Below are 144179 nucleotides of genomic sequence, written 5' to 3'. Positions count from 1 at the left end.
CCTATGATTTACAGCTAATTACCCAGATTATCTGTTATCAACAAGGCTTTGTCTTATTGCCCAGGTTCTTGGCTTCAATTAAGCCAATGTAATTAAGTTTGATAAGGAACTGCAGGATTTTCCACCCTTTGAGTTTTAGCAGTCTTTAGTAAGTAGTGGAATTGTAATGCATTTAATAATTAGAAGGGATACTATCATTTATATTTCAAGAAAATCCAAAGTCCCCTATTTATAATTAAAGTAATAGTGCCATGAAGGAAGGATGGATGAAGACGTGAAGTCATGATTGAATACTTCCAACAGCAGAGATCGGGCCCTGCCAGGAAATGTCCTGGAACATTCCAGGGGATGTTTCCCTCCTGTAGCTCTCCTGAGCAGACCATAATTAGCACTTGATTTATTTTCTGTTAATTCCCATTTCCAACCCTAATAGATTTCCCTTGTTATTAGCTAAAGCTGTACTTTCAACCTCTTTAGGGGTAGGGCCTATAACTAGTAGCTTGAGGTCTTTGTCCTTTAGCTTTTGTTTGGGAAAATTAACATAGTGGGGATCATGAATTTGATTGAATAAAGCCCAGGGATAAATTTGTCCTAGAAGGATTGGGGAAATAGCTATCCTGCTCCTGGAGACTGAGGCAGGTTTTTGGTATGACTGTAATGGGTGGAATTTACTATTACTTTAAATATTCTCATTAATAGGTATGACTCAACAAGAGAAGCACTTTCCTCATAGTATTTTCAAAGACAGATGTTACTTTATAATAGAAGCTGGCAAATAGAATGAGTTCCAGATAGGTGGATAAAGACACTTGCCTAGAAGGTATCAGAGGATTCTTTCTGGCTAAGACTATCTCACCTGTCAAACTCTGACTGCATCTGTAATTGTAATCATCAGTGTCTAGGGTTGCTTAACTTCAGCAGGAATTAATCAGAGGAACTCCCAGGAACACTTCTGCTAGGATGAAGGAGATCAGATTGACAGCTACTGGTAATGGATTTATGAAAACACGAGAGTAAATGTTGGAGTCAACAATAGGAAATCAGAGTTAAGGTCTAGGTGAGGACTGGGCAGAGACTCACAAGAGAACACAGATGGTCTTTAAAATTGGATCATGAAACCTTAGAGTCAAAAGAGATCTTTGAAATCATCCTCTCATTTTAGTGATGGTGGCTAACCAGGGGCAGACATAGAACTAGAATTATAATTCTTTATTCTAATCTAGCTCTTAGCAGAGCAAACAAATTAAATAGTGAGAAGGGAAGTTACATGTGAGAATCAAAAATGGGTTTCCAGGAAATGATATAGATGTAGGGTCAGGGAGCTAGATTTGAATGAGAGGTGTCAAAGTAGAATAAAATGGAGAGATATAATAATAGATATTCACTTCTAAATATGCTTTACATATATATTGATTTAAATTTTAAATTACTATTGATATCTTTTGTTCTTGAAGCATCATGGCCTAATATACAAAGTACTTTCCTTGGAACCAAGAAGATCTGGGACCACATATACTTGTATGATTCCCGGCAAGTAATTTAATACCCAGTCCCCTAGGCAACTCTTTTTAAGTCCCTAAGTTGAAAAAAAAATGTGCTGACCTGTTTTGGTAGGAAGAACTTCCTCATTTTGTAGTTCTCTATACCATGAAATCATAGGTCCATTTCTTATTCTTCCTTTTTCCTTCTTACATAACTTTCCTCTTGAATGTATCCTGCAGTCTTGCCTCCTTGTTGAGTTATCCCCTATGATGCAAAATTTAAAAAAAAAAAAGAAGAGGGAAAAATGAATTCATTAAAACTAACCACTGTTCTCATCTAAACCTCTCAGCCTTTCTTTGCTCCATACCTATAATCCACTATCTCTGCAGCAAGAAGAGACAGCACATTTTCTCATCTCTTTTGGGGCACCAGTGTGGCCCGTATCTTATTGCAATCAGTTGGACATTTTGTTCTCTTTGTTTTTACCATTGTAGTCATTAGCTACATTGTTCTCCTAGTTCACTAATTATTTCACTTTGAATCGATTCTTTTAAGTCTTCCCATGTTTCAGAATGCTTCATAGTCATAATTTCTTAATGAACAATCAAATCTCATTACATTTGTAATGTACCACTATTTAGTCACTTCCTTATCAAAATCAGACTTCTGTTTTGTTTCTAGTTCCTTGATATGATAAAAAAAATTATCCTTACAACTACTTTAGTGTACATAGGATCTTTTTATATTAGACCTCCTTGGATTATATGCCTCAGGGTAAAATTTCTGGGTTGGACATCTTAAGTCACTTTCATAGCATAATTCCAAATAGACCAAGTCCAATAACCTAGTCCTTTTAATTTTCATCATTTTTGTCATCTTCACCAATTTTTATAAGGTTTGATTTGGGGCAATTTTTCATATATACATGTGCTCCTGAGCATTTATATCTATGTTTTTAATGCTCTTTTTCTTTTCTTTTTTCTTTCTTTTTTTTGTGATTAGAACTGGGTCTTCTCATCTTTGCCAGGCTGGAAGTACAGGAGAAGTTATTCATGGTCTTGATCCTACTATTAATCAGCCCAAAAATGTTGACTTGCTCTGTTTCCAACTTGAGCAAATTTTGCTCTTCCTTAGGACCCCGCATCTATCCTGCTCCTGATCACCATATTAACACAGTACTTAATGAGGATCCCTGATTGGCATAGGTCCTGTAGCTCCGAATTCCCAAGCTCAAAAGACCTGGTAGACTTAGCCTTCCCTGTAGCTGGGACACATGTGCCATCATGTCTCATCCCTTACCATTGTTAACAATTTGCAGTTCCTCTTTTGAGAGTTGTTTGTTCATATCCTTTGGCCTCCTATCTGTCAGGGAACGATTCTTAGTGTTATATATATTTTATTAGTTAGTTATGTATCTTGGAATTCATTCTTATCAGAGATATTTGTTGTAAAGATTTCCTCTCCCGCAACGACTAGTTTCGACTTTTATCCTAGTTTCTCTGTTTGTTAGTGCAAAACTTTTCAGTTTGTTTAATCAAAGTGATCTATTTCATCTTTTGTGACTACCTCTATCCCTTGTTTGATTAAGAAGTCTCCTTTTATTCATACTTGTTGAAAGGACCTACCCGAGTTCCCTTCTCATTTTAAAAACATTTCTATATCTCCATTTGATCTTCACAACAACTTTGTGAGTAAAGTACAAGCAATATAAACCCTAGTTTATAGACGAGAAAAGCCATATAATTAAGATGTGAAAGAGCAGAGGTTCATAGACAGGTGTTCAGACTTCCTTATTTTCTCCACATATGGTATCTCTAGCAGAAGAGCAGACTGTGGCAATGGTATCATTCTGTTTCCTACCTTTTAGCAGGTAACTTCCAGACTAATTGCATATCACTACCCCCACATAATCTGAGTTCTAATCAACTGATCTATTTAATGTTTTATGTACCCGAGCATAGCCACTTGTGCCCTCTGTTCTATGGGATATGCTCCATAGCTGGATAGCTCACTATTCCCACCTCTGCCTCATGCAATCTCTCACTCTTAAAGGCTAATTCTCATGTCATCCCAAAGGTCCTGAAATAGTACTGCTTGTCCCCCTCAACATCTCTGAAATTACTTTTGGTAATTTGCATATATTTTGTATAGCAGAGCAATGACAGGGAGGCAGGACTACTTTGCTCATCTTTGTACCCCCTGACATAATGCTAGGAATATAGCAAACAATTAGTTCATGCGTTTTAAATTTTATATTTAAATATATATATATTTAATAATAAATATATACCCTAAAGTTTTATATTTCATTGATAATGTTGGTATCATAGTAGAAAATGGGGTATAAGAGATCAATAATAATGAACCTCAGAAGATATTCGAGGTACTCAAGGCTTGCTACTTATAAGATGGAGCACATAGTTAGTCAGCAGATAGAATGCCAGACCTAAAATAAAGAAGAATCATCTTCCTGAGTTCAAATCTGGCCTCAGACAGTAGCTGTGTAACCCTGGATGAACCACTTAGCTGTTTGCCTCAGTTCCTCATCTGTCAAATGATCTGGAGAAGGAAAAGGCAAAGTTCTCCAGTATCTTTGCCAAGAAAATCCCAACTGGAGTCATGAGGGGTTGGACTTGATGGCCATGGATATATCTAGGTATCCTTATGAACGTGCTTGCTATATGCCAAATTGTAAGGATATCTTACCCTCTGGTAGGGTCTTGTATCTCCGAATTCCCAAGCTCAAAAGATCTGGTAGACTTAGCCTTCCCTGTACCTGGGACGCATGTGCTATCATGTCTCATCCCTTATCATTGTTAATAATGATATCCCCATGAGGATGAATCTATCTTGTAAATCTTTTTCAGTCATGTCCAACTCTTCATGTTTGCCAATAACCCATTCTTTTTTTTTTCTTCTTTTTTTGCTGAGACAATTGGGTTTAAGTGACTTGCCCAGAGTCACACAGCTAGGACATGTTAAATGTCTGAGATCAGATTTGAACTCAGGTCCTCCTGACTTCAGGGCTGGTACTCTACCCACTGCACCACCTAGCTGCCCCAATAACCCACTCTTCTAGCTGCCCCAGTAACCCACTCTTCCTTATTATTTCATTTAGTTCATCAATAGCACTATGGTTTATGTAGCCTTGTATGTTAAAACTTTGGGAATTATCTTGACTCTTCTTGGATCCAATCATTTCACAAGCTTGGCAATATCTCTGTTGTCCAATGTCTTCTCTACTCTCATCACTACTATCTTTGTAGCCTGAATTAGTTTATCAACTCTAGGACTTATATTGTTGTTCAATCACTTCAATCATGTCTGACTCTTTGTAATCCCATGTGGTTTTTTTTTTTTTTTTTTTTGGTCAACGATTCTGAAATGGTTTGTCTCTTACTTCTCCAGTTTATATTACAAATGAAGAAACTGAGGAAAACAAGGTCAAGTGACTTTCTGAGGGCCAGACTAGTAAGACTCAGGTCTTCCTGATTCCAAGCCCAGTGCTTAAACTGGGGCTGTATGAATGCTTGGTCAAATTGATAGTGGAATACTCTGAGTCCAAGGGATAATGAAAGATCCGGGACCTAGTGAGAGTTCAGGTGGACATAGAAGGCGAGGTTCCTTGAAAGAGCAAGCAAAGTGTGGAGGTGGAAGAAGGGTATCAACACAATGTGAGGAAGAATAGATTTTTGATCAGAGAGTCAGGACTGGCCAGAGATGCTGAGAGAATGATGAGGCAAGGAGCAGATTGAGAAACAATCACTGGGATCCCTCCCAGGAGGATGAGTTGAATAAACAGAGGTTTTCTGCTGAGTGCTGCCTTTTAATGGGTGGCTTAGGACTTTCCAGGAAGCTCTACCCTGGGGGGTTGGAAGAGGGAGAGGGTGAGCGATTCTGGCCTTAATGGGATTTGGCCTGCCAAGGAGGGGTCTTGCTCTGTTGGGGATTTTAAGCCGGATTTTTTTCACCTCAGAAGTTTGGAGCCAGATGCTAAAGATAGTGTTATATCCTCAGCACTGATGACTTCAGAATCTCACTAGTTCCCTTGATCGGAAAAAAGGTGGTGACAAGGCATTTGGCTGGCATTTTGACAATTAGCATCAGTCCGTACAAGTTTTCATAAAGAGAAGTACATTTCAATCGAGAGAGTGCATAAAGAATAATAAAATAGCTAGTTGACATATTAACATGGAGACAGCTAGTGGATAGAAAACTACCAGGAAAACTCGTCTTCCTGAGTTCACATCCAGCCTCAGACACTTCCTAGCTGTGTGATCTTGGACAAATCACTTAACTCTTTTCTGTCTCAGTTTCCTCATCTATAAAATAAGCTGGAGAAGGAAATGGCAATCCCTCCAGTATCTTTGTAAAGAAAACTCCAAAATGGGGTCAGGAAAAATTGGACATGACTGAAAGGAAGCAATATTAGCAAGGAGGACTATAAAAGAAGATTCAAGTGCAAGGAAAGTTGTGTCAGCTGCATTTCCACCAGGAAAAACAGTTTGGTCTTTACCCTGTGGGAAGTAAGAAGCAGGGAGGAAGATCTGAGAAGGCATCAGAGTGGCAGGACCCTGGGAGTGGACCAAGGAATCATGAAGGAAGACAAAGATGGTGGTCCCTGAGAGTTCCACTTATAAGAAATTTCACACTCCTTCCTACACACACACACACACACACACACACACACACAGCACATATTAGTACCACGGTTATGGATTTGCTAAATCAATTGATTTCTTTCTTCTTATGGATCTTGAATTAGGCAAGAATGGGAAAGTAGTAGAACTAGTTATATCTGAAAAAAACATGTCCAGAGAATATGAATTAAGAGCCTATTTCCTTTGTTTAATTGGTGTCCTAGTGGAGATCTCAATCAACAAAAATTTGTTGAATATCTTGCTAGGAATGATAGAGGCTATACACAAGCAGCAGTTTGCAGTTTAGGTGGAGAAGCAACATAAGCATATGAGAAGATAACATTACTGGTCATTGTGTGATGATTGCTGATGGAAGTGGTACAGACAAATACATTAGGACTTCAGAGGGTAGCAGGAGGGAATAGTGGGTTAAAATGATCAGAGCTGTCCTCCCAAAGGAGGAAGATCTTGAAGTAGGCCTTAAATAATGGGTGATAATCAATCAGATAAACTGAAAGGGCTTTCCAAGTGAGGGGAATGACACAAACAAAGAGAGTCCCCTTCTCTTCTCATAAGTTATGTCTGTAACTTAGGTGTAGGGGGTTAAAAGGAGAAAAAAAAAGATATCAAAGAATTTAGAAGTGAAGTTTTCAGGGCTTCCATTCTTAATCATGGACAAATTGACAAATCTGAGCAGTCTCCTAGAATCTAGCACAGAGCTCAATTTCTAATGCTGTCCTCTAACTTCCTTAGAGAGAAGAGAGAGAGAGGAGGGAAAAAAGGCAGCAATTTCTATTCCCAGAGCATGAGCTGATCCCGTAAGTATGCTGAGGCCAGCAGCCAAGCATCTACAAGGCCCTAATGAGCGCTATTGGAAGGAGAAATCAATACGGGAGTAGTTCTTGTAGACCAGAGGGAAGCAGGTGAGGTTCTTTGTAGGCCAAATATAGCTGTGCTAGAAAGGGCTCTGTTTGGAGCTTAGGAAGTCAGATGTGACCGTTGAGTAGAATGATGGTGGACTTGGGCTTCGAAATCCAGCTTCGGACCTCAAGGCAATGCTGATGGCTAATGGTTCCCTCTGCTTCTGCCATGAAATCCTCATCTGTGGGGATGGTTAGTGGGTGCCTGATGATAGAGAAATTGTCTTGCTGGAGGCAATAAGAGGAGAATGAGAATCACAATGACTAGTATTTAGGACACAATTTAAGGTTTGCAGGGTGCTGGTGAAATATTTTCTTCTGACAACAGCCATGGGAGGCAGGTGCCTGTATTATATGCACTTTACACATGAAGAGACTTAGACAAAGAAGGTGAGAGACTATCCAGGGTCACACTGCTAATAATAATAGCTAATCATATATATATATATATATATATATATATAACATATAATGTTATATAAAATATAATTCTATGTGCTAAATATAATATTCGCTAACAAAAAGTATTAGACACAAACACATGCATACATATATATAATATAATTATAAAACATTTAGCATACACATTTGACACATAGGAGATATACTATCTATCTATAGCTATCTAATAGATACACTATCTATTGACACTATGTGTCAAGCACTGTGCTAAATGCTGTATAATTATTATCTCATTTGATCCTCATAACAACCCTGGGAGATAGGTGCTATTATAACTCCAATTTTATAGATAAGGAAATTGGGGCAAATAGGGGACAAGAAACTCATTCAGGGTCATCTGGTTAGTGGCCGGATTTGAACTCCATTCTATGGAGGATTCAGGCAATAAGGACTGATGCAACCTGGAGGTTGCAGGTGACCATGGGCTTCACTTATTTCAGTTTACTGGAACTTATGAAACTCTTCTTTTGTGCAGATTACTCACTGTGCTAGACACTGGGTACACAAAGGAAAAGGAGACAGTCTTCACCCTCAGAAGACTTATCTTCTTACTGGCAGGTTTGCCTTGAACACAAATAAGTAAATAGAAGGTAGGAGAGAGAGACAGGGATACAGAGACACACACACAGACAACAGACAAGGACACAGACAGAGACTGAGAGAGACAGAGAGAAGAGTCAAAGAGAAAGAGAGAGACAGAAAGACAGACAGAGAGAGAGAAAGAGAGAGACAGAGACAGAGACAGAGACACAGAGACAGAGACAGAGAGAGACACACACATAGACAACAGACAAGGACACAGATAGACTGAGAGAGACAGAAATACAGAGACAGACAGAGAGAGAGACAGAGACACACACAGAGAGAGAGAGAGAGAGAGAGAGAGAGAGAGACAGAGACAGAGACTGAGAGAGACAGACACAGACAGACACAGACAGGGAGAGATCATGACTGGAGTGGAGTAGGTGGAGTGGATGAGGAAAGGCTTTGTACAGGAGGCTAAAGCTCATGGCTCTTGGGCTGACCGGCACTTTGGGGGCATCCAGCCCAGCCCTCTCTCTCTCATTTGTAGCTCATGGCAAATGTGAAGCTTCCTCACGGCTTTACAGGTAGTAAGCAGGGGTTCTCTAGATAACCACTGAGGTCTCCTCCAGTGGCCAAATTCTAGAACTGTATCCATGACATCTTCTCTAGAGTCTAATCTTGACACTGTTGAAGTTCAGCCTTCTCAAAGCTAGGGCTGGGAGGCAAGTGAGCCAGGGCCTAGAGTCAAGAAGATCTGGATTTCAAATCCAGCTTCAGATTATTAGCTGTGTGACCCTGGGAAAGTCACTTAACCTCTTTACCTCAGTTTCTTCAACTGTAAAATGGGGATAACAATAACACATGTGTTGCAATGTGAGGATTAAATGAGATGTTTGTGAAGCACTTAGCACTATACTTGGCACATCATAGACACGATTTCATGACCTATTGTTGAGAAGGCACCAAAATGGGAGGTGGAATGAGATCTCAGAATAGAAGGGGAGCCATTTTGGTTGGAAAGTAAAGTTTATTAAAGGACTAATTAGAACAAAGCTTGTAATATGTCATGGCAAAGAGAGTCCTGAATGTCGACATTTCTGTCATTTGCCATCCTTAGGATTCTGGGGAGATCATTTCCCCTCTCTGACCCTCAGTTTTTTCATGTGCAAAATAAGGCAGTGGGACTAGATATTCTCTAGGCCTCCTCCAACTATAAATGTTCTCAAAGAAGTGAAAAAAAGGGCAGGATCTTTAAGTGCCAAATAGCATTTTATACTCGTGGCACATAGCTCTGATTTTAGGAAGTAAAGCAAAAAACTTTTTAAAATTAGAAACTTGACAAAAATCAATAAAGATGAACATTTCCATAAACAAAGAATATCTATGAGACTGTGAATGGAAATGTCATATGCTGTCATTAAAAAGTATATATGAAATTGATCATAGTAATAGCAGCACTGGCTTGCTAGTTTGTGTCCCCTTCTGAGTTTTAGTCTGCTTTTTTCAAAATTTAAATATATATATATATATTTCAAAGATCTCCCTCCCTCCCTCCTTTCCTCCCTTCCTTCTTTCCTTTCTTTCCTTCCTCCTTCCATCTCTCTTTCCTTCCTTCCTTCCTTCCTTCCTTCCTTCCTTCATTCCTTCCTTCCTTCCTTCCTTCCTCCCTTCCTTTCTTATTTTTGAATCACTCACGCCTTACCTTCATAGCTCTCCCCCTACCAACTTTCAAAGTGAAGCTTTCCCTTGTAACTTACTAAAACATTATCAAGCAAAGCAAATTCCCATATTGGCTTTGTCTGAAAATCCGTGTTTTGTTTTCTACCTACGGTCCATATTCCTTGACCTAAATGTAAAGTCCTTAAGTTCTGGGGCCAACGACCCCTTATTTCTTTCTCTTTTTATTTATTTTTTCCTTGCCAGCCACCTCTTTAACTGTGTTTTCTCCAGTGGCTTCTCCTGTCATCATGTCTCTCACTCTCCTTGCCTCCCTTAAGGCTTAGGAAGGTCCACACTGTCTAGCTAGCAGCCAGGCGAGACTATGCCTGACGGTTGGTCTTTAAAGATTTCTTCAACACATCCCCATGGCAGCTGCAGAGCCAGTCACAGGAGAAACACTCACCCTCCCTCCCTCACTTTCTTCCTCCTATAAAGAGCTGAATGCTGGCATTGTTTGTTCTATATAATAAAAAGTATTCCAGGCTTTATTTAATGATTAAAGAAGTGTCCACTTCATCACCATTGGAAGTAAGGCACTTTGAACAGGAAGCAACAAAATACTCTCTGTCTCTATCTCTCTGTCTTCACACACACATATACACATAGTGTATGTACACCTACATACATGCATACATACATATATGTATTATAAAGAAAGATGATGGAAATTATTTTTTTTCCTCAAATAATAACACCCCCCTCCATCTATAGTGTGTAGAGCTTTTACACCAATACCACCTATCAGTTACTGACTAGGAGGTGTCTGGGGCAGGCCTGGGAGCAGACTCCCAAGGGGACATTCCTTTACTTGAAGTTGCCATCTTGGTTATGTATCCAAGGATAAAGGGAAAAGAAAATTATTTTCCTGAGGTTTTTTAGTGGTCTCTGGGACAAAGGTGAACAGTAAGCAGCCTAACTTTTCTATATTGGCCATCCCTTTCCAAATCATAAGGAAGGCAAAGGAAACTAAGAGACAAAATGACAAGAAAGGTCAGCAAAAGAATTATTTGAAATAGATGACTGGGGAGGCAGGGGATGAACTATATTTGTCGCAATATAGTTATAGATTCTAGATTTGAAACTGAAAAAGATGTTGGAGATCATCCTCAATTTCAAGTCCCTTATCTTACAGAAGAGAAAGCTGAAGAACAACTAGATTAATTGATTCATCCAATATTACTCAGGTAACACATGGCAGAACCAACATCGAAACCCCAGTTCTTTGCTCCAAAACCAAGACTGTTGACACTACCTACAGCAATACTGTAAATGCTATGGAAGTTCTGAGTAGGGGAGGGGGAGGGAGAGAGAGAGTTCTCTCCCACATTAGAAAGTAAGCTCCTCTAGAGCAGAGACAGCCTCATTTTTTCTTTGCCCAATAATTCCTGGAACATAGTGGATCATTAATAAATGGCTATAGATTAATGGATGAGCCTGGCTAACATTTCAATAGGAAAGATTAGGATATTGATATTAATGGAGTATACTAGATTCTATTTATATTAATATCTCTATCTTTGTCTTTTAGTGTAATAAAAAGGAACAGGTAGCAGTTAAAATTGGCTGGTGGCTCTTTTATTTTGTCAAGTTATGATAGACCCAAATGTATGAATCAATGAATGCGACACTATTCAAATAAGTCATACTATTATAAGTGCTATAGATCCTCAGTTTGAATCTGGCTGAGTAGATATACCTTCAGAAGAGGTGCGACAAGTATAACTGAGTCATTAAGCATGTGCTGGATTTAGAATGGAAGAGAGGAGAGAGCAAGAACAGTCTGGGTAGGAGAGAGAAAATAGATTTTGAGGTTAGAATGAGTATGGTGTATTCAGGAAAGAGTGGAGAGCATGAGATAAAGTTGGAGAGATAAAAATTTGGAATTTATCCCGTTGAGCAGAGGTGTCAAACATTGCAATTTAAAATCTAATTGGGAAATTTTTAACAAAATAAATGAAGGCACAATAGAACATAGATAATGTTAATTTGTGATTTTCTAAGTCAGACCATCATGGTTAATATATGTATTCTAGAGGCCCCGATTTCTATTGGAATTTGACAGTATTGACTTAGATAATCCCCGAAATCCCTCCTACTAGGACATTCTGTGATTCTATGTTGGAATCATTATTTTAGGAAGATTAATCAATAAGTGTGCAAAATGGTGTTGACGAGAATGAAAGTGGTTAGAAGAGAGCAGAGAGAGACTTGTTAGTAGGCTTTTTGTGTGATCTAGGATTGTGACACTGAAAATAGATGATTCTAGTATTCTGAAGCACTATCTTCCCTGGGATGATTTCTCATCTTTTCCCTTATTTGATTTGTCCTATCTTAGAACCCATAAGTACTCTAGGCCTTACCCTTTTTTTCATTATTATGATCATTTCCTAACCCTTTTGGGGAGAAGGGATAGAAAAGTTGGTCAACCTTTTGCTTTGTGAGGGGAATTGAGAAGCCTGGTTGAGAATCTACTTTTAGTGGGGAAGCCCCTATTTGCAAAAGCTGTTTCTCTCCATCTCCCAGGCTGGAGTTTCCCCTTCAGCATTTCTCCATGCCTTCTGGGGTTCCCACTGATGGGAAATCCCAGAGTGCCAGGCTCTTTGAAGTATAAGGCAGCCAGCCCTGCCGACCTGAGTGGCTGCCAGACCTGGAGGGCTCCATCAGCCCTCTTCAAAGGTAGGGGCGGAGAGAGTAACTGTAAGTGCAGGGAGGGGAATATTAGAGATGGAACAACATGGGGCAATGGGTGTACTGCAAAAGGCAAAGGGTGGGGATTGAGGGAGGAAGAATTCAGGACCTCTGAGTGACAGCTCATGGGGTTTTGAGGCTCAAAGTTCTTTGAGCCAACTGGAACTAGAGAGACTCTAGCTATGTTTAATGTAGATGTAAAAAATCAAAAACCAAAAAAAAAATGTATTTTTCTGATGAATCTTTATCTTCTAGTACTCTAAAATACTAGCTCCTCCTTCAGTACAGTACAGTACAAAGCTCCTCCCTCTTTTCAACTTAGCTCCATCTATGCTTGTCTATTCACTGTACCTCAACCATTCTTTGCATCTTCCTTCTCTGGTGCCTTTTGCTCACACTGACATCCCTCCCCAATCCTCCCTTATGTCCCCCTCTAGGAATATCTTCTCCACTCTTTTCTGCCAAATTGTACCTAATCCATCCTTCCAAGTCTAGCTCATAATATCTTCTCTCTTGATTCTAGTCTAAAATAAGCTTTCCCTTTCTTCAAAGAACCATAGCAGTAATATACTGTGTCACTCAGTTGACACACCTATCCCTTGTATAGGCAGCTAATTTTGCCTGTTTGTATATCCTCTCCAACCAGGCTATAAGTTACTGTAAAAAGGGAAAAGATCATGTTCATCTTGTATGCTCCACAAAGCATAATAGAGTGCCTTGAACATTGTAGTTCCTTAATAAATACTTGTGGACTAGTTGGAAGAGATTTTGTGTATTCATTCTGTGGGTGTTTCCTTAATGACCTGTTTTATTAGGGATTTAGAGTCCATATGCTTAGAAGAAAGTCATAGGATGATAGAATTTAGAGCCAGAAGGCATTTTTACAGATCATATAGTATAACAAACCTCCTAATTTTACTGTCAGAAAACGTGTGTGTGTGTGTGTGTGTATGTGATCATTCAGAAAGACTATTCAGCTCCTATGATGTGTGAGCCATTGCGTATGGCATAGAGAAAAAGGGTGGGGATGGGGGAAATAGCCAACCAGTTGGTTTGTCATACATTTGTGACATGGACACAGATTAGGAGTTCATTCTCCTTTGTGTAGACAAAACTGAAACCTCGATCAGCAAACCTCAGCTTCATTGGTGCATGTTGGGAAGAGAAATGGAAATCACAAGCTCTACTCATATGAATCATTTAACTTCTCTGAGTCTTAGTTTCCTCCTTTGTAAAGTGAGGGAGTTAGTCTGGATAATCTCTGAGGTTCCTTCCAACTCTGAATCTATGATCCTAATACTATGCTTGACAAATAGCATATTAATCTAATGGAAGATAGACTATGATGAAGTCAAAGGACACTTGGATGAAATGGCGTGAATTTTGAGGAGAAAAGGAACCTTCTCATTAGGTAGATAAGGATAGTTCTCTTATGGTACGTACCTCACAGAACTGTTGCAAGACACGCAAGTTATACATTATTATGAAGGGCTTGGCACATCTTTAGTGCCAGATAAAGACCAACTACTTCTATTCTTAGGGGATACATAAGCTAAGTCTTGAAGGGGAGTAGAATATGAAAATTACATTAAAGAGCTCTAGAGGGGAAATGTTCCAGTATGGGACAAGATAGCCAATACAAATTCAAAAGAAGTTAAAGAAAGGTAGATGAAAGGGAAAATACATGGCTGGAGAGGTAAACCTTATCTGAGCTTCAGAAGGTCTTGAATACCAAGTTATATTTGTATTTCAATTTAAGCTTGTGTTTTATCCTACATGCAGTAAGGAAATACATAAGCTTGTTAGTTTGAGGGATGATAAGGTTAAATTTATACATTAGGAAGATAATTTCAGTAACCATGTAGAGCAAGTATTTGAGATGGAAGAGGCAGGGGTACATACCAGTTATGAGGGGCTTTAATGAGGATCTTTACAGTGGTAGTAGGGAATGATTTGAGAGAATCAACAAAAGTTGGCAACTGACTGGATAAGAATGGAGAGGGCAGAGTAAGGGTAAGGGAAGGGTTAAAAATGAATGAAAGACTATATTTTATTCTTCACTGTGTTGAATAGGGTATAAGTGCTCAGAAATACTTGATTATTTGGTTAATTTATCTTTTAATTGACATGAGTTGATTTTCTGTTGTTCACTAGTTTTTAAGTGTATGCTACTCTTCAGGACTCCCTATTTGGAGGTTTTCTTGCCAAAGATATTTGAATACTTTATCATTTCCTTCTCCAACTCAGTTTATAGATAAGGAAGCTGAGACACACAGGGTGAAGTTATTTGCCCAGAGTCACATAGGTAGTAAGTGTTTGAGACCACATGTTCAATCTGGTCTTCCTGATCAGACACTGTATCCACTGTGCCACTTAGCTGCTATGATTTTCAGTTACTGGTGGTATAAGCAAACAAACATGGGTATAAGTTTCCCTTCTTCAAGGAATCAATGCACTAGCAAGATATTGCTTTCCCTAGCCTTATGCTTTGCTCTATAGGATTGAAAGCCCCAAGAGCACAGATACAAAAGAAACTGCTGATTTGCTGTACGTGCAGTGGGGAAAATTTTCTCATCAACAAATTTATGACAGTCTGATGCTTCCCATGGCCAATTCTGTAAGTTAAATGATAGTCAAAGAAATTCTTTTCTCATCTATAAAATGAAGGAATTATACTGAAGGCTTGTGAAGTCTCTTCTAGTTCTATACTAACAATTCTATTGTTTCATTAGATGGGGAATCCCTCGTATGGGAACTCCTTCCACCAATACAGATTGCAGCCTGTTTATCACTTGGGAGCTAGTTAAATCTTAGGGAGTTGCCTAAAGCCCATGGTTTTTCAGTGATCAGTATAAGGCCACATGGAGAGTGAGTATCAGAGGCTGAGTCTGAACCTAGGCTAGAACTCCTGATTCCAAAGCTAGCATTCTTTCCACTCTGCTACCTTACCTCTTTTATTGGGATAAAAATCTTTCCTTGTACTAGTCAGATGAACTCCATACCCCATGCCTGGCTCTATCATCTTAGATATAAAGCTCCTTCTATTTTTAGCACCATAGAATTTGAACCAAGAAGTCACTTTAGAATTCATCTAGTCAAATCCGCTTTGTTTTATTAAGAAGGAAAGAGACTTTGAGAGAGATGACTCAACATGTAGGGAAATAGCTGGACTAGGATTCACTTGAGTTATGACTCCAGGATTTAGTGCTCTTTTCATTACATTGGCAAGTTTCTGTTTCTCCTTGTTTCTCCCTGGATGTTAATGAAGAAGCTTCTGACTCCACCAGTGTAGGAAAAAAGAATGTAGATACTCTCATAAAAATCCTAGATTGTTGTAATGATAGAATTTTTCAATTATTTGCATTTTGGATGACTTGATTTCCCATCTCCTAAAGACATAGTTTTTTAATAACAAAGCAAAAAAGAAAGGAATTCATAAACCACCTGGTAAATTTTCTGTCCTTTTAAAGTTATAACACATAGAAAAACCAGATATGTACTTGTTTTAATTTAAGCAATGAAACAAGCATTTACCTAACATAGTATAATAAAAATGATTACACATAAAACTGTAAATTTCCTAGTCCTGTTAAATATACAACAAAAGTATTATGCATATTTTCCCCTTCTCATATCCTACCTCCATCCCTTGCCCTAGAGATGGCCACTAGTGGACACTTGTAAAAGGCATGTGCACCTAACTTGGAAAAGATCTAGAAATTTATTAAATCTTCAATTCCTTTAGTAGCACAGAAACTAGAACATTCAGCCTTGTATAAATATCATTTTGAATTTGAGGGGGAAAGGGAAATGATCATTTTTCTTTTTATACAAAATAGATACAGCACTAGGACAGGAACTGGTAATTCCTACAATATATATCCATAGATTTTCTTGAGTGCACAGTATAAGTGATAAGTATTAGCTATGATTATTTCTTCCTCCCTACTATAGGAAACCAATTGTTATTCTGGAGGCTTCATGGCTGCCTTGGGGGCTTCATGGGGGCTTAAAGATCACTAGACTCAAGACCCAAGAAAAGAGGTGCCATTTTCCATGGTGCCATTCATTGGATTTGTTGGCTCAGTTCTGAATCACTACAGCCACAAGGCTGTCCAGTACAGTACCTGGAGGATGTGATGTCCTGAACTGCTAGCAATGTCAGGGATGACACTTTCAATTTCTTTGGTCTCCTTTCTTACACAATGCTGACATTTCTCTTCAAGTTCAACTAGTAAAGAAACCCAGTATACATTTTCCCCTCAGTTTGCTCTCAATGTGAATTGGTTAATAAAACTAGGCAGGAGCTAAAGCAAGGATTTCACACCACTCAGACAACATGTTTACAAAATGCAGATGTCATTCAGTTGCAATTTTCCTATTTTCTAAAAGCTGCTGTTTTCTGAAAATATACAAGAGAGAAGTTAACTCTTTTCCCACATTGCTCTGAGATACTATATTGGTTGCTTTAAGCTTTGCAGGAGCTCATTTCAAGGTTTCTAGATTCTGTCTGCCTGTCAAAATTTCATTTTTAATAATCCACATTGGTACTTGCCCCAATGCCATCTTAAACCTATATTAATTAAGACAAGTGGTAGTTCCCTTGTATTCATCTCACCAATGCCCTCTTTGACATGGAAGTTATTTTTTTTTCTTGCCTGTCAACTTTCTTGTCAGTTACAAGTAAATGTTAATTAAGTTTGGCATCTCTTCTCCATGTGGGTCATTATAATCATACACTAAGAAGACATTCCTTAAAGTTCAGTTGTTGGATTTTACTTCTTAAAGTATATCAGAAATTATGCACAGGCAGCTTTCTAAGCTAGTTAGTTGAGTTCAAATGACTTTTGGAGGCAGCATAGACTAGTGGAAGGAATAATGGCTGAAGAGTTGTAGTTCTGCCAGTCAAGCTGTGTGAGCTTGGGCAAGTTGATTGACCTGGGAGGGTAGACTAGATAGCTTTTGAGATTCCTTGCCCCTTCCTAACATCCAGCAACATGATAGTGTCCTTTCCTCTATGACTCTCTTTTCTCTGTTGAGTTTCCCATTCTGTTCCATTTGCTACTTGGAGAGTCACTCTTATTTTCCAATCAGCATGACAGAGTGGAAGGAGCACTGCAGAATCTGGGGGGCTAGTCCTTCTGTGATACTTTGACCTTGCCTAAGTAGAGATTGGTATATATTATCTCATTTAATCCCAATGACAATCACCCAGGATATAACACAAATTGGATCCTCTTCTCAGAGATAATAAAACTGAAGAACAGAGATGTGAGGGAACTTACTCAATCCTTAAATTCTACACTTACTAGCCTAAGTATTTGGAATCCAAGTGTCTTCCTTCTCTTCTATAGTTGACTATATATACTGTCTTCCTTCTATCCCAACTCCCTCTGATGACAGAGTTGATGCTCTTGAATTCTGAACACTTCCTTGACAATGTTAATTGTTAAATTTTCATTGAAGTAGTTTAAAAAACCCATCCCCTCAACTACCCTACACCTGGTGTTTCAATTTCTTTAAATTCATATATGGTGCAATTTCTAGGTATTATTTTCCTTTCTAAGCTCATTGCTTTTAAAGTCATTTTGAGGGCCTGTTCTTCAGAAAGAATCATTATATATCCTTGTCCCATTCAGAAATAAAATCATCATATCCTTGTCTTATTATTCCAGTCAATCAATCAATAAAATTTTATTTGATACCTACTATAGACTAGACAGTCTTAGAGCTACTGAGGATATAAGCACCAAAAACGAAATAGTTCCTGTTCTCAGTGTCTCACTGAGATTTAATTGCATCATGGCAAGTTTCAATGAATAAATAAATCTGAGAGATTAATTAATCTAGGTATAGTATAGATGAAGTGATCAACTCTGGATCTGTAAATATGCATCTATACATGTATACATATGTGCATATTTTCAGAATGTATGTTGTTCAGCACATATGTGTATGCATACACATCCACATGTATTGGTATATATACACACCTGTAATACAAGTATGTATATTTATGTGTGTGAATATACACAGACATAATATATGTGTATGTATGTGTGTCCCTGGAAATATAAATCTACATAAATCTCTATATTTCTAGTTGTTTACTTGTTATCATGGCGTCCAACTCTTCATGATCCCATTTGGGGTTTTCTTGGCAAAAATACTAAAGTATTTTTCTATTTCCTTCTTTAGCTTGCTTTATAAGTAAAGAAACTGAGGCAAACAGAGTTAAATGACTTCCCCAGCTAGTAAGTGTCTCACACACAGAAAGACACAGGTATACATACAAAGACCCACATACACATACTTTTTATTCAAGTGAATATCATACTTCCTTAGAAAAGGAAATATGGAACTAGTGCTCAAGTAGAGAAGCCTTTTTTTGATTATAATGGTTAGAAGAATTTTTGTTCATAGAACCTAGGAGATGTACATCCAAATATCACACAGCTACCATTTTCTTTTCTTCTTTTTAAAAAAAATTTAATAGCTTTTTATTTACAAGTTATATGCATGGATAATTTTATAGTATTAACAATTGCCAAACCTTTTGTTCCAATTTTTCCCCTTCTTCCCCCCACCCCTTCCTTTAGATGGCAGGATGACCAATACATGTTAAATATGTTAAAGTATAAATTAAATACAAAATAATGTCCAAACCGTTATTTTGCTGTACAAAAGAATCAGACTCTAAAATAGTGTACAATTAGCCTGTGAAGAAAATTAAAAATGCAGGTGGGCAAAAACATAGGGATTGGGAATTCTATGTAATGGTTCTTAGTCGTCTCCCAGAGTTTTTCCACTGGGTGTAGCTGGTTCAGTTCATTACTGCTCCATTGGAACTGATTTGGTTCATCTCATTGCTGAAGAGATGGTCAGGTCCATCAGAATTGATCATCATATAGTATTGTTGTTGAAGTATATAATGATCTCCTGGTCCTGCTCATTTCACTCAGCATCAGTTCATGTAAATCTCTCCAAGCCTTTCTGAAATCATCCTGTTGGTCATTTCTTACCGAACAATAATATTCCATAATATTCATATACCACAACTTATTCAGCCATTTTCCAATTGATGGACATATACTCAGTTTCCAGTTTCTGGCCACTATAAAAAGGGCTGCCACAAACATTCTTGCACATACAGGTCCCTTTCCCTTCTTTAGTATCTCTTTGGGATATAAGCCCAGTAGTAACACTGCACATCTACCATTTTCAAGCAACAAGAAAGAAAAATAATTATGCTGAAGATGTGTAGGCCCTTAGACATAGAGGGTACCTGAAAGGTCTTCTCAATCATATATTTAATTTTAATATGAAGAAACTGAGACCTAAAGAAATAAAATCATTTTCCTGATATCTCACCAGTGGCAAAGCTGGGGCTGAAACTGTCTGGCATCATTTAATGATATTTCTACCATTCTCTACAAAAGACTTGTACCCATTTCCTAATTAGACACCTAGGGATTTCTCCACAGGTAGTTGGCAGGAATAGTTTCTAGCTGTGTGAATTTTTTTTAATTTTTAATTTTTTTTGTTGGGAGTTAGGATGGGGAAAGGGAACAGGAAGAAGTAGACAGATGGCATAGTTGATAGGTAGCTAGAGTTGGAATCAGGAAGACAGAGTTCAAATCTAGCTGAACCACTAACTAGCTGTGTGACCCAGAAAGTGTCACTTGGCCTATCTTCTTGGTTTCCTCACCTGCAAAATGGGAATGCTAATAGCTAACTTCCAGGAATTGTAAGGATAAAATAAGAAATTGTTAAAGCCCTTTTCAAAGCTTAAGATACTATAAAAGTGCTAGCTGTTATTGTTATAGCCAAAGACTTTTTAAAATTAAGTAACCAGTTGAATTCAAACATCTTTGTTTTCCAGGGAAAGAAGAGAGCTTCTGGTGTTTCTGGAAAGAGCACATCAAACAAATTTTTACAAATTTTAGATATTTTATTGCCATCTCATCAAATGAGAGAAATTTTGGATGAAATTCATTTCCCATTTTACTAACTTGTCCTCACCATCTGACTCAAGATTGTACATTGTTTCTTTCACCCAGTATTTATTAGTCCCCAACTGTGAGCATATACATATTAAAGCCTAGTGGCCTTCCCAAAACAGTTCTGGTGGGAAGGGGGACCATGTTCTTAGGTATGAGTACATGTATCCATATGGATGTGTTTAAATCTTAGCTGTGATTTTTCATAGAGTAAGTGTTATTAGAATAGAAAGGGACCATGTGCCAGTCACACAGTCTTAGTTTCTTCGCCTGGGAAATGAGGAGATTATACTAAATCCCTTCTAAAATCCCTTCTAATATGATTTTATGATAGAGTTACATCAAAGTCATCTCCCTCATATGACATCTGAGGACACTGGGGTCTAGATAAATGAAGTGACTTCCCCAAAGAAGAAGATCCTGTACTCAAAGCCACGTCTACATATTTACCGAGATCTTTCAGCTATATCATATTCTTTCTTTTCAAGATTTCTAAAAGAATGTCATATATCTTGTTGAACAACACCAGATAGTTGCTGTGTAATTTGCTATTGTTGATCTTAAAGGCAGGATCCTTGTAAAGGTAATAAAATGCTCCTTTCCTCTCCTAAGATTTCTGTACAGGGAAGCTATGAGTAAAAGTACTCTGTAAACCTTCAAGCACAATAGGAATGAATATTAGATATAATAATATTTAATAAGGATGATTATTATTACTATTTTTATTCAAAATATGTAAGTGATCAGGGTCAAAGAATGACCACTCTGATTTTAAGAGATGGGATATTAGGTTCAAATTATATCTATCTGTTCCCTTAAATAATACTAATATAGGGAATGTAATCTTTGACTTCAAACTAAACTTCTGACCAATTTTTCTTAACAGGGAAGCCTGGTTTTATATCCAAGGCTTGTTGATCTCAACGAATATCATCTCCATACTGAACATACATTATGATTCCATATATACAACTTGATGGCAAAACAGATATTAGAGAAAGTATGCATATGAGAATATATACCAGGCAATACAGATTAAAGATCTGTCCCATTGGCAGCAATGTAATGAAGCTCAAATAAGGGAGAGACAGTTTCATATCTTACTTAGGAGAAATTCCCTAAAGTCTCTCCTGCAGCAAGCTAGGAATGGGAACATGATCAAAGTTCTACGGGTTAGTTTCTTCTCAATCGTTCTCTTCCTTCAGTGATATGAAGAGACTCAGAATCCTTCTTCTGCTCTTTTACATCTGAAAGCCAGAAGATAAATCCAAAGAAGACTGAAGAAATCCAATCTCTCTTCTCTACCACTCTCACTAATTCTCTTTCTCTTTCCTTTACCCCCATGCTTTCCTTTACTCCATCAGTGAGGCGTGAGTCCTACACCAATAGTTATATATTATTATTATAATTTTCCTGGCCTACAGTACCTTCCTTTCTCTCTAACACCTATGGAATGATGAATGAAAAGGCCTTTATCAAGGGATTGCTACCTCTTCTTCTCTTCTAAATGCTATGGATACAAAAAAGAAAAGTAAGATACTCCTTTCCTTCATGGAGCTTTGATTCCAGTGGGGAGATACACAATAGAGAAGGTAAAGTTCAGGTGGAAAAGTCTCATGATCCTTGGAACAATCGCAAAACAGGTGTTAAGACTAGTTCTTTAATGTCATTTCCACACATTTCTAATGTGGACCATTTTACAGGACTGAGGACTTTAGCACTTAGAATTTTCTTTTCTCTTTCTTCAGGAGCTCCAAACATCTGCATCTACCATCAGGCCACATCTGCTTCCAGGACTGCAGAAAATGGGCTGAAAGTAGACACAACCAGCAGAGTTTGGGAATGAAGTGGCCTAGGCCCTTGGATTCAGGTACTGAGATCATAGAAGCAGGAGTGGTGAAATTACTGCAGTGATTTAACTTGCCTGGCACACAACTATCTCATTTCTTTCTCAGAGAGTCTTGCTACCATTTTAAGTAGTTTGCCTGTGTCTATATGATATAGTTAAACATTTTTTAATACTTTGTAATTAATTGTTGCCTATTGTTTCATGTATGTTTCTTTGATTTCTATAACTAGACAGAAAGCTCTTAATGAGGACTGGGAGCTTGTTTCAGTACCTACTATAATTCCATAAAATATATATGTTTTTCTGGTACCATGATAGTCACATAGTATGTGATCAGAAAATACTTGTGGGTTGATTAATCTCAATATATTACTCCTCTTATCTTCTAATTTGTAGAAAAGCAGGCCACATAAGGGTGCCAACTGATCAGATTGAATGAAAGGGAATCAAAAATCTGTCGGCTGTCTTCAGTGATCTAGTGTGTGTAAACTCTTCCTCCTGTTGGCCAGCACTGTTTCCAGATTTGATCCTAAGTAGCTGTATAAACACTGAACATCTTTAAATTTGAATTTGCACATTAGAAAATTTGAAGGTATGTGCATGTTGGCAAAATGTGTCATTTTGTTTCTTCTGACATATGGAAGGAATATTAACTACTAGATTAAAGTGGCACCCCCTAAAATCATACCTCTTCAAGATGAAAAAGATATATGGATCTATGCAAAATAATATTGATCATATACCATATTCAGATTTTATATAGGTCAGATTAAGGGGGAAATACCATAAATATTTATATTGTAATTTTGTGTCAGCTTCTAGAACATAAGGTATAAGTATTTTATTTCCTTGCAAGTACCGTAATATATAGTATGTGATAGATAATCTAGTAACTGATATGGAAAATGGGCATAAACCATTATTCTCACTTTCATATCTTCCCTTATTTGGAGGGCAGTGCTGTCTAAGATTTGCATTTTGAGTCCATCAGAAATCATCCACATTGCCTCACTCCAGCTCTTTTTACTGCTCCTTTGCTTTTTCCTTTCTAGAAAAGAAAGAACCATTAGTTTCTCAGTAAAAATATTTTAATAGAATGAATGGTAGACTTGCATTTGCTAATGTATATGTAAAAAGTTGCCTATTAACACTGAACTCCTGAATAATGCTGCATATGAAGTGAATTTGAGGTATCCAAGTCTGAAGCTCTAGTTCTTGACTCTTGGAATTATGTTACAGCCAAACTATTCTATTTGGTGTTCTTCAAATTTGGCATTACATCTCCTATCTTCCAGTATTTGCACAACCTGTCCCTCATGCACTCCTTCCTTATCTCATTGGAGAATTGGACTCAAGTCATTAAAATACTTAGTCTCTATGATACAATTTAGTATTATATTCTCTAATACATGTTTATGATTTTTTTCCAGTTTATTAGTCTTATCTCCTCAAGTAAAGTATACATTCCTCAAGAGAAAGCATTTTGTTTTATTCTAGAACACAGTGCTAACGAGGGAGTTTGTGAACACTTAGAATGTTATATGACAATTCTTCTGTGCTAGCATTAGTTCAAGATCAAGTCATGTTAATAAATATAGAATTAATGGAATATATGATAGACCTGCATTTGCTAATGCATATGTAAAAAGTTTCCTATTAATATCAAACTCCTGAATAAATGCTACATATGAAGTGATTTTGTAAGGGACAATATAATGGTCCTTAGCAGCACAGGGTCTCTTCCTTTGCCTCCTTTTTTTGGACCTTCCTCATCCCTTGAAGAAGTGAGGATGCACTGCTGTTCAGATCAAGTCTTCTTTCCCAAGATTCCTGAAAGAATATGGTTTCCAGTGAACCTTCTTCAGTCTCACATTGCCATCTCTACAGTGTCTCCAACCTTCTTTCAATTTCTTTGGTTAATTGTTGCCTCTGTGTCACCAGGGCTCAATGGTTTGACTAGTCAAGTCCTGGTGGAACTGGAAGTGCTGTCTCCTCTCTCCTTCTTCTCCATCTGCCTTTTTGAAGCTTGTGGATAAGTCTTTTAAAACCCTTAAGCATGACTCAAGTCTTCTTTACAGCTAAAAAATTGTGACAGCCCTGATTGCTTTCAGGAATCTCTCTCTGAAATATAAATCTCAGATTGCCCTTTATTTCTCATGTATTTATTTCTCAATTACTCTCTTTCTACTCCTATCAGTCATCACTTCTTGGATCTAATCATTAAACCAGGTCCAACATTGTATGAGAAAACATGCTGAATTTTGTATGTGAAAGGGAGAATAATGGTTTATGCCCATTTCCCATGTCAATTACTAGATTATCTATCACATATTAGCATTATGGAAGTCACAAAGAAATAAAATACATACACCTTATGTTCTAAAAGCTAACATAAAATGCCAATATAAACTCAGTCTAAATTCTGGCTCAACTACTCATACTATGTGACAAGGTCACTTTTGCTCTCTGACTTTCATTTCCTCATTTATAAAACGAGAGAGATAAGCTGATGATTAAAGTCTCTTCCTGTTCCAAATCTATGATCTATGAAATTGCTCCAACTATATTAACAGGTAGTCTGTATTGCTCCATTTTCTCCATAGGGATATCATGAGAAAATCTGTCATATGCCTTTTTGAAACATATCCATGCCTTGATTTATTAAGTCTAGTAACCAAAAAAATGATCACCAGGGATGTTCTATAAGGATTCTTCTTTCAGTGTAATGTAGGCTAGATGACCTATGAAGTTCCTTATAACTATGAAACCATATATTGTTATTCAGTTGTTTCAATTGTATCCAATTCTTTGTGATCCCATTTGGGGTTTTCTTGGCAAAGTTAGATACTGGAATGGTTTGCCATTTCCTTCTCCAACTTATTTTATAGATGAGAAACTGAGCAAACAAGGTTAAATGCCTTGCCCAGGTCACAGAGCTAGAAAATTTTTGAGGCCAGATTTGAATTTGGGAAGAAGAGTCTTCCTGATTCTAAGCAATATTCTCCATATTTCTCAACATCCTCTATAATTCCTAATAAAGTAGAAGTACAGCTAGAGATGCTTGCAAAAGTCTTATTGATTGGTTATTTCCAGTAGGCGAAGAATAATTTTATCTTAAATTCTGATGTATGGATACATATCTAAAACCTCTCATTGGTAGAGAACTAGAGAATCATGGACATTTAAAATTGGAAAGAATCTCAAGGTAGCATATGGCAACCTTTTCATTTAATGAATGAAGGGCTTGAAGCACAGACCAGTTGAGTGGGTTAAAATCATAGGATTTTAGAGTTGAAAGAGAGAAAGAACCTTAAAATTTGAAAGTGTTTCAAAGGTCATCTAGTTTGATCCTTATGTGAACAGCAATTCTCTCTTTACAACATCTCAAACAAATTGTATTGAAGGTTTCAAGAGATAGGAAACTCGCTACCTTTTGAATCATTCTATTTTTACTTTTGAATGTTTCTTTATGTTTTTCAATTAATTATTTTCCCATTATTACACATTTCAGTTTTTTCTTCCTTCCCTTTTCCTCTTCCCCTCATTGGAAAAAAAGGAATAAAAAACAAAGGCTTTATAAAAATAAATACATAAAGCAAAACAAATCCCCAAATTTGTAATGTCCAAAAATGTCCCTCATACTAAACAAAACTTGATTCTTAATGACTTCCCTTTGCTAGATGAGTTGAATTAATTTCTCTTCCATTCTTCACTTATGTTACTGCAGCTATTATGTTTGTTTCCCCAACTACAGAGTCATTTCTTCTCTAGGTTAAAATGTTCCCAGACCCTTGAAGAATTCCTCCAATGATATGGTCTCTGATCCCTTCCTCATTCTGGTTTTCCATGATCCAGTCTTTCTTTCATGAATCCAATGATTCCTCTAAAATGTGTCATCTATGGAAAAAATACAGTATTCCAAATGGATCATGAAATTTATCTAGTCTAATGCCCCTCTTTTATACATAAAGACATTATAAGAATTAGAGAGGTTAAGTGTTTTGTCCAGGGTTGATCACACATTGAATTAATGGCAGAGCTGCAGGACTTATGGGTATTCTGACTCTTCATTCAATGCCCTTTGTACTGTATCATACACCCTGTCTCTTTAGAAGCTGAGTTTGAGATGAAGCATAAGGAAACTAAACACTAAGGATGCCAGAACCTTTCTGCTTCCTGCTGAATCTAAAAAAAGAATAAACTTTGAAAATATGAAAGGTGATTACCAGATGTCAATTGGATACCATGGGAACAGTTTCAATCATGAAGAAAAATTCTTCAGGTTTATTTTTTATTTATCTAAAGGTTTTTACTAGATTGAGGAATTGTTGAGGAAGGTGCTTCTTATAATTTTATGCTACTATTAATCACCTGAAAACTCCACTAAACTGGAAATAACTGTAAAATTTGTAGCACTTTGACTGATCAGGGTTCAAGATCTCAATAATTCTCAACAATTTGTGTAGGATCAAAGATATGGCTACCCTCCAAAAAGTAGTGACGCTTTACATCAAAGTTGCAAGTGAATCTCTTTCAACCTTGCTCTCTCTTTTCAGCACTTAGATTTAACTTCTTGTTGTAAACTTCTAATTATGGAGACTTGTTTATCAATTTGAACCCTTAGCCATAGCCCAAATCATGGCAGCTTCTTGTAGGGGAGACTGAGGCTAAAAGGATGGATTACTCAGGCTGTATTAGACTTTGCCTGTCAAATCTCAAAAAAATAAACCTGGTGAACAATTCTATAAATATTCTTTGGATAAATATCCTATAGCCCTTTCAAACCGAACTGATTCTTGCAATCACTGAATCACTGACACATTGTTCTGGTCAGGTTATAGAAAATGCTTTTGATAGAACAAATGATGATCACCTGAATTTAGGTTTGAAAAAGGCCCACACCCAATCTGCTTTTTCATAGGAGAAAAAACAGCATTCAATTCATTTCTTTATCTCTTTCATGTGTGATGTTTTCACTAGAGCCTACTGTTTTAAGGTATTCTCTGGCTTCTTTCCTCCCCTTCCCCCCATCTACTTTTCTTTCCCCCCCTCCCAAAGTCCCAGAGAGTCTGGCAGGGCAAATATCTGGCGGGGAGTTCATAAAGGGATTGCTTTTACTTGTTTCAGGTGCTGACGGCACAGTGAGGTTTGTTTTGTTGAGAGCTTAAAATAACAAAAGTCAGAGGGACTGGACTTTACATAGAAAAGAAGAGAGTAAGAATTTCTAATAGCAGAGAATAGCCTTGTGTCTACCAAGGGCAATAGATACTTGCCTTCTTAAAAAAAAAATGTCTAAGAGTAACTTACTCACAAAATACCAGTCATAAATACTTTCATGTCTGACTCACTTAAGCCGGAGTTGTAACTTAACATTACCATGTGCCTTTATATAATTGAAGTTTAAAGGAATGCCTTTCAAAACCTAATGTTTGGCTCACGATGAAAGAAAATCAAACAGCTTATTCTAAGTTACATTCAATAATTACATAAGTAACCCTTTAAATACTAGATATGCAAATAATGCCCTATTCTTTCTATAATTACTTTGTGTTACAAGGTTTGATTTGATAGGATTCTCCCCTCCCTTTCCCCAAATCATAATACATGTTTATGGTGAAGATTAGCAAATGTTATTTCTTTTCAGGTGGGAGGAAGTGGAATAGGAATTTTGAGATTTGTAATAGCTTAGCATGACTATACGGGGCCTATTGTCTAAGGGTGGAGGAATTGGAAAGGTTCGAGACTTCCTTTTGGGTAGGCATGTAAGGCTCTGTTTTGCCTGATGCTCTGCCCAATCTGATCTGAACTAGTATCCAAAAGCTCCCAATCCTATAAGAACAAATCTCCTCCATGAGATTACTGGCACTTCCTGTTTGTATTTGGACTGGAAATAACTCCTTGAGTGTTTTGGCATTTTCAGTTCTTACCCTAGATCAACACTGAAAGAGCAGAAGAGCCATGAAATAATGAGCTGAGCTTCCTAAAATCTCAAGGAGGAAAACAAACCAACAAACAAATAGTTTGGAAGAGATGTACCAAAGAACATGTTATTCCTGACTGAGGTCAGCTGGATTTATCCATTCTCCACCCCTTATGTGAACCTCCACAAGTGGACTAGAATGATGTGTAGAAAGCGTTTTTGCATTTGGGAGGCAGCTTTGATGTAGTAAAGTAAGAACTAGACTTAAAATGAAAAGATCTGATATTGAATCATAACTCTGTCATTACTATCTGGATGAACTTGGGGGTCATTTAACATCTCAGAAATCTTCATGACATTTATTGTGGGTGATACACATCTTCTGCCCAAGCCCTGAGCCTAGAAGGCTGATTAGGCCATAGAGTTATTGATTTAGGGCCTGCATATTGATTCACTATAATAGAGGATTATTCTTTAGCTGATTGGCTAAATGAATTAAGGCCTAATTTGGTAACTTAGCATCCCTGAAGAAGAGAAAGTAGCTCTTCAAACGTGACAGACTTATTATTCTCCAATGGGATATTCTTGCTATTGGCCTAGGTGTGTCCAGGAGACTAGAGCAATCCATCAAACTGTCGATACCTGTTATCTTTGTTAAGTATTGTTCCCTTTTCTTTACTCAGTAAAATAGTTTTTTTTCAACAATGTCCCTCATTGATACAATTTCTCCACATACTGACTTGGTGCTTAGGACCAACACGTACCTGGCCCATAACAGGAATAATAATTCTTTACCTGCTTCCTTACTTTGGACAGGGACCTGAACAGGATGATCTTGTAAATACCCCTTTAGGCCAAATAGCCATGGTTTGAAATTCATAGGGACCAAAGTGTCCAGGGAGAGGAACAATCATAGAGCTTCTGGGACACGAGCAATGCTGAAATGGAAGCTGAAATGGAGGCTCATGGCTTGCCCACTTTATCATTAATTATTATACAAGTATAGCTATCTCTCACCTTCATCATTCTCTTTCTATATATTTTAGAAATGACCCTCAGCTAGGTGCTCTCTCTCTCTCTCTTTCTCTTTTGATAGTGTGTTAGCACAAGGGCACTCCTAGTTTGGTGTAGCATAATGTTAACATTCTGTTAATGAAATGTTTCGTGTGTCATGAACCAAAGCTTAGGACCAAAGAGCATTTGGGCTGAGAATGGAGCTGTCTTTAAGCTTTTGTCAGGGTTTCACCTTTCATCTCCCTACCCCCACCCTCTTGAGGCTCCACCCACACCTTGTCCCCCAGACAAAACAACCTTGGAGGGATGGGTTGACTTCAGGAGATTAGTATCCTGTAACAAATCTCCTTAGGTCCCTGTGTTCTGTCTCTGGCACAGATGGCATTGGGTCCCTTGGGGGTAACCTGTTGAACTTTGAGGGGCATGGTGTTACCTGGCATAGGAATGTTGATATTGCTATGAAGTCCCATGGAGTCTGCATTACCTTTATAATTTTTTTTTTTACAACAACATACTTTACAGAAGTCCAGATGTGTTGACTATTCCAGTTGTTCCACTGTATAGAAAGACCACAGCTTGTCAGTTTGTACCAAAGATTGAAATATAACCTTAATCACATGCAGTTTCCTAGGATTATCAATCCCTGGAAGAGCTGCTTCGAGGCCATTTACTTCAATATCCTTATTTTATGGTTGAGGGTCTGAGATGTAGAGAAGAAGGTCTGGAGGTCTAAGTGACTTACTCCAAGTAGTCTCAAATACTATCAGTGTCAGAAGGAGGTGAGATTTGAACTGAAGTCTTTTAGTTCCAGAATTGGCTTTTGTCCCATTAAAATTAGCTTCAATCATTTATTAAGTGCCTACTCTGTGCAAGTCTCTGGGATTACAAAGCAGAGAAAGAAAGAGAGACAGACAGAGACAGACAGACAAAGACAGAGAGAGACAGAGACACAGAGAAAATATGATTCTTTTACATTTTACTGGGGAGATGGAATATGTGTACTAGTAAATAAATTCAAAGTATATGTGGGGAAGTTTCAAGAATGAGAACATGCTAATGACTGTGAGAATGGGGAAAGGCATCAAATAGAAGTAATAGCTACTATAACCCAGACTGGGGATTTTACTGGGCAGAGGTGAAGAGTGAGTGCATTCCAGGAATAAGGAAAAACCTGGGCAAATGCTCCAACAGGAGTGATGGAATGTTGCATATTGGGAGCAAGGTGGCCATTTGGGCTGGAATGCAGGCTATGTGAAGAGTAATATACAGTGAACCTTGAATGGCAGGTGGGAGCCACATTGTAAAGGGCTTTCAATGCCAATCAGAGAAGTTTGTATTTTTGCTGAAAGCTTCATGGACAAGTCCATGGAGTGGTTATACCTGTTCTGTAAGAATATGTGCAGAAGACAGACGAGAAAGGGGGAGATGATAGAGTCAGGAAGGGTATTTAGGAGGCTACTGCAATCATTTAAGGAGATGGTGAATGTGAGCTGATCCTATGAGGTATTGGTAGTATATGGAGATACAAGATACATGGACAGAGAATGGAAAGACATGGAAACTGATCCAAGCTTGGGGGCAAGGAAAAAGGAAGAGTCAAGAAGGACTCCAAAAGAATGTCTAGGGACATTTGAAAGGAAATTTACCTGTCATGGAACCTGAAGTTCTATCTTTATAAATTTATGTCTTTGGATATCACTGCTCTAGCATCTATTAAAAATGGAGAAATCCTGAAGAAGTCTGATACTATAAGTTTTTTATCAGTCATAATTAAATTAGAAGATATGGGTTTAAAAATTTGTCTCTGACATTTACTACATGGATTTGAGTAAATGACTTCACCTTTTTGAAAAAAAATTAACAATAAACTTTTACAATCCATTTCAAGCTATGTCCAATATGGACAAGGGGACCTTTTCAAAAACAAGGATAACATTTATTCACTTATCATTGTATTAGATGGAGATAACTAACTCCTTAAACTATTCTTCTTACTGTATAGGATTATAATGAATAAAACTCTGTAAACCTTACAGACCTATAGCAATACTTTGGGCCATGACATTGCATTGCCTACCCCACCAGGTTATTGGGAGGAAACACTTTATCAACCTTAAAATGTAAATATAAGGTGGTGATGATTATAACCCCTTGGAATTGTCCCACTGAGGTATGGGAGCACATTGATTTGCTCTTCTGTTTGTTTGTTTGCAAGGAGGTAAATGAGAATACTTTTGGAATAAGGGGCACTGGACAGAGAAGTCATTTCTAGTTGGAGCATTCATTTAGGAGGCTATGGGTAGCCAAGGTGCCCTTTGGCAGTGAGCACAGAAGGAAACTAGGGTGTTAGGATCACAGTCTGGGTGTAAACAGAAGCCATTTTCTTTGAAATTTTGCCTAGGCCCAGCTCTGATTGTGAATGATGATATGGTCAACTCTGTAGGAAAACTGGACCTATTTTTGGTTTACTCAAAAGTCTAGATACCAATTGCAATTCACTGATTTGTTGGAATACAAATTATTGTCATTAATTGAATTCTTTTAACTATATGGTCCCAAAGACAGTCTTTAATTACGTTGCTTTGTCCTGGGCCCTTTTTTTCTCTATATATACTATTTCACTTGATGATTTCATCAACTTCCATGGATTCACTTGTGTTTATGCTTGTGATTTTCAGAACTACTCATCCAAACCTGATCTCTCAGCCTCCAAATTCCCATTTCCAACTGCCTCTTAGATATCTTGAATGGGATATCTCATAGGTCATCTTAAACTCAAGCTACTCCAAATTGAACTTATTATCTTACCACACACTTCAGAACAAACAAACAACGACAAAAATCTTCTGTTACTCTTGAGGGTACTACCATCCTCCTCCTTGCCTAGGCTCACATTCTCCTCATATTCTCCCATTCTTCAAATCCAATCTGACTCCAAGTCCTGGCAATTTTTACCCTAATGACATCTCTCTTATCTGCCCCTTCTCCCCTCAGATACTACCACCACCTAGAATAGAACCTAAATACCTTCCAATTGGTCTATTTCAAAGGTGGGAAGATGGGCTGGTGGGTCTCCCTGCCACAAATCTCTCTCCCTCCAGTCCTTCCTCCACTCAGCTGTCAAATTAATCTTCCTTAAGTACTGAATTGACCATGTCACCCTTCTCTCCTTCCCCATCCAATCAAAGCAGTGACCGTCACCTCCAGAATCAAATAGAAATGTCTCCATTTGGCCTCTACAACATGGTCCCCTCCAACTTTTTGAGTCTTATACCTTAACTTCCCATACTTTTCTTCCTTTATCTCTAGGCTGGGCATTTTCAATGACTATTTTTCATGCTTGGAATGTTCTTTCTCTTTTTCCCTCTCTCTCTTCCTCTCTTCCTCTTTCTCTTCCTCCTTCCCTCTCTCTGTCCCTTCTTCTCTCCTTCTCTCTCTGTCCCTCCCTCATTATCCTTCCCTCCCTCCTTTTCTCTTTCCCTCCCTTCCTCTCTTTCTCTCTCCCCCTTCTTTCCCCCTTCTCTCTCTGTCTCTGTCTTTCTCTCTTTCTCTCTCCTCTCTCCCTGTCTTCCTTTCTCTCCTTCTCTTTGTCTCTCTGTCTTGCCTTTTATCTCTGCCTCCTGACTGACTTCAAGTCCCAGATAGAACCCCAATTTTTTATGAGAAATCTTTACTGATCTCCCTTATTGCTAGTGTTTGCTCTGCATTAATAATTCACAATGCATCTTATCAAGTTGTTGCCCCTGTTAGATTGTGAGTTTTTGAGAAGAAGGACTATCTTTTATTGTTCTTTGGATTCCTAGTGCTTAGCAGAGTGTCTGGCATATAATAGGTGCTTAATAAATGCTTATTTCCCAACTTATTAAGTAATGTCTGTTAATTTTAATAAAACTCACAAACATTTGCTAATAACTTACTATGTATGGAAAATCATGAAAGATGCTATTTGAAGAGACAGGAGCCTTAATCTTAACCTAGACCTTTCAGGGCCCTAGAGTTTACAATTTAATAGGAAAAAATGGCACATCATTGTAATGCCAAGGCAAATGCATAAGAAAGGAACAAACTGTTATATTCTGTGGTGCAGTGGAAAGAGTGCTGGTTTTGGAATCAAAAGTGCTAGATTCAATCCTGTCTTTATTAAATTAATATTTATATGATCTTGGATAAGTCACTCCCCAGCTCAGGGGCTTGGTTTCTTCATTTATAAAATAATGGCATTGAATTAGATGATCTTTAAGTAGCTTCCCAGCCTTAAATTCTCAGATCCCATTCCATGCCATGAGGGACCTAAGGAGAAATGGCCATAGACTCTGTACAAGGAAGGGGCTTTTGAAAAGAGCTTTCAGTGTTGCATAGGAGATACTGAGGAAGAGAAGAGGGGCATTGGAGGCAGAGCCAAATGTACATATAAACATGATGCCCTCAGAAAGCTCACGTTCCTTCCCTTCCCTTATTAACTCAAGCAATTGTTTAAAAATCTGGCCTGGCAGATAGTCTGAGTTAACTTTGCATCTCCCAGCACTGGGGATGGGTTGTCATAAGCCCGATGTATTAGCTTTGTTTTAAGAGGAATGAAAGGACCTAAATGCTTCCTTTGGCAATCATAATGCATTTCATTTATTTGAGTGTGACCACAGCTCTCAAAGATGGGCTGATGTAATTTTAGCTTAGGTACTGTGCGTCTCTTTGTGCATTTTCCAATGTAGATTTCCTCCCTAGGAGGAGAGCAGTTCATCTTTCTAGCAGAGGATGACAGGAGGAGAAAGGTGACTTTGGGTGAGTCTCTAATTCTAAATGTCAGGCCCTCTGAGTAGAAAAAATTGAGAGTATTAAACTATATAAAATCTAAAGTCCTTTCCAGTCCTGAGTTTGAGTCTGATACAAAACTCTTTTTAAATGATTTTGTTAACATAATTTACATTGTGTAGTGGCTAATGGCAATTTTGGATATCTGAAAGGTCTACTGTGCAGCGCCCTGTCCCAGCCACCTTCCAGCTCTTAAAACAAAATTGTGAAGTATCTGTGGTATGACTTTTCAAAGCCTCTTTGTTACTCTTCTTCGCCATTCTCCCATTTCGACACCAAAACTCCAATGTTCATTTGCTTAGGGCCTTCTGCTGTGGTTCTGCCCCATGGCAGTATCCCATATATGAGATCTTTCTTGATTTCTGGCCCCATTAAGACTTCTCTGTTCTTCGTCCCATTCCCTCTCCCTTGTTCTTTTCTAAGGATTATTAATTAATTAGAGTTTAGATGTTACTTAGTGATAATGTCTTACCCCTCCCAGATAGCACTGGAATTTGAATATTTGCTTTTTTTTTTTTTTTTTAAACTACTGGGGAAAGGAGTTCAGAAGAAACAGAGACAAATAGGTGGAGGGAAAAAGATGTGGGCTCTGGATTCTGTATCTCAGCCTTTTATATCCCATAGGCAGCTGCCTATTCTGTATATGCAAAAGGCCTGCCCTGACTCCTGGTACCTTCCCCGTGCAATATATTTCCTTGTCAATGTCTATACTAGTTGTCTCCTCCCTTGATGGTCTTTCTTAATGCTGGCCTATAGCAGACACAGTCCAACAAAAGTGCTCTAGGTTCAGAGGCGTCCCCAAATTTTCCCTCCACAATTCCCCAAGGCACCTTCTTTGTTCTTAGCCTGTCTCTTTCTCCATACCCCACAAACACTCATTCCAGATTTGTATCCCAACATAGTCTTCCTTTGAGCTAGGTGGATGGATATGAGAGAATAATGTTTTCTCCTCTCCCCTATGTCTATGTGGAGCCATGGTCTTTCTCTTTCAGCTCAACCTGCCAGATTGCTTCAGAGGCAGTGTTTGAGGGAATGATGGTCTTGAAATCAAGAAGCCCTGCCTCTTACACTTAGGAGCCAGGAGACTCTGGGAAGGATGCCCAACTTCCCTGAACCTCTGTTTCCTCTTCTATAAAATGGGAACCATGATTTCAGGGGCACACATCTTCTAAGTTTATTGTCGAGTTTAAATAAGACGATGTACATAAAATGCTTTGTAAAATTTAAGGGACCGTGTAAATGTCAGTTATTACCACCACTCCAGCTCTTATTGAACCCCTTCACCTCTGAAGCAGGAGATGGGTCTTTGTTATCTCACATAGCTCCTAAGGGAGTATTCATTGCTTAAAAAAATGAAGTCATGATTAAGTTAGCTGAACTGGGTATTTGGATCTAAGGCTGAATTACCTCAGATCATGGTGAAACATATGTTCTTTTGTATTTTTCAAGCACAGTGAAGGATTGGCCAGACCCTGGCAATGCTACCCAGTGACCTGATAGCCCGATCAGTTAATAAGCAAACACTTATTAAACACCTGCTGTATATCAGGCATTGTACTAATTTTTAGGAATATGAAGAAAATTAAATATGTTATGCCCTCAAGGATCTTACATTCTACTGGGATTGACAGCAATGTACTTTATGTGCATATTCCATACCTACAAAATGCAAAAAAAAAAAAAAAAAGGCTTTGTCCCGCCTTCTCCATTGGTATTATCTTACCCTGTTGGGATTATATGTATCCCAGTCTGTATCCTGTTAGACTGTCCATATCTGTCCCCTGAGTACCAGCATGAGGGCCTTCCTGAAAGGACACTCTTTTGGCTGGTGTGCCCACTTAGAACTTGGTGAGCTGGGAATTTGGGCTGGTATTAACCTAAGAGAGAGAAAGAGAATTGAGAGAGAGAGAGAGAGAGAGAGAGAGAGAGAGAGAGAGAGAGAGAGAGAGATTTGGAGCTTCTGACCTAAATGTGAAAAGACTTGACCAGTGTTGCCATGGCGTTATCTGTCAAGGCTGAGAACTGTTTTGCTGTCATGAAAGGACCTCTGGACATGAAGTTGGGTTGTCTCACAAACTTGTGAGATCTGGGGAAGGAAATTTTCCCCTTCTGAGTTTGTCATGTATAAAATGTGACAGTTACATAATTGATGTCTATAGTCCTTTCCATCTCTAACATGCTAGGATTCCCACCTCTTTGGTGGCTACTTAAAGCCTGTCTTACTTAATAGGCTATTACTTTTCCTTCCACGTACACAAGTATTTGGGTACCTAATAAAAACAAAATGTTCATAATGTGTGCTTGGAAGGTAATCAGAGCATGGGAATGGCAGCTTCTCTTTAAAGTTCAAACACACACACACAGAGCAGTAAGAACATCTTTTGGAATAATTATGTGTCAATTTTATTTTTCAAAAATTCAAGGCTCCTTTTGAGTGATATCAGAGCCAAAATCATCTGAAGTTGGCAAGTTTCCATTTTGTTTCTCTGTACTTTAATGAATACAAAATGGCAAAACTAAGGTGTTTTTTTTTAAACAAACCAAAAACAAAACAAAACAAAAACTGCCCTCCCTTAAATGTAGATGAAAGGAGCATGGAGCCATTGGAAGTTTTGAAACACAGGTAAAATCATAATGTTTTCATTTGATGAGACATTATTTTAGCATATTATTCTCTTAAGCTTGGAATAATGAACAGTGAGGAGTTTCCACTAGTGCATGGCACATAGTAGGTGCTTAATAAAAGTTTACTGATTGATTAATTGATACTTTAAGTATCTTTTTAAAGGATTTTTAGGAATATGAAGACAAAATTAAATATGTTATGCCCTCAAGGATCTTACATTCTACTGGGATTGACAGCAATGTACTTTATGTGCATTATTTTACTTTAAAGTAATGAAGTAAACTTTTCATAGATTCATTCATGTTTCTAGTCCTACTTCCAATTATGAAAAATGTAACTCTTTTCTACTCTTTGATATGAAACACCCATTGACATACAGTAATCAGAACAATGTGAGTCCAAGTTTTATAACTGACATAAATTGCCTATATGACTTCTTTAAGTTTTCCCCAATGTCTCCTGATAATCTTCAAACACTATTAATCACAAAACAGTAGACAACTTCCACTGGTGGTGGGAAGGAGAAGTTTCCTTACTGGGAAGCTCTTCAAAATTACAGATTCCCTCATCCCCCCCCAAAAAAAAAAACAACAAACAAACTCTAACATATAAGAGAATTTGACTTGGTTCATATCAAAGCAAATTCTACTGGCAATTCTTTATGCCTTAATATTAGTGTAAGGGACTAGTACCTTAGAGAAGACAGGCTAGTAAGTGGTTCTTCATTTTTGTTTCCCCTTCTCATCTCTGTTCATGGTGTATACAGAACATAGCAACAGTAGGAGAAAACCCTGAGCCTGAAGGATGGATATTGATTAGATGTGAGCAGGGACATTTTTTTTCCTCTTTAGGGGCCATGTTCTCCAGTTGGTGCTCTGACAAACTATTAGAGAAAGACTATTCCAAGAAAATCAAAGGGGAAAAATGATATCCATTAAATATTTCCCAAAACTAGAGGCTGCTAGTGGGAATAGCAGAGATTTTGACCAACTTGACAACTATGAGATAATCTCACTGCTCTGAAGTTATAGATCCTGTCAAGACCAAGGCTGAAACTCCCTTGACTGGAGTTTCCAATCTCTAAAGCAAGACTGTCTGAACTTCTCCTTTTGTAGCAATGAGCAATTGGAAGAGTTCAAGATATAAAATTCTCTGTAGAAAAAGGAAGTGAGTTTGTATCTGAGATGTGGGCCTTAATTATTAGTTTCTATTCCTTTACTATTCATTTTAATTTTTGTTCTAAAACAGTGTTTTATATTTTTAAGCTTATTGACAGCATTGGTTTGCTAACATATATGAGATTGCATATCTTAAAGGCAAATTAATTTCAAAAAAATTTAGCTCCCTATGTGGGGAGAAAAATGAATAATAAAAGTTATGAACCACTGAGAGTTCTCAAAGTATGACCCTACTCCATTGTGTTAAAGGATATGTTCTCTCAATTGAAATTATGTCTGCTTTTTATGGACTAACTATGTTTTACTGGCATTATATTGTTTTCATTTGTGGGAGAGCATGATGGTACATGTTCATTGATATATTTTACTGTAACTTTTAGAATCGGAAGCAACTATAAAGATCATCTAGTACAACCCCACCCCTAATTTTATAGAGTAAGGACAATGGGGACCATAGAGATTGTTATTTCTCCGAAGTCATATAGTAGTAGGTAGCAAAACTAATATTTCAATTAGTCAATTAACAAGGATTTATTTAAATGCCTACTATGTGCTGGACACTGCGAAGTAGAAATTCAAAAAAATAAATCAATAAATAGCCCCCTGACTTCAGGGAGTTTACATTTTGATTATAAGTTCAGTAGCATTAGTTCTACTATAGCACACTACCAATTCCTTAAGTAGATATTTTGAATATGTAATTCTGTAAGAAATATAATGAAATGTGTTCTAAGATGTGGTTTTTGTCCTAACTTGATTTACCATTGGATTGAGGAAATGAAGTCTATATACATGAAAAGGTAAATATTATAGACATTTGAGTGACAAATGAAAATTCAGGTAATGATGAGTCATATAGAGTAGTATTTTACAAAAAATACAGGGATAGATAATAACAAGGATGGGTCAGCTTTGAAAAGAACCACCAAATATAATTGTGAACTTTGAAACCAAATAAACTGTATATTTTAAATTATAAACTGAAACCAAACATAAAAATAAGAATTAATGAACAATTTTTAGATGATTTATTGGAACACCATTACTTTTAAAGATCCCTTAACTAGAATTAAATTGGTAGATCACATGAGTTTCTGACTTAAAATGAAAATCTGTAGACATTCCATTAACTTTGGTTCCCTGGTCTTAAATATCTGGAAAGTGTGTGTGTGTGTGTGTGTGTGTGTGTGTGTGTGTGTGTGTGTGTTTATACAATGGGAAAGCCAACAGGATTTTGGGAATGACTGTATTCTCATCCTACAGAAAGACAAAGCATAAGTTTATGTCTTGGCAAAATCTGACAATATTACACTAAATAGAGATAAATATAAAATTTTACACCTGGGTTCAAAAAATCAACTTGTTAGGTATGCAACAGAGAAATATGGTTATAGAATTATTTGAACAGGATCTGGGGATTTTAATGGATAGTAAGCTTAATATGAGTCAACAGGGTGACATAGTTAAAAATCTCATTTCAATTTTAGACTGCATTTAGAATTGAAAAATATCCAAAATATAGGGATGTGATAGTTACTCTATATTTTGCTTTGGTCAGACCAAATGTGAAGTATTGTGTTCAGCTCCAGGTACCATCTTTTAGAAGGGAGATCATCTTGTGTATGGTGGTGAAGAATCTTAACATTATACCAAATGATAACTGATAGAATGAAAAGAGAATATTTAGGCTGATGAATAAGAGAGGTACATAATGGTTATCTTCAAGTATTCAAAGAACTGACATGTGGAAGAGGGATTAGACTCATTCTTCTTGATTTCTTTTTAGTTGCCAGTTCCTTTTCTTCATATGGTACAATGAGGACTGAGGTATATAGGTCTATATTGGCTGATTCTATTAACACTGATGATAAGAATATCATTTTATTAAGTTTGGAACACCTGTTCCATTTTGCATCTATTTGTTGTCTTCTTGCCACCTTCAGGTATTAATACTCTTGAATGTGGCTGAGTTGGAGCCTACATCAAGCTTTCCATAAACTTGTTTTCACTCCCACTGCCTTTTATTGTTCTATTGCTGATAATCTTCTGCCAACCTTCTCTGTAGGGTTTTACAAATGTGTTTGAATTCTAAAGTCATGTTGCTCTTGGCTGCCACCTTTTTCTACTTGTCAAAGCATTTGTTGGCTAAAATGTTTTTTTTTTCCATTCTTTTGGCCTTCTTACTCAAGTAATTACTGTGCATTAGCTACATTTTTGTAAGAGATGCTCAATCAATGTCCTCTTCCCCCCATTTCCTAATTTTCAGCTTAACAGCTTATTTGAATAGTTTAGGTTAAAGCTGTTGAAGTTTCCTTCTAATTTGATGTTATTTTTAATTTTTGCTTTAGCCAGTCCAATGGTCTATTTGCATAGTACCTATTGATTTTGATATAATTTTCATCTCTGTAACCAGTTACTTAGTGTTGTTATAATAAATTTCTTTTTTTTTAGTAAGAAACTAGCATTATATTCAATAGGAAAATACTAGAAGTATTCTCAAAAATACAAGAATAAATCAAAGATATTCTCTTTCCCTGATGTCATTTGACATAGTTTTAGAAATAGTATCAATAACAATACATGAAAGAAAGAAATTAAAGGTAAAAAGATAGGCAACAAGGAATTAAAACTTTCTGCATTTGCTGACATGATGATTAACTTACAAAATCTTAGAGAATCAGCAAAGAAACACATTAAGATAATTAGTAGCATTAATAAAATAGTGGATTACAAAATTATTCCATAAAAGTAATGCAATTTCTATATAGCAATAGCAAAATCAAGAATGGAACAATAGACAATGAAATCCCATTCAAAATAACTATAAAATGCATTAAATATTCATTAGTCAATATCTACTAATACATAAAATTTTCCTAAAAAAAGAATTACAAATAACTAGACAAATATTCAGTGCTCATGGCTTAGCCATTCCAATATAATAAAACTGATGATATTACATAAACTAATTAATAGAGCTAGTGTTATACTAGATTACCAAAGCAATTTGAGATAGGCAAAATATTAACAAAATCCATATGGAAGTACAAAAGATCTAAAATGTCAAAGGGAAAATGAAAACAAGATTTGTATTGAAAGGTAGATAATTCCTCACCTCAAATTATAATCATCAGTGATGATCAAGACTATTCGATCTTGCTTAAAAATAGAAGGGGGATTAGTGGATGAGACTAGATAAGAAAGAATCAGAAACAATTGAACTCAATAATGTTTGATAAATATGAGAACATGAATTTCTTCAGGAGTATTCCCTATTTAAGTAGAATTGCTTGGAAAGTAGGTTGGCAGAAATAAGGTTTAGGCCTTATATCCTATATCACAATAATCTGCAAATGGGAATATATTACCTGAATATTAAAAATCAAACTATATATCAAATAGAAAGAATTTAGAAGAAAATTATAACTGTCAGCTATAAGTAGGAGTAGATTTCTTAACCTAAGACAACGTAGAGACAACCACGAAAGATAAAATAGATAATTTTGACTAAATGAAATTGAATGGCCTTTCCATGAACAAAATTAAAACAAGTAGAATAAGGGAAGTAGTTGATTTTTGTAAAAAAAAAATGACTTAGCAGTAAATATTTTTGCTAAGACCTTGACATCATATACACATATTTATTCACCAACTGAAAAAAGTTGTCTAGCAATTCTAAAGTTCTGAAAATTAGTTTGAATCTAGAAAGTGACTAAAGGGCCCATATTATTTGACTCTGGGATTCTCTCTATTAATTTTAAATTCCAGATAGGTCAATAGTAAAAGCCAAGGTCCCAAAACATTTTTGTAGTAGAAAAGAACTAGAAGTTAAGCCTAATCACATTGATTTATTTTTATTTATTTTTTAAAAAAATAACTTTTTATTGACAGAACCCATGCCAGGATAATTTTTTACAGCATTATCCCTTGCACTCACTTCTGTTCCAATTTTTCCCCTCCCTCCCTCTACCCCCTCCCCCAGATGGCAAGCAGTCCTTTACATGTTAAATAGGTTACAGTATATCTTAGATACAATATAATCACATTGATTTATGAATGAATAAACAAAGTGTTGTACATCAATATAATGAGACATTATTGCACTGAAGAAAGTGATAGATATGATGAATGTAGAGAAATGTGGGAATATTTATATGAACTGATACAAAGTGAAGTAACAGAGCCAGAAAACTATGCATAACAACACACAATAATAACAACCAGTACATTGATACAAACGGAAAGAAAAAAAAATCAGCAAAAATGATAACAAAACAAAACGAAACAAAAAACTATGAAATTATAGTTTGGTTCCAAAGAAGAGATATGAGGATGTTTACCTTCCTCAATGAAACATTGCAAAGTCTTAATTGATATGTTGATTATATATTTGCTGATTTTTTTTTCTCTTTATTGTTATAAAGTACTTTTCTCTCAAAAGGCTCACTTGTAAAAACCTGGTTTCAGGAGCAAGGGCTGGAGATAAGGGTTTTAGAGGCAGTCTGAAAGTAGTCCCATGGCTAGAAGACTACTAATAGGCTAAAAACCTTCGTTCTTTTTCATTTCTCAAACCTGAACTGTATTTCCTAATATATGCTTAACATTCTCTCTTGTGCCTACCTTCTCACTAAAGTTGAAAACTATCAAAACACATATCTTAATTTGGAGGATCTCATAAAATTCATTCAATCACCCAATTTCTTTTCGACATTAAAAATTCTCTTTGACGTGGACAAACTAATAGTCTTGGCTATGTGCTAGAAGAATATTAACTACCATAATTAGCTGGCAGATATAAAAAGCTAACAGAATGTCCTAGGCTAAAATAAGCTTTCTTTCTTTCCTTTTAATGGTATTGTCTTTTTGTCCTTGACTCTTGACAACTATCTGAGTTATGGTTGGAAAGTTTATAGTTAATATTCATTCATTTATTCATGTATTTATTTATTGTTTATTTATTTATTTTCTGCTAAATCCTTGAATGTGAATCCGTGTCCCCAGATCCATCGCAGGGACTGTATGCCCCCACTTCCAGACCAACCTACTTCCCTCCAAACAACCTTCACCAAAACAAACTTTTATGGGCTAGGGCACCAAAGCTCACCTCCCTGCCAAGTTCTTTTTTAATTAGCATGCAAATGAAGCTGAGGGCAAGACAAAAGCCAAGTGAAGCAGACAGGATTCATATTCCTGCTTTATTATTATATCTGCCAGCAATAAAAACCTTGCTCTTTTCTGTGCTGTACTCTGACTAGCATAAACTCTAATTCCTAGTCTTTTTACAACACTATGACTGGAAATAAGATTCGACCTCGGTGAAATTGTAAAGTAAGGTGTTTGATTTTTGATCAGTAATGACTTTTTCTTCTAGGTTCTATATAGTGTCTTATTTTGCACTTGTGATGTACTTAACATGTTTTGGAGTATATTTACGTGGAGTATATTTCCTTCTGTCTCATCCACATATTAGACTGTAAATTCCATAAAGACCTATGTCCCTTTATGTCCCCGCTTTACTCAAATTGTTCCTCTCTCCCAATATGTAGGACCATATTTTCCACATAGTAGACCCTTAGTAAATGTGTGTTGAATGAATGAATGAGTCACCCCCAGCATTTCAATACTGTTCCCCTTCACACTTTCCTTAAGTGCCCAGTGCCCTTTCTAGCTGCCCTTCATGCTTAATTCAAAATAGAACAGAAATACATGCTAATCAGTTAGAGTATTCTTCCTTCCAAGAGTATTTTACTTCTCTCTAAGGCTGACTCTCATGGGAGATGCCCTTTGCGTGATTTACAGAATTAAAGATGTTGAGATTCATAGATGTTTTTCACTTATATCTGAGTTTGCAAATATATTCATCAAATCATTTTATTTTAAAGATATTAGGATTCCACTAAGCAAATGTTCTCCTCTCTGATCTGTCAGGTTTAATAATTGAGGCTTTTGGTCTATACTCAAACAGTTTTTTGGGGAAAAACTTACAGAATTAAGTCAGTTGGCTAACTTTTTAAAAAGTACCTAGTTATTAACTTGTGACTAAATTTAACCATTTAAAAATTAGTTTACATTGTATAGATGTAGCTAGAGAACAGATTAACTTCAGTGCAGTACATCCTACTGTTTCCTAGTACTGCTTCCCAGGAGTCAAATATTCAAGACTTTCAATCAGCTTCCCATGCAAATCTAGCACTTGTGGGAATCCAGAAAAAGCCTCCCTTTGAGCTGAGATAAATGTGTCTGTTTAAATTTGATCCTCGAGTCTAGTAACTGAGGTGTATGGACAGTTTCTGACATTTATTTGAAGCACCAGAGACATTTTACATATTTTAATTTTCATGTAATATTTCAGTCTGTAATTATCTGTGACTGGCACAGAGACCCATTTTACCTCAAGCTAAAACAGAGTGTGACTTCTATCATCGTAGCAGTTCTAAGATTACCTCGCAGAGTTTCTCTCCCACTTGGAAGCCTGATAGGCTTTGAATAACACGAGAGAAGTTCATCTCAGTCTGAAACAGATGTTGGAGATGAATAATGTTTAAAAAGGGATTAGATCTGTTGTAGCAGGAAGCATCTTGTGCCAGAAAAAAATGACTTTGGGCTGACATGGTGCGTGCTACTAACAATGCCCCCCATTCTGGGGTTTCAAAGAAGGACTGTTGTTTGTTTGTGATGATCACCAGACATCATTTCCTGACCAGAGCCTACAAAGGCAGGCAAACAAGCAGAGGGTGGGACTGGGGGAGCCCATGCCCATTAATTTAGGAAGAGGATAGAAGGGACACCTGGACAAACATGCACTGGACTTGCCTCATCTGTCCTTGGAAAGTCATCATGAAGACATCGTAGACAGGTATACAACATGGTAGATTGGAAAGGAAGACTAGATTTGGAGTCAGGAAAACCTTGGGCTCAAATCTTAACTAGCTTATTCCTTGTGTTACTTCCCCTCTTGGTGCCTTGATTTCCTTATCTGTAAAATGAGGGGGTTATATAGGTTGACTTTTCAAATCTCCTTTAATTCCAAAGCTATGAACCTAAGAAAACCTTCTTTAAACCCAAATGTCTCTCATTTATTGCTGACTTTTACCAAAATCACTAACATTTCAGTCAATTGGCATATTGATAGAGTTGGGGGCACTAAAATCAGAAAATATCTGTTCTTGGCTTTGGCTCTGTTATTTTCTGGCTCTGTGACCAAAGGCACATCATATGTTCTCATTAGTAGAATTGGGATACCAAGAAGCACTATGGTGGTAGAAATCACTCTGAATTTGGAGTCAAAGAGAACTGGGTCCAATTCTGCTTCAGATCTTCCTAGCTGGGTGACTATGAGCAAGTCACTAATCTTTAATTTTTCACATCTATAAAATGGGGATGTCAATAAAAATGACCTGATCAGATCAGATGAGGATCAGATGAGATTCAATCTATAAAGCACTATATAAACCTCACATCCAGGAGTATGCTGGAACCAGCTTGTACTCACTTGAGAGAGCTGACTATTAAATTTTTACACCTCAGAAAGAATCAAATGCTACTACTCAAGGCATGAATTATTGTTTTGTTGATTGTTTGGATTTGAAAAAAATTGTGGCACTAGGGTGTAAACGTTTTGGGTTTTTTTCCTCACTCTGGAGATCTAGTTAATTTACCATCACATTTTGGAGACAGGGAGACCTGGGTTTGATTCCCAACACCTCAGTTTCTTCATTTGTAAAATAGGAATAAAATACTCAAGAGAACCTTCTTCGTGGATTTGTGGAGAAGCTCAAATAATGTATCTAAGTGCTTCCCAAATTCAAAAGTGCTACATAAGTGCCAAATGTGTTTAGTGGGCAAGTCCCTTAACATCTCAGTTCTCTGGGCAATTTTCTAAGATTGTAAATTGCGGAGTAGGTACATATTTCTACTTGTAATGGTAGAAGGAGGTCCCTATGAGCGAGTGAATCATAGCTCCAGGCCCTATCCCTATCTATCTATTAATGTAAATGTATTTCAAGAGCAAAATACTTGGATTAGAGCAGAGAATTCTGTTTCTATGGGGAAGATATTAATTTATTTATCAATGCTGAAGATCAAACTCTGGTTACCAATAGATAAGCACACTCAGAAAGCTAAGGAATGATAATATTTATACTTTTGTCTTAGATGATTATGTGCTGGACATACAATGTTCAAGTAAATCAAATGCACTTAAATAGATGGAAACCTGAATTTCCACAAGCTTTTACATTTCAGATTTTTTCCTACCTTACAATTCTAGTCCAGGTAGACAGGGTTTTACTAAAGCTGATGAGTTGTTTGGAACTGAAGAAAAAGCAAAGTGTTTGATGAATTTGATGATTCTCCATTTGGTAGACCTAAATTTGTGAACTCTTGGAGTAGCCAGCTATAGAATGGGAACAATGGAGTGCTCACCACTTTGATGATCATTTTATTATGCCATGTTCTAGGCAAGATGAAAAGTCCCCGTGTGAACTTCACGTTATCCAAAATAAAGTGGCCACTAAGAAGATCCCAATATGACCTCTGGATCTCTTCTTTGCATGTAGGCACATCCTTCTGTTCGAGTGTGAGCTCATCAAGGCAGATACCATGTCACTTTTCACCTTTGTATTTCTAATACTTCATATTTAGTAGGTACTTGTTAAATGTTTTTGAGCTGAATTTTATCAATTGCTTCTTGAGAAATCTATTGGGAAATGTTTAGCACTGATTCAAAATGAGTTCTTTCAAGAATAGGAAAATCCTATTGATACATAGGATCATGGAACCTCTTTCAACCTTCTCTCATTACAGATTGGACCAAAGGTCCAAAGAGCTGGCACTGAATGAAAAGAGCCAGGATTTTCAGCTGGGTAGGGGGTGGGGGGTGGGGAGGAGGGAAAAATTTGGAACAAAAGGTTTTTCAAAGGTCAATGTTGGAAAAATGACCCATGCACATGCTTTGTAAATAAAAAAAAATTTTTTTAAGAGTTAAATAACAAGGCTTATTTAGTAGAGGCTACTCTTGCCTACTCCAAGAATCCACAAATTTAGTTCATAACACCTTCCAACATTCCTCCCTCCAAATCTAGGGCTTTTAACCTTGTACATAGTTTCATTTCAATAAACAGCTGGATGGAAAATCAACACCCTAACAAATGAATTGAGGGAACACTCTCCCTCCTTGACTCCCCTTCACAGAATTCTCAATATTCTTCCAAGTTCTTTTCAAATGCTTATCTGTAAAATGAAGAGACCAGATTCCCTTCCAGATCTTTGTCTTTGTCCCTGTCATTCTTATCCCTGAAGTTGCTAGAGATTTCTCCTCAAAAAAAAATTAATTGCATATGTATATATATATATAGCATATCCATTTATGGATATATTTATTATTTATAATTTATATTTATATTTTATGTATTTTTACTATTTATATGTTTCTATTAATAGGAGCTAAACTTCCCCAAAACAAGGATTCTTTCATTTCATTAGATTCTTTCATTTCTACCTTAGTATCAATTCCTAGTCTAGTTATTGTAGAATGATTTGATGAAGATCCATGTAAATTAGTAATACTGGCAGGGCCATGGAAATAAATCTATTTGTGTAGAATATCTTTAGTAGTAATGGGATGTTTTTGGAGGTTCTCAGGTTCCTCTCAGGTGTCAGCTGGCAGATGTAATTTTTGCAGTAGAGATATTCATGAAGAGCTTTCCTTACAGCAGTATTATTAGGTAGGTAGTACACATATTATTCTCACTTTCTAGGTGAGAAAAGAGTGCTTGATATGGGGGGATGAAACTTATGATTTTTTCAAAGTCTCTTTGAAATATTATATATATGTATATTATATAATCCAAATTAAACCCATGAAAGAGCCAATGAGGTATGGCTGGTATTACTCTTGGTATTACTGATGTAGAATGTCATTTAAATAGACCATCAGATGTATTTAATGCCCATTGTTTGGTTTTCTGTTGTAAAAGGTTTTATTTATAATATGTACCCCTTCCCCATTATAATTCTGAAGACAATGAGAAACTTTAATGCTGATTGATTCCATCTAACCTCAGTTGCTGCAATACTAATGCTAAGCCCGATGCTAACTCGGTTGCTGAGTTCATCCAAACATGATCTTTATTCTTAATATACCTCAGAATAATTTTCATTGTCTCTTGGAAACCAGATGTTGTGTTCATGTCCTTTCTAATTGATGATTTGGAGTTTAAGTTTCAACTACTGTGGATTAATTCCATTGTAGCATTCAGTTCTTACAGAAAAGAATGTGTCAAATGAGTCAAATTCAGTCTACTAGACTATAATGTGTTTTGGGAATTTTTCTAATAAGAGAAAAGGCAAACATGCCCATTATTAGTGTTATCTACATGACCTTAAACTTGTTTGCCTCCCAATAGTATTTATCTCCCAGGGTTGTTGTGAGGACCAAATGAGATATTTATAAAGCATTTAGCATTATGCCTTTTCCATGATAGGTACTATATAAAATATTATTATTATTACTGTTCTTATTTTATTTTTTAAGAAGTATGAACAACATATCTCATCCATGAGCCATGTTAGCAGGCTTATCTTGAAGCACAGATATAATTTATGACTGATGATGATAAAGAATGAAGAAAAGAGCTAGTCGTTTACTTGTTATCTCTTAGTTCTGACAGAAAAAATACTCCCTGTCCACTGGCCTCAGTGAACAAGAGGATCTCATACAACCAGATCTTGCTAAATATTGGTTATTTCTGGGAGTACTTAGGGACTTTAGGTATCCTATGAACTCTTTTAGTCCCCTAAGTAAAAACTAAATCCTCTACTAAATGAGCCTTGTTATTTAATTCTTTTTAATTTTTTTTTTATTTACAAAGCATGTGCATGGGTCATTTTTCCAACAATGACCCTTGCAAAATCTTTTGTTCCAAATTTTTCCCTCCTTTTTCCCACCCCCACCCCAGCTGGAAGGTAGTCCAATACATGTTAAATATGTTGAAATACATGTTAAATCCAATATATGTATACATATTTATACAGTTCTCTTGCACAAGAAAAATTATATCATGAAGGAAGGAAAAGAAGAACTGAGAAAGAAAACAAAATGCAAGCAAATAACATTAGAGAGAGTGAGGATGCTGTGTTGTGGTCCATACTCTATTCCCAGGGTTCTCTCTCTGGATGTAGATGGCTATCTTCATCACTGAACAATTGGAACTGGTTTAAATCATCTCATTGTTGAAGAGTCACATCCATCACAATTGATCATCATATAGTCTTGTTGCCGTGTATAATGATCTCTGGGTTCTGTCAGCATCAGTTCTTGTAAGTCTCTCCAGGCCTCTCTGAAATCATCCTGTTGATCATTTCTTACAGAACAATAATATTCCATAACATTCATATACCATAACTTATTCAGCCATTCTCCAACTGATGGACAGCCACTTAGTTTCCAGTTTCTAGCCACTACAAAAAGGGCTGCCACAAACATTTTTGCACATGAGGGTCCCTTTCGCTCATTTAAGATCTCTTTGGGATAAAAGCTCAGTAGAAACACTGCTGGATCAAAGGATATGCACAGTTTGATAACTTTTTGAGCATAGTTCCTAACTGCTCTCCAGAATAGTTGGATCCATTCACAACTCCACCAACAATGTATCAGTATTCCAGTTTTCCTACATCCCTTCCAACATTTGTCATTATCTTTTTCTGTTATCTTAGCCAATCTGACAGGTACGTAACACAGAGTTGTCTTAATTTGCATTTCTCTGATCAATAGTGATTTGGAGCACCTTTTTATGTGACTGCAAATAGTTTCAATTTCTTCATCTGAAAATTGTCTGTTCATATCCTTTGACCATTTATCAATTGGAGAATGGCTTAAATTACTATAAATTTGAGTCAATTCTCTATATATTTTAGAAATGAGATCTTTATCAGATCCTTTGTATGTAAAAATATTTTCTCACTTTATCGTTTCCCTTCTAATCTTGTCTGCATTAGTTTTATTTGAACAAAAACTTTTTAAAGTTAATATAATCAAAATTATCTTTTTGTATTGTATATAAAAATTATAATTTTGTCATCAATAATGATTTCCAGTTCTTCTTTGGTCACAAATTCCTTCCTCCTTCACAAATCTGAGAGGTCAATTATCTTATGTTCATCTAATTTGTTTATAATATCCTTTTTTAGATCATGAACCCATTTTGACCTTATCTTGCTATATGATGTTAGGTGTGCTCTATGCCTACTTTCTGCCATACTAGTTTTCAATTCTCCCAGCAGTTTTCGTCAAATAGTGAATTCTTATCCCAAAAGCTGGGGCCTTTAGGTTTGTCAAATACTTGATTGTTATAGTCATTGACTATTTTGTTCTGTGTATTTAACTCTTTATGTGTATATATTTTCATCCTACATTTTGTATATCTAAGATAGCATTTTCTTCACAACACCTTGCAGTGTTTTCTGGCTTTCTGGCAGGTTTTAGGGTTATAACTAGCCAAAACTACATATGAAGGGGAAAATCATTTTGGAGAGGGAAAGGAGCATGCGAGTTAGAACTGCAGAGAACTGTCAGGGAATGGGGTTTGGGAGTGGGAGATGCTCATGTAACAAGAAATGGGTAGCCAGAGAGTTCTATGAAACTAGTTGGGTTGGGCCCCATAGCTCGAATAGAGATCATTAAGGTTGGGGGTTAGGAGAAATGTACTTTTAGGCAAAGGCCTATTGGTCCCAAAATAATATTTTTTCTTTCTTTAAGAAATGATGCTTATGGGTACAGAAGGATTAATGGCTTCTTTCTAAGTGTACTTACAAACTGTGCCCTGCTTCTTGGAAAACCTGAGCATTGGTTCTACAAGTTAAGGAACCACCAGTGAGAAGCTAGGTCTCACAAAACTCAATTTTCTGTGAGGGGCTGCCAAACAACAGGTGTGAAATCAGCAGGTGAGCACAGGAAAGGAAGAGGGTTGGCTTGGATTTGGCAAGAGAACAGATACTCAGCAGATGCTGCGATACTGAAGACAGACTTCTTACACCGGAGCCAGAGGTCTGAACCCTAGATCAGAGGCCAAAAAGCCAATGGGCAAGACTGAATAGAAAAGGAATCCTCATCACAGTGAATGAGACTGACTTGGTAAAATTATTTTGCTTCTGTTGCTCCAGGCCTTGAGTCTTAACTTCCTCCTCTTTAAAATGAAGATTACAATAAACATTGTGGTACCTACCTCTCTACGCTTTTGTGAAGCTCAAAAGAGATCATTCATCTAAAGTATTCTTGTTAAAGATCATAAGAGCTAAAATGTATATAACACTTTTCATTTGTGTATGGATGTGATTTCGAGATACTTATGATGTAAATGTTAGTGATGCTTCCATTTTACAGATATGCAAACTGAGGTTTATAGAGAATTTACTTAGGTTCGAGCTATGAGGTAGGAGTTGAACTCAGGTATTTTTCACTCTAAATTTAGTGCTTTATCCATTCTACCCCCAGCTCCATTATGGGCAACCAGAAGGGATAGGAATTAAAAGAAGAATTGCGTCTGGCCTTAATAACCCGGATGAATAGTGGGATCCAACTAAATGTCCTTTAAAGGGGGCATGGGAAGCCTGCCATAAGACTAGTCCTGTGTAATTTCTCCAGGTCTGGCCTCTGAGAGTTTCTTAAAATCTCCAAAAGACACTGGGCTCTCTCCCTTACACTCACTGAAAGCAGTTGCGTGAATAAAGTCCTGCCTGCTATTGCAGAGACCACAGCAAAAAAAAAAAAGAAACAAACAGCCTTTTCATTTGTTTTTGAGGCCTTTGAAATAATCATGGCCCTGTCCAAACAACCCTAGCTTTGAAGCCATTCACTTACCTGGCTTGTGACTCAAATTAACTGTTGTTTTAGCTCCTCAAAGTGCTTCTGGCCAAGAAGAGTTTTCCTTGAAGAAAATGCCTCTTTAAAAACTGTTTTCCCCTTAAGCCTCAACCCTGAAAACAGAACACCAAAGCCCCCTTTTTCCTTTTCAAATGTTTGTGCTTCCTCCCCCTCCCCTAATTGTAATGCCTTTTTCTTTTCCTTAAAAAAATTAAAACAACTATTTTCTTTGAAACTTTTCATCTTTCTAAAATGAAAGGAGAGCAAATAGTGACTCATCAGAGGATGCTTGGGTGGGAGCTAGACAATGATGTCTCCGGCAAGTGCTTATAAGCTCAGTGCGCCTTTCAAGGTGGCAATTTTGGTAAGGCTAATGAATCTCAGCAGGGCTCCCGCTCTTCCATTCCTTCTGTTATGAGCAGCATCAGGGACTTGGTGAAACTGGGAAAGAGATGGACATGGTCTCTTCCCTGGCTCCCCACCCCCAACTACCCCACTTTGAACCCAATTTCCTCCTCTGCCCTGGCTTCTCTGTATAGCTTCCTTTTAAAATTTGCTTAAAAAAAACTAGGTTCATATCTCCCACTTAGGATCTTTGTGACTATAAGCAAATCTCTTTATTTCTCCAGGCTTCAATCTTTTCAGCTGTAGAATGAGACCGTTGTTCTAGTTCTGGAGTTCTTAACCTTTTTAGTGAAGACTTTCTTCAGAATATTCTTTTAAATGTACAAAATAAAAAAGAGATTAAACAAGAATCCAATTACAATGAAATATTAACAAAGTTCATAAGCTCCTAGGTTAAGAACTCATGGACTAGATTGGGGATGCATATGGGGGAAGTAGGATAGAGACAATCATTTTCATATATTTTTATATTTATTTTGTTATTAATACATCAATACATTAAAATCAGATAGAAAGTACATTTTAATCTGATTCAGGCTGTACTCAAGACTGTTGTGGGCCAAATGTTTTTGACATTTCTGGACTAAATGAACTCTAATGTCCTTTTCAGTAGTAAATCTCTGATCCTATGATCTCTACTATCCTTCCCAACTGTAATGATGATAGTAGTTCTCTAAACTCGGAGATTTCAAGCAGAAAGAGTGGTGATCATTTAAGTTCTTTAAAGTGAAAAACAGTTAATGGGAGATAAAAAGAGAAGAAAATCATTGGAATTAATATTATTAATGACATCGATAAAGACATAACTTTTCTAGTCGGAACATCCTTTCATGAATTGCTGCTGATTTTTCATGAATTCTGAAATAATGAGAAGTCTCAAAGGACCCAGAGTCTGGGTGACCACCTAACTGGTGTAATTCCATGGGTTCTGAAAAACACTTCCATCCTCCTCCAAAGTTAAAATAGTCCCTCAATATTTACTACCAGAAATTCATTGGAAAAAAAACCCAGCAACAGCATTATCCTTTCAGTTAAGGCTTTAGGTCTTCCTAATATACCCTAAGTTGTTAACCATTCACAGCTTAGTGTGGCTATGATTCCAACCTCAATTCTCCCATACCAGCCATCAAACTAAGAAGCAGCCATTACATGTACTGAGCCTGTTACTTAACGAAAAAAATTACTCCCTGCTTAGTTGATGTGAGATTAAAAGGATAGTTGCCTGGGCATACTTTTTGTGTACTGTAACCCTTTCCTGAATGAACCCAGTGTGTCAACTGTGTGTGGAATGAAAAAGGAGATTCCAACGCCTTGGAACGCCACTTAAATGCTTGAGAGGCTCTTGTTTTAGCACAAAGCCAGGGAATTCTCTGTAGATGACCACAAGAAAGGAATGGCAGATCATAAGCTAATCTTAATTCTGGAACAAATATAACCCTCAGTTTGATTTCTTTCTTTTTTTTAAAGGATAAAACCCAGGTAGTGGATATGACTTATTATTATTATTTTGGGGAATAACCAATAATATGAAGAAAAGAGAAGAATTTATTTTGGCAACAATTCTTTCTCTGCTTTTTGAAAAGAAAGTTAAAGACATAATTTACCCAGGTGCAAAAGCTGCCATTTAAAAGGAGGTTCCTTAAAAGATCCTTATGTGTGCACATACATATATGTATAGTTGTATACATCTATGCATTTATATATATATATATATACACAAATTATATATACATATATATGTATGTGTGTATATATATATATGTGTGTGTGTGTGTGTGTATATATATATATATATATATATATATATATATATATATATATATATATATACTATCTATTTAAGACTAAAAACCATAAGCAAGAGAAGAAACTTAACAGGCATTTTACCAAAAGGTAAAAATGTTTTACTAGAGTTTGCCTTTTCAAAGAGTAATTAAAAATCAAGGAAAATATTTAAATTCAATAAAATTTGACATCATAGGAAGCTAGAACACTTTTAACAATAAGTTATTTATTTCATTTATAACAGGATACAAAATGAATGGCTACAAAGGCAATCTAGTTTCCAAATTGTTTTTCTTAAGGTAGTATGGAATAGTTGGAGCAACAGCAACAGCAACAACAATAAAATAGCAGTCAGGAGATTAGAGGGTTTATCAGAATTTCCTGTGAGATCTAGGATAAGCCTTCTACCCAACTTGGGCATAAATTTCATCTTCTGAATGTACAAGATGATCTTTGAGGCCCTTTGTAGATCTATAATCTTCTTGATTATATCGGTTTAGCAACTGTCATGGTCCAAAGAGTCTTTGGAATGTCATGATAGGTAAATGGTGGTTTGGGGCGGAAATTTTCATACTTCAGAATACTTTGACATTGGCCAAGACATCTTTCTAGGTTATACAACCAGATACATTCTCAAAGTGACATGGATGAAAGACATAATTTTTCTAGTTGGAACATCCTTTCCTGAATTGCTGCTGATTTTTTATGTATTCTAGAAGAACAAAAAGTTTCAAAGGACCCAGAGACTACAAAAGTCTTTGTGATCACCTAACTGGTGTAATTCCATGAGCTCTTGAATCTAAAATCCTTCTTACAATAGTTTTTCTTTTCTTTTGGCTTCTTCCATCACCCCCCAACTTCCCTCCATCCTTAAAATTGTAAACTAAAGCTGTCTTTTTAAGCCAAACCTTCTTCTTTAATTAATTTGGCACACTTTGGAAGTAGCAAGGGGTTGCTGTTGCTAATTGACGAGAACCTTAATTAGGGCTTGGGGCCAGCCTCTTTGCTTCGGCTGCATAGAATCTCACATCGAGTTTGTATTTCCTTTAGGGAATGATTGGCCAAATTGCAGTTTCTCCCAAAGCAAGCAAATTTAATTTGATTGGCAACCTACAGTAACAACAACTCTGGGTCTCCAGGGACCAAGTCCAAGGAATTGCCCTGCATCATCCAGGAAGGTTCAAAATTTGTCTGGTTTTATTTCTGCCTTCTGCTTGAAGGAACCTGCTCATTTTTTGTTTGTTTGTTTGTTTTTTGGTTTTTTTTGTTTGTTTGTTATTGTTGTTTTTACCACTCTTGATCGGTGTTGCTTATTTTTGGTCCTAGTTTATGGAAATAATTTATCCTGTGATTTTTAAATTAAAATCTCCCTTTTCTCCCTTCCCCTTTCCCTTTTATTTTTCTCTCCTTCATCATTTCTTCTTATCTCCCTCTCTTCTCTTCCCCTTATCTTCCTCCATGTTCCTATTTCCTTTATCCCCTATCCCTTCCCTATCTTCTTCAAAAACCTCCCCTTCTTTTTCACCTTCTTTCTTTTATTCCCCTTTCTTTCTCTCCTTTCTTCCTCTTCCTTTCCCACCTCTCCTTTCATCTCCTTCTTTCCACCATGTACACATACACATTTACATACATGGCTAATCTGGAAAGGTACACGGAGGGGATGGAAAATGGAGAGAATGAAAAATCTCTGTATCTTAGGCATGAGTGGGCCTGCCTTGGGACAAGATTACAACAGGAAGATGTTTCCCTTTCAACAACACTGCTTCTCTAATTATATATGCCTTTCCTGGAAAGGGAATGCAGGAGTGAGTGAGTTTTCAAGAGTTATAAAGTTAGTTGTTCTAAAGAATTCTTGATATGATTCTGACTTTAGTGAATTTATTCATTGAGTCTATGCCCATTGGTCATTGGCAGCTACCATCATTAACAAGCGTAGTACCCCAAAGTGCCTGGTTTACCCTATGGAAGAGGGTTGGATGAAGAGATTATATAATTATATAGTCCAGATAAACATGGTATAAGACCTTAAGGTCATTAGAAAGTAGGAGGAAAGCAATATTTTCATTACTCTTTGCTGAGAAGTGGTTTTTCATAGCCCTATTTCTTATGTGAATTCTTTTGTTTGATTACTAAAAGTTCACAGCATATTGTTTACCACCTCATACATAAAACTTTTGTTTTCGAAGAATGATATAACTGATGGTGATAGGTTTGTCTGCAAAGATGTGATTGTGGAGACTGTCCTGGCATCTGTGATTGTGGCTGTTGACTTTGGTAACACTGCCTTCTGCCTTCTGAGTCCATGTAACATCCTAGCTTGAACACTGTCTTCCCAAGCCTTCATTGCATTTGCCAAGCTAGAGGCCATTTGACCTGATGGCATGAAAAATGAAGATTCCTTAAACATCAACTGTGCACAAGGCACTATACTAGATGTGAGGAGCAAGGGGAGAGAATACAAGGATTTTATTTTATTTTCTCAGTAGTATTATTTTTTTCAATTATATGTAAAGATTGAACCACAATAGGAGCTGTGTCACAGGAGAGAAGGAGTATTCCAGGGATATTGTAAAAGTGAAATCAGCAGCTTTTAGCAATGGCTTGGATATGGGGAGTGAGAGAGACTAAGGAATCCAGGATGACTCCTAGGTTGTGAGCTTGGATGACTGAGAGGATGCTCTTGCCCTCTATAGTAATAGGGTCTACTCAGATTTATTAGCAGACGAGTTGCACTTACTTCATATGCCAGCGAGGTTATGCTTAAAATTGTGCAAGCTTTGGCAATATGTGCATTGAGAGTTACCAGAAGAACAGACTGGTTTCATAAAGACAGAGGAACTAGAAACCAAATTGTCAATATGTGCTGTATTATGGGCAAAAAGGGGGTACCAGAAAAACTTCTGCTTCACTGACTACACTAAAGGCTTTGACTACATGGATCACAAAAACGTAGCAATTCCCCTAAGAGATGGGAATGACAAATTGTCTTGTCTCCTAAGCAACCTATATTTGGGCCAGGTAGCAATAGTTAGAACCAAGCATAGAACAACTTTTGGGTTTAAGATTGAAAATGAAGTATGACAAGGCTGTATATTGTCATCTTATTTATTTAATTTATATGTAGAATACATTATGTGAAATGTCAGATCAGAAAATCTGAGGGTCTTTCCCTTTGGTGGATTTTTTTTTGACTAGGTAAAAGAGGCCATTTTCTGTCTTAGCCTTAATCACTCAATGGGAGGTTGCTTTGATCTTAGTTTAAAAAGGCTAAGGTCTCTCGCTGCATGCAAAGCCATCTCCAATCATCCTGATCTATAGCTTTCCATTGGACCCCAATGGTTCTGGAGGAGTAAATGAGATGGATGACTTTGCATAGCTCTCTGTCATTTAAATCCAATTCATCATATTGCTTCACTGAAGTCATAGTTGTCTTTGAGAATGAACGACAACAGCAAGGTTGTACAGTGAATAGGGCATCTGGCCTGCAGTTAAGAAGGCTCATGTTCCTAAGTTCAAAGGTGGCCTCCAACGCTTACTAGCTGGTTGGTCTTGGGCAAATCACTTCAACCTATTTGCCTCAGTTTCCTCATCTGTAAATGAGCTGGAGAAGAAAATGGTAAACCACTCCAGTATCTTTGCCAAGAAAACCCCAAAGAGTCATGAAGAATAAGATATAATTGGAAAACAAAAATATTTATTATAAGAAATTTTTTTCCTCATTTTTTTCTCAAAACAACAGATGAACTGGAGGGGGGAAGAAAAAGAAGACAGATTTCTATTAATTTTTTAAAACACAAAGTTGTGGAGGTACCACAGAATGTTGCCTGAACTTTCAAATAAAGTCACTCTTTAACTGGTTTAACTTTGTTATATCTCTCACAAAGTGAGTATGATATGTAAATGTTTGCCATGTAAAAGTAAAATGTATCAACAAAACTGCTTTTTTAGATAAAAAACAAGCAATACAGTAGTATCTTATTTTCTCTCCATCCTTCAATTGACTGTGTAGTCTGCTACATAATATCACTTACAAGACCTTGACTTCTCATTCCTTCATCAAGGATGCCCTCATTATGTATATATAGAAGTGTCAGCATGTGTGTGTGTGTGTGTGTGTGTGTGTGTGTGTGTGTTGTAAATTATTCTCATTAAATTTTTGTTTGGGGGGAAGTAAGCATAAGGGTTAGAAGTTAATATTTTCAGTGATCTTTTTCATGGTAATAAAGTCTGAAATGTGTTTTTCCAAATTTTTGGTAGACTTCTTTCAGATGTTTCCTGAATTTATTTGATATTACACACACACACACACACACACACACACACTCAATGTACTATTTTAAATCTTCTATATATTTAACTATATTCTGGTACAATGAGAATCTCTATCAGAATGTTTATAGTAATCATCTTTAAAGTTCACATCAATATAGCACATTCCTTATCCTTACTTAGAAGTAAGCAATATAATTCATATTAGCTCAGATTTTTAGATGAAGTCAGGACTCTGAGAGGTTAAGTGATTTGCTCATAGTCACACAACTATTCTGGACCCAGGATGCTTACACAGAGACACAATGAATTCCTCAGTCATCAAAGATATGGTTCTGTCTGCTATGGATTGAGGCTATTTAAAAAGATTTTCAATATCTGAACTAGCATTCCTCAAATCCCTGGAGTAAATAGGACCTAATGTAGATAAGTTGCTGGATGTGTAATCTATATTAATCCATGTACTCAAAATGCAAAGAAGGAAGGGGATGCATTTTCTCAGCTCTTCTCCAGTGCTAAGCTTGGTCATTATAACACAGCCTTTGATTTGAGAGTTGGTTGCATTGTTGTTATTATTGTTCTTCCTGCTTATGATATTGTATCCAAGAATATTGTTTTCTTGGTTGTATTAACTTTACCTTGCCTCAGTATGCAGGATAATAAATCTAGACTAGAAGAGGGCCTTAAAAGCAATCTTGTCCTCCCACTCCCCTTCCTTTTTAATTTTGGGCAAATGGGGGAATGAAAACACAAGCAGGGAAATGAAAACACAGAAAAGTCAACTTGCTCAAAGTCACAAATGTAGTCATTGCCGCACATGGGATTTGGACCCCGGACCTCTGATGTCAGAGTTCTTTTTATTGTATCGCAGTCAGAGCTCTCTCTCCAGGCTTTTCTGAATCTTCTCTTTTGTCATTTCTCTTATTTTCTCCTCTTTACACTTTTCTCCCACCACTGTCCTACTAATTTTTGTTTTATATTCTTCTGGTTGTGCCAGACCTTTGCTCCTTTGCTAACAACTTTCCCACCATATCTTGTTTTATACCTTTCTAATCTATTCACAATGTGTTGTTTTGTATTAGAATTGTCAGAGTATGTGTCAGATACGTCATATTGATAGACTGTTGGCTTCATGAGGGCAGGAGGGGATTACTATCTATTTAAACTTTGTATCAATATAGAGACTTAGCACAGCCACCAGTATATGGTAGAATTAATGTTTGTTGAATTGAAATGTGTCATCTTGAGCCTCAGTTTCCTCAAATGTAAAATCAAGTGAGAGTTAGTAGACTAAATCAGAAGTTCTTACCTTGAAGTCTGTTAAGTAGTTTAAAAATATAATGATAACTGTATTACCATATAATTGGTTTCCTTTGTACTTTTATGTATTTTAAGCATTTAAGAACATTATTCTGAGAAAGGGACTCCTAGGATCTGCCAAAGGGATCTATGACACAAAATGTTTGTTTAAGAATCCTTTACTGTTGATCCAAAAAGCCTTTTCCAGGTGTAATGTTTGGAGTCTTCATTTTTAAATAGGCACAGGTATATGTTACCACATATCTTAATATGGGCATGTCTCCACCATTGCAAATTTATAATCCAAAAGAATCTTTGGAAGACACAAAACAGGCAGGCATTGAAAGAATATGCAGATTAAGTCCTCCAATTATGGACCCTTCATTAGTCCTTTGCAACAGGACTGCAATGATATTTTTGCATGCAATGAAATTTGTGATTATTCTCATAATAATAAAAAAGTCTTCTTTCTGATTGTATTAGTCCTTTTATTCTGTGCTTCACACAGCATTATAAGGCTATGTTAATAACCATTGCCACCTCACTTGATTATTGTTATGTCCTCTAATTCCTCTTTAATTAAAGATCCTAAGTTGTGAATTTACATTAACCTGAAATATAACAATTTAATAAAATCTTGCAGCATAAAATAATCAGTTGTTGAGGCAAAAGACTTGTTGATAACAGATTTTTGGAAGACTTCATTTCAGATCAGAAGCGATCAGTAAGCTACACCCAAAGAAGGAACACTGGGAAACGAATGTGAACTATTTGCATTTTTGATTTTCTTCCCAAGTTATTTTTACCTTCTGAATCCAATTCTCCCTGTGCAACAGGAGAACTGTTTGGTTCTGCAAATATGTATTATATCTAGGATATACTGCAATATATTTAACATATATAGGACTGCTTGCCATCTTGGGGGGGGGGGTGGAGCGAGGGAGGGGAAAAAACGAAACATAAGCGAGTGCAAGGGATAATGTTGTAAAAAATTACCCTGGCATGGATTCTGTCAATACAATGTTATTATTAAATAAAATAAAATTTAAAAAAAAAAAGAAGAAGCGATCAGTACAACATTGCTATTGACCCTTGGAATCTTTTTGATGGGCTGAGAATTTTTACAATAAGAGTTCCCAGCATAGGTGTCATATTTGAAAAGGAGATCAGAAGTATTGAAAGGATTATAAATCTGAGTAAAACTGCTTATGTTGTCCACTCTTGGGAAAGCTAAACACTATGTTTGTTGAGGTCATGGAGGGTCAAGAACCTCCCTACAAATCCTCAGCTATGAGTTGTGAAAGTACTATTGGGAAGTTGGTAATTCTCTTCCCCTCTTCCAGCACACCATTTTATATCTTTTTTCTCATATTCTTCACCCTTTAGTGACTTTTCCTCAACTCTCCTTTGGTCCTACCACCCTCTTGCTAGTCAGCAAGCAGTGGCTCATTCAAACTACAAGTGACTACCTGCAGATTCATGGAATTAGGTTTGGAAGGATCTTCTAAGGCCATCTAGTTCACTCTTTACCTAAGTCTAATCCCTGCTTTCTCAGTTCAGAAAGATGAGAATAAAATAGCATTCAACTTGAACATTCAAAAAACAGCCATATTCTAGAGTTGTCCTGAAAGACAAATTAAATAATTGATGTAAAAATACTTTCAGAAGTTTTATAAGTTTTAAAAGCAGGTGATATTTTGAATATAATTGCTAAATATAATAATAAATTATTATTATTATTATTATCTGACACAATAAACTCCTCAGAATGATTGGCTCAGCAAAGAGAATTCCAGAATACATTTCTTGGTAGATTATTTTTAAATCTTCTGCCCAGACATGGCCAGAAATTTTCTCTTAACAAGGCTCATTTCCACATCGGAGACCTCTCTATTTACAAGTTGAAAAGGCAGTATTTTTCTGTCCCTGAAATGTTGATCACTAATTACATTTGGTGATTTCCTCTGCTGAATTGGAGACAAAAACAGAGAGGCCTTGAAGAAATGGCAAGCACAAATTGTCTATATTACCTGCAAAAATTTGAGAAAGTTTCATGTTTAAAAAAGAAGTGATTCAAATACTGATAACATGAAATACTTTTTAGGACAGCCAAAGAGAGATTTCATTTTTGTTTCTGACCTGTACTATTTGTGCATCTCACAGGTCCAGCTCTCTTGACAAGCCAGGACATGGCTTGGGCTTTGTTTAGCCCTTAAGTTGCACAGTTTTATTGGCAGTGGTGCTTCTCTCCTCTGAGAAATGCAGTTTCAGACGTCACCTCTTGCTGGCAGTCAAGACCTGACACTGGATCTCCTAAATTCCAGCTCACAAAGTAGCTGTCAAGGCTAGAAACATCCATCCTGTGATTCTGTCACCTTTGTTCAGAGAAATAAACATTAAGCAGAAGCAGTAGCCAGCGGACAAGTACCTGTTCTCACTACTAAATGCGTGTGGTTTTCATGGCTGCTGTTAAGTTGGGAATTAGGGAGAGAAATAACTGTTCCCCCTTTTGCTTGATTGAAGTTCACGGGAGAACTGACATTAGCTTGGCCCAAACAGATTTCTTGAAAAGTAACTAGAAACTCTCTTTCCTCACTCCTCATAGTCCATAGATAGGCAACTCTTCCTGGCTCAGTCATCATTTCTCTTTGATACAGCATCTTCAATCATCACGGGGACCGGAGGACCAATCAGAAACCATTGACTATGTGTGCTCTTTAGCAACTGCCTAGGGCACATGTGTGGTCCATCTCATAAAAGGCTAGGACACAGTCCCAATCCCTTGTATGACTCCTTTATATGACCCTTGATATATATGTAAATTGGCATGTATGGGATTTGGATTGATGGAGCATGTAACTGAAATTTTATAAAGTATATAATTAATTAAGCAGTATGATTTAAAGACTGCCGGGGAAATCTTCCTACCCCCAAACATCTCAGTTTAATTTAACAAACATATGAAGTACCAACTATGTGTGCCACGTTGTGCTATATTCTGGGGATACTGGGACAAAAATTAAAATCAGACCTCTCTTCCCTCAAGGAGCCTACACTCTTTATTCTTCCCTTCTATTACCCAGAATTCCACTCTTGATTAATTCCTTTTCACTGTCCTTTTTGGCTTTTTAAAAATGCAAATAATACCCTTAGGAAGAATAACCTATGACACCTTAGTGCAAATGAATTTATCAGATACCATTTCTCCTGGCAGGGTTATTATATTAGGAAGCAAGAAATACTGAAACTGAAGAAATAAATTCAAAAAAGAAAGACATGGGACACTGACAATAAATCACCTCTCCCTGACAGTTTTGCTACGGGCTAATTCTTGTCCAATGAGTAGGGAGACCTATGTCATAAAACATTAGATGTGGAAGCAGCCTCAGAGGTAATCTTGTCCAAAGCCCTCAAGATTCAATTCAATAACAATTTATTCATTGCCAACCATGCTAGGTACTTACACCGTGATAGGTGCTGATCAATCAAAGACAAATAAAAAGTAATTTCTGCTTCTAAGGAGCTTGCTTCTATTGGTTAGATATAGCATTTAGATAAATAGAAGTAAATAAAGGCAAGCCAGTTTGAGGGCTAAGAAGACGAATCTGAGAAAAGACTTCTTTTAAGATTTGGCATTGGAGTTTTGAATCTTGAAGGAAGCTAAAAATTATAAAGTGAGGTGGCTGGCATAGTGGATAAAGCCCTGGGCCTGGACTCAGGAAGACTTCTCTTCATGAATTCAAATCCAGATTCAAACACTTATTGGCTGTGTGATCCTAAGTAAGTCACAACGCTATTTGCCTCAGTTTCCTCATCTGTAAAATGAGCTGGAGAAGGAAATGGAGAATTATTTTAGTATCTTTGCCAAGATACTACAAATAGGCTCATGAAAGGTCAGACGTGACTGAAATAAATGGAACAGCAGCAATAACAAAGAGTTAGTGCACATATTGAATAGGAAATGGTAATCTCAAAAATCCAAAATCGTTTCCTTATGAAAACACCAAGCAAAATAACCTTATTTTGAAAAGGTTAATATGCTGACTAAATGGGATGGGGATGCTGCTGATATAGTTTATTTGGATTTTTAGTGAAATGTGTGATAAAGTATCTCATATTATTCTTGTGAAAAAGAAGAACTCGGAACTGACTGTGTGGCTGTATCAAAAGAAGTCAGTAATGATTCTATGCCAACTGTGAAGGAGGTCTATATTGGAATGCATCAGGGAATCTGTGCTGACCTTGTGCTATTGAGCACTTTAATCAATAAATTGCAAAAAGGCTTAGATGACTTTTTGATCCATTTTGCAGATTATATAAAGCCAGGAGGGACACACACACACACAATGAGAGTATCGCTACATTTGAACACATATCCTTGAGGGCAGGGACTATTTTCTCTGTTTTTGTGCCTAGCACAGAGACAAATATTAAGCTAGGCATTTAATAAATATTTGTTGAGTGAATGAATGAATAAATGAATCAGCTTCCAGAAAAATTTTGGCAGATTTGAATATTGGACTTAAACAAATAAGATGAATTTTAATAAGAATGACTGCTGAGTCTTGAACTTGGATTTCAAGGAATTGAAGTTATACTTCCAAGACTAGGAAAGCAGGTTTGGATAATAATTCACCCAACAAGCATAAAGAAGTTTTAATGAACTGAAAACTCAGTGTCTCAACAATTTGATACAATATCCCCAAATCTAATGTGATCTTGGATTGTATTAAGAGAGCACAATTTCTAGGAATAAGAAAGTTATAATCCCTTCTTTCTTCTAGAAATATTTGTCTTCTTTAGACCTAGGGGCAGAAAAAGGTCAACGTAGCCTTGATTTTTAGGGGAGAAACCAACAAAACTTCTTAACAATTAGAGTCCCAAAATGAGGTGGCTGCTTTCAGAAATATAGTAGATTACTGGAAAATAAAAGTCTTGCAATAAAGCCCATATGATCAGTTGTTAGGTATTTTATTTTGATGATTATTTTTCTTTCTGGTTTCTATGACCACTGAGGTTTCTTCAAGCCCTGAAATTCTGTGATTATTTGAACAATAGGTATCTGAGAATATTTTCCTTTGAGAAGCATACTGATGGTAATTATTAGCAGATAAATGATAATAGAGAGGGTACTTGGAAAGGCAGAAAGCAAAGCTATAGAGTATTTTGCTGCAAACTCTATAACTAGGCATTTTCTGCTCTGATAATAAATTATGGTGATGTAATTGGGTCAATTAGTCCCATATTGTGATTAGGTCTCCTTGATTTGGCCCCTTCCTGTTTTGTCCTTGCTTCTGATTATTTTATTTCCTTTCCATATCATCTCATGCAGGAACCGTTCCCTGCCAGTGGAAGTGATGCTTAAAGGCTCAGTTATAAATCAGCCTCATTGGAAATTGTGCTATTGCTTTCATTAATAACCAAAAGGGACCTTCTCCCTTCTCTTTACAGTTTGACCTTTAAGATTACATGCCAAATGTGACTGGTGGATAACTAAGAACAACTCAGCTAAACAGAACAAAAACAGGATGAGGAATTTTATTCTGGGGTGAAACCCTTAGGACTCTGGGATCTTTTCAACTTTGAAACAAATGAATTTTTCATTTGTACTGTTTAGATTTTGAGAGTTAGAAATGATGATCACAGGTCAGCTGTTTGGTATTGCTCGGTAGCTTTGGTTTAATTCCAACATTAAGCAATCACGTTATAATGAACACTCTAAATAAGAAAACCAGTGGTATAATAAGCCACATTTGATCTATCCCCTCTTTCAGATGAGTTTGGGGGTATCCCTTTGTGTTGCACTGTGATTTTAGAATGTAAATTCTTTGAAGGCAGGAACTATTTTGTTTTGGCTTTTGTATCTCTAAAGACTAGCACATTACTTTATGCATGGTATACATAACTTAATAAATGCTTATGGAATTAAGTTGAATTTTAGCTTCATTCTCCTAAATTTCTCTAATGGTATGATTGGAAATGCCCCTGAATTTTCCTCTTTTCAACAATGAAGTGATTCAAGGTAACTACAACAGACTGGTGATGGAAAGTGCCAATCACATCCAGAGAGAGAGAACTATGGAGACTGAATGTGGATCAAATAAAAGTATTTTCACAATTTTTTTTTTGGTGGTGGTAGTGGTGGTGTGTGTTTGCTTGTTTTTTTCCCTTTTGATCTGATTTTTCTTGTGTAGCATGACAAATATGGAAGTATGTTTAGAAGAATGGCATATGTTTAATTTAAAGTAGATTGCTTGCTCTCTAGTAGAGGAGAAAGATTGGGGCAGGAGGGAAAAAGGATTTGGAATATAAAGTTTGGCAGAATGTTGAAAGTAATCTTTGTATGGATTTGAAAGAATAAATATCTATTATGTAAAAAGGGAAATGCTCCTGAGAAGGAAGAGGCCAAGGTTTGACTTAGCTTTAGAGGTCAGACTAGGAATTATGGATGGAAAGTATTAATTTGCAACTCTCCTAATAACTGGAGTTGTACAACAGTGGGATGGGCTATCTTGAGTGATGATGGGCTTTCTTTCACTGGAGGTTTTAAAGCACAGAATAAACAAACATTTATTGTAGGTGTTAGAAAAAGAATTCTCTTCTCAGTCAGGTGTTGGTTGAATTAGATTGCCTCTGAGATGTCTCTCAACTCTGATATGCTGTGATCGTCTTCTAGAAAAGAAGAACTAGTATGTTGAGGACTCTGGAAATCGTGTTATATGATCGTGACAAAATCATGGAGCATTTGAATCTCTTAAATGAAAAAGGGATATTTGGCTTGGATGAGAGAAAATTCTGGTGGCACATGATCAGAGTCTTGAAATATTTAAAGAACTCTCATATGTAAGGAATTGGGTTTATTATGAATAGCTTCAGAGGAGAGAAATTACTGGAAGGAGATTCTGACTTTTTATAAGGAAGAACTTCATAATAATGAGAACTGACTCAAAATAGAATATTTTGCCTGAGGAAGTAATAAGTTTTCTATCATTCTAAATGCTTTCCTGTGATGGACATTTTAGAGGTGATTTAAGCATAAAATAGACAGTTGGACAAAGGACTTTCTCAACTGCTTTCCAATTCAGAAGTCTTTTGTTTTGTTTTTTAAAACAGACTTATGAATCACATTACTATAAATAGCTCTCTATTTTCAAGCAGGATGTGTTACTAATGTTCATTTATCAATTAATGTATGAAACCTAAATGAATTTTCTTATGGAAAATTTTAATTTCCAGAATTTGTAATTTCATCTATATGGGCACTCCTTCTGTTGACCTAGATTTCAGTAGATTTCAGTAGATGGTCTTGAAATGTTGATATGGCAAGAAATGAAAACAAAAGGTTAACACTCTGATCAATTTGGTGATGTTTCTCAGAAATTACCAATATTGTTTCTTGGACACCAAAAGGCCAGTCCATAATTGGGCAATATTCATAGGCTTTCTAGATTGGTAAAATTTACCAAGAGATAGCACTTAACTGGCATAGGTTTTGAGAAGATAGCATCACTTCCGTATCATCTTATACCAACAGAGGGGAATTTTAGCATGTTCTCAGTTTCTCAAGGAGGCAAAAAAAGACACTATGGGCATGCTTTCATACATGTACACAAATGACTTATGAAAAGTAGAGTGACATATTGAGTAGCTATACTTGGAATTAGGAGAACCTGGGTTCAAAACCTACCTTACTATTAAGATTTATTAACTTAATAAGCAAATCATTAGCAAATGAGAGGTCATCTGACCTTTCTGGGTTTCAGTTTTTCTTATTTGTAAAATATAGGGGTTGGATTAGATGGTTTTGAAGTCCTTTCATTCTTCATCTTTGATCTATGAACAGTTACACACAATCTTTATTATACTTAGGTGTAGATATTTCTTCTTAGAATACTAGTGAGTAAAAAATGTTTTTCATTTACTGTATCCCTTATTCCTTGTATGTTGTAGTCCTCCATTTTTCCCCCATGCAAGCAATGTAATAAATAGTGTTTGGGTCTCAGGCCAGCTTCTAAAGCATAGTTAACCCATAATGTCACTAAAATAAAGTGCTATATACTTCTTCAACAGTACTGTTTTATACTATTTGTCATTGTGAATGTACAATATTTCAGGGACATTATAGTTGAAATAGGCTTTTGTGGATTGGCCTGGAATACTAACCACCATTTGAAAAAGGGATTTGATGAAGAAATACATTCTGAAGCTGTAGGGAAGAATACACAAATACACGGAAGTCAAGGGATTCTTATGCTTTGGGGCTCTGGTTGGGAGGGAATTACCTATCTTCCCTCTCTATATAGCACTATAGATGTTCACTTGCTAGTGTAAATTAATCCATTGCAGGGATTCATAAGTCAGATGTTCATATATCAGGGTAGACCTATGTCATATTTTTCATTTCCATGAAAAAAAAAGGAGGCATATAATGAAAATGAATAAGGATCTAACAATGTCATAGGATAACAATTTAGAAATTCAGAAAGGAAAACTTGGAGTTTTATTTCCCCAAACAACCCCTGCTTTTAATTGACACTCTTTCTTCTTCCTTTCCTCCCTCCTTCCTTCCCTTCCTTTTTTCCTTCTATCCTTCCTCCCTCCTTCCCTCCATCTTTCCTTCCCTCCATCTTTCCCTTCCTTTCTCCTTCCCTCCCTTCTTCCCTCTCTTTCTTTGTTTCTTTGTTTCTTTCTTTCTTTCTTTCTTTCTTTCTTTCTTTCTTTCTTTTTCTTTCTTTCTTTCTTTCTTTCTTTCTTTCTTTCTGTTTTTCTTCCTTTCTGTTTTCCTTCCTTCCTTCCTTCCTTCCTTCCTTCCTTCCTTCCTTCCTTCCTTCCTTCCTTCCATAGAAATTGTCAGCAGTTTCCTGGATAAGAATTCTTTAAGTACCTAGAGTAAATGGGAATTGAAATTGATGCAACCAAATTTAGCTAACTTCAATTGGAGATGAATCTTAAACCACAGTCTCTAGGTATGAAATTAGTTTTTAGTTTTTCATTATTCTGCTTCATAGGATATCAACCTGAAGCAAAGATATGAGGAACAAAATTGGGCAAAATACAAAGAATAGAAGTGGGGAGGAATAGATGCTGATGTCACATTCAAATGCAAAAAAAAAAAAAAAAGAAAAAGAAAGAAAAAGGAAGCAAGGCTTTTTGAATTGTCTGGTCATAGTAGTCTTTCAAGAACTTCCTTTTAAAATGTTGTCTTAAAGATTAAATTCAGCTTTTGCTTATTGGTTAAGAGCCACCAGTAAGTCTATAAATAATTTGCCCACCAAGAACAATTTGTAAAAAAAGAAAGAAAGAAAGAAAGAAATTCAAAAAGGTCAGAAAGCTTGACAACTGACTTTATCTCCCCATAATGCACAGCATGTAGAAGGATAGTTTCAGAATGTCTTCAGAGAAGGAGCTTCACAAATCACGTACGTTCTCAGCCAACCTGCTAATAATGAAATCCTTCCTTAATTGGAATCTCCCAGATAAGTGCTAATTTCCATAGAGGCATAATTGAAGGAAATATGAAAAGTATGTTTTTTTTAAGCCTGATATTATCTACAAACCTTGAGTTTTCCTGGGACCGGGTTCATTATTGAGGTCTTTTAAAAGGTCTTCAACTCTTTTGCAAACACACAGGTTAACAAGACATCAAAAATATAGAATAACCTTTAACCTGATGAAGATAGAAAGGACTCACATGTGAGCCTACAACAAACAAAACCACTCTCCTTTCCTTTCTGCTGAACACCATTTCCAAGGCAACTTAGGCTTACAGTACTTTTTTGAAACTGAAGGTTTCCAACAAGGGAAAAAAAGGTTTGTAGAGCATTCATTTATAGAGCCCTACCCTGGACTTGTACACTCACCATAATTCACTATATCAGTGAAGGGCAAAGTCCAGATTTCTTCTACTCCATGGCTTTATCCCTCATTACTTCTTTGTTCTTCTGGGCCCACAATTGTTACACTTGCTCAGGAACTCTTCCATTGCTTTTGCAGTCTACCTCTTTGAACTCATGGTCCTAGAGTGTTTTCCTTAACCAAGGAACTCTTTACCACTCAACTACTGCAACCATCCCTTGATATTGCTGATGTTCAGTTTCCTGAAGCACACAAGGTTTCCTAGAAGGATTGTTTGTCTGTATAACCTGCCTTGTAATGTACTGAGTCTATATATTTATGACTGACTTCCCTTTGTCCAACCAGACATCATGGATGAGTCACTATCACCTGTCTACATTTTTATAATTAGCTTCCTGGCTGGTATTTCTGCCTCCATTTTCACCACCATCGAGACCATTCCAAAATAATCTTTTTTTGTGTGTACGGATCTGATCATGTCCTTGCTCTTGTTTTAGATCCATTAGAGGCTCCTTTAGGCCACAAATGGTATTAGGAATTCTTTGTCTGGCCCTCTATAATTCGATATCACCCTGTTTTTCCATCCTTTCCTCATACTGCTTCTTCATGAATACCTGTAACAAATCATCCTCAGTCTAAGATAGAAAGAAAATCTATTTTAGAAGCATGAATGAGGAAGAACTTAAGAATCTATGAAATTTAATCTTGTGTGCTTTCTCTTGAGGATGCACTCTCTTCTCTTCATGCATGTCTTCATTCATTCAGTATAATTTCTAAAACTGGGATTCTTTATCTTTTTGTGTCAAAGACCCTTTGGGAAATCTAGTGAAGGCTATGGACCTCTTCTCAGAATAATGTTAAATGTAGAAAATAAAATACACAAGATTACAAAGGAAAACAATTCAATTGAAATAAATTTACCAAATTATTATTATTATTTTTAAATCCAGATACTTCAAGTTAAGATCTCACGTATCAGGAAATTTGTAAGTATAAAATCAGATCCCTTCCCTAGTTGAGAGGAAGGGGAAAAAAGAAAAAAGATATCACATGAAACAAATGTAACAATTAAGTAATAATGTTGCCCTAGGTGACCTTTTCATTAGCTAGTACCTTCTCTTCATAGAATTTTTATTTGAAGAACTGAGGTTAACTAACAAAGGATCAATCCCCTGAATTTATTATTTATCAGGGTTTTTCACTATAAGATCTTTCATGTGCATTCCTTATTTTCCACTCATATGCCCATCATCTTAATTCAGACCCTTATCGCAGCTTTCCTGAAAAACTACAATAACTTTTAATGGGTCTCTCTTCCTCAAGTACTCTTCTCCATCCTTGCCAATCTATCCTGACAAGCTGCCAAAGTAATATGCTTAAAGCACAGATCTGACCATGATACTTGCCTTTTAATAAACAACATTGGCTCCCCATTACCCTTAGGATCAACTATAAACTCCTTTGTCTGGCATTTAAAACCTTCATAAATTAACTCAAGCCTACAATTCCAGCTTTAATATACATTATACACATATTCTATGTTCCAGCCAAACTAAATTTTGATTGTTCTTCATACATGATATCCTATCTCTTTTTTCTTTGCTTTGGTCCAGGCCTTCCCTCCTGAGTTGGAAGAAACTCCTTTCCCATCTCTGACCCTTAGGATTCTGTATTGTTGTTTTTTTAGGTCATACCTGACTCTCTGTGATGCCATTTGGGACTTTCTTGGCAAGACTGATGAAGTGGTTTGTCAGTTCCTTCTCCAGCCCATTTTATAAATGAGGAAACTGAGACAAATCAGTTGGGTGACTCTCAGGATTACACATATGGTGGATGGCTAAGGTCATGTTTAAGCTCAGAAGGATGAATCTTCCTGTTTGTAGGCCCAGCACTGTATCAGCTGAACTAGTAGCTACCCAATTAGAATCCTTAGATTCCTTTAAAACTCAACTCAAACACTGCCACTCACTTCCTGATCCCTTAAACTCCTATTTCTTCCCTTCAAAAACAATTACCCTGTGTTATTTTGCAAATATATTACATATACTCATATATGAATGTGTATTTAACTTCTTTAATAGAAATTAAGCCGGAGGGTAGTTATTGCTTTATTTTTATTTTTGCATTCTCAAAATCTAGCATAACTCTTATTTTCGGATGTCTTAGTTTCGGAAGTGAATAGAATAGATAGAAGTGGAGAAGGGGTTCAGAGAAGGATATATATGTGGACTGAAGGAATGAGGCAGTCTGGTCATCCCTGGCCTCTTGCAAGGGATGATGGGTTCTAACGCAGAAATATTCAGAATGATTAGTGTTTCCAAAGCTCACTATCCAAAAATCCAAAAATCATTATCCAAAAAACCCTCCCCCAAATCCCAAATCAAAACCAAAATTATAGCTCCTCAGGTGTGCACTCTTAACTAGCTTGCTTCTGATGAGTAGATTTCTAGGAATCATAGGCTTTTCTTCCCTTGGATTGGTGCATTTAGGTAAAAAAGAAATGTCTTACTGGGAGAGGCAGGTGGAGAGGAGAAGGTTACTCAGGATCAGTTTGCTTTCCTGGCACAGCTGGCCAGGTCCTAGTTAAATGTGGGCAGCAAATGTATCCTGGCTATGTGAGAAGCTAGACTTCTGGAGAATTAGATTGTCTCTCTCCCTGTCCCCTTTGTCTCTACATCAATAAGTTACAATTTAAAAGCAAAAACAAACAAATTCCAAGAACAAAGAGCTGTAACTAGCACAGGGGACTGGGACTTCGATCAGGATCCTTACATAGTTTAATGATCTCATAGATTTATAAATTACAACTCATCTAATCCAACTCCTCCCCTACCTGTCATTTTAAGTGACTTAAAATCATACAGATATTAAATGCCAAAGCCAGGTTTTGAATTCAGCTCATCTGACTCCAAATCTAGCATTCTACCCACTGCCGCTGAAGGATATGTACTTCTCTAGATGGGGAGGACCTACTTTTTCTCCAAAACAAATACTATTCCTGTGTTTTGTGAGATGGGCTACCTGCTGCCCAAATATAGCCACAATGGGACAGTTCTCCACATTTTCATAAATCTCACTCTTCAGCTAAATTTGCTCCATATATAGCTTGGTAAATTGTTTTTCTTCCTCCATGTAGTCTATGTTCTAGCTAAAATGGACTGTTTTGCTCTTGCATACATCCCATTCTTCAACAGTGAACTTTTGGTAACTGTATGTCAGGAAAGTTTTCCATTCTTTCACGTCCAGCTCATTAGTTGCCTCTTTCAGGAAGTCTTCCTTAATACCCCTACTTCTGTTATTAATGATCTTCCTCTTCATCTTTCTTATGTGATTATTGTGATGTATGCATGTATGAGAGAGACACACACAGAGAGATCTTCTCACTAAAGTAAACTTAAAAAGGGAAAGGAATAGTCTTGCCTTCCTCCAGCTTCTAAAAAAATTACATACAGTAAGAGATTCCTAATTTTTTCTTGTTCATTTACATTAAATATTATAAGTAGTTAGTGATGAGACAGTCCCAGCAGTTCTTTGGGGCTTGATTTAAAGGATTGTGAAGGACAAGTCATGAGGACAGCTCCCTCCTTACCTGCCAAGAGAATATTGCTAAGTCAATGTTTGGCCATCATTTAAATCCCACCATATAGATAGCCTTAGCAATTAAGTAGAAGGCCAATTCTGATCACTCTGTTTTCCTAATGTTTCCCAGATTCTATTGTCTTCTCCCTCTCATCTCCAACACACATACCTATATTTTATTGCAGAAGCTGACTTTTTAATAATTTGCTGATCATATGACAAGTGATTTCTGTAGGTTGTTACTTAGTCATTTTTCAGTCATGTCCAATTGTGACCTTTTTTGGGATTTTCTTGGCAAAGATATTGGGGTGATTTGTCATTCCTTCTTTAGCTCATTTCACAGATAAGGAAACTGAGGCAAATAGGCTTAAGTGTATTGCCTAGGCTCATACAGTATCTCAGGCCAATCTTTCTGACTTCAGGTCTGATGCTCAATCCACTGGACTAAGTAGCTGACTCTTATAAGACTCTTGTAGAGCAGGAGTCAACAAACTACCAGATATTTGTCCATTTTTGTACTCAAAGTAAGGATAGTTTTTCCATTTCAAAACAAATTTTTATCACATTTAAAAATAAAATAAATTATTTTTAGCAAGCAGATAGCACAAAAATGGGCACCCAGAGTTGACCCTCAAACAGTATTGCCAGCAGCTATTTTCACTTAGAGAGACCCAAGAGTTTGCAGTGCTTTCTTAGTTTAAAAAATGCCATTGGAAGGACTGATTCATGTGGAAGATGTAGAGCTACTTCCTTCCTGATCTGTCCCTTAGTTTTATTTTTATCCCTAAAGTACTTTTAGAAGTTCAAAAAATCATTATCTTTCAGTGAATCCAAATGGTACAAAGTAAAATCACTATATATTGAGGTATTTCTCTGGATCTAAAATCATAACCCCACTGAGGCTTTGGATGGAAAAGGTATGGATATTTGCACATCTGGGATTTTGAGGACCCTAGCTAAAATTCAATTTTCTCTAAGGATGAGGTGGCAAGGGGAGCAAAAAGAACTCTTTTGTTTGGCAGTGGCTGGTGTTATTCTGCCAATTCCAATGGAATAATGGATACTTTGCCTCACTGGCCTGATGCCTGACACCTGCTTCTTGTTTTGAATAAGTGATAGGAAAGGAAGGTAAACAGCATCTTGGAGTAGAGTCAAAGGACTGGGTCTCCAATCCCATCCCTGTTCCTTACTACTGATATGATCTTGAGAACTCATTTTGCATTTTGGGATCTCATTTTTATCATCAGTAAGATTTGGGGCATTAGATTAGGCATTGGAAGAGTTGTCATGTTAAAAGAAGAAGCAATGTAAAAGATTTCACTAAAAGTACAACATAACAAAAAGTTATCCAAATGGAAGCTCTGTGTTTTCTTGGCAACCACATGATGTCAAGGGAACCAGAGCAAAGTCCTACTTTTGAGGATTTTTGGAAGGATACAGACCGAAGTCTCATGAGATAAGAAAACAAAGAAAGGTTGGAAGCTGTGCCTTTGGAGGAAGAAGATATAGGACTCTATTATAAGATAGAGATTCAAACAAGACACAATTTCTCTATGCCTTAGCTTCCCCCTTTGTAAAATGAGGAGATTGGATTAAATGATCCCCAAGATCCCATCTGGCTCTGAATCTATGATCCTATGACTTGCTAAATGGGACCAAATCTATTTTTCCATTTTCTATCCAGCTAAATGAAGGATTTATAGTAGACAGGCCATACAAAAACAGGAGATGGGCTGGATTTGGCTCACAGGCTATAGTTTGCTGACCCCTTAGTTCATGGGCCATATAAAAACAGATAAGTCATAGTTTATTGACTCTTGATCTAGATCAAAGGTTCTTAATTTGGGATTCATAAACTGACTCCCAAGATTAATAGTATATAGATTTCAAGGGATCTATGAACTTGAATGAGGAAAAATACATCTTTTTTCCCCACTAACAGCCATTTGAATTTTAGCATCTCCTTCAATTATGCATATAGGCAACATATAATTCTTTTTTTTAGTTATCATTTTTTTCATTTTTTATTATTATTATAGCTTTTTTATTTATGTTATATGCATAGGTAATTTTACAGCATGACAATTGCCAAACCTTTTGTTCCAATTTTTTCCCCTCCTTCCTCCCATCCCCTCCCCTCCCCCTGATGGCAGGTTGACCAATACATGTTAAGTATGTTAAAGTATATATGTCCTAATAGTTATTTTGCTGTACAAAAAGAATCGGAGTTTGAAATAATATACAATTAGCCTGTAAATGAAATCAAAAATGCAGGCAGACAAAAATAGAGGGATTGGGAATTCTATGTAATGGTTCTTAGTCATTTCCCAAAGTTCTTTCACTGGATGTAGCTGGTTCAGTTCATTACTGCTCTATTGGAACTGATTTGGTTCGTCTCATTACTGAAGTTGGCCATGTCCATCAGAATTGATCATCATATAGTATTTTTGAGCAACATATAATTCTGAAAAAGAGTCTATAAATTTAGCCAGATGGCCAAAAGGATTCATAACCCAAAAAAGATTAAGAACTCCTCTCCTAGATACAAACTTCATGCCCTGGTCCATGACTTAAAAGATGGAAAATTCACCATACTTCAACTACTTCTGGTATTCCAGGTTCCTTGTAATACCAGGGATCCTATACATATTTTTTGGTCATATGTAGAATGTGTGAACTTTATCAAATGACCAGGAATGAATGAAAATCCCTTTGGCAAAACAGATAGCAGCATTCTTTGACTAGGAAGCTGGCATCTAGTTTCCACTTGCAAAGAAAGCCCAAACAGCACGAGCAAGCAAGATATATCATATGGTTCATTTTCGGTTTTTGTTGTCATGGGTTCTACAGAAATAGATTGATATATGTTGGGAAAAGAGTCATACCCTGAGTCAGAGGACTTGGGATCCTAGTGGCAGTTCAATTCTTATTCTCTAGTTGACTGTAGTCAAGTCATTTTACTTCCCTGGGATCATTTTTCTTACTTGCAACAGGGCTGAATTTGAAGAGCTTTTAGATTTCTTCTGATTCTAAATCCTTGTCTTCACAGCAAGACAATTTGAGTTAGAAACCTCCACTTCTGAATGACAGATAGCTGAGGCAAACAGCAATTATCTACAGTCTTCACACATCCTCATTCTTCACCAGATAACTGTTGAATTCAGGAGGTCTGGATCCTAACCTCTCTCAGCCAATAACCATCAGGGTGATTTTGGGAGAATATTATATTTCTTTATGTCTCAGTTTTTTCATGTTTTTAAACAAATTGTATTAAGTGGTGCCTTCCAGATGTAAGCTCATAAAATCCCCAAGCGAGTGTGCCCATTTTCCTGATGGGAAATCTCATGAGCCAAGTTTCTTTGAAATGCATAATGGAAGAGAGGGGGAAATTAAGGGATAGAATGTCTGAGTCCTCACTTTTCTTTTAGACTACTGGATCATGTTTTTCTTCCAGGATACTCTAGATAAATAATTCAGGTCATTTTCTTCAAGAAGGAATGGACTCATATGAATCATCCACAGAAATGGGGCTCAGTGCCAGACTTGGTAACATTATGAAGTAGGCAGCATGTGTCTTTGTGACATGTCTAGCTCTTTGCTCTCTTTTCCTTTTCTCCCATTCCCAAATGGCCAGTGTTCCATTCTGCCTACTGCCTTTTCATGGCACTTCACTTTGTTGTCCCACCTATGACTACATTCCCTGTCAGTTCTCTAAAGTCTGGGCTTAATTCCAGCTCCCACACTCCAGGATCAGCTTTATGCTGATGAACTCTAAGAGAGCTAACAAGTTAATGGGTTTGTTATTACTCTACCAGATATACCATCTTTGTGCTGTAACATACATGTCTCAGAGACAATGTCCTTGACTCAATGGAGTGACTCTCATGTCAGGAATCTTCAGTATTGGTTGTGTGGGGATGAAGAAGGTAGTGATTTCTGGAAAATGAACCTTTAGGTAACCCTAAAATCACATCTCTAGACAGCTAGCTCGAGGTAGAGTTCAGATAAAAGCGTGTGTTATATTAGAATGAAACATCTTATCACTACAGACACAAGGGACATATATTTTACTGAGGAAAAGGTACAACTTTAGAGATTCTAGAAATCAAATTTCAGTTATTAATGTTGAAGAAATCTGTCTTTCTAATTTTAAAAAAGAGGCCACACTCATCACAAGGATATTCTTCATTTGGCAAAATGATGAATAAATCACTTTCTCATTTGTCATTGCTCTACTTTTGATGGGAAATCTGTGGGGAAAGTGATGTTCAAATAGGGAGCCAGCTGAGATTCAGAGGCATTCCCAGCAGCCACTGGGAAACTTGTGCAGCATGTCTAGTTCTTGTCTCCCAAATAATTTATCACCCACTATAGCTAATAAACATTGGTAAATTCAAAACAGTCAGTGTTATCCTGGAAATTGGGAAAAAATATTTCTTGGATGGAAATATCTGTGTAGGAACACTGCTTTACATCTTTTTTTTGGGGGGGGGGAGAAACCTAAAAATACTTACTAAACTCTGTGTTTTAAAAGGCCACATTAAGGCAATATTTTGAATGTCCTCTGGAAGAGATAATGACCCTTTAAACAATTGGTTCTGAGAATTTCTTTTTGTCCCTTAGGCATGTTATAAAACATAGGTATGCCCAAGATAATACTAAAGGGAGCTTTTTGTGGCATAAAGGGCAAATGTCATATAGGAAGGAATAAAAATGAAGTGTTCTGAAAAGGAAGATAAAGGGATGAGAGGGCAGAACCTTTTTTGGTTAGAAAAAGATAACCAGAGAGTCGTTTCCTATAAGTACTACATTTATCAAGATTATAGGATGCCTAAATTCACTACTCATTTGTCCCAGTGAAGACCCTTTGCACAGATTATACAGGGGACTGTAAGCCTCAAAAGGGTTAAATAGCCACAATAATTAGGAGGGGACCCATGGCCCTGAAAGAAACAAGGCCACTGAGTAGGCAGGATTTTAGGTAAATCTAAGCGTGTTTAACTCCAGTCAGAAAGGTTTCACACTGGCAGATGAAAAGAAATTGGGCTATAAAGAAGACAAAAAAGAACTCTTAGTGCTTGGTGAATTGAATGGAGGTACTAAAAGACAAATTAAGATGCTTTCTTTGATTTGTGAAAAGACCCTCCTTCTGAAAATATAGAGAACTTAGAGAGAGTGAGTTGGTGACTATGAGACTTTGAGTATGGAAATCCTGTTTGAATCCACTTCTAACACTTCCTGGCTCTTGGACTATGGATAAATCACTTGACATCTATAAGACTTAGCTTCCTCATCAGTAAAATGGACATAACAGATATAGGACCTGATTCATAGGGTTGTCTTGGGGTTCTAAAGAGATAATGTAGATTATGCATTGAATATATATGTGTGTATATATATATATATATATATATATATATATATACACACACACACACACACATATATGTGGAAGATGATAAGACTTAGTCAAGAGAGCCATCCAAATTATATTTTGATGTATATTTGTAGCATCACTAGCTACAAACCCTCAGATGGCACATAAAGCCCAAGAAAGGTTTTATTCTAAATAAAAGTATTTAGAGGGTGCTGCAAAAAAGCTTTCTGTGACATGCTGGGAGTGGGACAAGAGAGAAGTAGAATGGGCAAAATTAAAAAGCTATCAGTAATTAAGTAATCAAAAGACAGTAGGAAATGGAGAAAGAGAATCAAATAACATAGTTATTATAAGAATCTAATAAGTGAATAGCTTCAAACTATGTTTTTCTTTATCACTTTTACAATATTATAAATTTATGGTAATATAATGGAAGATTATAATTTAAGAATACATTTCTAGAACTTTGTAGTCCCATCTATTGGCAAATAGTAAGTATCCTAATACCAATACAATCGTATTTCCTAGATAAATAAAATTTACAAGTTTTGGTTATAATACAGTAACACTCTTTTTGAGGGGATAATAAATATATTCTCTAGAGAGGAGAACTGAGAACAATGATTGGAAATTACATAAAAATAGATTTAGGTTAAATTTTTAAACATCTGCTGTTTAACCTCTCCCACAATTCACCATCTAGCAATTGCTTAAAGACAGTTAACAAAGGAAAGCCTACTATCTTTCTTAAGCAGCCTAAGGGATTTTTATTTAGGAACCAGATCATGTACATTTCAACATTGAGATTATTTTAACAGTTAGATGCAGAGTGCCAGTGCTGGAGTCAGAAAGATTCCTCTTCTTGAATTAAAATCTGGCCTCAAACACTTTTTAGTTGTTTGACTCTGGGCAAGTCATTTAACCCTGTTGGGAAAGTTTTTTAAATCTTGTTTGCCTCACTTTCCTCATTTGTAAAATGAACTGGAGAAGGAAATTGATTTAAAAAAAAAACAAACCCAAATGGGATCTTAAGGAGGGGACATGACTGCAAAATGACTAAAGAACAGATTTTTGAGAGATGTATCAAATTTTATGGCAGTTGTTTACTCTCTAAACCTAACCCCTCAAAAATGTCACTAGTTTTCTAATAGGGGGCTCTTTAGTAAGTTGTTTTTGATAAATAATAATAGAAAAACAAGAGGAGGAAAAACTTGGTACTTTGCTGGATCCATAATTTTGTTGATGTGAGAGTTCTCTTTACCTATGCAAATCACAATCTCTCTACATCTTTTTAACCTATTCAGTTCATATTCATGTTTTCCCATAAATTTCTAGCTGTAAGAAAATCAGTTGGAAAAGCGTGCTGACCTCTTTCTTTTAACTATCATTGGTGGCATCTTTGATGTTCTGACCATGAGAAATGGAAAAAAGCCAAGGTACATATGTGATGGCAGAGTCCTACATAGAGTGTGCAAGAATATGGGTTGTTTCTGCCATCCATTGGCCTATGATCTAGGCACACTTATACCAGGATCTCTCTTAATACCTTCTTGGTTATAAATGGTATAGTTAGAAAACTCATCTTTATGCTGTGACAATAAGCTTCACAAATGGTGAAAAGTTGTTAGCAGACATTTATTAGGTTCACTGATGTTATAGAGTTGAAAATTGCTCCTGATTCTATGACTAAATACTAAAACAGAAGAATTCTGTAGTAAGGTTGGTTAAATTCATATACAAAATTCTTTGCTTTTGCTTCTGTATAAAAACCACAGGTGAGTCATTTGTCAGTAACATATGCTCATCTGATATCTGAGGACCAAGAAGTAAGCAAAAAAAAAATATTCCATGTACACTAGATGTCAGGTTCCCTTAATTCATTGCGAGCTTATTTATTTTTATTATACACAAAATTCTAGTATTCTTGGTGATTTATCTTCTCAGTCCTCCGTAAATTTGTTGTTTAGTTGATTAGTCATGTCGTATCCTTTGTGGCCCCATTTGGGATTTTCTTGCCAGAGATACTGGACAGGTTTGCCATTACCTTTTCCTGCTCATTTTGTGGATGAGGAAACTCAGGAAAATGGGGATAAATGATTTGCCCAGGCTCACACAGCTAGTTAGTGTCTGAGGCTGCAATTGAATTCAGATCTTCTTGATTTTAGGCTTGCCCCACTATCCACTGTGTCAACTAAGTTGCTTATAGCAAATTTAAAGCATCTAATTAAAAACTAACACATTGAGAGTAATTAGAATTTAAAAAAAAGAAAAAAATGAATATAGAATGTTAAAAAAAAAGACAGAGAGTAATTAGAATTGACAGCACATAGTTTGGCAAACTAGGAAGAGGTCAGAAAAACTTTATAAAAATGGCATAAATCCAATGAAAACACTATAGTCTGGGGCCATTTAGTTTAGGGGCAAACAGTTTTTATAAATGCCAAGGTTCTGTCACAGGACCCATTTCCTTCTCTCTTTATACTCTCATCCTTAGTGATTTCATTCATTCCTGAGGTATTGATTATCCCTTCAATGTGGATGACTCTCATCTCTACACATTGAGCTGTAATGTCCGAGTTCCAGTCTTATGATTCTAGGTGTCTATGTATATTTCTACATTTGTTTTACAAGTAATTTGAATTTAACATATCTAAAGCTGAACTTATTCATTTTAAAATCTGCCCCTGCTCCAGATTTCCCCATTCTATCAACAATACCATTATTTTCCCAGTCATCCAGGCTTGAAACCACAGATTTTTCTTTAACACTTCCTTCTCTTTCAGCCTCCACATTCATTCATCCCTATATCTTTCCCTTCCTCTCTACCTTAGATTACATCCTTGTCATCTACACTTTAATGGTCTCCATTTTAATGGTTGTTCTTTATCTCCACACTGCCCAATCCACAAAATAATTTATATAAGACTTGATCAGCCCACTTTCCCACTTACAAAAGTTCAGTGACTTTCCAGGGATTATAGAATGAAACACAGCCCAGTAATTAATACAATCTGCCTTCTGGTGTCATAATGTCATTCTAGTCTTATTTATACTGTCCTCACCTTCATGAATGTTATATTTGAGTTAAACTACGCTAGAAGCTCTTTCTGCATCTTGTTCTGCCTTTTTCCTCTTACCATCATAAACTCTTTCCATCCTAGGTCTAAAATGAGCAGGGACCTCACATGCCATCTTATTTAACCCTCTCATTTTGCAGTTGAGGAAACCAAAAATTTAGACACTCTATCCCCTATTCCTGGTAAACCTTCCTTCCATATCTCTCTGCCTTCTTTTCCTTCAAGTCCCTGCCTTCAAGGAACTCAAATGGAAGAGACAGCATGGAGCCAACTATGTCCTTGCAACATATATTTAGCATAAATAGAAATCCCCCAAGGAACACACTGGCAGTGAGGGTGATGTGAAAGTCCATGTGCAGAAATTAGGAGTCTAGCTGAGTCTTGAAGGAACTATAATGCACTGATGACTTGATATAATTATTGATAGCATGATTAGGTTACATAAAAATGGAATTGATGTTTGTACTGATCAGTAAAAAAAGTAAAATAATATTTTGTATACTCTGTTTAAGATGTCAAAGAAGTATAAAATACAGTTTAGAAAGACTTCTCCAAAATGGGTAGAATACTCTTTATGTTATAATTAATATAGGCAACATTCATGTAGTTACTTCAATTCAATAAGCACTTATTAAGCACCTACTAACAACTTTGCTAAATTCTAAGAATAAAAAATGAGACCATCCCTGATCTCAAAGAGCCTGTGTTTTACTTCAGGATTATAGCAATTATAGAGACATCTAAGTAAAAAACATATAATAATAGGTAGTAATTATATAGTACTTTAAAATTTGCAAAGTTCTTTACAAATTTTATCTCACAACAAACCCTGGGAAGTACATGCTGTTATTTATCCCATTCAATAGTTGAAGAAACTGAAGCAGAATTAGGTTAAATGACTCATCTAGGGTCAAACAGCCAGCATATGTCTAAGACCATGTTTGGATTCAAGTCTTTTTGAGTCCGAGTTCAATGCTCTATCCAATAGGCCATTTATTTATTTATTTTTCACAAAATAAGTATAATTGGAGAGGTGTTCACCATTCTTCTCCCTTTTATATTTTGGGGTAAGCTTCAATTATCTAGAAAACCCATTTACATGGAGTACTTCATTCCTCAATGAAGATAGACAAGGTAATTGCTTTAATTCCTTGGAGTTTTTCCATTTTCCAGTAGCTATTTCAGGACCTCCCAGATGCATCCTGTGTCTCCTTGGGGAATTACTAATTACTGCAATGAATTTTTCACATTCTGAACCAGTGTAGACAGGGCAGGAGTTTCATATTCTCTCAGCAATGACATATATCCATTTGCATGCACTACATTTATTCCTAGACAAGTCCTATCTCTGCCTACCTGTCTGTAGCACTCCTTGTCTCTAAGTATAACTAATATTTAGAGAGCAATCGAAAGTTTGAAAAATATTTCACATTGCTTCATTTGATTCTCTTAAGTATCCAGATAGTAGGAGATCTAGCTGTAATTATTCCCTTTCTATAGATGAAAAAAATGAGATTTAGCAAGATTAAGTGGATTATTACTCGTAAGTATCAAAGGTAAGAATCCCACCCAGTTGCTCCTAAATCCCAGGCCATCACTTTATCCACTGTCATGCTGTCTCTCCCCTTTGTCATTGCATGTGTACAGTGGAGCGTTTAGCCACAGACTATATTGTGTACTACTTGGATCTGATGGTCTAATTAATGAAGATAATCTAGTCCTATTTCTCCAGCAGGACCAGGAGTTCCTTGAGACAGAGGCCATATCATGTTATGAGAGATAGCCTGCTATAGTGGAGAGAATGATGAATTTATAGTAATGAAAACCTGAGTTTTAATCTTCACTCATTTACTTAAAAATCTCTGTGACCCTGCATATGTAAATTAATCTCCCTAATCCTTAGGTTTCCTCATCTGTAAAATGGGATAATTGAACTCATTGATCTCCACTCTTCCTTCCATTTCCATTTCTATGATTCAATGAGGCTACTTTATATGAAGCACCAAATTTTTAGAGAAGCATAGACAAATGAGACCATCCAGAGAACGGTAACCAGAAGAAACCTGTCATATCAGGGTTGAATAGTAGAAATGAGGAGGCTTAGGTTAGAGAAGCGAAGACCTAAGGAGGGCGTGTATGCTTTTTCCGAGCAAATGAAGATGTGTTGTGTGAAAGAGGGAGCAGACCCATTTTTCACAGTCTCAGAGGACAATATTTAAGTCAGGTGTGGGCCTGGGTTTAATCAAGATAAGCAGTTTTCTAGGGGAGAATATGAATCAGGGTGGGTTTTTTGGGGGGAGTACTTCAAGGGATACTTTTTTTGATAAAGTTATCCATTTTTCATGCTGGAAAATTCTACTCCCCGTGGAATATAGCTATTTATCTTGTGATGTCTCATTACCAAGGATTAATGTTGCTTGTGGACAATAATACACACGGGAGGAGGGGGGGGTGGAATTTTTAGACAATACTTATAGTCACATCAATGCCTTGTTCCAACTCTGACCAAAACAAACAAACAAACAAACTAATGGGTAGAAGTTAACAGCAGACAGATTTCCAATCAAAATGAAGAAGAATATCCTGTTAGAACTGTGTAAAAATAGAACAAGTCCTCTTGACTATTTCTCTTTCATACAATATTTTTTGTGATTTTTTTCCAGTCATAGTAACTCATAAAATTAGGAGGATTATAGGATTGCAGATGTCATCTTGTCCAGTTTTCTTCATTAAAAAAGTTTATTTTTTTCTTCTAAACTTGACATATATTAACAAACACAAGGACTTCATGAAAGGAGTATTGCATATGAAACCACAGATCTCAAGGCATATAACTTGATTCTTTAATATGGAATACATGATGTTGAACACAAGCTAGGAAAGGCTTATATCCCATTGAAGGAAATTACTGTCATTTTCTTTGGAAAGGGAATTTTGCTAAAGTATTGAATTAGTTTATTATAGGATTTAGAGTACTATGAGACCTTAGAGATTATCTGGTCTCAATCCTAACTTTAACAGATGGAAAAACTGAGGCACAGACAGATTGAGTCCAAAAATCATTCCAAAATTTCTCATCTAATAGATAACATAGCTGAGATTTGTTCACAGAATCTTGAACTCCAAATTCAATGTTCTTTCCACTGCACCACATAGATTAAAACCCAATTTATCCATGACTACCCTGAATGCCTTCAGGTCCCAGCTAAAAGCCTATATTCTATAGGTCTCTTTCCCAGTATCTCTTATTGTTAATGTATTCCTTCTGTCATTACTGCTATTTTATCCTGTCTAGATCTTGTCTGTATGTAGTTTGTTGTATATTTTAAATTCACTTAATTAAATAAGTTCACTCATTAAGAAGTGAACTTCTTGACTGTTTTTTGCCACTCTTTGTATCCTCAGTGCCTTAGCAAAGTGCATGGTACCTGGTAGGCACTGAATAAATGCTTATTGACTGACTGACTAGCTGAGGAATGAGTAATCTTGGAAGGTAGATATATTGGTACTGTAGGAGGACTTTTCCCATTCTTGATGATTGCTTAGTGGAAGACAGATGTTACACATGATTTAGGAGCTATTCTAAATAGCTGGCTCTAATCAGACTATTCTGGAACAGATCTGGAGAATATTTGTTGTTATTATTTGTTTTGGTTTTAGGAGGATTCTGGGAGGAAAAGAATGAGGTATGTTCTTGATTTTTTATGGAATCTTTTTATAAAAAGCACAAAAATTAAAGCATTTCAAATTTGAACCTAGAGATGAAATATTCAGTTTTTTTTTTTAAAAAAGAAAAATTCATTGTCTTCATACGCAGAGGCTTTGAAGCATCACTGATTTCTTTAATATATCTCTCTCTACTGACATGGATTGCAGTCAATATTTCATGAGCTATTGTGGCTGAAAAGTTCAGCATCTTGTGGTCAGTCTTCCAAGCATGAGCTTTCCTGAATTTAGCTGACTTGGTCCTCAGATAAGACACATCACCTTTTACTGGGTCTGAACTCAAAGCCTTTCCAGAGCTTGCTTGGGATCTACCCAAGCTTGTGTTCCCCTAGCCATAGCTTTCAAGAACCCAGGGTCATCAACAAAGAGTACATTCAGCTGACTATAATCTCTAATCATCTAATCCTTCCAGCTCATATCGACGTTGCTTTGACTACCACGCTTATTCACATTGGTAGGGTTGGGGATTTTGTACAGAAAAAAAGAAGCACTTAATTTGTCCCAAAAGCTTGATCCTTTTTTTCCCTTCACTTCTCTTAAATCCTGTCAATTAGGGTCATAAAAAGAGGAAACTTCATCATGAAATGAAATCCCTGCAACATCTTTGAACAGTGTAATAAGTCTCCTTGTTTGGTTGTATTAATAAAATTTCTAGCAGCATAGTTTGGGGGATCAATGCAGTAGGCTCTCCTGCCAATCAAAGACTTTTTTTTACTTACTGAAAAGTTAGCAGCTTTTTCAGTTGCTTTGTGTCTGACTGAGGACAGGCTGAGTTACCCCCAGAAGATTAAATCTTTAATTTCACATTATTTCCAGCCATCTCTGTAGAACAAAGTGGGCTTTACCTGTTGAATATGGGGCTTATGCAACTTGAAGTGCTCTTGAGACATTAAGAGGCCGTCTTGAACAGTCTCTGAGATTTAAGCTGAGGGGAATTCTAAAGGGATTACCACTGCATTTTCCATAAAACTAGAAATAAAAACAGACTGGAGCAATGTATGATCATAAATGCATTCCTGCTGTGATGAAGAGCTTCATTCCCACTGCCATTCTAAGGCGGAGGCAGGAAGAGCTGTCAAAGGCCAACTATACTTGTAAGGATTTGTACAAGTTCAATTTATAATGAAATTAGGGGCTGAATAGTTTGGAAAGATTTGCTTTAAAAAAAGAAGAAGAAACTTTGCTATTCCCTCTGGTCCAAAGGTGAGAAATATTCATGTTACTCTGACTCTATTAAGACATCTTTTGTACAAGTCTTGATCCCACCATGACCAGATCTGGATGACACCCTCTCTGTGAATAAGTGATTAAGGGAAAAGGGGGAGGATTCAACCTCAATTCCTGGGAAGATTTTTCTTTTTAAACAATAACAACAGAAATGTCAAAAGTGTTGTCTTTGAATTGTTTGGGGAGTAACTAACCTCATTAAAATTCTTCTTTTAATAATCATCTGGGAAATTTAATTAAATTCAAATTTTTATTTTATAATTGTGCAGTACTATCATATGTGATATTATATATATTATAGATATATTACTATGATATTTGTGTTTGTATATATGTAAAACATAATCTATTTTGTATATGTTCATATATGCAACTTAAATAGAGCATTGAATCACAATTGTGAAAGGATGTTAAAACAAGCATCAGGAAACATTAAATATGAACTTTCAAATATACAATGTAAGAAAGTCAGATTTCATTCTGAAATCTTTGCCTTTGAAAAATTGGCCATCTCTTTCAGATTTATTATCAAAATGTAATTTTGAGCCTTTTAAAACTGGAAAACAATTTTAAATAATTTAAATATAGAATGGGGAAACTAACTCCTATTCCAAAACTCCAAAGATCAACCATCAGATTTAATCAGACTATTTATAAATAATTACTATGAATTAGACTTAACAATTCAAAATTCTTTGAATTGGACTTTTTACTCCCATTTGAAACTATGAAGTAATTATGAAGTTATTATTATTATTGTTGAAGCAGCTAGCCTCAGTGGATAGAGTGATAATCTTGAAATTAGGAAGATTCTGATGCAACCTCAGACATTCACTGACAGACCCCTGACATGTCCCGTATGCTTTGCCTGCCTTGATTTCCTCATTGGTAAAGTGAGGGTAATAACACTACCTGCCTCCAAAGATTATGATGATGATAAAATGAGATGATCTTTGCAAAGTGTTTTGTAAACCACAAAGTACTAAGTATCCTTATATAGTAGTCAGGTTACAGAAATTCAGAACTCTGTATGAGCAAAAGTGCACTGCCAGATTCAAGTTAGACATGAGGTTCAGAATAAATTCTACCATTGAAATAGTTGAACAGTCTTGACACTCATAATAATGATACCTAACATTTCAATTGTGTTTTATATTTTATAAAATGTCTTCCTCACAACAGCTCAATGGGACAAATATTAATGGCTCCATTTCATGAATGATGGAATGAAAGCTCAGAGAGATTCATCATCTCAATAAAGTGGAGTGATTTGCCCAGATCATTGGACTGATGAATGTCCAAGCAAAGACTAGAATCCAGGACATCTGACAAGTCATTTGACTTCTATGACCCTTAGTTTGCCTATCTGTAAAATGAGGAAGATGGTCAATCAATAAACATTTATTAAGCATCTACTATGTGCCAGGCACTTTACAAAAGCCAATCCCTATTCTCAGGGAGTTCAGTCTGATGTGGGCAACTCCAAAGGAACTTTTAAAAGCCTTTCATTTGGTGAGACTTCTCCTGGCAACCAAGTAGCACTTTTGAGTTTGTTATGAGTTTTATATATATTATTTCATTTGGTCCTTGAAAGTGTTTTGAGGGTGGTACAGATTTCCTTTAATACAAAGGAGGGTGCCTTATATGTCCCATTTGCTATTTTCTCCATTGACGGGACAGGAATAGCTATCCTTTCCTCTCCTACAGTACTTGGTGTGCACCAATAAGGAATAGGGCCATAGTTTTTATAGTTTTTTGTACTAGTAAAAGCCTTGGGAAAAGTTGGAAAACCAACTCCATCATCTGGTAGAGGAGGGAATGGTGGTCCCAGGAGTGTAAAGGCACCCATGAGAAAACAATACACGGAAGAAGGGGAGATTACATAGTACCGCCTATGGACCAGGCACTGCATTTTAATAATATTTCATTGAACACTGGGAAGTAGATTCATTGTTATCCCCATTTACAGACAAAGGTTAAGTCACTTAGCCAGGCTCAGCAGGCTAGTTAGTGTCTAAAACTGGATTCAAACTGGGTCTTTTTGACTTCACACTTTGTGCTCCACACACTAGCTGCTTATTACTAGATCATGCTGTCTCAAGTTTTGTGTTTTATGTAATTAAAAATTAAGCAATATATTTTTAAAATAGAATTACAACATATCCAGCAGCACTGCATTGTCTTAAATGGATGAATTTCTCTGGAATAAAGAGGCATGATCATCTCCTTTTTCAGCTCAGCCCTGCCAATTTATGCAGGGCCTCTATTCTTCAGGATGGGCACTATGGGTTTGGAAGGACTCAGATTAGCCAGAAGGCATTCAAAGCAGGGCACTCAGGATGGTGAAGAATTTCAATTCCTTATCCCATGAAGATTAGTTGAAAGGACTTAAGATATTCGGTCTGTAAGAGAAAAGACTTGGAAAGAATTGGGGAGAATACACGATACCATGTTCAATTTTTCAAAAAACCTATCCTCTAAAAGACCTAGAAGACCTTAGGGGCTATTTGGGGTAGCTCCTCATTTCATACAGTTGAAATTGAGAGAGGTTATGTGATTTTCTCAGAATCACACAGCGAATAAGTGTCTAAGAAGGATTTGACTTTGATTTTCTGAGTTCAAGTCCAGTGCTCTTTCTATCTACAATGCTGTGCTTCCTCTCTAAGGAAGAAGAAGGGACTGGGAACAATTTACAGAAATTGCAAATTTAGGCTTGTCATTATGAAAAAAAAAAACCTTCTTAATAATTAGAGCTCTTCGAAAGTGCTGCCTCAAGGGATAATAAGTGAACTGGTCTGTGGAGGGCTTCAAGCAGAGGCATTATACCCACTTGTCAGGGCTATTAGAGAAGGAATTACTTTGAGGTCTGGCTTGGACTTCTGAATTCCATTCCAACTCAAATATTCTGTGATTTTGTAAATATTGAAAAAAAATTGACAATCTATTTGCTTAGTGTTCAGGTGTTCAGCAAAGATGTGAAAAAAAATAGCACTCTATTTACTAGACACTAACCTGATACTCATCAGCTTCCCCAAAAATCCACCATGCTCATTGCTACATGACCTTAGGCAAATTGTTTTTCCTCAGTTTTCTTCCATGAAATGTAGATAATACCACTTACTTCGAAGGATTATTTTGAGGATCAAAGAGATAATATTTGTAAAGCACATCACACAACACAGGACACATAGTAGGTATTCTTCACTTACTTTCCCTTAAAGTTTTGCAAAACACTTTGACATCTAATAACTCATTTGATCCTGCTAGCAACCCTGTGAGTGGATTTTGTTGTTATCTCCATTTTACAGAGGAGAATATTGAAATAGGAGGCAAGTGACTTCCCCAGGCTCACATGACAAGCATGAGGCAGAATTTGAAGCCAAGAATACATGACTGTAAGACCTGTGCTCTTTCTACTGTGTCATCTCTCCTTGCTATGCCATTCTTCTCAGTCTTCATCATAAAATAAGAACTGGAAAGAACCTCTGGAAGTCAGGGAGTCCAATCCCTGGAGGATTCAGGGTAGATCCAAAGGGAAAGAAATCTGGGATTGCAATGCAGAGCTCCTGACTTCAGATCTAGCTTACCTTTTTTTTTTTTTTTTTTTTTCCAGTACCAAACTGCCTCCTATATCTTGATCATTCTCCAGTTTGTCAATAATCTTTTTTTTTTCAGAAATGGCACTCAATATAAAACATAAGCAAAGAAAAGAGTGAGATTATTATTGGTGAGATCTGGAAATTGAATGTCCCCTAGTGCAGGCAGCATAGGATTATGTTGCTTCCGTCTCCCCCCATTTTTCGGTTTTAAGCGACTACTTTTCAGTGTTGGCTCAAATCATGGTTAGGTGCATCTAAAAAACTTAGAGTTTTTTTTTCCATATGAATGGCTGCCAAACCAGTTTCCCTCTTCTCTTCCCCACCCCTACCCCCCATATTTGGACAGTTTTTTCTTTAAGCCTAAGTGTATATTTTATATTTAGGCCTGTTATATTTCATCATTTATTTTTGTTCTGCATTTGAATCTATAGATATTCTTTTGACTTTGCCATATTTATGCTCTCATATGGCCATGGTTGGGTAGTGTTGAATAGTGAGGTGACAAAGGAACAGGAGGAAACTCCCAGTAATCTTTAAATTTCCTTGGATCAATGGAAAGAGCCCTGAAAGTATTCCTTGTCTTAACCTGCCCACCCTCCTCTCTATCATCACATTACTAATTCAAACCAATCTGTTGATTGACAGATATTTTGAGTGTTCACAGCTCAGTCTTGGACTACACACTATGGAGGGTACATAAAAATATAACAAATCATTCTTGCTCTCAAGGGCTTACATTCTATTTAGGGAAGGAAGGAACTGACAAAAGCTAAAATTAATCAATAATATTAGATGATCATTGGGGATGGTCAAAAGAGGCTTTAAGGAGGAGAACCCTCCCATTAGAGGGTTCAGATGTTATCTAAATGGAGGTTAGGATTAACCTAGTATGATAACTATCCCTATTCAAAATCATCTTTCTTTACTTTTGTCCCAAATGACCCCTTTTTGTACAGCATACATTGTCCACATTGCTCACGTAGAACTTATGGCCATTATTTCAAAGTTGAGGAATGATGGATTTGGAATGTTGTTGTTGTCGTTGTTTTGTCCTACACTCTTGAAGAGAACCATGACATCTGGGAGGTGATGCCATGACATGCAAATAAATTGGATTTAAGTGAGGGAGACCTGTGCAAGATCAAGTTCCTTACTTTCCCCTCCAGGGCCATATGGATCTAGTGGCGATACAGATCAAGATGACTGGAAATGGCCCTTGATGAAATGGGACATTACGTAAACCTCAGAGTATTGCATATAATCAGGTGTTTAGGATTCTTTGGAGATGTTCTAAAAGGTCTCTTTTTAAATTCTTTGTTAGAAGGCATGATGTAAAAGTAGAAGAAAGGGAAAGGTTTTCTTGGGGTCTCTGGGGTAGCCTTCCATTCAGTTCAATAATCACCACAAGAATATCCAGGTGTTAAAGTCCAAATTCTTTATTATCTCTTTCAAAGTCTTGTTTCCTTTCCTGAGGCCCAGTTAGCTTTTTTAAAGGTCTTCTGGAGTCTTGGTTGCTGTGGAGAACCAAAGGAGGAGAGCCTGCCACCAAGGTGGTGTGAGATGGGATGAATGAATCTAAGTCCAAGGGCTTGTGCTTCAGCCTCCAGTCTACTTGTCTTCTTTAGCTCTCTCTGAATCTCTCTCTGACTTAACCTGGCTGAGGTTTGCAGCTTATATGCTCTACACTGAGTATTGACAAATCATTATTTTTTATAAGATTAAATCAATCATACTGAACTTAGAGAACTATTAAGCATCATGCTAAATTAGATAACCATTGTCTCATCAATTCCACTTAGTTAGTACCTTGTAAGGATCCTTGTTTCAAGTTCAGAGTTCTGGCCCATTCCAGAAACTAAGATTATAAAAATAGCAATTTAAAAAATGTTAAGAAACTAGAGTAACATTTGGCTCATAATATCATTATTGTTCCAGGCCTAAAATGGTCAGAGATGTTTGACAACAAATACTTTTGAGGACAAATATAAAAATGCATTTTACTTCTTTCAATGAAACATAAGATGACCATCCTTGATGAGTCCTAGTGGATCTCTTTAATTTCAGCTATGTGGAGAAATCTATTTTTTTCTTTTTTGCATATTGGGGTGTTGGGAGAGATACAACAAATATAGGCCTTTTCTAAATCAATATTGAATTAGACAACAAATCATTGTCATTTCTACTACATCCAATTGTCAGATTTTCTGTCATATTATTTTGCTCTATGATGGAAAAGAGTAGCAAATAAAACAGTAGCAAAACTTTTCACACCTACTTTTCATTAAAAACTTGCCATTTTGCAGCCTTAGTCCTTAACTAATGAGCTCATGTTATAAAACTCGGAGACAAATCAAACAAAGAGGGGAATGGGCAATACACTCAGGCAGAGGATTAAGTAAGGATTACATATTTTAATTACAGGAAAGATGTAAAAAAGTTTCATGGTTGAACATTAAAAATGCAGATTTCAGTGAAGTTTCTTATATTCCACAGGAAGCATTCATTTGAGTAACTCCATATCATTGAGTCTTATATTGGAGATCATAGATACAAACCTCCTACCTGCCTCTAACTCTAAGAATCTCAGAAGTTAGAGCTCCATAAGTAGAGTGATGAGTAGCAATTTTGCTGTCTGCTTTACCCAGAATGCCTCACATGGTCTAATTATTGCCTTCCATGAACGTCCAACCTCATCAAGACCCTGGCATTTTTCTGTCTCAAACAGCATCATTCCTTGGCAATGCATTTCAGTTATTCCAACAGGCATTTATTTGATACCAGACACTGTTCTAGGTGCTGAGATAACAAAGATAAAAAAATAGTCCCTGTCCTCAAAGACTTATATTCTATTGGGGGAGATGCCATGTGTACATAGAAAAAAAAACAGGGTAATGTGGGGAAAGGCAGAAAAGATCAGTAAAAGCCTTAATGCAGGAGCTCATATAGGGCTGAATAAAGAGGTAGAGATGATCTATGAAGTGGACTACAAATGTGACCTCCCATTTCTAGTTCTCAGATGTTACACCTTCTGCCTCAAGCGTTAATATCCTTATTTTCTTCTTTTGGGGGTAGGATGGGGAAAAATTCCAGAAGCATTAAGAATGATGAGCAAAAAAAAAACAAAAAAAAAACAGGCAAAAGAATCAGGGAAACTGACTTTGAATCTTTCATTTACTACTTGAGAGCTTTGAGGCAAATCACAAAATGTGCATTTGGGGATTTTAATTTCTCATTAGCAAATGAATGGGTTAGAATGGATGATCTAAAGCACTAAATGTTTTAGGTGTCTTCCATGAGTTCTTAAGTGTTCTAAGATGTCATAATGTGAAAATGGACTCAGTGAAGGATAGTATACCTTTGATGTATACCTTTGATGTTTTAAAAAGTTTGAGTTTTTTTGTATTTTTATGAAGGATTTGTAGTATCTTAATCGTCCATACCTCCTGGATACGTAGATAAATTCCCCATGACCCATCATAGGATAATTGGGAAAGTCTTGACTGGATCTTGTTTTTACAGTGCCTTGTTATGACCTGGGCCTGCACTTAGGGTTTAATCTAACAGTAAACCTGGAACCTGATGCTGCAGACTCTTTGACCTTCAAATTTCTATGAATTATGAATGACTGACTTAATCTCTGGTCTTGTGAATCTCTGTAGGATTATTACTGTATTTCATCTAGCAAAAAAGTAAAATGATCACATTTTCTATGAATTGTCAAATAATACATATAGGCCCTGAACTCCCTTTTACTCTACCTATCCCTCACTAGTACTGGCATATCAGGTGCCTAAAGCAAGGCTACTGCTTCTCTCTTTTTCTCTCAGAATTTTTGGAGTAATTCCGAAGAGTTTGAGTCTCTGTCTAATGGTATTGCTTTTGAGCCTCTCACCTTATTAATTGTAGAGTGCCAGTTAATGTTTTTCAATATCATTGAACCAATGATGATTGTTTAAATATTATTTTTTATCTTTGTATTTTTTATGTTTTATGTATTTTATGTTTGTAAAATTTTATGATTGTACAATTTTTGTTTATTTGTATGTATTTTATGATTTTTTATTTTTGTGATTTTTTTGTGTTTTTATGATCTTTTTGTGATTTTTTTATGATTGTACAATTTTTATCACATTTTTGCAAAAACTTTTTCCTCTTTCCTTTCCATTCCCTTCTCTCTTCCTAAAATGGCAAGCAATATATATAGGTTAACATGTGCTGTCATGTAAAGTATCTTTCCATCTTAGTCACAGTTGTGAAAGAAGATACAGATCAAAAGAAAAAAAAACACAAAAAAGAGTAAAGTAAGGGAAAAAAAGTAGCTTTGATCTATATTCAGAGTCCATCAGTTCTTTATCTAGATGTGAAAAGCATTTCCTTTCCTGGGTCTTTTGTACTTGTCTTGAATTATTATACCACTAGAAAGAGCTGAGTCATTCATAGTTGATCATCACACAAGGTACTGTGTATAACATTTTCTTCATTTATATTCATTTCACTTTGCATCAGTTCATACATGTCTTTTCAGGTTTTTCGTAAACCTACCTGCTCATTATTTCTTATTGCACAATAATATTCCATTATATTCATATACCACAACTTACTCATCCATTTCTTAATTGATGGGCAGTTTTCTCAATTTCCAATATTTTACCACAATGAAAAGAGCTGCTATAAATGTTTTTGTACATGTAAGTCCTTCCCCACCTTTTTAATGCACTCTTTGGTATACAGACCTAATAGTGACAAGTGATATTGCTGGATCAAGGGGTATATATAGTTTTGTTGCTTTTTAGGCATAATTGCAAATTGCTCTCCAGAGTGGTTTTATCACTTCACAATTCCATCATCAGTCCATTAGTGTCCCAATTTTCCCATATACTCTCCAACATTTATCATTTTCTTTTTTGTCATATTAGCCAATCTGATAGGTGTGAGGTAGTACCTCAGAGTTACTTTAATTTGCATTTCTTTAATCAAAAGTGATTTAGAACACTTCTTCATGTGCTTATACATATTTTTGATTTCTTCATCTGAAAACAGTTTATTTGTACACTTGGACCATTAATCAATTGGGGAATTATAAATTCAACACAGTTCTCTATATATCCTTTATCAGAGATACTTGCTATGAAGATTATTTCCCAGCTTTTTTATTGTCTTCTAAAATTGGTTGCACTGGTTTTGTTTGTACAAACCCTTTTTAATTTAATGTAATAAAAATTCTCTCTTTTACATTTTGTAAAGTTCACTCTCTTGTTTGGTCATGAACCTGTAACTCACTTAACTTCTTTAAGAATTTGGATGCTAGAAATTGGCGCATATATATTTAGTATTGATTGTTTTAGAGGTGATTAATATTGAAGTATTACTTCATTGTGTATATACTTTTAGTAAGAATGTAGTCCCTTTCTTATCTCTTTTAATTAGATCTACTTTGCTTTGTCTGACATTACTATTGCTATCTCTACTTTTTTTTAATTTCAGCTGAGACATAATAGCTTTTGCTCCAGCTTCTTACATTTTACTCTGTATGCATCTCTTTATTTCAAATGTATTTCTTGTAAACAACATATTGTAAGATTCTGGGTTTTGATTCACTCTGTTATCTGCTTCTATTTTATGGGAGAGTTCATCCTATTCATATTTACAGTTATGATTACTAACTTTGTATTTCCATCCATTCTGTTTTTCTTCCTGTTTGTCTTCTTCTTTTACCCTTTATCTTCTTGTCAGTGTTTTGCTTCTGTACATTGCCTCCTCTGATCTGCCCTCCCTTTTATTTAATCTTTTCCTCTCCTACTTTCAGTAAGATAGATTTCTAACTGATTGTGTATATTATTCCTATTTGAATCAATACTGATGAGATTAAGGTTCAAGTGATGCCCATTGCTGACTCTTCCATCTTTTCTTATACTATAATTGGTCTTTTGCACCTCTTAATGTGAAATTATTTATCCCATTCTATCTTTTCCCTTTCTCTTGCAACCCGGAGTACTTCTCTTTTTAATTTATTATTAGAATATTTATTATTTATTATTATTATTATCTTAATTATTTTTACATTATTCCCTCAAATTCACCTTATACTCACACTCTTTGTCTCAGTATATTCCTTTTAGCTGTACTACTAGTGGAATATTTTTAAGAATAACAAGTATCTCTTTCTCATGAAGTGATATAAACAGTTTAGCTATATTGAATCCCTTATTGTTTCTTTCCTCCTTTTCCCTTTTTAGACTTTTCTTGAGCCTTGATATTGAAGGTAAGATTTTTTGTTTATTTCTGATTTTCTCCTTATGAAAGTTTGAAGTCCTATTTCATTGAATGACCATTTTCCCCCTTCAAGTATTATGCTTAATTTTGCTGTGTAAGTGATTTTTGGTTGTAGTCCTAGTTCCTTTGCTTTCTGGGGTATCATGTTCCATGACCACTGATCCTTTAATGTTGCAGCTGCTAAATTTGGTGTAATCCAGATTGTGCTTTCCTGATATTTGTATTTTTTCTTTCTAGTCCCTAGCAATATTTTTTCCTTGGCCTAGTAGTTCTGAAATATGGCTATAATGTTCTTTGAAGGTTTTATTTTGGGTTCTCTTTCCTGAAAAGATCAGCGGATTCTTTCAATGCATATTTTGTACATTGGTTCCAGCATATCAGAGAGGTTTTCTTTGATAATTTCTTAAAAGATGCTATCCAGGTCCTCTTTTCGATTATGGCTTTTAGGCTGTCCAGTGATTCAGACATTGTCTCTCTTGGATCTATTTTCCAGGTTAGTTGTTCTTCCCCTGAAATATTGTGCATTTTCTTCTATTTTTATCACTGTTTGCTTGATTCTTGATGTCTCATAGGATCATTAGCTTCCATTTTCCTAATTCTAACTCTTAAGGAGATGGTTTCCTCAGTTAGCATTTATATTTCCTTTTCCAGTTGGCCAATTTTACTTTTTAAGTAATTGTTTTCTTTTTCTAAGCTGAGTCTTTTTTCCCACAATTCTCTTGCATCATTCTCTATTCTTTTCCCCAAATTTTTTCTCTCACACATAATTTTTAAACTCCTTTTTGAGATCTTCCATGAATTTTTTCTTGACTTGAGATCACTTCCCATCTTTCTTTGGAGTTTTGTCCACAGGTTTTTTGACATTGTTGTCCCCTTTTGAGTTTGGGTCTTGATTTTTGTCACCATAATATGGTCAGATTCTTTTTTGCTGGGTTTTTTTTTTTTTTTTGCTCATCTTTTCTGACCTTTTCCCTTTCTTTTAAATTTGATCTTTGGTCCTGGGGTGCAAGGGGCATTATCTCAGGCTTTTTACCAAGGAGGGGCTGCAAGCCCTGAGTGTTTACCTCTTGCTGCACTTATGTTACCTTGATGCCCAAGGAATTCTCATGACTGGTGCCGCACTGAGAGGATTGGCTGATGCTACTGGAGGTTGGAGGGGTATAGAAGCTCACCTAAAGCTCAGATGTAGCTCTAACGGTGGTTTCTGACATGTACTGTGGCCAGTGAGGTGTTTCTGTGTTTCCTGGGGCTACACAGATACACGCGATAGTTGTTGAAGCTGGAGTCTGTGCATTGTCCTACCTATGCTGAGACACATTTGAGGTCTTTTTTTTTTTTTAAGAGCTCAGTAAACAAATAGAAATATACTTTCCCACTGGATATAATATACTTTCCCACTGAATAAATCACTTTACCAAACAATAGAGAGCATTATTTTGACATTGTTTCCATTCTGTTTTTCCACCTCTTCCCTCTTAGTAACAACTGCAATATTTGGTAGTTGGCTGGGCCCTTTTTTAGTTTGTGGCTGAATCTTGAGAGAAATAATTATTACTAATCAATGATTTAGAGAAATTCAGATTTCCCCCTTTTTCTTTTACCCTCATTTTAAGACCTCAGTCTCAGAAGGTTGAGTTGACCTTCCAGTTGATATCTTCTTAACACCATGAATTACTACTTAGCTTTTACAAAGACCAGTGAGGTGGTATAGTGGATAGAGTGTCGGGGCTGGAATTAGGAAAAATCATCTTCCTAAGTTCAGATCTGGCTTCAGATCCATCACAGATCTATCAATTGTGTGACCCTGGGAAAGTCACTTAAACTGTTTATCTCAATTCCTCATTTATAAATGAGAAAGAAATGGTAAACCACTTTGTAAGGGTCCTTTAAATAGGTCAGCATAGTGCAAACAGGAGGTTTGAGCAGCCCAGAAGTAATTTCTCTGGCTAGGATCTGCCCCATGGGCAGGGCTCTTGTCATATCAAGATAGCTTCAGAATGGGAGATGGCCCCCTCTCTGATTGACTGTGTGTGTGACCTCACAGACCCTTTTTAAGCCTACCGCAGCAGGAGGTCGCTCTCTTTATCCTGGGGTAGCTAACCCAAGTGGATGGATAGCCAAGAGAAGTAAGGAGCTTGATAGTGAACATGGGGGTTTCTCGCAGACCAGATGTTCATTTGGGAATTAACAGGTCAGGGCATTATGTGAGCAAGTATAATAAAGACTTTAAGTTTGCACATGGCTGTTCTTGAGCACTCTACCAGTTATTAAACTATGATTCAAGAAATCATAGCCAGAGACCTCTGAAGGCCTCAGAGGAGGGAAGTTGAGTTAAGTTAGTTGACACTGCAAAGGTCAGTGTCCAGAGGATTCTCTGGGAATTAGGACAGACAGCCAATGAAAAATACGGAGTAACACTAAGGCATTGGCAAATAAAGTAACTGTCTAGGGTTAAGTAATAAATGGTATTTTTCACCACTTCAATATCTTTGTCAAGAACATCCCAAATGGAATCATGAAACATTTCTGGAGGGACATTGACAAGCTGTAGGGAAATCAGGGAGAGAGAATCTTGAAATCACATTACATGAGAGTAGCTTGAAGGAAATGGGGGCATTAACTTTAAAGACTAAGAGGTGAATACCCAGTAGCTATCTTCAAATATGTAAGGGGCAATTATGTGAAAAAAAAAGTGATTAGATTTATTCCATGTTGTTCCAGATGGAAGAATTAAGATTAATAGTTGGGGGCTGTAGGGAAGCAGGTTTTGGATTAAAGTAAAAAAATAATTTCCTAATGATTAAAGATAGCCAAAAATAAAATTGGCTGGTTTATAAGGTAATGCATTCTACCTTGACAAGAATTAAGCAGAGAATTGAATGCCAGGGGTATTGTAGAGTAGATTCTTAAATTGAAGTAGATCATCTCAAAAATTTATATAATCTGATAATTCTATAACTTGATTTCTAAGATGTCTTTTATACTAGACTTTTATGTTTCATGAGCTATTTTATATGTAGACTTATGTGTACTTCTTGATTCTAGCCTGATGAAAAATGAGAGCAGAGATCGAACTGTTAATTTAGTCACTGCTGGTAAAAGTCTGTCAATGTGTCAGTAGAGAAAATAGGGGACTGTTGAATGCAAAAGCAGAAGAGAACATATGTGGCACAGAGGAAATTTTCCTGGTGCCAGTAGGATCGCCACATACAGCTGAAACAAGTAGCCCTTATTGCACCAATACTTCTGTTGGTAAATTTATGTAAATAACCCAAAAGAAAGAAAAATGTCTAGTGAATTTTTGGAACAAACTGGCTTTTACTTGCTTAATGGCAATACAGGCAAGACTAGTTGAGGCTCCAATGAGTAGTACAGCCATGGGCCATGTAATCTCTATAGCCTTTAGTCCTAGGATTCTTCCCCTTGTGCTGTCCTTGTGGTGTCTAAAGGTGTCACAAGTAAGCACATCAGCTACCTATTGTGCTTCATGGGCTTCAGAGCTCACAGACATTGTTCCCTAAAAGTGGGAAAGTAAGTGATGAAAGTCTGGATGTTAGATCTAGCTTGATGCTGCTTATCTGAATTGTACCATGTGAGCTTATTCCCAATTTTCTGTCCTCAGAGAAGAGTACATAGTGGACATTGGCCATATGTAAAACTATCTCAGACCAAAAGAGTCTAAAGTTTTTGAATTCTTTTAGATTTAGAATGATAAACCCTTGGTCTTTTGGTCAGGAATGGGCTCACTGATGTCTCCTCTAGCAAAATTTATTTTATTTTCAAGCAGATATTATCAGCAAATTGTCTTGCTGCTGAAACATCACAGAAAACTTTGGCTTCTAGATTCAGCAATCAATAGAGCTTTCCATGATGATGACCATCCTGCAGTGTTCTATTCCTCCTCTAAACTCCATTATTCTTCATTGTCTCTTCTACTCTGTTGACAGTTATATACTGTTTGGTAATATTAGTTACCTTTTCTTGTTTAGATCAATATCTCTGCCTCTAGTTTTTTTTAGCTTCTAGATCCATTTTTTTAATGCCCCCAAATACATCTACATCTCCCACAACATTAGGTTTTGAATTAGGGACCTGAATTCAAATTATGGATCTTCTATTTACCACCTGGGTATGCTCTCTGAACCTGTTTCCTTGTTTGTAAATCTGAGAACTTTTCTTCCTCTTTACTTCTGTGGTCTTGTGATCTTTTGACAGGGTTGGGCACATGGTAAAAGCTTGTTAAATATTTATTCAATTGATCTGAGGAAGACCTTAGGTCTCCAATGGTAGATAAATAGGGTTTACAGTTTCTTGGATTTCCAAAAATCAGAGAGCCTTCTGTTTCTTTAAAAAAAAAAAAAAAAGCTTGATACTTTCTTTTTAAGAGAAGAAAAGTTCATTTTAAAATGGTTCAATGTATACAATGGACTCTACTGCCAAAATGGTTAACATATATTTCCCTTTGACAGCCACTGGGATGTAAAGTGCTTCACTTGGGAAACAGAGAAAAATGCAAATATTATTGATGTTCTATTAGAAAATCATCTCCCTTGTTACTTCCCCATGGGAGTAGCCAACAGGATAGACCAGTCTAGGCCATATTTGTTTTGTTCTGTGGCAAGCGATATCTCAGTTGATTAAAAAATTTTTTTTTGCAGATTAAAGACATTTTTGTCATTTTTAATGTCTTACTACTAGTACTTTATAAAAAGTATTTGAGATTATGTTGACATACATTTTAAAACAAGAAAAGCTTAAGTGGTATTTAATGGATAACTTATTACAAAGAAGGAATTCTCTAAACCTGCTCTGCCTTTTAATTCACAGTGCTGGAGTTGAGCATTTTTACTGCACAGAAAGTGGGGGTAGGAGTAGGGTTGAGGCAGGGGTAATAATGAGTGAGGGAGGAAAGACAAATAGAAAGCATTTCAATGTTTGGTCCGGAAGCCTCAAGGAAAACTGTGTTTGAGAACAAGCAGGAGATCACTTAGGAATTATGGAGAATCGGAAATGAATTTGCCAAAGGGGTTTGTTAAGGCACAGGTGTAAAATTAACAGGGCTATTTACTCATATAGAGATTAGTGAATTCACTTGATTGATCAGGTGATTCACATTGTGCAACAAGAAATACAAGGTTGCTGGACTTGGAATTGTAAAGGTCTGGGTTCAAATTCAGATTTTGATAGTAGTTGCAGGACTTGGGGCAAGTCTTTTGGACTGGTCTTGGAACCCAAAGTCTTGAGCTAAAGTAATTTGTCTACTGTTACAGGAAGGTTATAATCTGCTTTGTTTGAAGAAATAAAAACTTTAAGGAAGGAGCAGAATATCAAACTGTACGCTCATCAGGACAGGGCCTACAGTAGGCCACAAAGACTTCATGGAGAAAAGAATAGAATTAAGTCATGTGGGTTGGCAGAATTCGAGAGGATGAGAAGGAAAGGCAGCTCAAACAAATGGAACACATATTTCATTGTATTTAGATAGGGGGAAAAATAAGTTATATTTATGTATTACTTTACTTTTTATGATAGTCTTATACATTCATTATGAATTATAGAATTTTTAGAAAAATGGTATATGATTATCTTTAGATACATACACTTAGAAATTCAAGAAAGGATTAACAAATTGCACAATCATCATATGGAACATTTATCTTTCTTAAAGATCAGAATGCTTTCAGCAGAAGTTTTTCCCATCCCCTCAGTTAGTTCTTTAGCCTTCCTCAAAGTATGTTTATTGTACCCTCCTGATAATAGCTACTTTTTATATATAGTGCTTTAAAGTTTGCAAAGTGCAAACATTATTTCACTTATTCTTCACAACCATCTTGGGAGATAGATGTTATCTCCATTTTACAAATGAGGAAACTGAGGGTTGAGATAGGTTAAACAATTTGCTCAGATCACACAACCAGTAAGTATCTAAATCTAGATTTGAACTCAGTTCTTGATTCTAAGTCCTATACACTACTGTACTCTTGAAGGGATATCTTTGTGCCTTGGAATCGGGCACATAGCAAATGTTTAATAACTTCTTGCTGAATTGAATGCCTATAGCCTCATCTCATTTGACCCATCTTCCCCCAATCCAGTGAGGCTGGCAGATATTACAGGTGAAGAGTAAAGTGACTTCCTTAGGTTCACACAGTTATAAGTGACAGAGATAAGACTGGACACAAGGTCTTCCGGCTTTTAGACTTGAGTTCTTTCTGTCATTCTAATAGTCCCTCATGGACTATTAGTTTCACACTTTTTCAGCTTCCTGTTATTCTTACCAGAGAAGCTTCGTGGGTCATTCTCTTCTCACTTCATTCCAAAGGACATGGCCAACAGATTTGGAAGAAACAATAGGATTGACCTCTTCTTTGGGCCCCAGTTTCCTTTTCTGTAAAGACCACCCATTCTAGATGACCTATAAAGCTCCTGCAAGCATAAAATACTATGATCCTGATTTTTATTAGCAATCCATTCTATAAATTTTATGGAATCCTTCTGAGCAACTGAGAGATATAAATGGCACCTGTGTCTGATCTTCAGGGCCATATAATCAAATTGAAGAGGTAAGACCAAGAAGAGGTAAGAATCAGGAATAAGTGCCAGATAATGGAGAAAGAGAGCATATCATAGTTGGGTTATGTGGTCTATATTAAAGGCAACATGTATCTACCATCTGTCCCTACTGTGTCCATTTGGATAGAACAAATACAGATTTGTTAAATCCATATCAAAACTTCATACACTTATACAAGATCTCTGTATGTATTTCACATGTCCTAGAGAAAGAATGTTGGCTTTTGAGGGTCAAAATTATTGTTGTTTAGTCATTTCCATTTGGGGTTTTCTTGGCAAAGATAGTAAAGTAGTTTTTCACTTCCTTCTACATTTCATTTTACAAATGAAGAAACTGAGGCAAATGGGGTTTAAGTGGCTTACCTTGGACTAAACACATCTGAGGCCAGATTTGAACTCAGAAAAATGAGTTTTCCTGACTCCAAACCTGGCAGTCTACACCCTGTGCCACCTAGTTGTTCCAGAGTCAAACTAGGGATGGAGATAGGGACTAATCTATGCTTTATTTGTATTTAGAACTGCTGGATGAAGACAGATTGTTTTCTAATTCAAGTCAGCACCTTCTGAACACCTTATAGTCTTGGAGAGCTGTCTAACACACATTGAGGGTATCTTGTCTAGGTCTACAAAGCCAGTGTGTATTAGAGGTAGGACAGGACTGGATCCAAAGTCAAATTTATTCACTGTATTCACGATATTCACAAGACCAAGAAGAAGCCTCAAGGGTGGCCAAGATTAATTAGACCAATCCTGGAAATGAAACTGAGAGCTTTTGGACTTCTACTCTATGACATTAGTGGTGACTTGTAAAATTATAGGAAGTACTAGTTATAATAGTGGTACTTGTTTCTCTAAGACTTCAAACTCTTTTACAAGTCACAACAAGAATTAGTTAGGTTGCTAACAAAACTTGGCCATAAGGAAAGAAGTTGCTCTTGAAGAGGTTATCAATTTCACACTTTGATCTAGAAATCACCGAAAGGCAATATTTCAAAAACCTCATTCAGGGCTTCTTGTCCTGAAATAACATTTCTGATCATCTTAAAGAAGGTCTAGGTCCAAGAATAGATCTAGCCAACCCTCCCTCTCCTTTCGTTTATGATGTCAAAGACAGATTCTTTATTAGCTTTACATACTTGATCCATAAGCTTTTGAAAAATCTGCCTCACTTAAATCCAGTTCATGTATAAATCAAGACATCACCCCATGAAGTTACTGATCCTTTTTAAGAATGAAAGAGAAGCAACAAGAAAACAAAAGACTCTACCCCTCTACTGGCCAGTGTATAAACTTAGGGCCAGGGAGCCTGCAACGCTGAAGTCCTGCTTTTTTTTTTTTTTTTTTGGCCTGAGTCCAAGGCCAGTTCAGCCTGTTACTAAACATTTATTAAGTACCCACTCTATGCTAGGAACTGATGCTAAGCATTAGAGATACCAAGAGTCAAAAGATGATCTTTTGTCTCAAAGAGTTCACAGTCTAATGGGGGGAAATATCAAGCAAAGAAATATGTGCAAACAAGCTATATACAGGATGAAGAGGAAGTGATTAAGAGATGGAAGGCACTAGACTTAAGAGGAATGGGGAAACTTTTCCTTTAGAAGATGGAATTTTTGTGGGGACTTGAAAGAAGCCAGGGATAACACACACACACACACACACACACACACACACACACACACACACACACACACTCACTCTTCCCAGCTTGTCCATTTAGAGAGATGTCATCTGCAGATGTATAGGCAGCAGCTGCTCACCTTCTGCCATAAGATAACTGGCATCTCTCCTTTCTCCCTTCCTTTTCCCCTCCATTTCCTCCTCTCCCCCACCCCCAGCTCAGCTTCTGTTCTTTCCCTTTCTTCCCAAACTGGGGAGAAGTACAAATCTCAGAGAATTTTGTGATTGGCCAACCCCTTGTCAGGGGTGATTACATATGTATGTACGTATTCATTCATTTGACTAATATAGTTCAAAGAAAGGCCAAACGACCCTTTTCAAGGGATTTTGTAAGAGCTTACTCTATGGGGGAAGGGGAGTTGGAATGGGTGACTTCTACAATCTGTTGTTACTTTTCAGATTCTAGGATTCCAAGCCATTTATTTATATCTTCCTGTGATTTAGTTGGGCTTGGGCTTGTTGCCACCTGAAAGGTTTAGCTAAAGGTGAAGGGGATGGGAACATGAGGGCACCGTGTGCCTGGAGTAAGGGTGTGGATGCAATGACAGCATTGAAAAATGAAGTGGGACAGCCCAAACATAAACTTTGCCTAATTCACAGTTTTGTAGATGGTTTGCCTCAAGATAGTTCCCTCCCTACAGGCCTGTGTAATAAGGAAGAAGGGAGGTTCTTACTCAGCTCTTGGTCTAGGGTACTTTTACTTGGCATCTGGGATGGGCCCAACTGTTGGCAAGTGCCAACTGCATGAATCATCAATCACATTCTAGGGACAGATCTTCCCCTCCTGGGCCCCAAGAGTCCACATGCCAGAAAGCACCAATTCCTTCTTTTCCAACATTTTCTGTCCCCCACTCCCATTCCTCCTCCAAGGGAGACAAAGGTAACACATCGGATTCCAGCACAAACAGAGTAGCCATCTATATACATAGAATTGTTTTAGGGGGCTAAGGACATTTATTATCCCCCCAAAAAAGATTTTTCCCAGTTGGCTGCCAAGTTGCTCAAAATTCTCACCATTAATTATTCCCCCTAAAAATGCAAATAAGTAAACAGGCAGGGGTTACCAAGTAAGTTGAATATATACATGTACTTAAATTAATTCATCCCATCAACTTTAACAAAGCACAGGGATTGGGATGTGAGACAGGCATGGTTTGATGGTAGGATTTAGGAAAGATCCAGAGCCTGGGGAACAGCCAGCTAGGGCAAGCACAGCTAGATTTCTACAGTGGAGCTCCCTAAGAAGCCAGGGAATAATTGACAATTCCCAAGAGTGACTGCAGGAGAACTATAACACTATCATAGACAGGTATGGACCAATTCAGGAATGAATAGGAAAGAAGAAAAAAAAACATAGGATCATAAAATTAAAACTGAAAGGAAACTCAAGACCATCTTCTCCTATATCCTCATTTTAAAGATTGAGAAACTAAGATCTATGGCTCAGGGAGGTTAAATGACTTGCCCAAATCCCCATAAATGATATTCATCAAAAACAGGATTTGAATCCAGGTCCATTGACTGAAGTGTCAGTGCTCATGAGGTCCCATTGGTTTAATTATCTCCATACAGATGATTCTCAAACCTAGATTTATGCATTTTAAACTAGAAGACCAAAAAGAATCTCAAACTTAGCAGGTCCAAAACAAATCTAACTGTTGCTGCTCAGTCTTCTCACTTTTATCAGACCCCATTTCGGGTTTTCTTGGCAAAGATACTCGAGCAGTTTGCTATTTCCTTGTCCAGCTCACTAAACTGAGGCAAACAGGGTTAAGTGACTTGCCCAGGATCACATAGTGTCTAGCATCAGATTTGAAATCAGATCTTCCTGACTCCAAGCATTGTTCCAAATCCTAATGGGGTAGACCATATATAAAAGGGAACTGAAAAAGAGGTGTGGTTGAGTGAGAGAAATCTAGAGCATCAGAAGCATACATAGTGAGGAGGGGAATGGAACATCTGGAAGGCCCTCTCCAATGGAGAGAGTAACTTCCTTCTAGAAGTTAGAAAAGGGATGATATAGAGACCCAGGCAGGGTCATAATGACTCTTGTAGGTCTTGCTTATGGACTATACTTTTAAAAACCAATCTTCTGGTTGCACATGCAATTGAAACGTTAAGGTTACATAACATCTCCGGGCATGATTGACTTCTGAGCACATGATCTTTGAGCCTGTGTCAAGTATGGTACAGGTAGGAACTAGATACTGTCCTTCTCCTCAGTCTAGCAGGAGATAGTTGAAATAGACCTTATAACTTAAACCTTCAGCTTCGGTATTTGATCTTTCAGTGAATAGCCTTAATTAATTTCATTAAATGTTGGTTGATTTACAATCCTTGCTGTCCAAGGGACTCTTAAAAGTCTTCTCCAGACTTTGCCTAAGGGGCTATTAAACTGTGCATAACCTTTGATCAATCAGTGTCTCTACTGGATCTGTATTCCAAAGAGATCATAAACGAGGGAAAGGACCCAAATGTGCAAAAAATGTTGTGGTGGCCCTTTTTGTAATGTCAAGAAACTGGAAACTGAGTGGATGCCCATCAGTTGGAGAGTGGCTGAATAAGTTAAGGTATATGAATGTTATGGAATATTATTGTTCTTTAAGAAATGATCAGCAGAATGATTTCAGTAAGGCCTATAGAGACTTACATGAACTGATGCTAAGTGAAGTGAGTAGAACCAAGAGAATATTGTACACAGCAACAGCAAGATGATGCGATGATTAATTCTGATGGACATGGCCATTTTCAAAAGTGAAGAGATCAGGCCAGTTCCAATGGTCTTGTGATGGAGAGAGCCATCAACACACGAGAGAGAACTATGGGAACTGAGTGTGAATCACAACATAGTATTTTCATCTTTTTTAGTTTTGTTCATTTGCATTTTGTTTTCTCTTTTTTTTTTTCCTTTTTGATCTGAGTTTTCTTGTGTGGCATGATAATTGTGGAAGTGAGTATAGAAGAATTGCACATGTTTAACATATTAGGTTACTTGCCACCTAGGGGAGGGGAGGAAGGGAAGGAAAAAAATTTGGAACATAAAGTTTTGCAAGGGTGAATGTTGAAAACTATGCATGTGTTTTGAAGATAAAAGAAAAGGAAAAAGAAAAGAAAAAGAACAAAAAATGTCATCTTCAGCAAGACAATTTGAAAGCATAATTCTGCAGTACTTAGCTTTCCTTAAAATCTAAATCTCACAGCTATACAATGCTACTGGAAATACCCTAGGTTTGGCTATATGGACCTTGGTTGCCTAGGTGATGTCTCTGCTTTTTAGTAGGCTGTCCAGATTTGCCATAACTTTCCTTCTAAGGAGTAAGCTTCTTTTAATTTCATGTCTGTAATTGCTATCTTTACTATCTACAGTGATATTTGAGTTCAAGAACATAAAAACACTACTTCCATTTTTTCTCCTTCTATTTGCCAGGAAGCGATAGAACCAATTGGCAAGATCTTAGTTTTTTGACGTTAAGCTTCAAGCTATTTTTTACACTCCTTTTTTTCTCAACAGTATTTTATTTTTCCAAATACATGTAAAGATAGTTTTCAACATTGATTTCTGTAAAACTCTGTGTTCCAACTTTTTCTTTCTCCTTTTTTTCAACTCCTCTTTCCCCAAGATTGATATATAATATAAGTTAAATATTATCTTTTCAAACATTTTCGTGTTTGTCATGTTGTGCAAGAAAAATCAGACCAAAAGGGATCAAAACAGAGAAAACATGAGAAATAAAGAAACAAAAAAACCAAAGGGAAAAAATATGAAAAAATTATAAAATTCTAGGCTTTGATCCACATTCAAATCTCCATAATATTCTCTCTGGATTACTCTCTTTTTTTTCACCCTCATCAAGAGACTTCTTAATCCTTCTTCATTCTTTGCTATGTATACAGTTAATACTAAAAATTATGTATATATAACACAATCATGTGTACATATATATTCATACATGTATATAAGGGGAGTACAAAAATAAAAAAAATGGGTGTTAAATTTTTCTAGGCCCATGGAGGTGACAGAAAGTTCTATTTAGGGATGCTCTTTACCTAATTAACTCCAGGTGATTCATGTTTTTGATTACAACAATTTATAAACAATCTGCTAAGGCAATGAAGTGTTGTAATCAACATACATGGATGGAGTATGCTAAAGATAAAATCACGATCTAAAATATTAAAGTGGACAAAATTAGGAAAAATGTCAACATTAATGATAATATCAGAATGGAATCCATCTAGATTAATATAAGTGAAAAAGTCAATGTTATATTTTAAAACCTCTGGATTCCAAGTAAGAAGCCATGGATTCTAATTCCAATTCTATTGTTAACTCTGTAACTCCATGTCACTTATTCTTATCTGTCAGATGAGGTAGTTGGACATAACCATCTATTTGCATGGTTTCTTCCAGAAATGTCATTCTATGACTCTATAAACACACACAGCTTTTCCTGGGATCAATAAACACCTCAAACTATTTTTCTAATATTTGAGGCTTAAGAAAAATCCACAGTCCATTTTACCAAGTAATATCTTCATTAATTTCAAAACTGTGGTTTAATTTAGGAAAAATATAATTTTTCAAATTTATTTATAAATAATTCATCACAGTGTTGTCTTGTAACAGCCTTGTGATCTCCAAATTACCTAAATGTTTTTAGGTTTGTTTCATTAAAAATTCCAATGTCAGAATCTGCCAATGGACAATGAATTTTTTTTTGACAACAAAATTTTAATACTTTCTCTCCTTCCCCACTCCAAAGTTCTGAATTTAATTTAAATTTTATATATAATGTATGAGTTGCTTTTAAAGTTGATAAAGATATGTTCTTTTGGACCAGGAAGGAAGTCATATTTCAAAGAGGTAGTGAACCCAATGATCTCCCTGCTTCCAGTTAAAAAAAAAAAAAAAGAAACAGAAAAAAGAAAAAAGACAAACATAAGATCACCTGGGCTCAGAAACTCTGAAGATCATCTGTGGAACACTTTCATTTTCAAATGAGAAACCTGAAGCCCAGAGAGGTTAACTATGTGCTAAAAGTCACACAGCTTGTTAGTGGCAAAAGTGAGAATCAAATCCTGTTTTATCTTTAATTTCACATTTGCACAAATGCTTAATAAATCTTTCTAAAGATTTTCTACATCCATTTTATTATTTAATCCTAACCACAGTTTTGTGATATCAGTAAGGAAAATGTTATTGACCTTATTTGACAAATGAAAAGACTGAGAACAGAAAAACAAACATGAATAACACTTTATTGATATTGTTATATAATTATTGATAATAGTTCACATTTTTTGCTTCTTTTTAGCACTTATAAAGTGTTTTCTTTATAGCAACCTGTCATATAAGTAGAATAGGCAGTCTGATGTCTTTTTTTTTTTTAACAGCTGAGTAAACTGAAACTTTCAAGGTCAAAACAAATCAGTGGTAGACCTAGGATTAAAACCCAGATTTTATGGTTCCTAGTTCAATGCACTTTTCACTATACCATCACCTTAGCTTGAGATCAATTCCTAAAGAGATCTGGTTTTCATGATTTGAGCAGATTGTCCCTGAGTTTTGTGTCTTTTGGGGCAAAGTGGTATGTCTCTGAAGCTCAAAGAAATTCTACTTCTAATTCTCATTTTATTAGATATGATTTTCATTTTGCTAGGAAAAGCAGACTTATAAAGTGTCAAACAAAGAATAACTCAGGTGATTGTAACTGGCTGGAGCTAACAATTGTGCACATCCATCCTCCAGAAGCCCAGCTACCTCCCCTCTTCCAAACCCCTTTGGTTTGGAGAACAGTCTGGGAACCTCCTGAGATCAGAAGTTCTTGGAAGCCTTTTAGAATTTATTGCTTTGAGACAAAGGCCACCAGCACTGGGAGGCCAGATTCTCTTGTCGTTGTCCCCTATTTTCTGTTTTGAAAAAAAAATAGGCATTTTGCATTAATTTTCTTTCTGAAAGAAACAGATTGAGAAGACAAGCCAGGCAATGCTATACACAAGAGCAGAGAGAAGGAATTAGCTAAGCCCAGGTTACTAGGCAACCCTTAGAAAGTCACCTTCATATTTGACTCTCCAGCAAGCTAGCTTCTCCCATAGAATGAGCCACAATCAGAGATTAAATAGCCACTCTTGCTCATAACTTGAACATCTGGATAAAAAGTGAAAAAGATAAAAAGTCAACCAAATGACATACTTTGGAAATGCCAGCATTATGTATCCCCAGGAAAGGAAACAAGAGAGCAAGGCTTCTGGCCCCAGGTGGAATTATAGAGCCATCATAGAGATACTTCTCTGCAAATTGTGATTTTAGCCCAGCCAGTGCCGCCATAACCTGAGAGTAAAATGTTGTGATTATCTAAAGGTTTTAGGAATAAAGCACTTGGAAGATCTGTGGCAATCAGCTAAGTGGCTTTTCAAAGCCAGTGAGTATCCAGTGATCAGACTCTGAAGACCAAAGCCCAAGGGAACCCAGAGTATAGCAGGAACCCAAAAATCTAATCAACATCTCATTTCTTTTTTGACCTCTGGCTTTTTCTTTTCTTCTCTCTTTTCTCCTTTTTATTCCCTTATGCATTCTCTACTTTTGTCTCTCTCTCTCTCTGTCTCTTTCTCCCCTCATTCTTTCTCTTGTCCCTGTCAATTTTGCCGACTTTCTCATTCAGGCAGTTTCTTTATCTCCCCCTTTCTATGTCTGTCTCTCTCCTTTCTCTCTCCCTCTTTTCCCTCTAATCCCACCCATTAGTCATCATATGGAATAGAAACATCTTTGTTAATATTTGGTGCACTTGTGTAATAAATGTTTTTCTTCTTTGCTCTTAATTTTATTATAGCTTTTTATTGACAAAACATATGCATGGGTAATTTTTCACCATTGACCCTTGCAAAAACTTCGGTTCCAACTTTTCCCCTCCCTCTCTCCAACCCCTCCCCTAGATGGCAGGTAGTCCCATGAATGTTAAATATGTTAAAGTATATATTAAATACAACACATGTATACATATTTATACAGTTGTCTTGCTGTACAAGAAAAATCAGATTTAGAAAGAAGGTAAAAATAACCTGGAGAGAAAAACAAAAAATGCATTTTGCTCTTAATTTAAAGGGCTAGTTGGTTATATTGTTGGTATTTGTCTAAGGGGAAAAAATCCACTAGGAAATTTGGAAGAATTCTAGCTTGGGAATAAGACTTCATTACTAACTATCAATTTTAGTTTTTTTTTTTTGTTTGTTTTTTTTTATACCAGACTTGTCATTTCTTTGGTATAGGAAATTCCCAGGTCTGGATAGATACCACCTTATCAGTGCAGATCAGGATCTCCTCTGAAACTTATAGCTTTAGAGAGTTACTCCTGGTTACCGAGAGAGTAAGTTATTTGCTCAGGGTTAGTCATTCAGGTAATAAAGATCTATTAAGTGTCTACAGTGTGCCAGAAACTGTGCTAAGCTTTGGGGATTCAAAGAAAGGACAATGTGCAAATAACTACATATGAACAATTTTTCTCCAAGATAATTCAGAAAAATATTCACTAGAGACAAGGCACTGGAAAGAAGAGGAACTGGCAAAGGCTTCCTGTAAAAGATGACTTTCTAGTTGGTCACATAGCTACTGTGTATCAGACCCAGATAGACTTCCCCCAAGGATCACTCTATTTTGGTCATTCTCAAACTCTTGTTTGCTCACAGCATAACATTGTTCTCTGCAGCAAATTACAGAAATGTATTGTTGGGGGAACCGAAGAATTAGGAGAATATTGTGCATGATTCTGTCAATTCTGTGGCATGAAGCCATAACTCCGGGCATGCTGCCCCCAAACAGCCTTTGCAATACTCTGTCCTATCCACTGTTTGGACACAGAGACTCTGCTGGCTATTTCATGGCTAGTAACTAACTATATTTCACATTTAGGTCATGTTTTATGTCTTAGTACTTGTTCCCCAAGAGCCTTGTCAGGTAATTATTGCTATCCCCTTGTGAATGAAACAGAATCACTAAGAGATTTTAAAACTAGAAGGGTGAGTTCATTTCCTGGCCCATGCATGCACCTTTGGCCTTGGAATGAATAGTGCAATGGATTGAAGTCAGTAGGACTTGGGTTCAATTCTAGCCTCAGCTATTTCAAGCTTTGTGCCCCTGAGCAAAGAACTTTACATTTTTCAGCCTCATCTTCTTCATCTATAAGATGATGTATTTGCTCTAAATTTATGTTCCTATAAACCATGGCATTGGAAGGGTCTAGTTGTTTCCTGCTATCTTTCTTGGTGTACTTGCCCATCCCCGGTGCACGCCTGTCTCCTTATTACTTGCATCATTTTGGTCTTCATTCTGTTCTCTAGGCGCAAGCAGAATATGACTCATTGCTCTTTTACAGAAGGAAGGGGACTCATCTTATCTTATTTCCATATCCCAAAAGCAAAGAGCCTAAGAACAAAAAAGAAAAATAAATAGTTGTTTTCTCCTAGAGAGGTTCCCTTAATACCTGCTTATGTCTTTTGGTATCTGATTATAAATCATTAGATATTTGATGGGAGCTAAGGGGAGAGAAACTAAAAGTGTTTGGAGCTACTACTACATTTTTTATTATTAAACTTTTTATTTTCAAAACATATACATAGATAATTTTCAACATTCACCCTTGCAAAGCCTTGTGTTCCAAATTTTTCTCCCTCCCTTATCTAGACAGCAAGTAATCCAATATGTGAAACATGTGCAGTTTTTCTATACATATTTCTACAATTATTGTGCTGCACAAGAAAAATCAGATCAAAAAGGAAAACAATGAAAAAGAAAACAAAATGCAAACAACAACAAAAAGAAAACCACTAATTTTACATTAAAAATAATGGCTAAATTTATTTTTATGATCAACTCAGTAGAGAAATATAACTTGATTTACTTTAAAAAATGTACTAATGAATAAATTTCAAGCTTTGATCCACTATATTTTACAAGATTAAGCTCTACCATCCAGTCCATAGAATATTTTGAATTTACACTCTATTAAAAATGGAAAGGTACTAAATATCTTTACTTATGTTTCAGTAGATTAGCCTCACTTCTAGCTGACAAAACTTTTCTTATTCTTTAAAGATCTATCTCAGAAATGCTATCTCTTCTGTGAAGTTTTCCCTGATACCTCTATCTCAATCCTTTATTTCTTACATAAGGAACCAGTTTCAGAAAGGTGACTAACCAAAAGTCACATAACAAAAAAAAAAAAATCAGAATGTATATTCAAAGCCACATTTCTGTTTCCAAATTGAATGTCTTGCCATGACATTTTGCTTCCTTTCTAATAATGTTATGTGATCTTGGGCAGGCATTTAACTCTTAGAGAAGAAAATATATTAGTTATTCCATAATAAAGAATAATAATACAACTTTAAAGTCTGACTGAAACAAAGTGCCATCTAGTGTAACCTCTTGCCTAGCTCAGAAGTGTTCTCTCCAATACCCTGAAAAGATGTTGCATCACCCATTTCTTGACCATTTACAGTCTTGAAGAAGCTCTTTCTATATTATGCAGCAGATTGTTTCCATGCAGGACATCTCTATTAGAAAGTGCTTTATTATGTTGGATCAAAATTTGCTCCAATACATCTTCTATCCATTGCTCTTAAATCCTGTCACATGAACAACATAGAAGATCTTTATTCTTCACGATAACCCTTAAAATATTTAGATAGCTTCCATTCATTCCTCATTCAACAAATATTCAACATTTATTTACTATGAATCAAACTTACAGCTTTCTTCTTTAGACTAAAGTATCTCAGTTACTCTCACTATTCCTCTATCCCTTTTGGATTTGGAGTCAGTTTCAGAATCCAGCCCTGGATCTTGGTAATGTCAGTTCAGTTCTCTATCTTATCTTTTCTGTATCTTATCTTTTATCTTTTCTGTATCTTATCTTATCTATAAAATGAGAATTGGTGGGATGTAGCTTAGATACCATTTAAGGGTCTAAGAGATTTAGGTTTCTAAAAGTCCGTGATTTTATGATGTTGATTTCCCTCCATTGGATCTTAAAAGGGTATCTAGAATTACAAACAATACTCCAAAGTGGTCTGGTCTGTGTCAACTATTGTGGTACTATTAAATTTGGGACCCTATATCTCTGAATTGTCTTAGGTGCAGAAGTCTTTACCCTCTGATTCCTTCCTAGAGTTGGTTTTAATTGTCATCTGAGAGGTCTTTTTCAGGGCCCTTTATGTACTTCTTAGAAATATATAAATACTTGGGTAGGTGGAGCCAAGACGCAGAGAGGAGACAAGTCTTTAGCTCAGCTCTCCCTGATGTCCTCAGATCAAAACCAAATTGAGCCTCTGAACTGGTTTTGGAGTGACATAACCACAAATATTTGGAGTGTAATAAATTTCCAGCAGAAGATATTTTGGAAGAACTTCAGAAAATGTCTGTTTCAATTGGGCACAGAGGGAGGGGCCAGTACAGGTGGATCCCAGGGGAATTTAAGGAAAGGAATCTATAGAAGTGTTGGCTACTTTGTCCTGGTTGCAAGCCAGGAGATCAGTAGATTAGCTGCAAGACATCCAACACAAATACAAAATGTAAATAGTGAGCCTCTGAATCCCAGAATAATGCTGGACCTGGCCACACCCATTCAGCCCAGAAGATAGTCAGTACCAACCCAGCATAGCCACAGTCACCTGTAGAGGAAGCTTGGACAATCTCCCCTTTGCCCTAAAAGCAGACCTCAATCTTTTTAAAAAAAAATGAGCAGAAAATCAAAAAGAACTCTGACTATAGATTGTTTTTATGGAGAAAGAGAAGAACAGATTTCAAACCCTGAGGATACTAAAAGCAGATAATCTCCAGATGAAGCCCTAAGAGTGATATGAATTGGTTCTCATCTCACAAGACTCTATTGGAAGAATTCAAAAAGGATCTTAATAGAAAGTTAAAAGAAAAATGGGGAAAAGAAATGAAAACTTTGCAACAGGATTTGGGAAAGGACACACAGAAATTATCTGAAGAAAACTCCTTAGAATAGACTTGGTGAAAAGTAAAAAGCAAATAACTCCTTACAAAAGGTATTTAACGAAATGGAAAAAGAAAACAACTCCTTGAGAAATAGAATTTGTGAAATGGAAAAAAAAATTGGACAAAACAACTCATTTAAAAATTCAATTGGCCAAATACAAAAGGAACTTAAAAAGATAACTGAAGAAAATAATTCACTAAAAATTAGAACCAAACAATTGGAAATGAATGACATTTGAAATGTCATTTGAATTGAGACATCAAGAATGAGTCAAAAAAATAGAAGAAAATGTAAAATATCTCATTGGAAATATGTAAGTACCAATCCAATGTGATTGAGATTGTCCTTGAGGCTCCTAGTTCTCATCCTTATTGTGCGAGTCCTCAGTGTCTCTCTGTAACTCTCTAACTCCAAAGGAAGACTTAATGTGAATATTCTTGGTTGGGGGGAGATCATAGCAGGGTTACTTGTCTTGACATTATAAAGACAAGCACAGCAGAGACCAGGAAGAGTAGATCATAGGAAAATATTGCAGTGATGAGACAAGTCCTTGTTGACTTAGTTGCCTGATGCTGTTTCTGTTTATCCTGAAAACTGACAGCAAGTCTGTCCAGGGACATTGCATTTTTTGGTTAAAAAGTGAGGACCTTGGCTAGAAACTGGAAAATGAATGGATGCCCATCAATTGGAGAATGGCTGGATAAATTGTGGTATATGAATGTTATGGAATATTATTGTTCTGTAAGGAATGACCAGCAGGATGAATACAGAGAGGCTTGGAGAGACCTACATGGACTGATGCTAAGTGAGATGAGCAGAACCAGGAGATCATTATACACTTCGACAACGATATTGTATGAGGATGTATTCTGATGGAAGTGGATTTCTCTGACAAAGAGACTTAACTGAGTTTCATTGGAGAAATGATGGACAGAAACAGCTACACCCAAAGAAGGAATACTGGGAAATGAATGTGAACTATTTGCATTTTTGATTTTCTTCCCGAGTTATTTTTACCTTCTGAATCCAATTCTCCCTGTGCAGTGGGAGAACTGTTCGGTTCTGCAAATATGTATTGTATCTAGGATATACTGCAACATATTTAACATATATAGGACTGCTTGCCATCTTGGCGGGGGGGAGGAGGGAGGGAGGGGAAAAAACGAAACATAAGTGATTGCAAGGGATAATGTCGTGTAAAAATTATCCTGGCATGGATTCTGTCAATACAAAGTTATTACTAAATAAAATAAAATTAAAAAAAAAGTGAGGACCTTGATGGTATTAGAAGCTATGCATGCAAACTCTGATTTTTGATGCACGTGTAGTCTGATTATATCTATGGGATTGAAAGATCAATGGACTTGAACTTAAGTGCTTGACAGTCACTTAACTGTATGCTAGGCAAGTCCTTTTACTCTTAAGTCTGTCTTCTCATCTGTAAAATGTGAAGGTGGGACTAACTGATCTTGAAAGTTCTGTCTAGCTTTAAATCTAATTTCAAACAGGTCATGTAGAGGAGAAAATCCTGAACTATTTCAATCATTTGGAAAGGGAAATTTTTTGTTCTCCTGATATCTCCTTTCTCTTCAGCCTCTATCTCCTTTTTATGGCTATGTTGAAATCATCTAAAAGAAGATGGTAGGTAGGAAACATTTGAAACTTTTGTTGCATGTAATCTTAGTGGAGGGCTGTTTGGAGAAAATGTGTGTAAGATAAACACTGATTTTAAAGATTTGAGATGGGCCACTCAAGAATAGGATGGGTGAATTGCAGTGGATTAGGATGTAGATGAGTGATTACCTGGGCAGAAATCCAGACCATTGAAGATAGACATGGTTAGTTTTGAAGATTGCCATTTGTGGGCTGTCTATCTTTGAATGTTTTTAATGCTGACCTGCATTTGAGTGGGAATAAGGAGGAAGAAATCAGCTGATTTCTAGAAAGTAGAAAATATATCCTTGATTTTAATTTGGTTTTCTAGTGAATACAGATTTTTTAAAGTCAGTTCTAAAGCCTAAAGGTGGAGTTGTAAAGTAGTTGAAATTAGTTTTTGATTTTATTTTTTTCTGTATTAAATCTTCACACCTACAAAACGACTATATTGGTCGTTCCCTATATTGGTCTCAGCATCCAGGACATTTCTCATATGGCCAGGCAATACCTAGTCTCCTTAGAATTGATAGGTTATTTCTATGATCTAAACAATCAGTCAACAAATATCTATTAAGTTCTGCCCAGGTGCCAAGCACTATGGTAGCTTAGGGAAAAGAATACAGAAGTTAGCTAATCCCTGATCTCTAGGGACTCACATCCTATTAAGAAAATAATTTCACAGGTAAGCAATTCCAAAGAAAGTAGCAATGGTTAATGATGACCCTTGCATGCATGCATACACACACATATACATACACACACAATGTGTGTATACATATATATGTACATATTTATATGTGTATTTATATGTTCATTATATACACAGAAATAAATGTTATATATAAACACATGTACATATATTCACATACATGTTATATTTAAAATAAGAGCCTATAATATTTGCTTTACCTCAAAAAATAGAATAACATGGAAATCTCAGACATCATGACCCAGTCTGGAATGAGCTGAGGTTTAGACTTCACTGGTGATAGTGGGGTATAGGTCTTTCCCTGCAACCCTCAAAGCATATACCATAAACAGCCATTCATTTCCCCTCTACGTAAGGCTAAAGAAAAACAATGAAAAGTGGATTTCTTCTTCCCTTTAATATTAAAAAAAAAAAAAAACAACCAAGCCTTTCAAGTATATTTATGGAATCATAATGAAAGGGGGAGTCAGCTTAGCTAGAAAGTGGCAAAATATTCAATGGGAATATATTAACATTCTCAACCAATAAAAGACTTTGGACCAAGAGCAAAAGACCTTGAACATCATTGGAAGAAGTTCTGTGACATTAATAGGAGGTCTTTTCTGATTTGATGATATCCTGGAAACTTGTATAAAATCAAGAACTGATTTTGAACCAAGAAGTTCAAGCATTTGGAAACATAAGCTGGATGCCTTTCAGCTAAGTCACTGAAGATGAGTCATTTGTGGTAGGGGTAGGGTGGGAGCAGATCACCTCAGCCTTGTCCAGAGGGACACTTTGTAAGCCAGAAGGGGCTTTTCTCTCATTATCTTAGCAGCATCCCCAGACAATATTCATATTTAAAGCCAAGAACAGACTGCATAGAGGAAGAAAGACAATCAAGATTCTACAAAGAGCTCAGCCAAAAAGCTATGCCAGCAAAAGACCTTCCAGGAGCCAGGAGGTAGCTCTTTGCCTAATGTAATCATTAAGTTCAAGTGAACTGTTCCCTGGCTTCTGTTTATACTGGTAGAAGAGTGCGTCATGGACTTTTGGAGAAATGTTTGTACCAACTCTATCTCCAGTGAAGCACCTGTGATCTAGAGCATTAACAAAACATCTCCCAGTCCCTCAGAACTGCCCATGGACTCTGAGGGGACAAAGAGTGATTGCACCTCGCCTGCTAGTGTAAACTGGGAATCGAAGAATAATTCCAGAGTCCATCTGGACCACAATAGGTTTATAGATTTAGAATAGAAAGGAAACTTAGAGAAAATGGAATTCAATATCCTCTTTTTACAAATTAAGAAACTGAGTCTTAGAGACATTAAATAAATTCTCAGGGTCCTACAGCTAATAAGCATCTGATGTAGGACTTGAACTCCGGCCTTCCTGAAACCAGATCAAACACCACAATCATTTTTCAAGCACTACCTCTGAAAGTTGTAGTATGCTCTGGAATAACAAAAGCATACGGTTTAGAAGTAGGAGGGATCATCTAGCCTAAACACCTTTATTTTACATTGAGCATTCAGATTAATGGATGGGAGTATATCACAGGGGTCCTGAAATAAATGGCAGAGCTACAATTTGAATCCAAGTCTCCAACTTGCTGTTTTTACTGTACCCATCCCATGCCTTAGGGCATTCCAGCTGAACAAAAGGGATCATAACCTTAGAGCTAGAAGGGAGAACCTCAGAAGCCTGAGTTTTGTAGTTGGTGATACAGAGGCTCCAGCAAGAAGTCCTTTGCCCAAGAGCACAATATAGTGAGAATCAGAGGAAGGATTTAGCTCCATGACCTCTGACTCCAGAGCCAAGATTGTCTCTATTTCCCTATATGGATTTCTGCCCCACAAGGCACAGCTCACACCAGATGTGAAATTAGGTAGACTTCAATTTCCAATTGTCTGGGATGCTTACTATTGGTATGACACCTGGCCACATCACCTCACTTAGCTGAGCTGCAGACAATGCTCTAACACTTAGCACCAAGGTTATAAATGAGTACTGATCCTGCCGCTCTCTGGAAGGAATTTTCTCTGCTGTAAAATCACTTATCCTTTCTGTAGGTATTCTTTGGATCCCTTAGAGGCAAGTGACAGAAGTGAGGAAACTGAGATGCAGAGAAGTAAAATGGCTTAATTAATCTCACTAACTTGTTCAGTGGCAAAATTGGAATTTCAACCCATTTGAGTCAGGCCAAGTTAGGAACGTATATCTGTTCTCATTAGGGCCCAGAATCAGAAATTTGAGAGCCAGTTGTTGTTGAAAGCCAGGAGAAGGTGTGGTTAGTTGGAAATCAAGGACATTAAAAGAAAGTTTACATGTACAATTTGGCTACTGCTGCAAAGCCCAAGAGGGAAGTGGGAAAGATTAAAGGGAAATATTTGAAATTTGAAAGAGATAACCCCAGGCAGAGCAAAAAGACATACCAAGCAGCATATGATGTGGGGAAAAAGAGCCTAGGGGAAAAGGCTGGTTCGAGAGCCATGTTTAAGATGACGACTAGGATAATGAAGATAGCGTATCTCAGAAAGGGACCTCATGCCCACACCAACAAAAAGACCGTCTCCTGACATGGTTTGTTGAGCAATCGACAAGAACAGACGGTGTTTTTACTCTGTCCTAGGAAGGGAGCCAGGTGTGATAAATAAGTGAGAAATTGGTCAGCTTCCAGGGACCACCATTTCCCACATCAATTTTTTTTAAAGCAACAACCAACTCATAAGGATCTGCATCAGAAGCCATTGGCACAAAATGACTGGCACAGCAGAGAGCGACTGTCAGAAGAGATATTGCACAAACATATGGAAGGTGTTGGAGGAGAAAGGTAAAGGTGGTTTTCTGTTCCAACAGAACCAAAGGGTTCCATTGGTTAGGGAAAAGTTAATAGCACAAAACCTAAGCTCTCCCTCCAAAATAAAGTGAGGAAGGGAAGGGGAAGGATGGAGTAAGAGGAAGTGGCAGAGCAGGGGTGTGGAGGTGGGGAAGAGGGATGTCTCAAAGGCTTGACAGATTGGTAAGGGGAAAGAGTGCTTCATGCTCTGAACATGCTAGCACATTGGCAGGGGATTAGGAAGCCAGGTATTCACATTCAGAATTCAAGTTTGGGCACAGAGGGAAAAATACACTCATTTTAGATTTCATTCCCAGGATGACTAATGATAAGGTCATTCACTGAATTCAACACTGTTCAGGCAAACATTGTCTTCTATTCTAAGAGTAATTCATTAGTACAAAAGGGAAAGCCCAGGTTTTCTACAATTTAAGTTATACAATAAAACCAAACAATCTTTTTGAAAATGATGTCTATGATACTACTCTCCCCTCCCCCATCTTCTCCAAGCAGCTGTACATTGTATACTAACTTGGTCACAGGCTGAGAGATAGAGGGGAAGTTAGAAGCCATTTAATTTAAATCCTTCATTTGACTGGGGACATTTAGATGTAGAGAGAATCACATTGATAATGAGTGGAAGAATTAGAACACAGGGTCACCTACTCTCATTTTAATGCTGTTTTTATTTTCTTTTAACTTTATCACACACTTTCAATCAAAACTCCTACCCTTCCTTTAAAACTTGTCTCACAGACTCCTTCCATTAGGACAAGAGTTTTTAATCTGTTTCATGTCATGGACCTGCCTAGTAGTCTGGTAAAGTCCAAGGATCCTTTCCATAATAAAATTTTACATGCATAAAATATAATACACAGAATTACAAAGGAAATGATTTACATTGAAATAGTTATCAAAATATTTTTAAACATTATGAACCCCAGGTTAAAAAATCCCTTCCCTAGAAAGTCAGTAAATAGTTCAGATCTTCCTTTCTTCCTTTGCATATCTCATAGCACTATGCCATTCTCCTATGCATATGGATTCTATGTATTATTGCGGTTAATTTGTAGCTCATTTTTGAAGCTCTGACCTCACATTGGTTGGATTTAGTCCTTGGGAACCTCTAAATACCATAAATCTTTGACTCATGTGACTATTTAGAAAAATCCTGAGAACAATTGATTTAGGCTATTTTTTCCCCTCTCCTTCCTGTCATCCTCCCAATTTCTTTGTATGGATTTTAGGCTAACAAGACTTGGAAGGATTATCTTATTTTGTTTTGCTTCACTTTGCTTGTCCAGACCCATGATTTTATTAGTTTGGAGAATTGCTTTACCAATGTAGACTGATAATTTGTCATTTACTGTCTTAAGAGTGACATCTGGGAGACTGAAAGTTTGTGACATTCTAAAGACAGGACCTGAACGTGGGTCCTCCTGATGATAAGGCTGATATTCTCATCACTGTGACATGCAGTCTCTTATGTTTTAACCTCCCTTCTCAAGCACTCTGCAAACAATCCAGGTGAACAGTTTTCAGAGGAGAAGAAAGCACAGTGAATACAGCACAGGTTTGAGATCAGGAAGACTCACTGTCATGAGTTCACATCCAGCTTCAGATCCCTAGTAATTGTATGACTCCGAGCAAATCACTTAACCCTGTTTGCCTCTTCTGTAAAATGAGCTGGAGAAGAAAATAGCAACCCCCTTTCATTTCTGCAGTGAAAATGGCAGAAATCAGGGGAAACATACTGATAACCATAGAGATTTTAGACAACTAGAGGTATGATAATTGTGAGAGTTTTAGCCTACAAACAATGCTTAGACATGCTAGTAGAAGAAATTATTCATATAAATATTGACATACTAGAAATGAAATCAAAAGACAAAAGAAAACCTCTGTTGAACAGAAGGGTAGCTCATAGGTGCACACTTTTTGAAACCTTTCTTGATCCCTCTAACTGCTAGTTTTCTCTCAAACTACTTTGAATTTAATCACCTGTTTTGTAAATATGTGTATAATGTGTATGCGTGTGTGTGTGTGTATGTATGTGTGTGACCTATATAGGTTATGTATGTGTCAATATGGGTTCATACTAAATGTGTCTCTCAGGGATGGAATATGAATAGATCTCTATGCAATCTCATACAACTCTTCATTAGACACTTTTAATTCTGTCAAGAGGGGAGCAAGAGATTGAGACCACCAATTTGACTTCTCTGCTCTATTTAGGGAGGAGTACTAAATTAGAACTTATATCGATCTTCCCTCATAATTGTTACTAGTTTAGAGGAAATAATTTTGGGGCTCATGCTGCTTTTCTTGGTACCTATCTTTTAGCAGGAAAGGGATATCTCCTAGTTACGCAAAGATAATCACAGGAGTAAATAGCAAATAAAACTATTTATTTAAACTGATATATTAGAGTATGTCAGGCAATAGAAAGAGTGAACAAAATCTTCCACAAGGAATAAAAGAAAGAAGAGGAGAGGAGAAGAGACAAAAGGAAAAGAGAGGCTCCAATCTCCAATCTTACACAAGAAGGAAAGTCTCTAGTGCCACAAACTAGAAACAGGGATATACAAGAGGCATTGACTGCTTTCTCTCTCTCTCTCTCTCTCTCTCTCTCTCTCTGGAGTTTTTCTTTTTATTAAAGCTTTTTATTTACAAAACATATCCATGGATAATTTCAACATTGACCCTTGCAAAACCTTTTGTTCCAAATTTTCCTTTCTTCCCCCCACTCCCTCCCCTAGCTGGAAGGTAGTCCAATACCTGTTAAATATGTTGAAATACATGTTAGATTCAATATATGTATACATATTTATACAGTTATCTGCTGCACAAGAAAAATCAGATCAAGAAGGAAAAAAAAACCTGAGAAAGAAAACAAAATGCAAGCAAACAACACAATAGAAAGAGTGATAACACTATGTTGTGATCCACACTCAGTTCCCACAGTCCTTTCTCTGGATGTAGATGGCTCTCTTCATCACTGAACAAATGGAACTGGTTTGAATCATCTCAATGTTGAGGAGAGCCACATCCATCAGAATTGATCATCATATAGTCTTGTTGCCCTGTGTAATGATCTCCTGGTTCTACTCATTTCACTTAGCATCAGTTCATGTAGGTCTCTTCTAAAGTCTTCCTATGTTTTTCCTGAAGAGAGCCTAGAAATTTGTTGTGTTCTCTTTTAAAACTATAAGACAGAAGTAATATCCTCTCAAAGAGAAATACAATAATCATTGTCTTTATTAATGGGGAAAGTCTTTTGTAAATATGCAGTATTGAGCCTTGGTATTAACTTTGCTCTTATGCTGCTCACATTTTAATACATAGTTGTTGTCTTTCCCAATAAACGTCAGTGAGAAGAGACTTTTGCCAGAAGGGACGGTTTTATTATTTATATTTGTATTCCTAGTACTTAGTATAGTGCCTGGCACATAAAAGATACCAATAAATACTTGAGTTATTGAAAAAGCTAAAGAACTTCAAGAAAAGGGCAACCAAGATAACGAAGAGGTTCAAAATTGTGTCATACTTACGTGAACTGATGCTAAGTGAAATGAGCAGAACCATTATACATGGCAAAAAACGATGATCAATTCTGATGGATGTGGCTCTTTACAATAATGAGATGATTCAAACCAGTTCCAATGATCTTGTAATGAAGAGAGCCATCTATAACCAGAGAGAGTATTGTGGGAAATGAGAATGGACCACAACATAGCATTTTCATTGTTTTTGTTGTTGGCCTGTATTTTGTTTTCTTTCTCATTTTTTTCCTTTTTGCTCTGATTTTTCTTGTGCAGCAAGATTATTAGATAAATATGTATACATATATTGGATTTAACATATATTTTAACAGGTTTAACATTTTAGGAAGGGGAAAAAGGGAAGGAGGTGAAAATTTGGAACACAAGGTTTTTTAAGGTTCAATGTTGAAAAATTATCCATGAATATGTTTTTAAAATTAAAAAAAAGTTGTAATAAAAAAGGAAAAAAATGCATCATATAGATCATGTAAAAACTGGGAATGTTTAACCACCTGAGGAGAGGCCTTAAATATTTGTTTTCTAGCATTCAGATAGCTGTCATTTGAAAGAGTTATACTTGACCTACTTGTCCCCAAAAGGCAGAATTGTGAGCAATGAGTAGAAGCTGCAAAGAGGCAAATCGAAGCTTTATGTAAGAAACTTCTTAATAATTAGACCTCTCCAAGAGTGGAATGGGATGCCTTGGGCAGTCAGAGACTTTTCTTCACTGGTGATCTTTGAGCAAAGGCTGGAAAATCATGGATTTTGTTGAACTGAACAAGATAAAAAATATGCAGAAGATGACTTTGAAGAAGGGACAACATTTTTAGGACTTTAGAACTTCAGTTCTTCAGATAGCTGAAAGAGGAGAGGCTATTAAACACTTGGAAAACATAAAGACATTATTACTACTATTGAGAAAATAGAGGTAACTACCAATCATGTATACTTTCCCATTTCCATAAAATCTTTATGAGAATAATCTACAGACATAACCAAGTCCAAGGCATGAGAAGAAAGTAAGTTGGAGGTTTCAAGTGATATTTGACCACAGACCACATCTTTATAGTTTTACAGTTGACTGAAAGTAACAGAGAATTCAAGATCCCACTGTGTTTAAACCTCATTTCATTTAGTGGTAGCAAAACACCACTTTAACAATCTCTTTTAGCAAGAGGGCTTCCATATACTTGATAAAAAATCTTGAAAGATTCTTGGAAAAACTAAAACAGATAACTTTGTTCAACAATGAATTTATAAAATAAGGAATAAGAACAAGGAGACTTGCGTTCCTAGAGGTATTTATGATTATTGTGGAGAATTTCCAGTTGAGTCCAAACAGAAGAGGACTTTCCTAAAGATCACAAAGTTCCTCAAAGGCTACAATTCTCAGGTGGCATTATGCTGAATAAATCATCCCTGGAAAATTACTGCTAAATGAGAGCTGTATTCACTTGTGTTAAGTCTAACACACTTGACTATATAAGAAAAGCTTGGTGGAGGAAGAAGATGCAGCATGCAACAGAATTTGTTGTTGCTATTCAGTTATTTCACTTGCAACTGACTCTTTGTGGCCCCACTTGGGATTTTCTTGGCAAAAATTCTGCACTACTTTGCCATTTCCTTCTTCAGCCAAGTGAGGTTATTGAGTTACAAAGGGTTAAGTGATTTGCCTGGGATCATGCAGCTAGTAAGTATCTGAGACCAGATTTGAATTTGGGAAGATGAATGCTCCTGACTACATCCTAGCACTCTATCCATTGTACCACCAAGTTGTACTAATGCAGTGGGATAATGTCCATAATGTTAGCTAAACTGTGTGTATATCTTGGGCAAATTTTGTAGATGGAGAGTTCAGTAATGAATAGGAAGAAAGCGGTCCAGACTAACATTTGGGAAACTTTCCAGTACTTTTGATGACCCTTGATCCTGAGAAGATAGAAGCACTAACCACATGACTATGTTTACAGAATTATTGAGAGCTAAAGACATTTCTAGTAGTTTGATAATTACCATAAGAGATCTGTAAAGAATTGTACCAAAGGCCAGAAAACTACTTCACATGGCCCAAATCCAGCAAAAATTAGCATAATTCTTAAGGGGGAAAACGATATTTAATAAAGTATTTCTAATGAAAAGACTGGAGTTGAATAAAGACATTGAAACATAATATTGAAGAGAAATGTAAAAAGGTAAACAAGAAAGAATAATCAGAAGGGATTCAATGAAGTTAAACTGTAACATTCCTATATGGAAAGATGATACATGTAACTCCTTAAAACTTAAACATTATTAGAGCAATTAGAAGTCTACATTGACAGAGGACATAGGTGTGAATTGATTATATTGGGACAATCTCTGAAAAAAAATGTAGGAATGAGAAAAAGGGGTACACTGGAAGAAAGGGGTGAAGAGATAATATAGAGGAAGGTAGCCGGCAATGTTTAAATCTTAACTCAAAAAATAGTTCAAAGAGGGAAGAATATATAGATATATACATACACCATCAACTGGATGTGGAAATCTATCTTACTCATTAGGGAAATCAGAGGGAAAGGAGATATGAGAGGACAATTAAAAAAAAAAAGGATACAGTGGTCAGAAGCAAGATGGACTTTTGAGGAGAAATAGAATAAAAAGAAAGATAGAAAGAAAAACAGGAAAATAAGATGGAGGGCTGTATAGGGTTGATGATTATAACTGTGATTGGGAATAGGTTGTACTAACCCATAAAGTGGAAGGGAATAGCAGAGTGAATCGAAAACCAGAAATCAACAATATATCATCTACAAGAGACACCATAGACAGTGAAGTAATAACAAAAAAAATTTACAGCATGTTTCTCTGATAAAAACTTCCTTTCTCAATTATATAGGGAATTGAGTTAAATTTATAAAAAATAAGAATCATTATTCAATTGATAAGTAATAAAATAATTATAAACAGGCAGTTTTCAGAAAGAAGTCAAAGCTATCTATAGTCATATGAAAAAATGTTCTAATTCATTATTAGTTAGAGAAAGACAAATTAAAACAATTGAGGTACCACCTCACACCCATCAAAAAATGGCAAATGCTGGAGGAAATGAGGATTGAGAAAGATAATGAATGAATAATGAACTAATCTAACCATTTTGAAAAACAATCTTAAATTATGCCCAAAGGGCTATAAAATTGTGCATACCTTTTGATTCAGAAATACCACTACCAAAAACTTCAAAGAAAGAGGAAAAGGGCCTAAATGTACAAAAATATTTATAGCAGCTTATTTTGTGGTGGCAGAGAATTGGAAATTGAGGAAATATACATCAATTGGGGAAATACTGATTTTCTTCATGACTGAGAATGACAAATGTATATAGTTGCTGGGACTTTTATTGTATACCAGTAAAATACAGAAAATGCCTAGTAAGTACCTGCAATAAGCAAAGTATCACGCCAACCTTTGGAGGCTGAATATATAATATACAGTCTTTGTATATATATAGTCTAAATAATCAGGATCTTTCTCTTTTAGTCTACTAGAAAGTTAAGACAGCAATGAAGGGTTATAATACACAATATGATATAATAAGTACAGTAGGGAGTTAAGGCAACAAAGCATTACAATCAGAGAAGACTTTCTGGAGGAGGTGATTTTTGAGTTTGGGCTTTCAAAAATAAGCAGAAATTCAACAGGCAAAAGAGGATTTTCAGCCTTTTCTAGGAATGGGATTTAGTTTTCACTTTTCAGTGGGTTATTTTCGACTCCTCCTTCCACATTTTCCCTTCCCCACTTCTACTCTCACTTCTCAGCTTCAATCTGATTTCCATTGTAATTCATTATAACAGAGGAAGAAAAGAATGGCAAAATAAATTAAACAAGCTTAGTAAATTAGTAACTTTAATTTATTTAAGTCAATAGGCTCTATCTACCTTGAGGGTATCTCTGTACCTTGCTTGGAAGCAAAATGCATGAGCTTTGTAGCAACTTTTTTTTTCATTGTTTAAAAACCTCCCTCCACCCTTACTTCCAGGTCACCATGTAATCAGCAATATTATTTGGTAGTATTTGAGGAAGCTGGAAGCCTGACCACCAGAAAAGGAGAAGTTATCTGTGATTTGAATTTCTTTTTAATTACTCCAGAAAAGCACAAAGCAACCATCCAGACTTTATTTTTTTTATTTATTTATTTTTTAGAAGGGAAAGGGATCTGTATGTGCCAACATCCAGACTTTCGCTTTGAAATATTCCTGCAACATCATTAAGCTGGTGGTGATTACCTACAGCCACCACATATGAAAGGGAATAAAAATACTTGGGGCAGAGGAAGGGAGATCCTATCAGTGAGCCAGCTGAGGTGACCAGCTAACTGAGCTGTTCATGAGAGAGGTTGGGCCAAAAAAAGGGGAACCACAGAAAGTGTACTGGCAACGAAGCTCCTGGATCTGACAGATACTTTTTCAAGTCTGAGAAATCTCCTTCCAGGTGTCTGGACTGAGGCCTATTGAGCCTCAGGCTTAGTGATGGGTTAGAAACTTTGAAGAGCTGGACTTTTGAGAAATAAATGCATTTTGGGTTTAAAATGGACTTTTCCACTACAAGCAATAAGGGTAAATAGTGAATGGCTCATTATTCCTATTTTACCAATGAGGAAACAGAGGCTCCTAAAAGAAGTGCCATTTTAAGGGAAGGTTGGCAAAAGATCTCTGCCCCAAAGTAGAACCCTCACAGCCAAGAGCTAATCCTCCATACCTAAAATCCATCAGATCTCCAGAACCCCCCATTTCAAAAGCCAAAGCACCAGAGAGTGGTCACTCCTTAAGTGGTAATCAACTAAAAACTGAGGTCTCAATTAGCACCTCAGCAGGTATTAACCATTAACCAACAGGAAGCTAAGAATAAGAATGAGTCATAGGGCAGGTGGTCAGGGTGAAAAGAATGACTAAGGGAGTAGGAGGGGGTGTTCCCTGAGGGAGGACCAGGGTGCTAATGAGGGAGGTGAGAAGGTGTGAGAGTCAAAGTACTTACTTTACATTTAGGGCTCCAGTTTAGCTCTGGTTCTTGGACTGCTCAGGTTCACTAACTGGGGAAAAACTAAACCAGTCTCAGTAGAAAAACTGACAATGAGTGGTTCCTTTCAAACCAAATTCTCAAAACATAGTGTCATTCATAAACCCAGATATTATTCAGAATACTACATGACCCTTGCTGAGGACTGCCTTGAATTTTGTTAGCTTGATCTCTTTTATCCAAGCAGACTTTAATTCCCCCATGAGGTAGGGAAGGATGATGTGACTATTAGTACTATATAGTGGACTATAGGATTTATATATAATGTAGTATCATCAATCATTAATATATCAATAATAACCATGCAAGGATAATAATAAGGCAGGAATAATCTAGCTTAGTCAGTTCATAATAATAATAATATTGTGCATAAACCCTGTGCAGTATTATCCCCATATTACAGATAAGGAAACTGAGACTCATGCAGATGAAGGGACATGTTTATTGTCACACAGTGGTTAGTAGACATAACAAGGGATAGGTTAAATTGGAAGTCAGGTTACCTGAATGTAAATCCTCAAACTAAACTTTTGGCACGTCACTTTAGAGACAGAGATATCTGTAAAAAGCCTGGGTGGTATCTAAAATCTGATAATATGATATATTCTATGCATATCTCCTCCTACCTCCAATTACTAAGTTATTTCCTTGAGGATAGCAATTTTTCTGTACTCAGTCTTCAGCATAGTTCTGAGCACACAGTAGGTGCTTATTTAACATATCTCATACATGTCATACGAAATGTCATGTAGCATTCAGGAGTCTAGTGCACAAGATAATTCCTCCCCTATTCACTAAATTTTGCCTTTGGGTGAGCCATAACAAAACATTTAGCCTCAGTTTCCCCATTTATAAAATTGAGATAATAACACCTACCACCCAGGGCTTAATTAATATTTTCAAGGTGCTTTGATATCTACAGATGAAAGGGGATATGGAGTTACAAAGCATCATCATTATTTGAGAATCTATCATTATCATTATTGCTGTCATTTTTAATGATTATTATTATCATCAATAATAATAATAATAACAATAATCAGAGGGTTGTTAGAGTATTTTTCATAGTCTTGGCCTTAGGTATATCCCAGAGGCCAATTGAGAATGTAAAGCCTCTTCCCAGAGTGAACTGAATTAATACAGTTAAATAAACTGTATGTGATACACACGTACACATGCATGTAAACATAGATATAACTTTAAAATCTCATATATATCACATGTATGAGATACATACATTTTATACATTATATAATGTTCACCCTACATATAATGCCCAGTTTCATCTTCTAAAATTATCACTCCAATCTCATAATTTCCTGCAGAAATACCTTCAATAGTATTATAAAGTCTAAATATTATGTAGTAAGCATTCAAGGCTCTCTATGATTTTTCCTACCTCTGTGCCTTTGCCCATGTACTTTCCCACATATGGGCATAATTTCCCCTTCTCTATCATTGTACCTATTCTTCAGGGCTCAGTTCTGTTACCATTTTTGCCTTGAAGTGTCTTTGATTCTTTTCATTTTCCCTCATGACCCTCCTAGAACTTGTTTCATTGTTCTTTTATATATTAATACTTAAATGGATGTGTGATCTCTATGATGTGGGTACTCCTTTGTGGAAGGGTGAAAGCCATACAAAACTTTTTGTCCTTTGCAACTCATGCTCATGTCTTCCCATAATTCCTTTCAAGGAATAAGAATAGCAACTGTGCTGGGGATCTGTCTTTTTCTGAATCTCTCTTCATTTGATAGATATTAATACAGTCCTTGGTCTGTCCATCTATCATTCCCCTTTTCCTTTACATGACAAATCCACTCACATTTCAAGTTATATATTTCTTTAATGATATTTTGTATGCCAATATTTGCTTTTAGTTCATGGTAATATGATACAAACTATTCATATCCACCATGTTTCTTTCCATTGCCTTTCAGGGGCCTTGAAATGGTGATAACTCAGAGATTGGTATTACATGGTCTGTAGCCATATAGCATCAGTATTGATATTTTGAACACGGATCTTGATTTCAAAAAGGACTTTGGGATCATTAAAATAATGTGAAATTCCCCACATAAAATCCAGTCCTCTCTTTTCTCCAATTCAGCTCTGGGCTCAGTTCATTGACCATCTTCATTGTGTATACACTTTTGAGTTCTAAAGATTGTCTTTCCAGACAATACTTAGTCCTCATCTGTTTGTTTTTTCCTGGGTAGATGGTTGAGCCAAACTCTTTGGGGTGATTTTAGATCACATTCTGGAGACTTTGAATTGTCTCCAATTCAGGGCTCCTTGCTGCCAATTTAAAATCTTCCCCTTGATTTTCAAAGTCCTTTATAACTTGATTCCTTCCAACCTTCCCTGTCTTTTTATACCTTACTCGATCCTCATAATTTGTAATCTACTAACACTGGCATCTTTGTTATTCCTCCAAGCTGATATTTTTATCTCCAGTCTCCAGGCATTTTCACTTGTTGTCTGCCATATCTTGCAATGCTCTCCCTCCTCATCTGCATCCATCTCCTGACTTCCCTGGCTTCCTTCAAATCCCTGCTGAAGTAACCCCGTCTGCAAGGAGCCTTCCCTAAACCAAGGCCTTCCCTCTGAGACTTTTCTCAATTTATCCCCTATGTGTCTTATTTGTACATAGTGCATGCTTATTAAAGGCTTGCTGACTGATACTTTTCAATCAAATAGAAGCACAATAGGTGAAAATCAAGGCATTTGGGGGACTGTTTACTAAAAGTTTACTGTTTGCTAGGATTTCTCCTCTTTTTTTAGAATAGGAATATGTGCTAATCATATGTGCTAATTAAGGGAAGGAATTAAAGAAAAACTACTAAGAAAAGGATTTTTTCACAATGAACAATCCATAATCTCTTTCCAGACTTCTTGTTGTCCTTAGGGATTCACAAGCAGACAAAAATTGTCCTCTCCACTGGTAGTGGTCTGTTTTCATACAACATTAGATTTAACAAGCTTACCAAGATGAAGGAGCTTTGCATATGTAGGTTAGGGTTTCACTGGTTCTCTCTCATAAGATTTGTCATCCTTTTTTTTTTCTTTTATTAAAGATAGTAGGCGAGCTGCTGGTATTGAGGCCAATCTAACTTGATTTTGAATTGAATGTGCATTTATGAGAAGAAATGTATTTTAAGAAGGCTCATATAAGTATAGGCTCTAACCCTGGAAGGAACCTAGGAGGCCATTTACTCCAACATCCTTATTTTATAGATGAAAACTGAAGTCCAAATGACCCATAAGCTTATAGATTATAAGATTTCAAGCTTGAAAACACTTTAGAGATCACCTCATTTTTCAGGTGTGGAATCTGTAGGCCCAAAACCTTTTAACAGACTTGCTATTTCAGGTCTTCTGAAAGGTGTTTTGCTTATAAGAGTAATTATATTTTACATAAGACTTTGTTCTATTTGTAAATGAATATGATCAGACTGAAATCCAGGATCTCAAATCCTCCACAGATTAGAATAGTGCACTCAATATAAATGAGATGAAATTTAAAGGAAATAAATACAAAATCCTATACTTGGGTTTAAAAACTTCTCACAGGTAGAAGATGAGGGTGATGTGAAAAAGATTTGGACATTCCCAAAGTATTTGGAATATACTACAAGCTCAGTACAAATCAACAGTCCAATGTAGGTTAACCCTGTCTGCCTCAGTTTCCTCAATGATGAAATAAGCTAGAGAAAGAAATGGCAGTTTCTTTGCCAAGAAACCCCGCAGTGGGGTCATGAGGAGTTGGACATGACAGAAAAACAATTGAACACATTTGGCTTGGAGTTGAAAAGTCTCAGGGAGGACAGGATAACTGTCTTCAAGCATTTGAGAGACTATACTTCAAAAGAGAGATTAGATTTCTGCTTGTTCTTACAGGGTTGAACAAAGGAGCAATAGTGGAAGATTCGAGGAGTCAGATTTAAAAGCATTTAAAGTAAGAAAAACAACTTTATAATAAGTCGTGGGCTACCTTGGTGAGTAGTAGATTCCCTCTTCTCAGAAGCCTTAAAACAAATGCTGGATGACCTCTTATTGGGGGATTATAGAGAAAATTCCTTTAGGTCTCAGTCAGATGAGACTATACCTCCTCATTTTGATTTTCTGGGATTCTTTGATTTCAGGCACATACTTCTCTTAGAGCAAGTTTTGCCCAACATTGTTTTTAAGTAGATTTGCTTAGCCTTCAACATCCCTTCATTCTTCTCGAAGGTTCATGCCCTTCTCAATGAAACCTGGAGTCTGGGCTCCTTAGTGCACATGCTGTTGCTTCTCCATAATCCCTAGTGTTGTCCAAGATCTTCACAATTCTATCAGGATTCCTCCACCATAAGTTAACATCCCTGAAGACATAGCGCATTATAGCAGAAAGAGCACCAGCTTAGAACCAGAAGACTCAGATTTGAAGATAGTAACTTCAAAAAAAGAAACTATTTTTGTGATTTACTTTATCTCAGTTTCCTTATCTGCAAGATGTGGAAGTTGTACCAGATAATTTCTAAATTCTTTCCTAGCTCCTTAATCTAAAAAAAAAATGATTTTCCTTGATTTCATCCTCTTATTAAAACTTTGCCATCTAGTTTCCAATTCATTTATGGAAATCCTTCCCCACTTACTTTTCCTTACACAATTTTATACACTAATTGAAGCTAAGATGCTAATGATGGATAGTAGCATAATATAAAATATAGATAACATTTGCATTTTAATGAATGCCTTTAGGCTCCAAACCAGAGAAATATCGTGGGATTCAAGCATTTAGATAACAGGTGTATGTGGGAGAGGGGAAAGGATTTTGAAAGGAGGAGGCTTTCTTTTTAAAAAATTTTTTAAAGCTTTTTATTTTCAAAACATATGCACGGATAACTTTTCAACATTGACCCTTGCATACCCTTGTGTTTTAGAATTTCCCCTCCTTTCCCCCACTCTCTCTCCCAGATGGCAAACAATCCAATATATGTTACACATGTTAAAATATATGTTAAATATAATACATGTATACATATTTACATAATTTTCTTGTTGAACAATAAAAATCAGATCAAAAAGGAAAGAAAATGAGTAAGAAAACAAAATGCAAGCAAACAACAAAAAGAGTGAGACTGTTATGATGTGATCCACATTCAGTTCCCACAATCCTCTCTCTAGGTCTTCGTCACAAGATCATTGGAACTGGTATCAATCATCTCATTGTTGGAAAGAGTCACATTCATCAGAATTGATCATCTTATAATATTGATGTTGCTGTGTACAATGATCTCTTGATTCTCTCATTTCACTTAGCATCAGCTCATGTAAGTCTCTCCAGGCCTCTCTAAAATCATCCTCCTGATCATTTCTTATAGAACAATAATATTACAATAATATTCCATAACATTAACATACCAAAACTTATTTAGCCATTCTCCAACTGATGGGCATCCACTCAGTTTCCAGTTTCTTGTCACTACAAAAAGGGCTGCCACAAACATTTTTGCACATGTGGGTCCCTTTCCTAAGAGGAGGCTTTTAAAATCAGTTTTATTATGCCACATTAGCAACTACCAACTATATCCAAACTTAAGGCGCTTATCAGCAGTTACAAGCAATACTTAGTGAAGAAAATGAATGACCTTGTAAAGATTCCATGGCTCATAAGAAACAAGTGTCTCATCTGCCTGCTGAATTTTCAGGTTAAGAAGGTTTTAAAATCCTCTATTCCAGTTCTCTCATTTTAGAAGTAAGTGATACCCAAAGCAAATCACATAATTACCCAAGGGGCCTTAAAGACCCTGTATTTTGATAGGCATTCCACTCTAAAATAGCTCCCACAAGAGGCTGTACAGAATTTTCTGAAAGAGCTCAGGAAAAGAGGAAAGCAAACACAATATTCCAGGCAGCCTATTTCACTTTGGGACAGATCTAGAATGTTGCAAAAATTATTTCTTAAAATCCATTGAAATCTGTCTTTGAAATTGAAATTATGTCCTTCTGCCCATCCTTCCTATCTCTTGCCCTTTAGGACCAAATGGGACAAGTCTAAGTCTCTTATATTATTGCCCTTCATGTTCCCCAGGGAAGTTATTAAGGTTTCCATGTCTTCTCTTTTCTGGATGAACATCATCATTTCAAACTTCCCTCTCACAGGATGATCTTGGGACCCTTCATTCTACCAGTTACCCTTCCCAAGCTTCCACTATTTTTCCTAAAGTATGGTACCCAGAACAGGTCACAGGAGTCTACCTATGGTCTGATCTGGGCAGAGTGCTGAAGCTGTCTCCATTTCTTTCATTCTACCTTTTTTTTTAACCTTTCTTAATGCAACCTAAGCTCATCTTAGCTTTTACAGCTGCTGCATGCTGTCTCATATTAAACTTGGACTTTTAGCCTTGTCAGATAACCTGTAGCCTTTTGTTCTCTCTCCATTTGTTCTTGAGAAGTTGATGTGATTTCAGATCTAAACTGTGTCATCCAAATATGTTAATTATCCTTTCTAGTTTTTTGCTGTTTGCCAGTTTGATAAGCAGGACACTTATTTTTTCATTCAAATCACATATAAAAATGTTAAACAAGGCTAAGGAGAAATCCTGAAGGCATTTGACTAGAGACCATTATCTGGGTCCAGGAATATTAAGTCACTGGTCCAAAATGATGCAACACTTTGATAGCAGAGCCAGAATTAGAATCCATATTCCTGACTGCAAGTCAGGATTCTATTTTCTATTTTTCTCTTCTATTTTATCATGATACTCTGTTATCCAGGCAATAAATATCCATTAAGAACTGACTATATATTCTGTATTATGCCAAGTTCTGGGTATATCAAGAAAGGTAAGCTCCCAAGGTGCTCACAGACTAAAGGGAGAGAACACATGCAAACAATTATGTACAAACAAGCTATAGATAGGAAAAATTGGAAATAATCAACAGAGGTAAGGCTCCAGAATTAAGAGGGATTGGGAAAGGCTTCTTATAGAAAGTGGAATCTAAGCTGATTCCAGGAAGCCAGGAGGCAGATAAGAAGAGGGACAACATTCTGAGTTTGAGGGACAGCCACTGGAAATGCCCTGAATCAGGAGAAAGATACCTGCAAATCACATTCTAATATCCTGAATTATATCCAGTATATTTCTCTTTCTAAAACAGATGGATCATCAGAGTTATATTAATAATTCACTGTATGAAGGTAATGTGTATCTCAAGAAAGAATCCTAGATTGGAAATCTAAATCCTGAATTCTAGCCCATCTACCAAGTAGCTGTGTGACCTTTAGATTAAGATGTTACCTCTTGCAAAAGAAGTGGATTGGACTATATCAATTTTATTGTCCCGTCTCTAAAATGTTATTATTCTATTTTCTTTTTGGCTTCTTGTTCCCATAAAATGCTTTTCTATCTTGCAGGGAAATCAAACTTTAGCCTTTTGTGTTTTCTTAAATCCCCTTCCAAAAGAGTTCTTCTCGTTAGAAATGGCCGAACAGGTGTGCAATTCAACACAAGACAAAGAGATGCATGTTCAGCTGGGCGGGAAGAAGGAGAGTGGAGTGGGAGTCCCCCTGTGAAAAAATCTGGCCGAGAGTTGGCAACAGCCACAGCTCCAAGAAATGTAACAATTTGCTATATTTTCTACAAACATCAGCTGCTTCTACAAAAGCTCCGTGTTTTTCTCGCATGAACAAATTCCACCCCCCCTTCCCAGACTAACTCTTAGCATCTCAGCATTTGTAGTGTGTTTGTTAGTTATCGCTTTGGATGGATGTAGTTGGGGCTGGAGGGGGCAGAGAAGAGACTAATTTCTTTATGCAGACAGCCCTATAATACACTAACTCTTCTCCCCTGTAAATCTGTCTTAATCACCAAATCAAGATTCTCCTCATACAAGAGGCATCTTGAAAATTGCTTGAAAGTTTGCCAAGTTTCACAGAAATGCAACTTTCCCAGGTACACCAAAAGAATCTGTTAAGAGTCTTGCAAAATAGTTTCCTAATTCCCAAGTGGAACATCTGGGGAGATAGTGCTTAGCACAGTGCCTGGGACTTTGTAAGTGCTTAATAAATGCTTGTTCACTATTGATTGACCTATTGACAGATATTAAACAAAGACAGAAAAGGCCCTTCAGATACCGAGATGACCCAGCTTTTCCTAGGCCTAAGTGAAAACACATATTATAGTGTGCAGAATTCTAGACTTTGATACGGCTTTCTATGATCACAGAATACTCGGGGTGACCATCATGGGCATGCAGTCTGGCAATGGCTACGGAAAACCTAGAAGGAAAAAAGAAAATCCTGCCCTTGAGTTTGGGGCACTGTTCAGTGATTCTGTGTCAAAAATGGAGATGATTTTATCCATGGAAATTTTATTCAAGAAGAGCCACCATCATCTCTGTTGCTGCTGCTGTACCCTAAAGACCATGGGACCTTTCCTTCTGACTTCCACATGGAGTTTCTGTCTCACAGAGTATGAGTTCTTTGGGAACAGGGATTGTCTTACTTTTCAGTGCATAGCCCCAGTGCTTAGCATCATGTTTTGCCCATAATAATCCCTTGACACCTGCATTTTTCATTCATCCAGACAGCTACATACTTTCTCCCAACCACATTATACCCTTCTATGTCTCTGTGACTTGGATTCATGCCTTAACTCAGGCCATCTCCTCAATAAGCATTTTCACTGGCTCTCATTCCTAGAGCTCTCTCCCTCGTCGTCTTGACTCCTTTCAATTCTAAGCCAGTATCTCTGCAAGAAGTCTTTCCCATTCCTTCTGAAACTTAGAGCCGCCCTTCAAAGATTATCTCCAATTTATCATATATATATATATCGCCTATATCATTGTTTGTATTTTCTCCCTATCATTAGAATGTGATCTCCTTGGAAATAGTGACTTCTTTCCCCCCTTTCTTGGAGCCTTTGTGAATAGTATAGAGCCTGACATGTAAGGGATCCTTGATAAATGCTTGTTAATTCAATTTTCTTCCCCAGTCAATGTCTTTCTACTTTTCTTTCATTTATGTAAATCTTATCCATCTTTAGGAACAAATTTCAACCTTACTTCTTCTGCTCTTGACCAGCCCAACCACCAGACTCAATTCCATTTCATGAAGTCTCATCATACTTAATTGTCTCTATTCTCACTTGACACTGACTATAGATTGCCTTGAATTGCTAGCTCTTTGTTATGTCTTCTCAATTAAATTGCAAGCTCCCTGAGATCAGAAACCAAGTCTCATTCTTTGTGCCCATCATAGCACCTGGCATAGCAACCAGCTTTGGCAGTCCCTCTAGTATGTATTAAGTGACTTAATTATATCTTTGCATATCTATCTAAAAACTCTCATAACCTGAGATTGAAAAATTGAACACTGTGACCAAGACCCTTTAAAATCATGTTTTGTTAGATACAAAATTTTCTGATTCTAATGCTGTTCTATTAAGTAATCATTGCACATTTACAACACACAAGGCACCGTGCTAGGTATTGGGGATTAGTGGATGTTGTCCTTCATTCTTGAAAAAAAACAAAATGACATAATTAATGTTGGAGTCAGAGTATATAGTATGCCTGACTGTGGCTGATCATACCACTAGGAGCTCAGAAGACCCTACCACAGATTGGGTACAAATATTCCATATTTGGAGTGGCATTGAGGGTAACAAAAGAAAAAAAAATAAAACAGTATCTTCCTTGAGGAACTTATATTTTAGTGGGGTGAAATAAATAACATGGAAAAAATTAAATTTGAAAAGAGAATACTAATAATTGCGGAGGGAAGCTGGGAAGGTTTCCTGGAGGAGGAGCCCCAGAGCTGAGATGTGATGAAGATTGAAGTTTTTTTAGAGGGGGGACAATGAAAACTGATGATTCCAGGTATGAAGATAATTCAGACAGGAAATAATAAGTGTCTATTTCATAAAACAGTATTTGAGTTTAACTTGAGCAAAGAGTAGTGTAGTAAGACTGAAAGCATAGTTCAAGGTTAGGTTGTGGCTCTTTGGCTCTAAGTGAAGAGTCATTTAGAGAGGAAGGAGAGAGCAGAATCAGGGAAACTGGTTGCTATTTAAATAATTCAACAAATTAGGCAAAAAAATTGATAAAAATGTCCATATTTTGGACCCAAAGATCCCACTCTTAGATGTGATACTAGGTGAAGCAATAGCATAGGTCTGTAATATTAATAATAGCCTACATTTACATAGTACTTATATGTGCCAGCCATTGTGCTAAATATTTTGAAAATATTATCTGATTTGATCATCACAACACCCCACAAAATAGATGCTACTATTATCTTCATTTTACAGTTGAGGACACTGAGGTAACTAAAGATTAATGGTCTTGTCCAGGACCATAGATCTAGTAACTATCTGGATTGGAACTCGGGAATTCAGGAACTGATTCCAGGTCCAGTGTTCTATCCACTAGACCACCTGGCTGTGGCAGTTTGCAATAACCCAATTCATAGTAATTCAGCCTTTGTAAGAATAATTTAAAGCATTAATGTTGTGTTTCTACCCCTAATTAATTAGGGAAAACTTTCTAACACTGGGTTAGAGGGATGGGATCCCAGCCTTATCCTATAGGTCATTATCCCTTCTGTGGCTTCCAGAGCAATACCGTGTTCTCATGCTGTAAATACAGGGACAGGGGGAGATGCAAAGACCAGGGTCAATTTCTGGGGTTTATGAGAAACCAAGTTAAATGAGAAAGATTCCATCCTAAATAAAATAAAGAATAAACATGCTCAAAAAAGGGTGCCAATCCCACCAGGTAAGGTAAAACAGGGGAAGGCGATAAGGACCATAAGTTCTTCTGCATTTCCTATAATATAGCTATTTTTTCCCTCATTGCTTCAGTCACCTGAGTGAGTACCTGCTATTAAGAAAGAAAGAAAAACAATTACTGTACTTGAGGTTTCACATCTCCAATTTCCCTTGAGGGTTTGAGAAAGGGAACTGTAGATATTATTCCTGCTGCTCCCATAACATTACTATTCCACCTGATGGAGGTAAGAGCACCCACTCCCTCTTTTCCTGTGTTCTCTCCTGAGAAATTTTTTAAAAAGTTAATTATCACTGTACTGGAAAACCCTGCCCTCCAGTTTGATCCCATGATAACTTCCTCTCTTCCAAAGCCAGGAAGAAATGAAGCTTTCAAGGTCCTTTAGAATCTAGGGCCTCTTGCAAGACAGCCAAAGCAAGCCTTGACTGGAGGCATTTGCAAATACACCAAGGAAGTGTGTGTGTGTGTGTGTGTGTGTGTGTGTGTGTGTGTATGTGTGTGTGTATTTATATACATATATATTTTTTTTTCATGGTAACACTTTTTGTATTATCAAAGAACAAGAAACCAAGTAGAAGCCCATCAATTAGGGGGGAAAAAAGGCTAAACAAACTGGTATACAAATCTGATGGAAATTTTACTGTGCTATTCGAAGTGATGAATAAGAAGAATTCAGAGAAGTTTGGGAAAACTGATTTCCTGAAGTGATATATATTGAAGGGAGCATAACCAAGAAAACAAAACATCCAATTATAATAATATAAATGAGGCAAAAATTGAACACTATGACCAAGCTTGCCTGTCACAGATCCTTTAAAATCTCTCTGGATTTCTGCTTAAGAATTCCTGTTCTCACTACTATTAGCAGGTTGGAAGTAGGCATAGAAAATAAGTTTGAGAGTTATTAGGGCATTGGTAACAGGACAAGAAGTCAAGGGATTCAAAGGTGGAGGATAAGACCTAATTGAACTAGTTGAGTATAGAATCAAGTCTTTCAAGAAAGTTCAGAATATGGGTGCTGGACCAGAAAAACAGGGAAGGGTGGTCTAGAGGCCAAAGAAAGGAAGAATATATTTAGGAAGAAAGAAGCAGAAAAAGAGTTTGCTAACTTAAGAATTCAAGATTATTCATCTGTAGCACATCTTTTTGATTTTAAAAACACATCAAGAAATAAATATTTATTAAAATGACTACAAGGTACTGTGGTAGGCACTACAGGGTAAGTAAAGTCCCTGCCCTGCCTTTGAGGAACTTAGAAAAACAGTAACATCATGCATTCATTTTATTAAGCTAAATCACATTACTATTAAATTAGCCCAAGGTTATCAAATTAAAACAATAAAAAAAATCTTAGAGTAGTTTAAAACCATTTGGAAGAAATTTGGAATTGGTTTTAAAAGAAATATAAAATACATTTTACAGGGAAAAAGCTGGTGCATAAACTAACCTCAATGTGTTTTTCAATTCAATGTTAGTTTATTTTGAGCCTTGAAGAAAGACATAACAAACTGGATTTTCAAGTCGCAAGAGGGGATTTCAAAGACAAAAATCCTGAATTACCCCATAAAGTAGATGTCTGGTTGATTTGAAAATTAGTGGTTAGACTAGAGGCATGTGAACGTATCTATAAACTTATGTCAAAAAACATTTTTTTAAAAGATAGTATCACATCAAGGAAGGCCTGATAGTGAAGTAATCCATAGTTCCAAGCCACTTTGGTGCTCCCCATTGATAAGTATATTTGCACCGCTTAGTCATAAATATTCTCCTTCAATGTCATAAATGTTCTCCTTCAATGAACATCATTGAGACTTAAGCTCTTTGATAATGTTTTTAAAAATACACAGGGTACTTTTAAAATGACACCGGATATTGCTGTATTTGATTGCTGTGTCTGAGGGCTTAAGGCATTTTATAATGAAAGAGTTATGATTTCGAAAATCCCCCAAATTATAAATAGAGTCTTCTGCCTCCTGTTTGGCCCTTTGAAGGTGATACGGCTGCCTTGCTTGCGTACACCACCAGGAGAAGCTCCTCCGTCAGGCATCTGAGGCTGCAGTTTATGGAGATTGTGAATTCAGCTTCCTTAAACTTTCCAAAGATAACATTTGTAAGCCCTAAAACGGAAAGCTGAGGTTAAACCATGGATTTCTGAAAGAGCTACAACTGCCATTACAACATAATAGTAGTGTCTTTTGGCCCTGTTGTGGAATTCCATCCCATTATTGTAGCACAGCCAATCTGGCATCCTAGAATCATGAACATTACAGGCCATCGAATCTAATCCTCTTATTTTACAGATGAGGAACAGAAGTCCAGAGATATCACACAGATAAATAAGTGGTAGAACAGGGATTTAAATTGGGGTTTAGAAATAAGTTTTGATGGGCAAATAGAATGAGACTGGTCCTACTAAACTTCATGATTGTTTTCTGACCGATGGTCACTAATTGATTGGAAAGTAATCTGGATTATTGAATTACTAGGGAGGTAGGCCAACTTGCATTAACTGAATAGTGATCTCATTATAAAATAATTAATTGGATTGTAAATAAAAATAATTGATTTTTAAGAGTTCTTTGAAGCACTCACAAAATACTTTAACTGCACTATTATTATTATTATTATTAATAGGAAGCATTTGTATAAATATTTTAAGGTTTGCAAAGTGTTTCACATAGATTACCTGATCTGATCTTTACAAGAACTCTGATGGTAGATGCTATTATGATCTCCAGTTTACAGATGAGGAAACTGAGGCAGACAGGTTAACAGATATGCCCAAGGGCATATCATTTGTAAGTATCTGAGGTCAGATTTGAACTCACATTGTTCTGATTCCAAGTCCAACATTTTAGACATCGTTTCATCCACACTCTCTTATTGGAGATTCACAATAACACTGTTATTGTGTTAGCTCTTCTAATATAGCAAAGGAAATTGAACTTTGGAGAGTGCGAGTAGCTTGACCTGAGTTACCTGGTAACTGTCAGAGGCAGAAGCTGGATCCAGATCTCCTACTTCTAAGTCTAAGATGCTATTTTGCCTCTCCTATGTAGAACTAGCCCAAATGTTCATTTATATTGGAGCTTGGTTAGGCAGAAAGGCCCTTACAATGGACATATGCACTTATACTCACACACCATTGAAAAATGAAAACCTGGCAAGTGGGTGGAGGAGATCTCACTCATCTTCATGCCCCAAGGACATGAAAAGGGGAGATTTAAACTCACTATTCAAAAGAGTTTTAGAACCTCCTTTGGTCTTATGTTCTTCCCTAATAATAATAATGGTAATAATCCCTTCTATTTGTATAGTGCTTTTAACTTTTTTTCAAAACTGCTTTCACATCTATTATCTCATTTCATCTCATAGTGAGCGTTAGTAACAGGAGCATCATCCTAAAAATAAGGTGGGCCAACATCCCTTTCATTTCATGTCTAGCACAGTTCATAGAGAAGCTGAAGTTTTAGCTGAACTCTTCAAAGAGTCAGAGATGTTTGAGTTAACACCGACTTAAGTCCTCCTGCCTAAACTGCCATTTATGACCTCTATTTAGCCCACATTCAGAAACCAATTATTTGAATAGCATTTGCTCACTTTATATTCCCCCCCCCTTTTTTTGCCATTTTGAAAACCACTGTCCTTCAAGTAACCTCCTGAAAGGTTTCTTCAGAAAGATGTTTTTCTGTCGTGTCCAATTTTTCATGACCCCACTTGGGATTTTCTTGGAAAAGAAACTAGTTTGTGATTTCCTCCTTGAGCTCTTTTTACAGGTGAGATAAACAGAGTTCAAGGACTTGCTCAGGATCACCAGTAAAAAGTGTCCAAGGCAGGTTTGAACTCGGGAAGATGGGTGTTCCTAACTCCAGACTAGCACCCTATGTCCTATACTACTTAGCTGCCCTACCAGTTAAACTAGAAACCTCATCGCTTGCTACCCCCAACCCTTGTCCTCCACAAAATGTTCTCTGAGCATCTACTTGGTGCTCTAAGCAAGATGATGGGATTATATCCATTCATTCAAGAAATGTATATTCAATTCCTGAGGGAGACACAGAATTAGATCAGATTTTCTCTCTCCTCACAGGACACAGTCTAGTAGAAGGATTACTATAATACTGTGATAGGGTAAGAATGTTCCCAATCTATTCTAGCAGTCTTTTTCAGGAATAAAATAGAAAGGGCAGGAATATACAGTGATAGGTC

This window comes from Antechinus flavipes, chromosome 5 (genome assembly GCF_016432865.1).
Source record: "Antechinus flavipes isolate AdamAnt ecotype Samford, QLD, Australia chromosome 5, AdamAnt_v2, whole genome shotgun sequence".
Taxonomy (NCBI): domain Eukaryota; kingdom Metazoa; phylum Chordata; class Mammalia; order Dasyuromorphia; family Dasyuridae; genus Antechinus; species Antechinus flavipes.
Note: the sequence above shows the minus strand (reverse complement) of the source record.